At 51.2% G+C, this 129,372-nt stretch overlaps 7 protein-coding genes across 14 annotated transcripts; 2 read left to right on the forward strand and 5 right to left on the reverse strand.

Annotated features, from left to right (window-relative positions):
* Window positions 1-21,735: 21,735 nt before the first annotated feature.
* Window positions 21,736-29,456, reverse strand: RINL (Ras and Rab interactor like). Its single transcript, XM_058529266.1, has 12 exons — window positions 29,342-29,456; window positions 27,895-27,983; window positions 27,535-27,694; window positions 26,290-26,392; window positions 25,282-25,354; window positions 25,130-25,194; window positions 24,698-24,847; window positions 24,181-24,612; window positions 23,467-23,790; window positions 23,073-23,204; window positions 22,773-22,936; window positions 21,736-22,698 (listed from the first exon to the last, which is right to left on the reverse strand). The coding sequence occupies exons 2-12, from the start codon at window positions 27,942-27,944 to the stop codon at window positions 22,651-22,653; spliced, it is 1,701 nt and encodes a 566-aa protein (XP_058385249.1). The 5' UTR covers window positions 27,945-27,983; window positions 29,342-29,456; the 3' UTR covers window positions 21,736-22,650.
* Window positions 29,457-29,466: 10 nt separating this feature from the next.
* SIRT2 (sirtuin 2) lies at window positions 29,467-46,238 on the reverse strand. 3 transcript variants are annotated; one of them, XM_058529268.1, is made up of 16 exons: window positions 46,158-46,232; window positions 45,276-45,322; window positions 42,266-42,314; window positions 41,891-42,004; window positions 39,545-39,586; window positions 39,285-39,391; window positions 39,105-39,161; window positions 38,725-38,793; window positions 33,981-34,110; window positions 32,185-32,244; window positions 31,817-31,872; window positions 31,583-31,659; window positions 31,445-31,496; window positions 30,738-30,808; window positions 30,529-30,595; window positions 29,467-30,429 (listed from the first exon to the last, which is right to left on the reverse strand). In XM_058529268.1, exons 1-16 carry the CDS (start codon window positions 46,171-46,173, stop codon window positions 30,274-30,276), a joined length of 1,170 nt encoding a protein of 389 aa, XP_058385251.1. In that variant the 5' UTR covers window positions 46,174-46,232; the 3' UTR covers window positions 29,467-30,273. The 3 variants fall into 3 exon arrangements, with proteins under 3 accessions (XP_058385251.1, XP_058385252.1, XP_058385253.1); XM_058529269.1 differs by lacking the exon at window positions 45,276-45,322 and having other exon boundaries at window positions 46,158-46,238; XM_058529270.1 differs by lacking the exons at window positions 41,891-42,004; window positions 42,266-42,314; window positions 45,276-45,322 and having other exon boundaries at window positions 46,158-46,214.
* Window positions 46,239-46,556: 318 nt separating this feature from the next.
* NFKBIB (NFKB inhibitor beta) lies at window positions 46,557-54,754 on the forward strand. 2 transcript variants are annotated; one of them, XM_058529275.1, is made up of 6 exons: window positions 46,557-46,789; window positions 52,070-52,175; window positions 52,257-52,590; window positions 53,487-53,575; window positions 53,667-53,983; window positions 54,606-54,754. In XM_058529275.1, the coding sequence occupies exons 1-5, from the start codon at window positions 46,611-46,613 to the stop codon at window positions 53,973-53,975; spliced, it is 1,017 nt and encodes a 338-aa protein (XP_058385258.1). In that variant the 5' UTR covers window positions 46,557-46,610; the 3' UTR covers window positions 53,976-53,983; window positions 54,606-54,754. The 2 variants fall into 2 exon arrangements, with proteins under 2 accessions (XP_058385258.1, XP_058385257.1); XM_058529274.1 differs by having other exon boundaries at window positions 46,562-46,789; window positions 53,667-53,927.
* On the reverse strand, window positions 54,570-57,274 carry CCER2 (coiled-coil glutamate rich protein 2). Its single transcript, XM_058529278.1, has 5 exons — window positions 57,115-57,274; window positions 56,869-56,909; window positions 56,641-56,728; window positions 55,812-56,332; window positions 54,570-55,189 (listed from the first exon to the last, which is right to left on the reverse strand). Exons 1-5 carry the CDS (start codon window positions 57,272-57,274, stop codon window positions 55,100-55,102), a joined length of 900 nt encoding a protein of 299 aa, XP_058385261.1. The 3' UTR covers window positions 54,570-55,099.
* Window positions 57,275-59,197: 1,923 nt separating this feature from the next.
* SARS2 (seryl-tRNA synthetase 2, mitochondrial) lies at window positions 59,198-68,842 on the reverse strand. 3 transcript variants are annotated; one of them, XM_058529273.1, is made up of 17 exons: window positions 68,556-68,842; window positions 66,049-66,144; window positions 64,558-64,587; window positions 64,295-64,390; window positions 63,831-63,899; window positions 63,695-63,749; window positions 63,179-63,242; window positions 62,855-62,960; window positions 62,121-62,168; window positions 61,767-61,875; window positions 61,432-61,477; window positions 61,260-61,347; window positions 61,072-61,181; window positions 59,798-59,891; window positions 59,608-59,703; window positions 59,424-59,489; window positions 59,198-59,337 (listed from the first exon to the last, which is right to left on the reverse strand). In XM_058529273.1, exons 1-17 carry the CDS (start codon window positions 68,820-68,822, stop codon window positions 59,200-59,202), a joined length of 1,578 nt encoding a protein of 525 aa, XP_058385256.1. In that variant the 5' UTR covers window positions 68,823-68,842; the 3' UTR covers window positions 59,198-59,199. The 3 variants fall into 3 exon arrangements, with proteins under 3 accessions (XP_058385256.1, XP_058385255.1, XP_058385254.1); XM_058529272.1 differs by lacking the exon at window positions 64,295-64,390 and having other exon boundaries at window positions 63,831-63,971; XM_058529271.1 differs by lacking the exon at window positions 64,295-64,390 and having other exon boundaries at window positions 63,831-63,971; window positions 66,031-66,144.
* Window positions 68,843-69,016: 174 nt separating this feature from the next.
* MRPS12 (mitochondrial ribosomal protein S12) lies at window positions 69,017-72,110 on the forward strand. The gene is made up of 3 exons (XM_058529277.1): window positions 69,017-69,099; window positions 69,384-69,451; window positions 70,953-72,110. Exons 2-3 carry the CDS (start codon window positions 69,403-69,405, stop codon window positions 71,321-71,323), a joined length of 420 nt encoding a protein of 139 aa, XP_058385260.1. The 5' UTR covers window positions 69,017-69,099; window positions 69,384-69,402; the 3' UTR covers window positions 71,324-72,110.
* A 997-nt stretch (window positions 72,111-73,107) lies between these two features.
* Window positions 73,108-96,861, reverse strand: FBXO17 (F-box protein 17). 3 transcript variants are annotated; one of them, XM_058529280.1, is made up of 8 exons: window positions 96,653-96,861; window positions 85,375-85,584; window positions 82,868-83,005; window positions 79,013-79,378; window positions 78,205-78,316; window positions 75,912-76,007; window positions 75,029-75,164; window positions 73,108-73,652 (listed from the first exon to the last, which is right to left on the reverse strand). In XM_058529280.1, exons 4-8 carry the CDS (start codon window positions 79,359-79,361, stop codon window positions 73,509-73,511), a joined length of 837 nt encoding a protein of 278 aa, XP_058385263.1. In that variant the 5' UTR covers window positions 79,362-79,378; window positions 82,868-83,005; window positions 85,375-85,584; window positions 96,653-96,861; the 3' UTR covers window positions 73,108-73,508. The 3 variants fall into 3 exon arrangements, with proteins under 3 accessions (XP_058385263.1, XP_058385262.1, XP_058385264.1); XM_058529279.1 differs by lacking the exon at window positions 85,375-85,584; XM_058529281.1 differs by lacking the exon at window positions 85,375-85,584 and having other exon boundaries at window positions 96,637-96,861.
* Window positions 96,862-129,372: the final 32,511 nt, after the last annotated feature.

The raw sequence follows: 129,372 nt of genomic DNA on the forward strand, positions 1-129,372 counted from the left end.
TGGCTATTGCAGGTGCCCATCTTCTGCGTCTCCACCCGATTGGTTAATGGGTAGTGGAAAGTGTCCCCTCACCAGACGGTAGGACTGGTGGTCACTGATTGGGTGAAGAAGAGGAGATCCAAGGCCAGTAAGTGCTCTTTGGTGCAGTCTAGGAAAGGATCGGAGGCGAGGACGCATGCGCGAATGTGCTTTCGGGCGCCTCCGGAGGTGGCGCGACCCTCTAAAGGAGCGAAGGCATGGAGCACCCCGAGTATTTATTGAGTGACTGCTGTATGCAGCGCCGGAAGGCTAGGCCAAGACAGAGGGGCAACTGCCCGTGCACCTCTGTCCCTATCACCATATCCTATTCCTCTCCACCTCTAAACTTCACAATGCCGGAGGAATTTTTTTTAGCCGTAATTTGACCCTTTCCTCCAATATAAAACCATTTGCTGCTGCCGACTGTCTTCGGACTCTGTCCACTTCGGCGGCATCATTTCACCACTCCATCTCTACATCTCTAAACTCAGCCCCAATAACTCTTTTCAGTTTGCACCAGGGGAAGGATCTTTCGCGCACCTCTCGACCTTTGCCGGTGCAGCCCTTGCAGCTGGAGCACTTTCTCCACTACCCCTCCTGCCAGAGCTAAGGAGTAACTCCTCTTGTCCGTGCGGTCTCAGTTCACTCCGAAAAGCCTTCCTTGTCCCTACCAGCCCAGACCCCCGGGCTTCCCCATGATAACCTCTGATCGGTCGGGCCATTGGTTTTCACGCGACAGCCCTGACCACTCTGGGTCGCCACCTCTGGTCACTGTCTCTTTCCTTAGCACGGAAGTCCTGCATGGGCAAGGGAGCGGTGGTCCCTGCCTCGGCCCGCCTACCAAGGACCGGGGACGGCGCCTGGCACAGTGCTCGCGCTCAGCCAAGGGGAGTCAGGGTATTCTAAGTGTCCGGCGAGCCTGCTTTCCTCAGGGGCCGGGGAGGGCCACCCTGCAGAGAATGCCCCCCTGCCCCCAAGGTCTCTAGGGTCCAACGACGCCCAATAGCCGGAATCTGGGGGCGGGGTTGGGGACTGCCCCAGGATCCCGCCCTAAGGGCTCTAAGTCGTGAGGCTGCCTGCTGGGGGAACACTGCACTTAGAAAGTGAGGATGGAGTCGAGGGAAATTCCGGGCACGCCCCCAAAGATGCTCCGGAGAAGGGGCTTCCCGAAATCGGGGTCCTCGTGGAAACTAAGTTTGAAATGGGGTCAGTGGCACCAAAAGAGTGGGAGAGGCCTGGCGGGTCCGCGGGTTTGGGGAGAGAAGCAAGTTGGGGGTAGACTGATGGGGATCGAAACGAGCTCCCAGTCTCCCTGGGAAAATCCGAAAAGGCCGGCAGCACAGAGATGGGGGCGGCGCAGCCCTCCACACGTGATCCGTGCAACGGGAGCCAGGCGGCGCTGGTCCCCCGAGGGGCGGGGTCGCGAGGCCCGACGTCAGAGGAATGCGGTGGGGGGAGGGGAGGGAGGGGCCCCTCCCCTCCCCGCCCCCGCGCCCGGCCCGGACGCCCCTCGCGCCGGCGCGCGCGGACGGGACACGGCGGCACGGTCCCCGGCGTGACACGTCCCAGGCCGCCCGCCCGCCCCGCGCGCCCACGCCGGGCGACCGGGCGGCCGCGCTGTCTGCACCCCCGCGCTCCCGGCCTCCGCCCCTCCCCCACCCGCGCTCGGGCCGCGGCGGCGGGGGGCGCCTCCTGCCGATCCCCCGCACCCCTCCCCGACCCCTCACCCCCAGCCCCTACCAGCTCGGCGGCGAGCCTGGCCGGCCGTCCGGGATCGAAAAGAGAGCAGACACTGGGAAGTTTTGGGAGAGGGAGGGGCGGGCCTTAAAGGGACCACGACCTCTTTTTCAGCAGGGAAAAAAAATGTGGGGGGGGTGGGGGGGAGACCAAGAGTTCCTCCGCGGTTGAATGGAGGAAACAACGCTAGAAAGGAATGGAAAGACTGTAGAGCAACAGCGTTCGGGCTCTGCGTCCCTTTTCCCCAAACATCCTCAACCCCTCAACGCCCCCTTTCCCTCGCGGAAAGTCGCGCAGTTTGGGAATCACGTCTCATTCCTCCTGGTCAGCCAAGTGTCCTGTGGTTGAGGTCAATGTTGGGGTGCACAGTGTGCAGATGGGGAATTGGGCTCAGGGGATGCAAGCGACTAACCCAGGATCGCACAGGTTGTAAGTGGCATAGCAGGATTTGTCTGCCGCCAGAGACGCATGACCACCGCACTGCAGTGCCTGTTAGGGCTTCGGGGGCTGCGACATGCGAAGGAGGTTAAGGGCACAGGCCCTGGGGCCAGACTGCCGGGGTTCCATTATGGAGGCTGCGCGTACTAGCTCTGTGCTCTTAGGAAAGCGATCTAGCCTCTTGGGGCCTCTGTTTCCTCATCCCGTAGGAGGTTGGTAATAGCCCCTGACTCGTGGGGTGGTCTTGAGGAAAGCTGAGAATGTCTGGAAGCAGAGGGGACCTCAGGCCTACTACCCCCATTTCAGGAGGTAAATTGAGGCGCAGAGCTGGGAAAGACCAGTTGAAATTCACCACAGCCAGCCAGCCTCTGAAAGAGCAAGTTGCTCCCCTCCTTAAACACCCCCAGGCAGAATCCAACCCTTGTAGGCCCATCTAAATTCATGCCAACCCCTTTCTACTTGTTCTCCACATGGCACAAACACTGGCTTTCCTTCCGTTCATAAAATGCCCAAAGCTCGTTTCTGACTTAGCACTGGCTGTTCCCTCTGCCTAGAACACCCTTTTCCCAGATCTTTGCTCCTCATTTGACAGACTTTGGCTCAAATGTCACCTCCTGAGCACCCCAGCCCAGCCAGCCCCCATACACAGTTATAATCGTGGCTCCCGGTTTATCTCCCTCTTTGGTCTTATTGCCCTGTGAAAATACTAGTTATTTGTTTAATTTGTGTCTCCTCACTAGAATCCCAGCTCTTTTGGGGCCAGAAGTGGGTATATTTTAATCCATCTAAGGACCCACCCCTGGGGTCATTCATTCAACAAATTTTTATCGAGCTAACACTATTTGAGGCACCTGGGGTAAAATGGTGAACAAAAGATGGAAAAATCGCTCCCTCCTGGGGGTTGCACTCTAGTGCAAGAAATGGACAATACTGCATAAGATAAATAAAACATATATTGTATCAGATGATAGCTGCTCTGAGGAAAAGAAAACAGTGAAGGAGGCTCAGGAGGGTATGAGGGCAGTTTGCTACGCTCAAAAGAGTATTCAGGGGAAGCCCTACAGAAAAGGTGACATTTTAGCAAAGACCTGAAGAAGAGGAGAGAGGAAGTCATGTGGATACTGGGGGAAGAGGGTTCCAAGCCGAGGGGACAGCCACTGCAAAGGCCCTGAGGTGCAAATGTGCCTGGTATGTTCCAGGAATTGAGAGCATAAATGGTAAGCGATGCTGTCAGGGAGCTGGGGGAAGGGGCGGTCTGTGATGGGCTCATGTGCCACCCACGGGGAGGACTTTGACTTTGACTCTGAGGTGGAACCACAGGAGCATTCTGAGCAGGGGAGGGCCCTGATCTGGCTCAGATGGTCACAGGAGCCCTGTGGCTGTATGAGGCGGGTGTGAGAAACAGACTGTGGGAGGTGGGGCGTGAGCAGGAAGACAATGATGAGGCTGAGTCAATGAACAGGCTGGAGAAGAAGGTGGATGGTACAGGGTGGGGGCCGTGGAGGGGTGGAAGTGGGTGAGTTGTGGATACACTTTGAAAGGGGAGCCCGCGGGACAGGCTGAGAGGTCCAAGCTCTCCACGATTCCAAACCCCACCGGCGGGGCTCACAGAGGGGCCCAGGTCCCCAGCTCCTTTCAGTGCTCTCTATCCACTGTGAGGCGCTCCATTTTTAAGAATCCTTTCTCCCTCTTCCAGGACCAGTTGTCCACTGTAGCGACTGTGGGGGGCTGCAGCAGCCCCATCCAGATGGACACGGGGGTTCCCCTGGCCCATATTCTTTTTTGTAAACACTAAAATTTCTTTCAATTAAAAATTATTACTTAGGCAACACATGAACATAGTGAAATATTAAACAGTATGAAGTAATTTTTGGTGATCACCCCTCTCCCTGCTTATCCGCATCTCCCTCCCCAAGGCAACACAGCTGCCAACTCCCTGAGTGTCCTTCCAGAGGAATCCTAGATCCATGCCAGCAGATGCTTCAATACGTACGCTGTTTTCACATTCCATACAAAGGTTTCTACTCTTTACTTTTTTTGAAGATCATTTCATACTCATATGTAAAGAGCTGCCTTATTGTTTTCTGATTTTGCTCTTAAAAGTGTTATTAGACAATGCGTATAAACCAAAGCGTTGCTTAAAAATTGTGATAAAATACCCAGGTGTTCACCACTTAGCTTAACAAATAAAATATTAGCAGCGCCTTTGAGTCCTCTCAACGTGCCTCTTGAATTGCATCGCCATCTCTGCGCTCAGACGTAACCACAGTCCTGAATTTTGTCTTTCTAAGTCCTTGCTTTTCTGTATGGTTTTATGTATTCCAAAACAATCTATTGTTTTGTTTGCCCGGGTTGGGGACCTGGTAAAAATGGAATCATATGATTTGTATCATATTTTTGAGACTCATCTGTGATGGTAAGAATACCTCTTAGTGAACTCATTGCTGTATAATATTCCATTGTATAGATGTACCGCTTTTTATTGGTTCTACTAAATATTTGGTTAAAAGAAAAAAATGCTTGGTCTCTTCTCGATACTCCAGGGTAGAGGCAGAGTGGGATTTGGGACAGAGGTCAGCCACGACCAAAGCTGAGAGGGGCCCTTGCCGTCAGCCCACAGGGCTCCACCCCCAGAAGCTATCTGCCCCCACCATGATAAGGTTCAGTGATGGCCAGGGAAAGGCCTTCTTTTAGGCTCTGTTCCTGGGTTGATCCTTCACAGACTTTTCCCACTTTGAAACTTGAATACAGCTGCCAGGAGGGAACCCAGTGAGTTTCTCTCTTTCCTTTTTTTTTTTCCTACTTCTGCATTTTATGAAATTTTATATGTCTGTCTTGAAAGAAAATTGGAGCTGCCTATACGTGCTTTATTGGGCAAGTGGTCTTAACTGTGAAACTTTCTGCAGTCACAACCTCCATGAACGCATCCACAATGGGAAAATGGAAGATATGATCATCTAATCTAATTTGATTATACCTTATCAATAGAAAGGGAAAACGTTTTAAAAATAGAGGTTTGGTGGGGCCAGCCTGGTGGCGTAGTGATGAATTTCGTGCTTTCTGCTTCGGTGGCCCCGGGGATCGTGGGTTCGGATCCTGGGCACGGACCTACACACTGCTGATCAAGCCATGCTCTGGCGGTGTTCCACATACAAAATAGAGAAAGATTGGCACAGCTGTTCGCTCAGGGCCAATTTTCTTCACCAAAAAAAAAAAAAGAGGTTTGGTGCTCCAGGGTTCAGGTAGTAGAGTGAAAAGTTGAAGACAGAAGTTATTTACAAAGGCTCTGCTGATCCTTTCCAGCATCCCTCTTTCTTGTGCTGGTTGTCTGTTTCTTTCACTATAAAACAAACAGCAAAACAACAGAATACAAGGTATTGAATGTGACACATTTCTTTAGGAGTCGGCTCCCACCAGGCATAGCTTGGAAGACCCAAGTCTTTTCTGACTTTGCTTGTCTGTGCTCTCTGACCCACCTCCTTGATAAAAGTCAGTGATGTGGGCCGGCCCCGTGGCTTAGCAGTTAAGTGCGCGCGCTCCACTGCTGGCGGCCAGGGGTTTGGATCCCGGGCGCGCACCAACGCACCGCTTCTCCGGCCATGCTGAGGCCGCGACCCACATACAGCAACTAGAAGGATGTGCAGCTACGACATACAACTACCTACTGGAGCTTTGGGGGAAAAAATAAATAAAAATTTAAAAAAGTCAGTGATGTGAGGGCTGTGTGATTTTAAAAATACAGAGAGGGGCCGGCCTGGTGGCACAAGCGGTTAAGTGCACGCACTCCGTTGCCGCGGCCCGGGGTTTGCTGGTTCAGATCCCGGGCGCACACTGACGCACTGCTTGGCAAGCCATGCTGTGGTGGCGTCCCATATAAAGTGGAGGAAGATGGGCATGGATGTTAGCCCAGGGCCAGTCTTCCTCAGCAAAAAAAAAGAGGAGGATTGGCAGATGTTAGCACAGGGCTGATCTCCTCACACACACACACACACAAATACAGAGAGATGAAATTACAAAGTATGGAGAGACAGTCTCAAAGTTGGCCTTTCTGACTTGTTTTTTTTTTAATTTATTTTTCCCCCAAAGCCCCAGCAGATAGTTGTATGTCATAGCTGCACATCCTTCTAGTTGCTGTATGTGGGACGCGGCCTCAGCATGGCCGGAGAAGCGGTGCGTCGGTGCGCGCCCGGGAGCCGAACCCTGGCCGCCAACAGCTGAGCGCACACACTTAACCACTAAGCCACGGGGCCGGCCCCTCTGACTTGTTAATGTTGGCACTTCAGCCACGGGCAAGGTGCTCAGAAGCAGCATTTTCACACGATCAGTGATTTTCAAATATTTTAAAGCTAGCCTTTTTCCCCTCGATATTCACTACTGTAAGCATAAGGCTTGTATTCCTTCCTACTGGAGCCATTTGTTTTGTAAACAATGTGGAAAAAAAAGAAAAGGTAAAAGTGTTCCTTGGACCTTGCTGGTGTTGTCTTATTGTGCACGTGTGTGGGAGTTTTTGGGACATATGCCTAGGAGAGGGAATTGTTTCCCAAAGTGTCTGTACTGTATGTTCCCACCAGCAGTAACTGAGAGGGTCTCATTCATTTTAATGTGTGGATAGTTTTCCTTGGATGGATGTCTCATAATCTATCTTATGGGTGGCCATTGAGGTTGTCCCCATGCTTCTGCTACCACAAACAGTGCTGCAATGGCCAAATTGGTACATACACTAATTTCCATATATGCAAATGTATCTCTAGAATAAATGCCTAGAAGTGTACATTTTATTGCATGAATTACTCTTTATTATTATGTTTATTATGTCTTTCTTTGGGTTTCTTTGGCTGTTCTCTTTCAAAACTTCTTAAATTGGAAAAACTCAATAGTTCAAAGCTTTTCTGCTTTTCCAATATAAGCATTTGAGGCTATGAATTTCCCTCTCCATGCTGATTTAGCTACATCCTACAGCTTTAAATGTTTTGTCATTTCTGTTCTAATTTCTCCCGAACATAGGAGTTTTAGTTATCTTTTTGTTGTTGATTGCTAAAATAATTGCCAGTTGGTACATTTTGCATTTTGTAAAATTTCACCAAATTACCCTCTATTAACACTGTAACTGAGTTCCCAGCATTACTATATAAAAATACCTGTTTCCCCACTATCTCAAAAACAGAAAATTTTTTTTACATTTACATTTTTACAATCTAAGGAGTAAAAGCTAGTTTTAATTTACATTTACTTTATCTTGTTGAAAGTGAGTCTGTCATATATGTGTGTGTGTGTGTGTGTGTGTGTGTGTGTGTGTGTGTGTGTATTCACATGCCATAGGAATAGCTGAGGAAAAACATTCCAGGCAGAAGAAACAGCAAGCAAATGCTGTGAAGTGAGAACTGAAGGAAGACCAGTGTGACGGTGGAGCAAGTGGTGGGGCGTGTGAGAGGAGACACGTTCACAGAGGTGTGGGGGGCCTAGTGGGACATGGTGAGGATGAGGACTTTGGCATGAAAAAGGAACCATGAGAGGGTTTAAAACCCAGAGTGACAAGGGGCTGGCATGTTGGCTTTGATGAGACTGGTGCCTTTGGTTCACATCAGATGGCGCCTGTTCAGAGGCCACAGTGCGTGGGCAGCTGGAGGTAGTGGAGTCCGTCATGCTGGCAGCAGTGTGCATATCAAGCCCCAGTACAGACAGTTTCCCCAGCTGACCAGATCCCAGGTATGCAAGCCAAGTTCTTCAGTTCAACCATGTGGTTCTGGATTCTGGTGCTTTTGGCATGACTCAGATGCTGTGCTGGGTCACTTTCCATATCCAGATCCTTCCCAGTGGATAGATGAAGAATTAGGTATCCATCCCGATAATGAAGACTGAAAGTATAGACTCAACTCTTTACAAGAGCTGGGTGAGAATTTTAAGAAATCATGGAATTCATATTGTACATTAAAGTTGTAAATGGAAGTGTTTTGGTCAAGAATGACGAAAAAAAACAAGAATGACAAGATCAGACTTTTTTTAAAATAACATCTTTATTGAGATATAATTCACATACCGTAAAATTCACTCTTTTAAACTGTGCAGTTTAGTGGTTTTTAGTATCTTCACAAAGTTGTGCAACCATCACCACTGTCTAATTCCAGAACATTTTAATCACTCCAAAAAGAAACTCCATACCCAATAGCAGTCACCTCCCTTCGATCCCTAGCAACCAGTAATCTACTCTCTGTCTCTATGGATTTGCCTATTCTGGACATTTTGTGTAAATGGAATCATACAATATGTGACCTGTTGTGTCTGGCCTTACGTACTTAGCATGTTTTCAAGGTTCACCCATGTTATAGGATGTACTTCACTCCTTTTTGTGGCCAAGTAATATTCCACTGTATGGATGTACCACATTTTGTTTATCTATTCATCAGTTGATGATGAGCCCTACCCCTCACTTCTCCACGATTTTAGCTCCTGGCTCACTAGTGCTCCCGCTGCTCCTAACATCATTCTTGGTGATTTCCATATCCAGGTGGGTGATCCTTGGACCATCTTGGCCTCTTGGTTCCTAGACCTTCTCTCCTCCAGTGAGCTTGTCCTCCCCCCAGCCCCTCCCTCCCATGGTCACGCCTAGACCTTGTCTCAATAACGGCAGCCTCTTCAGAACCTCAGTTTCATGTGTATCACTCACTGCTCATTGTATCCTGTCTTTCTAGATGATTCCTTCCAAAACCTAAACTCCAACAATCCGTTAGCCCTACCACCTTTCCACAACCCCTCAGCCCCCTCATGTCTTCACACAGATTAAATTCCTTGCTCAACCGTTATAATCACCCCCTTGCACACATTCACTACACACCTCCCTCTTGCCACCCTACTCTTTTGGCAAAACCACAACCCTTCTTAAATCTGCGGTTCAATGTATCGCATGTCAGCATCTGTGCAGCTGAATGTAGATGGAGAAAAATACACACCCATGCTGACTGGTCTCGCCTTAAATTCATGCCAACTGACTTGGCGTGGATCCATAATGCTGCCCAGCAAATTTGCCTACGTCCCTGGTCCCTTGACTCTCCCAGATGACATATCAGACCTTCCACTCAAACTTCCAACAGCTCCTTCCTCATCCTCGCTCTCAGCAGTGGCCTTCCTCTTGCTTCCTGAAAGTCCCACAGCCGCCTTCCCACCACATCCACCCTCCTCCTGCATCTTCACCACCTGCCCCGCCTCCCCACCTGTGACTGGGGTAGCCAGCCATGTTCCCATCTGCTGGGCTTCTTTTTGCCATATGCATATGCTCATTTTTTGCTTCCCCCATTCAAGAAATTCATACCCTGTGGGCTCAGGGTCTCAGGAGAGAAATGTGACGGTCTCGAAAGCAGAAATAGGCCAGCTTTCTTTTTTCTTTTTCTTTTTTTAAGCCTCCTTAGGGCTCCAAGTGGAAATAGCTTCATGGTCTGTTGGCCTCAGATTGAAAACTCAGATGCCCCCAGGGGCCAATGGGTAGAGCCAGCCCGGGAGGGGAAAACCTCTCAGTCACATTACACAATTGTGACAGTTTTTTTTACAGCTTTATTGAGGTATAAGCGACATATGAGAAACCACACATACTTAAAATATACAAGGTGATGAGTATTGCCTTATGTATAAACCTGTGAAACCACCACCACAATCAAGATAACGACCATAGGATAATGAACATGTCCATCATCCTCAAGTCTCCTGGTGCCTCTTGGTAAACCCTCCATCCTTCATCCCTCCACACACACCACACATCCCTGGACAACCTCTGATCCGCTTTCTGTCACTATCGGTTAGTTTGTATTTTCTAGAATGAAATTATATATTAAGTACTCTCATCTCTGACTTTTTTCACTTAACATAATTATTTTGAGATTCATACATGTTCAACAATAATTCATTCTTTTTATCTCTGAGTACCAATCCTTTTCATGGAATAGTTTGTTTATCAAGTCACCACAGTTTGTTTATTGAGTCACCCATTGATGGATATTTGGGTTGTATCCAGTTTTTGGTGATGACAGATAAAGGTGCTATGAACGTTGGTGTACAAGTCTTTGTGTGGACATATGTGTTCATTTCTCTAGCGTATACACCTAGGAGTGCGATGCCCGGATCTTATGGTAGGTATATATTTAACTTTTCAAGAAACTGCTAAGCTATATTGCAAAGTAGTACCATGGTGTCACTTATTTAATAATAATAATAATAATAAACTGGTTGAAAATTCAGTCTTTATTTTAATTCCTTCATTCAACAAATATTTATTGGGTACCACTCTGTGCCAGGTCCTGTTCTAGGGGCACTGGGGGTTCAGCAGTGAACAGGGCACACAAAATTCCTGCCCCTGGGTAGCTGATTTTGACGTGGATCCCGTCTCAGCACAGGCGGTGTGGTTCAGAGGTTGGGAGCACACATGTGCTCAGGAGACAGATGGCCTGGGTCCAAATCCTGCTTCTGCCATTTCGTAGCTGTGTGACCTTGGGCAAATCCCCTTATCTCTGAGTCTTATCCTGTGAAAAGGGGATGCTGATCATGCAGTCTTTGCCTCCTAAGGTTGTGGGCTTGTTGGTTTGCAAACTGGCCCTCCACACAGAGGGCAAGCAGAGACCAAAGAAAGAGGCAGACCACTCCAGATTGGGAGGCAGCAGGTTTAATAAGCAAGGGAATTTACTTAGGAGGCTTGTCCTGGGCAAGACGAGTAGATCTCTGCACCCACCCACCGGAATCTTAAAGTGTGTATAGAGGACCTAACTGGGCTCAGTCACATATGTAGATGGTATCAAGAACACCTTACTCTCTCAGGGCTGTGTCCTTGGAACAGCTCCTACTGTGGGAATGGTGGGTAGAATGTATATTCCAAGCACACGGGAGGGAGTGAGGAGCCTCTGATTGCCCAGGTCCAGCTCGTGGGTCAACGGGCAGTCACGTCCTCTCGATGACCTCCTCCACCGCTCCACCCCTCCTGACCGGCTCTCACCATCTCACATGCCCCCTTTTCCGCAATGAGCGCCAGGGGTTCACTGGCATGGATGGGGCTCGTTTGGTGGCTTTCTGGCTGCATTGGAGGCAGATGCCACAGCAACAATACAGGCATATGCAAGAGAAAACACAGATTAAGATAATGACTCCCAAAACAATTTCTTCCACCAAGAGCCCTATGATCTGAACCACTGATTTCTTAAGTCCGCTAGGCTGGGGATCACTCAGGACATTCACTTGTGCCCTCATGTGATTTAATAAAGACGACTCATCAGCAGACTCAAGTATGAACACACAACGCTCTGTCTGGACAATGGCACAGGTGCCTCCATGCAAGGCAGTGATAATGTCCAAGGCCATCCTATTTTGGAGAACAGCTTTTCTCATTAGAGACATTTCAGTGTTCAGTAAGGACAGGCTTGTTGGCTATCATTCAAGGCTTGCTGGGTGAACTTAGTAAGGGCTTCTATGTGTGCTACGATGTCCTCCAGGCCCATGGAGGGGACAAAGATGGCGGCCAAATGACTGTACCAGGGGAAAAGAGAATGTGCCCACCTGGCCTTGAGGAGAGGGAGGTTGGCAGCTTTAGGAACTTGACCAGGTTGTGTGTACCACACGTGTTGGCTGGGGGAGGCAGCACTGTCAGGCGTGAGGAGATGGACTGGGCGTGGGATGTGCCAGACAGGGACCCCCACCTTCTCCCCTCTGTCTATGGTGCGTGTTCCATTCCAGGTATAATTCATTTCAACAGGTCCAGCTGGCAGCAGGACAACAGGATCCCAGCGGAGATTGAGTCATTCCCCCTCACCCAGGGGTACAAAGTAACTCACCCATCCTGGTGGGACGTTTCACTGCAAATTCCAGTAGATAAGTCTTTCCCAGGCGTGATGGGGCTTGGTGTTCTCAGCAGCACAGCACGTTAATCCACAGTGAGAGTCAGGGCAACGGCTGTTTCCCACGATTTCCATCCCTTTACGCCATTGGGTGCCTTGGCAGGGGTCCTCAGTCTGGCATATGCAGCAACAGGCCCTACTGGTTGATCATTCAAATCCATTAAAGCCTGGGACAGTACCTTAGTCCACCTGGCCAAGGAGGTTTTACCTGTTAGTAATTTAATCTGCTGCTTTGATATCCTATTTTTCCTTTCTACCAGCCCTGGTGCTTGAGGGTTAGAGGGGAGATGGAACCTCCACTCAACGTCATGTTCTTCTGCCCAGTCTTGTATCTCATAACTCTCATCACTGTCTAGTCAACGAGGGTATCCGTACACGGTGTTCAGCTCCCCTAATCCCCCAATGGTGGTAGCCTGGTTTGCGCAGCAACAGGGGAAAGCTGGAGTTAAACCAGACGCGGTGTCCACACAAACCAAAGCATATTTAGAACCCTCGCTCACAAGGAGGGCGGTGGCCAATATAGTCAATTTGCCAGTTCCTCACCAGTTGGGAACTCTGCTGGATGGCCCCAGACACCTTTGGCAGTTGCCTTGGGTGTTGTTTAGAACACACAGGACAAGCTGCTACCTCATTAACCAAGCCACTGTGTTTCAAGGGCAATACGCCATCCCAGGCGGGCACTGCAGTGACCACTCTTTCTATGCCCCCAACCTGCTGTATCTACTGAAGGGTCGGTTGCGAGGGCTTGTACCTGAGCCGCAGCATCAGCTTACTGATATTCAGGGGGTGTCAGCACCTATGACACTGGACGTGGAAGGCAGTGAGGAGTGCCTCAGGCTCTTGCAGGTGAACCCAAATGTCTTTCTACACATCCTGACCCCACAGGGGCTTATTCATGATCACCCACCCCTCGGCTTCCCATCACCCAAGCCACAGGATTAATCCCTTTAGAACAGCCCAACTGTCAGCGCAAAGGGTTAACGGCCAGGGCTCATGAGTGATCACCAGCCAGACGGCTCTGAGTTCAGCCCACTGGCTGCTGTGGTTCATTCCTGTTTCCAGGCATCTGTATATCAGGCATCAGCGGGATTTCCTCCACTCCCTCTCTACAGGCTGCAGGGGCCACCACGGGAATAGGGGTGGGGGCATCTGGAAGATCTACACACTCTACAGGGCCTAGGAGCACCCACATTTCTAGAGACAGTGGGCTGGCAGAGCGGGTGCTCCTCTGCTGCAAATAGGCATGCCACTTAGTTAACGTGGGGGTTTGTGCCATGGCAGAGGTGGGTCCATGGAACATATTCTCAACCCACCCCTCAATAGGAAGGGAAGATCTTACCACGATATGCTGTTCCTTCCTAAGAGGCTCTATCTGGGGGAGCACTGTGTACAGTGCTAGGAGCTGTTGCTCTATAGGGTATGTCAAGTTTCTGCCCTCTCCCAGAGCGGGGACCAAAATCCGAGGGCACTCTCCCCTCCTCTTGTCTCTGCCACAGTACCTGACCCATACCTTCCGGAGGCACAGACACACGCCACCCAAATGGCAGCCCTGCTTGGGAGATGCCCGGAGCTGTAATCTGCTTCACTAGATCTTTGTCTCCTCAAGGGCAGCTTGCTGCTCTGATCTCCAGTCTCACACGTGCCCTTTCTTTACCAGGTGGCATAAGGCATGGAGGCACCGTGCCGGGTGGGGAATAAAAGCCCTCCAAACCCCCACATTCTACAAAGGCTTGCCCCTCTTTCACATTCTTAGGGGTTGGATTTTACACTTTATCAAGCTTACGCTTTAAAGGCTTACACTTTATCAATCACAGCTTTTGGGACAACGAGCATCTTACCCAACCAAATGACTCCCCAAAACTTCACAGAGGTGCCTGGGCCTTGAATTTCCTGTGGGTCCACTGCCCATCCTCTGCTTTGCAGATGTTCCAGGAAAGTCTGCAGTGTCCTGCAGCAGAGGCAAATCTTCACATGTTAACATTACATCGTCAATGTAATGGGCCCATTTCACTGATGTGGGGAAGGAGAATAGGCACAGGTCTTGGACTACCATCCCATGACATATGGTGGGGCTGTGCAGGGAACCTTGGGGAAGCACTTGAAAGACCCGTTGTTGCCCCTCCCACATGAAGGCAAATTATCAGAAACCTGTGCTTGTCAGAGTCTTTCCATGAATGTGCTTGAAAATGAAGCACTTTTGCAGGAACCCTTTTGGGAAAGCATCAGAGTAAAACAGTAACTGTCTGTAAATGACTCAAGACTTAAAAATGGTTACGGTTGAAGATCTGGTGAGAGTTCATTATAATGCAATCTACAAGGAAATTTGGTTGTTTCTGTGACATACATTTTAAAATTATGACTAATAACATTATTCCAGGATATATCAGATTTTTAGGAATTTCATACAAATATACCCTAAAGAAAGTTTAGCGTCAATTCTTATTTGATAATGCTTCACATGTAATTTAATGTATCAAATAAGCCTAATTAGTTTAATATCTCTCTTTTATAAAGAGAGAGAACACATCTTTTGAGATGTCCCAGGGGCCCTCTGGAAAATCCCAAAGTTAGTTGAAGGTCAACAAGATTTCACTTAGAATATGATTATGGGGAAGTTTGTCAAAGATATCGAAATGTTATAAAATCCGGGATTAGATAGGATCATGGGTCACTGTGAAACAATACTTGGTTATCCATTTAACCAAAGTGACAATTAAAGACTTCAAAGGCAAATACAGAAAGTTACATAGTTGTAAAAAAAAAAAAACAACTTAGCTCTTTTAGTAGAGAAGACTCCGTTTTCTTAAGTAATCAAAGACCTGATAAAGACAAGATAAAGCACAGGAAATTGTTTTGATAAAACACAGAATCTTTGTTTTCCAGGCAGATTCCTTAAAAGGTAAGAAAAATTTTTCACAATCCCATCAAGAAGAGACCAATAGTCCAAGAAAACTTTGTCCTTTTACCAGATGAAAGAAAATTAAGTTTCAGTTTTACAGAAATACACTACTGATATTAAAACTTATTTTTCTTTCAGCCAATTAAATAGAGCTCTTTTACAAATTAATTTTAGCAACACCTCCCAGAAGTAGAAAAACATCACATATACGTCACATATATCCACAGACACACGTAAACGTACAGACAACACAAACAGAGACCCCATAGCTTTCATTCCAGAACTTTAGCCCTTGACGAGTAATCTTTTGGAGGCTGTGGGCTGGATTTTGGGCAAGTGAGCCTCAGCAGTTTTTTTGTTTTTGTTTTTTTTTCTGAGGAAGATCAGCCCTGAGCTAACATCCATGCCAATCCTCCTGTTTCTTTGGCTGAGGAAGACTGGCCCTGAGCTAACATCCATGCCCATCTCCCTACACTTTATATGGGACGCTGCCACAGCATGGCCTGACAAGCGGTGCATCGGTGCGCGCCTGGAATCCGAACCCGGACCACCAGCAGTGGAGCACGCGCACTTAACTGCTACTCCACGGGGCCAGCCCTAGCAGTTTGTATTTTAAAAAGCCTCTTCCCCCCCTTTTTTCCTTCAGTCTCAGGCAGTCATTGGCAGTGTTTACATTTCAAAGACATGATAAGATTTACAACTTCAAGAGATAGAGAAAGAATGCAAGTTTTCTCTTAGGAGTTTTGGGGTATATTTCTCCATTATTGAAAGTCTAGGGTAATTACTATTTAAAATTTTTCCTTTGTATTATGGGTTGGATGGCATGGGGCACTCTGTCTCTTTCATTGTCAATCACCACAACATCCTCCCCTTTGCTGTCCTCCCAGGAATTCTACCTCTTAGTGTCTCAATCAGGCTTTGTCACAAGTGCTCATATCTTTTTTTTTTTTTTTTTGTGAGAAAGATCAGCCCTGAGCTAACATCCATGCTAATCCTCCTCTTCTTGCTGAGGAAGACCTGCTCTGAGCTAACATCCACTGCTAATCCTCCTCCTTTTTTTTCCCCCCAAAGCTCCAGTAGATAGTTGCATGTCACAGTTGCACATCCTTCTAGTTGCTGTATGTGGGACGTGCCCCCAGCATGGCCGGAGAAGCGGTGGGTTGGTGCGCGCCCGGGATCCGAACCCGGGCCGCCAGTAGCGGAGCGCGTGCACTTAACCGCTAAGCCACAGTGCCGGCCTCAAGTGCTCAGATCTTAATCTGTGGCAGCTTGCACACTCCTAGCTTTGCCAAATGGCACAGTGAGGTCTCCACTTACTATTCTGCTCTCCCATCTTGTCTGCCAGCCCTGAGCCCAGCAGAGTAGTGAACAACCACGTGTCCTTCTCTAACTTCAGCTCTTCTTCTAACTTTCTAGCTTAAGTTTCAGCCTCTAGTTGGGAACCAGTGGCCAGCTGAACCGCCCACAGTAGAGGCCAGCCCTGCAGCAGCCTTTCGCGTCCCTTCTTGGCTGCAGTGCGCTATGCACAGTTCCTCAAACAAGCGCATTAGACCAGCCGGCATTTGGGGGTATCCCTGTACTCTCGTGGTAGTCCACAAGCATCTAACATACAGGAACTCCTCCCTACGTGGAGGTCGATGGCCAGCTTAGGATTTCCTATGCAGATGGCTCTTTCCCAAGGTCCATTTCTTTGGTCTCCAGGCTGGCTTGCCAAGTGTTGGTTCATAAATTGGCCCCTGTACACAAAGGGCAAGGAGAGACGGATGAAAGAGGCAGACCTCTCCGGATTGGTAGGTGGCAGGTTTAATAAGCAGGAGAACTTACTTAGGAGGCTTATCTTGGGCAACCACAAGATAAGTAGATCTCTGCACCCACCCACTGGAATCTTAAAACTTTATATAGAGACTTAACTGGGCTCAGTCACACGTACCATCCAGATGGTCTCAACAGCACCTTACTCTCTCAAGGCTGTGTCCTTGGAACAGCTCCCACCGTGGGAAAGGTGGGCAGAAGTACATTCCAAGCACAGGGGAGGGGCTGAGGAGCCTCTGATGGCCCGGGTCCAGCTCACGGGTCAATGAGCGGTCACATCCTCTTGATTACCTCTTCCAACAGGCATGCAAGCCACTAAGCATTAGCTATTTTCTACGGTGGGGGGAGCCAGAGAAAAAACAGGCAAAACATACGGCGTTCCTCAACAGGCAAGAACTGGTGGCTCACTGTGGTTTTGATTTGCATTTCACTAATGACTAACGATGTTTAGTATTATTAGCCATTTGTGTATCTTCTTCGGGGAAATATCTATTTAAGTCCTTTGCCCGTTTGTAAATTGTGTTGGGTTTTTTTGTTGTTGTTGCTGAATTTTAGGAATTCTATATGTATTCTGTATATTAACCCCTTATGATTTGCAAATATTTTCTCCCATTCCACGGATTGCCTTTTCACTGTGTTGGTTGTTTCCTTTGATGCACAGAAGTTTTGAATTTTGATGTAGTCTAATTTATCTTTTCTTCTGTTGCCTATTCTTTTGGTATAATATCTAAGAAATCATTGCCGAATCCAATGTCGTGAAGCTTTCCCCTATCCTTTCTTCTAAGAGTTTTAGTTTTAGTTCTTAAATTTAGGTCTTTGATCCATTTTAGGGTAATTTTTGTATATGGTGTTAAATAAGGGTCCAACTTCATTCTTTTGCACATGGATATCCATCCAGTTTTCCCAACACCATTTGTTGAAAAGATTGTCCTTTCCCCATTGAATGACCTGGGCACCCTTACCGAAAATCATTTGACCATACACGTGAGGGTTTATTTCTAGAATTTGCATTTTTAACAAGTTGCTGCTGCGAACCATTGATATATAGTAGCAGATTAAAAATAAAACAGGAAGGGAGGTGATACTTTTCAGGAGGTCATAGAGAGGGTGACACTTGAGCAAAACTCTGCAAGAGGCAAAGGAGTCAGACATGCACGCATCTGGGGAAGATGCCCCAGGCAGAGGAAAGCCAAACAAAGGCCCTGCGGTGGGCAGGTACCTGGCAAGTGTGGGGAACAGTGAGGAGGCCCGGGAGGCTGGAGCAGGTGAGTGAGAGGACATGAGAGTCTGGCAGGTCGTGTGGGGCCTCGTGGGCCTCGAGGGCCCCGGGAAGGACTCAGGCTTTGACCTGGAGCGAGAGGGAGCCATGTGACCTCTAACCTCGGAAAACAGTGGAGCTGCAGATGAGAAGAGGCCTCAAGATCAGCAGGGTGAGTTGTCTCCAGGTGACTTCTGTGAACAGGACCTATGACAAACCAGGGGGAGGTGGGGGGCTTGTGGTGTTAAAAAGGATTAAATTTTCCTCCCAGGTTAAAATTTCTTCCCATTATGGTGGGACAAGGGCTCAACTTAGATATCAAAAAGTAGAAAATAAAATTATGTTTCTTGCAAACCTAAGTTCTGGCCTGAGAGGTGGACCTATGATCTATTTTTAAAATATCCTTCTGGCTACCATGTGGGTGGGGATTGGAGGGCATCCCCAGGACTGGGAGCCAGGAGGAGCGCGGGAGGCTGGGGCTGGACCGGGATGTGGCCGTGAAGGGGAGGATGGGGCGGGAGGGAGTGGGGAGAGGGAGGTGCCTGGGATGAGGCTCAGGGCTCTGGCCTAGGACTAAGGGATCGTGAGGGCCCCCCGAGAAAGAGACTAGAAGGAAGAGCAGGTTTGGGGGAGATGCTGTGGCCAGTTTGGGACACTATGGGAGTAGGAGCCCAAGAGGAGGCGTCCAGCACAAAGCCCAGAGCGCCAGAGTGAACAAGAGGCCGACTGTGTCCCCGAGCCATAAGCCAGTGCTACCCCGAACATCTGCCGTTGGAGTCTCACTTTCCCACACTTTGTCGCATATCTACACCTCACCAGTACACTTAGCTACTTAGTAGTGTGCTTTAAATCAACTCACTGTTTTTTTTTTATTTATTTAACACATTTATTTAAACAGGAAGTGTTATTTCACTGCAGGAAGTGGAAAACCAGTGTCAACTGCCCTAAATAGAATCTAATAGCGCAAATAAATCCGATGATTCAGGAAGGATCCAGAGGAGGTGCTGAAAGCGTGGGGTGACAGCTCGTTGGGGGACAGGTTGTTCACAGGGTCTCAAGGTGCCACCCACAGATGACATCATAATTCAAAGGGGGAGAGATCTGGTAGTCACTGCCTGTTATGGGCTGAATTATGTTCCCCCCAAAATTTGTATGTTGAAGTCCTAGCCCCTAGTACCTTAGAATGTGAGTGTATTTGGAGAAAGGGCCTTTAAAGAAGTAATTAAGTTAAAATGAGGTCAGAGGGGTGGGCCCTAAGGCATGATGGGTGGTGTCCTTATAAGAAGAGATTAGGACACCGACGCACGGAGGGAAGACCATGTGAAGACGAAGGGGGAAAAGGTCCATCTACAAGCTGAGGAGAGAGGCCTCAGAATGAAATCACCCCTGCCGACACCTTGATCTCAGACTTCCAGCCTCCAGAGCTGTGAGAAAACGGATTTCTGTTCTTTAACCACCAGTCTGTGGCATTCTGCCATGGCAGCCCGATCAAACTAATGTACTCCTTAACTCGATGGGCAGAGTTAGCATCGCTGATCATGGGGCCCCTGATGGGATGTCCTGAGAGAGACACAGTGTCCCCTCTGGAGTATTTGTCCCTTATCTGCAGGCCTGGAATCTAACCATGAGGAAACACCAGACGAATCCAGAAAGTGGGACTGTCCTCCAGACATACTCATCCAGAATATAACGAACTCCTTCAACTCAACAACAACAAAAAACCCAAATAACCCAATTTAAAAATGGGCAAAGGACTTGAGTAGACATTTCTCCAAAGATGATCTACGAATGGCCAACAAGCATATGAAAAGATGCTCAACATCACGAATCATTAGAGAAATGCAAATCAAAACAACAATGGGCATGTCACCTCAGACCCATTAGGATGGCTACTATCAAAAAAGCAGAAAGTAAGTGTTGGTGAGGATGTGGAGAAATCAGAACCCTTGTGCATGGTCGGTGGGAATGTAAAATGGTGCTGCTGCTATGGAAAACAGTTTACAGCTTCCTCAAAAAATTAAACATAGAATTACCATACAAACTGGCCATTCTACTTCTGTGTATCTATCCAAAAGAGATGAAATCAGGATCTAGAAAAGATATCTGCAGCCCCTTTTTCACTGCAGCGTTATTCACAATAGCCAAGAGATGGGAGCAGCCCAAATGCCCATAGAGGGACAACTGGAAAACAAAATGTGGTATATACAGACAGTGGAGCATTATTCAGTCTTCAAAAAGATGGAAATTCTGTCACACGCTACAACACGATGAAGCTTGAGGACATTATGCTTAGTGAAATAAGCCAGTTGACCAAGAGACAAATAGAACTATGATTTCACTTATATGAGATATCTGGAGTTGTCAAAGTCATAGAAACAGAAAGTAGAATGGTAGTTCTGTTCGATGGGTATAGTTTCAGATTTACAAGACGAAAAAGTTCCGGAGATCTGTCACGCAACAATGTGAACATAGTTAATGTTACTGAACTGTACACGTAAAGATAGTTGAGAGTAAAGTTTACTTTATGTTATGTTTTTTATTACAATTTAAAAATAAATTAAAAATACATACGTATATATATACATACATACACACAAAATATATATGATGAAATTCTTGGCATCCTGCTTGCCCTGGAAATTGGCTCTTTCTTGAAGGAGATGATCCCCTCACATCTCCTGGGGTCCGGCTGCCTCCTCAGTTCTTTTTTTTTTTTTTTTTTAATGTGGGCCGCCGCCACAGCGTGGCCACTGACAGAAGAGTGGTGTTGGTCCGAGCCCAGGCCCAGTGCTGAGAAACTGCATTCGTTTCCTCTGGCTGCGGTAACAAATGACCACAACTTTGGCTTCAACAACAGAAATTTATTCTCTCAAGGTTCTGGAGGCCAGAAGTCCGAAATCAGTATCACTGGGTAGAAATCAAGGTGTCAGCAGGGACCCACCCCCTCTGGAGGCTCTAGGGGAGAGTCTGTTCCTTGCCTCTCCCAGCTTCTGGGGGCTGCCAGCACTCCTCGGCTTGCGTCTGCATCCCCTCAGTCTTCAAGGCCCGCACCTTCAAATCTCTCTGCTCTGTCTGCACATCACCTTCTCCTGTTTGTGTCAAATCTCCCTCTGCCTTCCTTTTATAAGGATACATGTGATTGCATTTAGAGTGCACTTGGATAATCCAGGATAATCTCCCCCTTTTAAGATACTTAATTTAATAACAACTGCAAAGACTCTTTTCCAAATAAGGTAACATTCTGGGGTTCCAGAGATTAGGATGTGGATATCTTTTGGGGAGCCATTTTCAGCTCACCACAGAAACTTTGCTCATTGAATCAGTCAGCAAGCATTTATTGAATACCTACCATGTGCCAGACATTTGCCTAGGCTCTGAGGATACAGCTATGAACAAGACAGAGATCCCTAGCCTCTGGGAGCAGACATTCTAAGGCTGCATCATCCAAAATGGTAGCTACGAACCCTGTGTGGCTACTGAGCCCTTGAAATGTGGCTAGTCCAAGTTTAGATTTGCTGAAGTGTAAAATACACGCTCAATTTTGAATATGTAGCACACACACAAATAATGTTAAATATCTCAGTAATTTTTTAATCTCGATTACACGTTGAAGTGATAATATTTGGGATATATTGGGTTAAACCAAATATGTTATTAAAGTTAATTTCACTTGTTTCTTTTTAGTTTTCTTTTAATGTAGCTACTAGAATATTTAGAATTACATGTGTAGCTTATATTGTATTTCTACTGGACAGTGCTGTTCTAAGGGGAGGGAGAAGACTATGGATAATTAACACAATAAATAAGTATATTATATGGTATGTGGGGGAGTGATAGCTTCTATGGAAAAAAATAAAGGTCAGAGTAAGGGAGTGTATTAATTTCCTGTGGCTGCTGTAACAAACGACCACAACCTTGGTGGTTTAAAAAAACGCAAATTTATTATCTTGCAGTTTTAAAGGTCAGAAGTCCAAAATAGGTCTTAAGGGCCTAAAAATCAAAGTTCCTTCTGGAACTTTCTCTGAGTTCCTTCTGGAGTTTCCAGGGGAAAATCCATTCCTTGTGTTTTCAGAGGGTGTCTGCATTCTTCGGTTCCTGGTGGTCACTCCGACCTCTGCTCACATCCTCACATCCCTCTCCCTGACTCTGACCCTCTTGCCTCTCTCTCATAAGGACCCTTGTGATTGGACCCACAGAATCCAGGATAATCTCCCCATCTCATGATCCTTAACTTCATCACACATGTAGTCCCTTTTACCATATAAGGTGAGATATTCACAGACTCTGGGGATTAGGAGGTGGACATCTTTGGGAGGGTCAGACATGAGGAGGTGCATTTTTAGGCAAGGGTGCCTGGACGAGCCTCACTGAGAAGGTGACATCTGCCTTAAAACCTGAAGGAAGGGAGGGAAGGAGCAGTGTGGATGTTAGGGAACGGCACTGCAGGAAGTAGGAACAGCCAATGCAAAGGTCCAGAGGTGGGCCTGCTCCCTTTTCCTGGGAGGCCCTCCCCCTTGCTGTCCCTAAACGACAGGGGGCAGAAGTCCGTGCTGTCCCAGGTGCCTCTCGCATCTTGCTTGAGCAGCAGGAGGGCTCGAGGGCCCTAATCATCACTGATCTCACCGCACAGTCTCTATCGCCCACGGTTCCTCAAAGGGCAGGTCGGTCTGTAGGGAGAGGCCCGGGTCAGAAAGGGAACAGGTCCAGCCCTCCCCTCCACCCGCGGTCGGCGCGCGGTCACCTGTGCTCCGGCGCCGGCCTGGCGGTGCAGCGTCCTCCGGCTGTGCCACTGGCGCAGGGAGGCGCGGGCCTCGGAGCTGAGCCCCTGGGGCGCGCGGCCCGCGTCGGGCTGGTAGTGGGCAATGTGGTGCAGGGCCCCAAACCACGTGGTGAGGTAGTAGCCGGCTAAGGGCAAGACGGGGGTCAGCGCAGCTCTCTCGGCTCCCCTGGTCGCCCCAGGTCCCCCTTCCCTGCTGCTGCAGGGCGAGGCTGTTTGGGGCGCCCCCTGTTGGGTCCCGGCGCCCTGGGGATGGGGGCTCACCTTCTCCCCGTAGTTCATCCGGATCCAAGAGCTCCATAAGAAACTCCACGTCCAGCTGCGTCTCCCCAATGTGCGGACTCCAGATCAGCTCCTCCGTCAGCGCCGGCAGGAAGGCGTCGGCCCCCAGGGGCTCTGGGGGAGCCGGAGGACAGGCTCTGAAGTGGATGGGGGCGTGCGGACACCTTCCATCCGATCCCCAGAACCGCACGCGCTGGCTGCCCTTCACCTTGGTGCGCATGCAGATGCCTCATTCCAGATCCCCAGGCCCGCGTAGACGCCTCGCACTAGAGCATGCCACCCTCTCCCCTCGACGTGCGTGCACAGGCGCCTCCTACTTGGCTCCGGCCACCCTCAAGCCACTCCACATCCAGGTAGACGTAGACGCCGCCTTTACCTTGGTTCTCACCCTGAGCCAAGCTGGCGTAGATGTCACTGCACATCGCCAGCAGCAGCGCCACCTTGCGGCGTGGGGAGCAGGCGGCATGGAAATACTCCAGGCGCGTGTGGATGCGGCTCCGCAGGGAGGAGGCCGGGGCGGGGCTCGGTCCCCCAGGCCCCGCCCCCTGCGCGCCCGGAGGCCCCGCCCCCTCCCGCAGGGCTATTTGTCGCCGCTGCAGTCGCCGCAGCTCCGGGGCTCGGAGCGTGCGCAGTCGCGTCCACAGAGCAGGCTTCAGCGGCGCCAGCACCGCCCGGCACAAGGCCGCCTCCACCGCGGGGCCTGCGAGGGGTTGGGGTGGGTGAGGGAAGGGTCGCCACGCCGACCCACGCCCACCCACTCGCTCCGCAGACCCAACCTGGCTGACCGCCACCCCTCCCTAGCTTCTGGCCGCCCACAAGTGTAGACGTGGGTGTGAACACGTGTGGAAGAGGGAGCCTGGGTGTGAATACGCGAGCGGGAGAGGGAGCATGGCTGTCACACACGTGTGAGATAGATCAGTGGGGAACAGAACAGGTGTTACTACTCTGTGTAGGAAAGGGCGTGTGTGTGCACATGGGGGGAGAGAATGAAGTTGGGTGTGAACATGTATGTAGGGCCAGGAGATGGCACATGTGAACCTGTGGGGCTTCAGGGAGTGGCCGTAAGTTCCCTCCCAGTCCTCTTCATTACCGAGATCCTCGTCCTTATGGGCGACCCCAGGCCCCCTGCTTCCAAAGACAGCCCTGACATCCGGGTCCTTGGCTAAGTGCTCCTGGAGGTCCATAAGGAGGTGCCGCACATCCTGGAGCAGCTCTGTGGCCGGGTCCCCAGGCCTGTGGGGGCCCCTAGTATCCGAGGTGAGGCGTGCACGAAGGACCCGGAATTGCCTGGCCACATAGCTGCTCCGGGCCCTGGCCAGAGCCCGGATGTGCCGGGTGAGCACATCCTCAGGTCCTTCCTCTTCCTCTTTGTAGTCATCCTCTTCGTCCTCCTCCTCCTCCTCCTCCGCTTCCTCCTCCTTCTCCTCCACCAGGACGGTCAGAGCTGGCCCAGGATGCTGTACTTCCGGGCTGAGTGGGCCTTCCACCCAGGAGACTCGGTGAGGGGTGGGGTTCCTGGGGGCTGGATGTGGGGAGAGGGTTGGACCCACAGAACAGCAGCAGCAGCTCCCTCATCCCTCAGGGGCCCAGGGCCCTGCCCAGCTGACCTGGACTGTGTTTCTCTGCAGCCTCTGGAGGTGTCTCCGAGGGAATCTGGTCCATCCTCCATCCTCCGTGGGTTTCCAGGTAGAGCTTGTTCACCAGAGAGAGCACCCTCCCTGAGGTGTTGAGCTGGATGCTGCCAGTCTGCAGAGGATCTGAGGGCCAGCAGAAAGTGAGGTGTCCCAGATGCCCGAGGGGCCAGCCCTGGTTCCTTCAGGCCACCAGGACACTTAATTCCCAGCCTTATTACTGGAGGAGCTGAGGCTTGGTCCCAGGCCCCTCCTCGCTCAGGCCCAGGAGTCAAGCCTCCCCAGCTCTCTCAGACCCCCATCCCTATCCTGCCTCAAGCCCAATAGTCTGGTCCCGCAAGTGCCATCCTCCTGGGCCAAGGAGGCTGGAAAGTTGGCCTCTCCCTCTCTTGGAGAACCATGCCTCACCTGTGTGTTTGTTTCCAGGCCCTAGAGTGGGAGGAGGCAAGAGCAGTGTTCTGGGCAAAACATCCCTGAGAAAAGATACAGGGGGAGCCACGATGTGGGTGGGGTGTCTTAGGGAAGGAGTCCCCTTAGCCCTTTTGATGGGTGACCTGTACCTGCTGGCTGATAGGAAGGCCAGGAGATGGAGCAGGTCCGGCATGCAGAGGTTAGAGGATTCCAGAGACACACCTGGGGGAGGGGGCCAGGAGGGACAAATTAGGAAACCTGAGGGGTGGCCGCCTTCTCTTTCCTGGGACTCTCTTCCCCAGTCCAGCCATCCCCCTAAGAACCTTCAGAACAGGAAAATTTCTACCTCTTAGAGTCCCCATTTGTTCTTGTGTCTTTATACTTGCATCCCACTTATGCCACCAAATAGGATTCATTTATTAGACAAATATTTATTGAGCCCCGATTCATCTCTAGGCACTGGGGATGCAGTTGTCAAAAGGCAGACACATTCACTGCCTTCCTATAGCTTACCTTTTACTGGAAGGAGACAGAAAATAAATGAGTAAACAAATAAAGGTATGTGTACATTATACTGAGTGCTATGGAAGAAATGGAGCGATTGAAAGTCAGTAGGGGCTATCTGAGCTGTGGTGGTCACAGATGCCTGAAGGATGGAAACCAAACCAACCATTCAAGGAGGGGCATTCATGCAGGGAGAACAAATGCAGAGGCTTTGAAGCTGGGACACATTTAGCATGCTCAAGGAAGAGGGAAGAGGACAGTGTGGCTGGGGCAGAGTGAATGAGGGGCTGTCGATGGGGAGGTGGGCAGGGACCAATCACACAGCACCTTATGATGCTGGAGTTTAAAATTTTATATAAGCATGTTGCATGTTCTTTGCAGGTTTTGGGGCAGGAGTATATAACATCTGATTGATGTGTGAAAATACCACTTTGGCTGCCGTGCTCAGAAGGGATTGCAGGAAGGAAAGAGTAGGAGCAGGGAGACCAGAGAAGAAGCTATGCAATTGTCTGGCCAGGAGGTGACGGTGGCTCAGACTAGAGTGATGGAGGCAGAGAGAATTGGGAAGATTCAAGAGATATGTTGGAAGTAAAACTGATCATTCTTGGTGATAAATTTGCTGTGGCCTGGAAACCCCGGGGTAGGCTCCTCACCTCCAGGAAGCTTCCGGATCTGGTAGGTGTTGACTTCCCCTCGTGAAGGTCCTGTCCTCAACACCAGGACCTGGCTGGAGTCATGTCCTGTGACCAGGAAACTCTGGGGGATGGAGGCAAAGGTCAGCTTGAAGAGGATTTGTGTAGATGCTTTTGCCTGCCTAGCATCCGTTTCCCTTATTTTGGGTTCCAAACCCCAAATTTCTTTTAGAGAAACCCTGTTCTCAGCCCCTGTGGGTGGGACTAACTCCCCCCAAGCCCTAGGGGTGGGTCCATGACCTGACCTAGCCAATAGGATGACAGTGCTCTCTGACCACTGTGATTGGCTCAGAGATGGGCATGTGAACCAAGCTCAGCCAATGGAAACCTTCCACAGGATTTTTGCTGGATCTCTTTGGAAGGAGGCCTCTTTTTACACTGGGGTTGCTAAGCTGGTGAGATGTTGCCCTAAGCTGGGACCAACCATCTCTGCCACCACGAGGAGAGAGCTCCCCCTGAGGAGGAAGCCGTGGTAGACCTGTTAGTTAACTTATCCAAATGTATCCCCTGTTCCTTGCAAAACTCCAGCTCAGTTCAGGGCATTAATATGCCCAGCCACAGAAGATGGATAATGATTGATGTAGGCAGAGCTTCTCACCTCTGGCTGTATAATTCCAGATGCGCTTTTAAAAATATTGCTACCTGGGCCCCTTCCATATATTCTGAATCAATTGTGAAGGCTTTTTTTTTTTTTTCCTGGTAAAAGAAACAGATGCAATTGGTGCCTCCTTTCTTCCCTTCCTCCTGCCTGGAATGCACATGTGTGGTTGGAGCTGGGGCAGCCACTGGGTGACCATGAGGGACGTCCAAGAGAATTGCAGAGAAGCTGGCCTTGATGTCACCCAAGCTGCTGAACTAGAGCCAGCAGCGGCCTTTCTGTTTATGTTAGAAAGATACACGCCTATTTATCTAAGCTACTATAGAATCAGAGCTTGTTACTTGCAGCCCAAAACCTTCAGAATCCCCACAGTTTAAAACAATGGCAAGCAAGGGAATGAAGAGAAATTTATAAGTAGTCTGATGCTCAGGATCCACACATTCCTGAAATTACTTTTACTTCTGGGTTTTTCAGTTATTTGAATCAATAAGTAGACTTTTTGGTCTGCCTGGTTTGTATTGTGTTTGTCACTAGCAACCAGCAGAGTCCTGACTGATCCAGAGTGTCATGGGGAGGGTCGGGGAGGGTCCCCAGCTGTGAGTACTCACCCCTGGTGGCCACAGCTCCAGAACGGCTTCTGCATCCTGGGCATCCAGCTCTGGGATCTGCCACACCCCCCATGTCCTCTGCAGGCGAAGGAGTGGCTCTGGGGTCCTGAGAACCCCTAAGGTGATCTCGCCTGCTCCATTTGTCTGTGATGGGACCAGTCTGGGACATGCAGGGTCCAGGAGACCAGGGGTCAGTGGTGGGCGGGTGGAAACTGAGGTGGGGTCAAAGGTGCAGGAAGGGACAGCCCAAGGGCAAAGGTCAGAGATAGGGCTCAGGGTCCTGTGGGGGGCAGGCATTAGGTGGAAGGAGCTCTGAATCCAGGGACAGGAGATGGACATCTCAGCCCCAGCAGCCCTCACCTCTTCCCGTCGGTGGGGCCTGCTAAGGCCTTGTCCTCTGGCCAGGCCATCCTCAGGATGCGGGAGGCCAGCGAGCCATGGTCAGGCCTCTGGAGGGAAGAAAGATAAGGCTTAAGGCTGCTCCAGCCCAGGAGTAATATTCAAAATATTTACAACCAATATGGCAGAGCCCTGACCAATCAGAATGGACCCAAGACCCCTTGCTGTGGCAGGTGTTAATTCTTTAGTGGCTGGATGGTGCTAACATCTGGGGATCCCAGGAAGGAGGCCAGTGTGTCTTGGGGCGGGGGGAGGGGACTCAAAATGACAGCCATTGGGGCCGGCCCGGTGGCGCAAGCGGTTCAGTGCGCGCGCTCCGCTGCGGCGGCCCGGGGTTCGCTGGTTCGGATCCCGGGCGCGCACCGACGCACTGCTTGGTAAGCCATGCTGTGGCGGCGTCCCATATAAAGTGGAGGAAGATGGGCACAGATGTTAGCCCAGGGCCGTCTTCCTCAGCAAAAAAAAAGAGGAGGATTGGCGGATGTTAGCTCAGGGCTGATCTCCTCACAAAAAAAAAAAAAAAAAAAAAAAAAATGACAGCCATTTACCAAGTGGTAGGGAAATATTTCAGATTTTAACATCCGGAGCAGCCATACAAATGTGGATCAGCTGAATAACTACCCTTGCTGAAACCCAGTGCCTGGAAAAGGGCTCAGCCATAGTGGGCACTCCATAACCAGGACACATGTCACACAACATCCCCTCCTCTCTTCCCAGGCCAGAGGGGCCCTCAGATATTTCCCCCAACATTGTATTATGAAAATTTTCAAACATTCAGGAAAACTGGAAGAATTTTGCAGAGGTCATCCATTTCCCCGCTGCCTAGATTCCACCATTGACATTTTCCTCTCTGCTTTCTCACACGTCTGTCCCTCTGTCCATCCATCCATCAGACCCCACAAGTACACAGTCTGACAGCGGGTTGTCACTTGAGGAGGGCATTTTTGCATATTTTCCCAGCAGCCGTCCCAGGAGTAGGAAACCTGGGTCCGGAAAGGGAGGGTCCATGCATCCCTCCACCATCCAACAAGGATTTATTGAGTACAGGCCCAGAATTAGGTGCCAGTGCCCGGGAAAAGGGTGATGGACAGACCAGGCCCCTACTCAAGGGGGCTTCCATTCTTGCGTGGGGTGGGTGTAGGAGATGCATAATGAACAGATGAACAAATCGGTCAGCTCACTGACCCAAAGCCCAGGGTGTTAGGAAGGGGGAACAGAAAGCAGGTGCCCTCTCGGGGAGAGAGCAGGCAGGAGGGCGGGGGAGGGAGGCAGATGCTCGCCTGGGTACCACGAGCGGGGAGGAGGAGGTGGCTGGTGCTGGGCAGGGCGGGATGGGGCAGCTGCCCGATACCAAACGGAGGCCGTGGGGAGTGACGATGCCAGCTGCTCGGCCCCTGGGGGCCCCTACCTGCTCTCGAGGCCTGGAGTAGCAGGAAGTGAAAGTGTTCCTCGTAGAGAGGAAGCTGAGTGGGCCGGGGGAAGAGGCGGGGCTGGGGGTATCTGAAATCGACCTTCCTTTCTCCTTCCGGGGGCTCAGGCCTTGGGTGACCGGGCTGTGGAGGAAGGGACCCTGGCCGCCTGGGAGAAGAGCCACGAGGCTCCTGCCAGCCTGGAGTCCCCTCTCCGCACCTTCGCTCTGCTCCTCACACGGGCCTGTAGATGTTCTGGTTTCCTTCGTGGCCTGAGATCTAACCCCCTCCCTCCCGCTGCTTCCCTGGGTGCCCATGGAAATGAACAGCGAGGCCAGACAGCTGATTGTGAGTTGTTTTTTTGTTTTTAATTTCTCTCCAATAAGGAACACCTCTGTCCATCCCCAAATGGGAAGTGGGTCCTGAGGGAAGGGAGCCTGGCACTCACTTCGGGAGTTGAGGCAGGGACTGGGGGTTCCCCCACTGGGTGTGAGTTATGTTTGCAGGGCCCACACCCCACCCAGGGATGGTTAGATTTTGTCTGCTTGGCCACAGCCCCCTGGGAGCAGTAGAGAGCATGGGGGCCCCGGGACCCCTGTCGTGGGATCCTGGGACAGTTAGAAGTTTGCAGGCCCCCACCCCCCTGGCCCCTGGGAGCAGTTAGAGATTAGGGGAGGCTGGGCCTCACGGCTAGGGGTGGTTAGAGGCTTTGAGTGTTAGAGCCAGGCTGCCCAAGCCTCGGCCCCCAGGAGATGTTAGAGATTTGCCGGGGTCAGGGGGTCTGGGACCCCCGTTTTTGGAGGGAGTGGTTAAGAGACTGAGGAAATGTTCTGAGCTTCCCAGACAAGAGCTAAAGGTTAGAGGAGGCCAGGGCTGGTGGGGGGTCAGCTGTCCCAAAGGAGCTGGGCGTCCTGCCCGGAGGAAGCAGCTGTCACTGGGGTTCCTCAGCCTCCACGGCCCTGGCTTCCTCCTTGGCGGGCGGTGGGGATGTCCTGGGGGATGCTGAAGTGGTGGGGTTGGGGCTCCCTGACCCCGACTCGGCGTCTATTCTGGCATGCTCCTTCCGGATAAGGTCCTCCAGCTCCTCCTGCAGGGGGCAAAGTTCACAAAGGTCAGAGGACCCGTGGGGCAGGACTAGGTCCAGGGAATGGGCTCAGGGTGGGCTGGGGGGGCCCAGGCTCCTCACCTTCCATCCGAGGAGGTCAGCAAGGGCCAGGCAGCCCTGGTCGCAGTCACCCAGCCAGGCCACGTCCCTGCGGGCAGGTGAGAGAGTCAGAGCTCCCAGGCTGGTCCCAGGCCCGCCAGCTCTGCCCTGTCTGTGTGACTCCATGCCCTCCCTCCCACCTGGGCCTGTCCCTTGCAGGCTCCACCCCCCACCGCAGGCCAGAGCCTCACCTGTAGGCCTTCTTGGAGTCGAAGTCCATGCCTCCTCCAAGGCCCATCATCATTCCCAGGAAAGGGTCAGTCTACAGGGGACGGGGGGTAGGGGAGCTGAGAGCACAGAACCTGGAGCCAGGTGGCCTGGGTTTGTAGCCCAGCTCTGTGACTCTGCTCCAGTGACCTGGCCTCTCTGACCCTCAGTTTCCTTATCTGTCGAGTGGGAGTAATCATCGAACCCACTCGTAGGGTTGTCCTGTCAGTGGGTTAACACATAAAAAATGCTTAGAACAGCATCTGGCACGTGGTATGTTTTGCCTGTTGGAGGAAACTTCCCTTGCCAGGAGGGGGCCCCTGCCTGGGAGTGAGGCCACCTCGGGAAGAGAGCCGAGAGAGGGGTGGTGCTCCCGACGCACTGCTGAAGGCCCTGGGTCTGGCTGGCCCTGACTCTTCAGTCCCGGGAAGCACATCATTCCTGTTCTAGCTTACATCACTCTAAGTCGTGCTTCTGTCGCTTCCTCAAAAGGTCCTGACTGACCCAGAGGCCTGTGACCCAGAGTGAGAAGAGCCTGGAGCCTGACCCCTCTGGGCTCCAGAATCCCAAAGTACTGGGGTCCCCTAGAGAGGGGGATCCCCTCGTTCCAAGGAAGCCAGTGGGAGGGAACGTGGGACCCAGCTGAGGAGGAGGAGGGAAGGCGGGAGGGGTGTGGACCCAAGCCACTCACCTGGCCAGTTTTCTCCTTGTTGATGAGCAGGCGTGGGGTAGACAGGGGCGCCCTGAGGGGACGGCGAGCTGAGTGGTGAGGACCTGTTGCGGCTCCCCGGTCCCCAGCAGCCCCCCACAGCCCCGACCCCCAACCTACTTGCAGATGAGGGATGCAAACGGCTGCACCTGCAGGGAGGTGCCCATGATGATGAGGAGGTCCACCTTCAGGAAGTCCTGGGGGGGGTGGCCAGTGAGGGCTCCGGGACCCTGCGCCAGGCTGGGCCGCCTTCCCCGCCCCCACTGCAAGCCCACCTGCCGCTGGCTGGGGAAGCGCCCTTCCCTGGGGTCGCGCCCCGTGGGCCGAGCCGGGGGCGGTGGTGGGGACACTTACCGACTGCATGCAGGAGAAGAAACGCGCTGGGAGGCTCTCGCCGAAGAACACGATGTCTGAGGCGGAGAGAGAGGGACAGACGGACACAGAGACAGCAGAGATAGTGAAACGGGGGGAAGCAGAGACGAGGACGCAGAGAGAGAACAGGCAGGAGAGAAGGCAGACCCGAGGGCTGGGTGGCAGTGTGGAGCAGCGGGGACAGGCCAGGGGTACAGAACCCACTCTCCCTGGGACAGATCTGGGGCCCCGGCCAGGCAGGGAGGGGGGCCAGAGGCGGGGTGGATGGGATGTGTGGCCATCTTGGGGCAGGGCTGTTGGGGAGCTCCCGGCCCAAATCCACCTGGGTGGGTCCCCGGCCCCAGGCTCACCAGGCTTCACCAGGCTCTGACATTTCTCACACTTGGGAGTCACCTCCGAGAAGATCTTCTCTGGGCGTGGGGAAGAGGAGGGACAGACGGAGGTAAGGGGCTCCGGGACGGGGGCTGCCCTGCCCCTCCCCCCCGCCCCTTCCTTCACTGTCAACAAACACGCCTCAGTCACTGGGGACCTCCCGAGGTGTAGGCCTGCCCAGAGAGGACCCCTCCTTCTCAGAGAACTGCCCCCACCTCCCCAGCCCCAGGCTCCAGCTCTTGATGGAAGAATAATCAGATGGCAGACGCTTGCGCCTAACAGGGCATCACCAAGCCCACCCGGGGATCTGGACTCGGGAGAGAATCTCCTCCAGTGTGGCTCTGAGGGCAGCCCTAGTTCATCCTGGCTCAGAGGGGCCTGGCGGGTCCCAGGCTGGTGGCAGAGAGCCAGGGAAGAATATGCAGATGACCCTGGGACGGGGACAAATCCTTAGGCACAGCTGCTTCCCACCCTCGGGTTCTGTGACAGAGCCCCCCCCACACCATCTTTATGACAATCCTGCTTCTTATTGCTTATTGATGAGGGAAGCTTGAAAGCATTTGGTGACTTGCAACCCACAGAATCCTAGCTTGTTCGTTTAATTATCCATTCATTCCTTCATCAGATACTCACAGGGCACTGTTTTGTGTCTGTAATTTACTTTAAAATATTGTGCATCGACAGCATGTTATTCTGTGGGTGATGATATGATGTTGCTGGAAGTGAAAGGCGGCGGGGGTACCGTGAATTGTGCAGCCCCCTCAGCTGCGTGCAGCGGGCTATTCAGGATGCTCGGCCCGGGGCGGTCAGCTGGCGCTCTGTCAGAAGGCCACACTCCGGGGCCTCCTACAGGGCTGCAGCTGTCCCGCTCTCACGGGGACACCAGAGGCTTTGTGAGATCAGCATAAAGAAAGTCAGAAATGGGTTTCCACGGGGGAAATAGACGGCTTCTTAATCCGCACAATGGACGTCAGAAATAGGCCCTCGCTGGCATTCAAGAAATGTGGATCGGCTGAATTTTTTTTTTTGGACACTCTGCCCCTCCATGAACAGGGACTTTGATTCTAGTGAGCCCTGTAGTCTGCACCCCTTAGGGACGGCCCCCAGCCTTCTTCCCTGACCAGGGCTGTGTCTGGATCCACACTCCATAGATTCTGCTCGCCAGAATCTGAATAATGGGCCACTTGAATCCTGGGCCTCCAGCACAGTGCTGGCCATTTTAAATTTAAACTGATAAAAATTAAAGGAAATTTAAAATTCAGTTCCTTGGTCCCACTAGCCACACTTCAAGCGCTCAGTAGCCACATGTAGCAGGCGGCTGCCATATTGGGCAATGCAGACATGGACTATTTCCCTCGTCTCCGACAGTTCTACCGGACAGTTCTGCTCTTCTTAGGATGCAGTTGCATTTGCCCTGATGAGCCCCTCGTGGAAGATGGGGGCAGAGCCTCTCGAAGAACAAAGAGCTGGGGTTTCACGGCCTCACAGACAGGCTGTAGGGCCATCTGGGGGCCTCTCTGCTAATGGACATCTCTGTGTGTGGCTGACTTTGGTCCAGAGCTTCCATCCGTTATAACCTGGCTGTGAGCTGGTGTTGGGAGCAATGAACCCTCAGTGCCACCTCAAATCTCTGGGGGCTGACATTATCCATGAAAAAGAGCTGTGTGGGACAGAAGTGGGGCCCACTGGGTGGAGACCCTGTTCCCGGCGCTGAGGAGTGGATGGGGGGCGGGAGGCCTCCCCTGGCCCTCGTGGATAACCTGCGGGCCCTCACCTTTCATCCAGCCTAGCGTGTACTCGCGCCGGCAGACGGGGCTCACGCAGTGCGATATGTAGAAGGTGCCGTGGGCCTCCACCAGGTCCTCGGGCTCCAGCCCTGCCACTCGCTCCAGGGTGTCTATATTCTGGAGGGAGAGCCGGAGGGAAGAGACTCAGGAGTGAACCGCACCCCTCAGGGGGCAGAAGGGAGCAGGGAGTTGTGGCCAAGAGGAACGAGGGAGACAGGCCGAGAAGGCAGGGGCAGGGTGTGCCTGAAAGCCTTGAGAGGGTCAAGGTCATAGATGCTTAAAGGCAGCGGCCCAAATTCAAATGTCTGTGACCCCAGGCCCACTGCTACCACCAGCCCATATGGCATTTTTCTGCAACTTCAGGCCACTTTGCTTCCACTTTTCAGAAAATTTGTTTTGCTAGAACCCCACACTTGAGTGCCACCTGCCAGAAATTTGTTGAAATAAATGTACAAATCTACAATGTCTCCACTGTAAATGGAGCCCTCTCAGACGTGGCATCCTTGTGCAGTACCCAACCTGCACAGCTGTACGTGGCAGCCCTGGCCAAGCATTAACATAAATAAACAAATCAGGAGGGATTATTTGGCTTGAATCACACTGTCTTCCTATTTAGCAGTCAGGTTTCTTACTATGGTCTGTTTCATAGATGGCATATTAACTTGCATTCTTTTATGACAGAGATACATTCCTTATTAAACACGCAAAAATATTCTCTTCCACATAGACATTTGTGCTCTCTCATTTTTCTCAAAACACACAGCCCCTCTGGCACAGCTTTTGTTTGTCTGTGAGGAATGCTGCTGGGACAGGTGCTCACGGGGACGCTGGCAGACGTTCCACAGAGATGGCCCATCACACGTGGCCCACAGCTGAACCCACAAGCTCCCCCAGAGGCTCCGTGAACAACGGACAGGGTTCCCTTTCAAGAGCAGACGGCCACGACTGCTCGCTCTGCTCCCTGCCAGCAATCAGCTTGTCCCCTAAACACGCAGACAAGAGTCACTGTTCCCAGACTCTGTGGCTTTCCCCTCCCTCTATCAGAAATCCGAGTGGTACCTTTGTTACTTGCTCAGCCTCCTCCCCTGCACGTGAGGACGCAGTGTGCGTGCAACTAAATAACATGGAAAAGAACTGCCTAGACGCCTCTGTTATTCTTGGATGCCACTTTTGATACAGAAACTACAAACAAACAAAAAAGAATGAGGCCGACCCGATGGACTGATACGAAACGATCTCTGCAAGATGTTAAAGGTCCAGAAGAACAAAGGCAGTGGGTACACGATGTGGAAAAACTATATATGAATTTGTGTATTTGCTTGCCCAAGGGCAGAAGATCTTCAGAGGAGACACAAGAGGCAGGCGACGACAGTGGCCTCTAGGGCGGGAAGCTGGGGGCTGGGGACCAAGGAAGTTCTCTACTGAAGGACAAGCTTCATCGAACACTTGATGACACACAGCAACTGGCATTTGACCTCAGCAGGAAACGGGGCGAGGTGGGGAGGTGGGCCCTGGGCAGTGGTGGGCCGTTCCTAGTTGACAGTGGCCACTCAGCTCCAGCCAACGCTGTCCCTGGGAAAGCCACCCAGGGTGCAGCCGGCTCTTCCCAACTTTCAGAAGGAGCCTGAAGTCTGGATTGTTAAGTGCAATCTCCTGATTTTTAATCCCTGGCTCACTTTTTGTTTCAAAACATTGTGTCCCCAGGGCCGGCCCCGCGGCTTAGCGCTTAAGTGCACGCGCTCCGCTGCTGGCGGCCCGGGTTCGGATCCTGGGCGCGCACCAATGCACCGCTTCTCCGGCCATGCTGAGGCCGCGTCCCACATACAGCAACTAGAAGGATGTGCAACTATGACATACAACTATCTACTGGGGCTTTGGGGAAAAAAAGGAGGAGGATTGGCAATAGATGTTAGCTCCGAGCCAGTCTTCCTCAGCAAAAAGAGGAGGATTGGCATGGATATTAGCTCAGGGCTGATCTTCCTCAGACACACACACAAAAAAAGCAACATTGTGTCCCTGACTGACACACCACTGATGGCAGCTTTTCAAAAGCATGAAGGTGCTCTGTGGATGTGGATACAGAAGGGTCTCCCAGACATGGGGTCAAGCGAAAAAACGCCAGGACCCCTATGTCTAGTGGAAATGTCATACATGTATTTAAAACAACTCGGCGCTGCTTTGCCGGGGCCATCCCAGCGACTTGACTGAACAGGACAGCTGTTCTCCCGTCTGAATGGATACTGTCTCTCGAGATAAAAATAGCATCATCCAGGGCTTCAAAAGTGCTGCGTCATCACAATTCAGAAAGACCTGGAGACAATGTGTTCCCGAAAACTGGGTCAGTACTCAAAAGGCGCTGAGGTTGAAGAAGAAGGTGACGAGTTGGGAAGAAAATGGCTTCCTGAAAGGTGGGAGTGGAAAATGGTTTTCCACCTTTATCTATTTTGTGTAATATGCCATTGTGAATACGTCTGGGTAGTTAAATCCGTGCATTGCACGGTGCGAGGAGGGGGGGCGTGCGTGCACATTGCACAGTGGCCCCAGGATGTGCTCATGCTGGCTTCAGGTGAAGAAAGCATGCGGATGGTGTGTTTCGTGGGCAGAGACAGAGCTGGGGAGGGAGCGCTCCGCACAGCCCCGATGGGTTACTTCGTCCCGGGCCCGCGTTTCTCATGCTGGGGCCTCTGCGATCCCATCCCGTCTGGTGAGTTTAAACATTGTCTATTCGCTGCTTCTCCAGCTCAAGTCCAGACTCCTGCGTCCGACTGTCTGCTCACTTCTCCACCTGAGGCCTCCAACGGGCCTGGCACCAGACTCCTCCTCGGCCCCACGCCTGCACGTCCCGCATCTCAGTAAAAAGCAGTAGCTCGGGCTGAGAGCCGTCCAGCCGTCCCCGACTCCTCTCTTGCTCTCACGAATCATTTCACGTCCCATCCATCGGCGAGTCCAGTTGCTCCACCTTCAAAATGGGTTCATAACCCGCCCACTTCTCCCCCTCGACGGCCCCCAGCCTGGCCCAGCCTCCATCCTCTCCTGCTTGGCCCATCACAGCGGCCTCCACCCGGTCTCTGTGCCCCCTCCCCAGGGCCCCCACAGTCTGTCCCCCCACACGCAGCCAGAGGGATGCTGTGAACCTCTGGGTCAGGTCACATCCCTGCCTGCTCAGAGCCTTCCTGGAGCTCCATCTCACTCAGGGGAAAGGCCAGAGCCCTCCCTGCGGCCCGCGAGGCCCCACATGGTCCACCCGTTACCTCCCTGACCTCAGCTCCTCCATTCTCTCCGACGCCTGTCCTCCTCGCTCACGCAGATCCAGCTTCTCGGGCTTCCTTGAATACGCCAAATACAGTCTCACCTCAGGACCTTTGCACTGGCTATTCCCTTTGCCTGGAATGCACTCTCTTCCCAGAGTATCCCATGGCTCCCTCCTTCCTCTTCTACAGGTCTTTGTATAAATGTCCCCTTCTCAGGGAGGCCTTCCCTTGTTTACAACAGCACCCGCCACATACACACGCACACAGCGCTCTGACTCCGCTTTCCTGCTCAGCCGTGCTCCATAGACCTCTGGCCACCTCACACACTCCACATGCTGCTTCTCCATCTCATCCACGCTCTCTCTCCCCACATTAGGGTGTCAGCCCCAGGAGGGCAGGGATGTGTCCGTTGCTAGCAGGCCCTGGCCCTGGGCTGGCACTCAGCAAACACTGTCACAAAGCTGACAAACAGGGCTGCCAGCAGGGCATGGGGAGGAGTTCACGAAATCACACACACAAGGCACTTGGCTTCAAGTGAGCTCTTCCTGTCATGCCTGAGCCACGTCCTGTGGATAAAACTGACTCTTCAGCAAGAAAGGTCAGGTTTATCCTGAGCTGGGGCTCCTCCTGGAAGAGGAGACGGTCCCCTCCCCTGCCCCACTGCCACCACCAGTCCCAGGCGGGAGCACCTGCCCTGTTTGAGAAACTGGATCTAAAAATAAAAAGGATCATCCTCCCCCTGCTGGCAGCTTCTGAGGCTGCAGAATTGCCAGCTGCAGGATGAAAACACTGGAACCCTTATCTATATTCATATGTTCTCTCGATTTAGAATTTGGGGCTCTGAGGAATGAATTATAACATGCACCATATCAGCATTATAGTACATCGCGTCATTCCCATACATATTCATAAAACAGAGGTAGAGCTGCAAACATTTTTTACTTTTAGGGCTGCAAGAGCCCAAGAGTCTTGCCGACTGGTCCAGAAGCCAGCAGTGTAAGCCATCCTCGCCTGAGTCCCCAGGGCGAGGCCCCGGCTAAGCGCCTGACGTGAATGAGCCATGTCCCCACGGCACATCTCAGGCCTCTATGCAAATTACAGGAAGGGGCCTCTTCCTTAACACATGACATCCATTAGCTGGAAAACTGTCAGAGTGAACTGGCTTTGTTTGATTGATGTCATCTGCTGGAAAATTCTAACAGAAAATCTCCAGTGCATACGTGGCCCCTCAGACATGGGGTCCTTTCTCGGTACACAGGACATGGTCCTCAGAGGAGGTGGCTGCCACGTCACCACAGATCTGAGAGAGCGAAGCTGCTCTGGCCTCTGATTTACAGGAGGGGAAACTGAGGCTGCGAGAGGGGAAGTGACTCCCTGCAGGTCACATGACAAAGAAGCAGTGGCCTGAGCTCTCAGGCCCTGAGGTGTCAGGGCACAGCGGGCTGCTCGCCTCCTCCAGGACGCCCGCGGCCCTGCCTACCTGCGTGTAGCAGCGCAGGAGCAGCCCCTTCTCCTTCAGCAGGCGGAGGAAGTAGTGACAGGCGGTCGGCTGGAGGGGAGCAATCGCAACGATGCTGATGAGAACAGAGGACGTCCACCACACGTCGCCCCTGCCAGGGACTGTTCCATGCCTGTTGCACCTCATGGAACCATCACACTGGCCTTGTGAGGCAGAGACCAGCATTATCCCCATTTCACAGATGGGAAAACTGAGGCTCAAGGTCACGAGAGCAGGAAATGGGGGAGTAGGAGTTGGGCCCAGAGCCCATGGACTTCATGACCTTATGATATGGGTCCAAGAGGGCCTTCCCATACCTGCTGCCCACAAGCTTTCCTGTCCCTCCGCAAAAAAGAGCTCACCTTGAACTGCCCAGGATAGAGCTCCTTGGCCAGGGCGAAGAAGGGCTCTGGATGTTTCTGTGGGAGAGAGAGCCAGAGGGCAGGTGGGCGACCAGATGCCCCAGGTGGGATGAGAGCTGGAGCCAGGAGACCCCGTTCCCCCATGGTCACAGACATTCCTCCCTGGGGGAGAGCACACACCTTGAAGTAGCCGATCTCAAAGATGGCCTCTGGGTAAGGAAGACGGTACTTCTCCAGGTTGGCATAGAGGCCCGTGGACGGGGAGCGGAAGTCTGGGATGCCCGCGGCTGGGGGACGAGCGGCAGCGAGCAATCTGATCAGGGACCTCAGCCCGTCTATACTACAGCGACGCTCCCAGTCGAGGGCCCCCGCACTGCTCCTCCCCAGCCCTGGAAGGGGCGCCCCAGCTGGGAGCGGCTACTGGGGGTGGGGGCACTTACACGTGGAGATTCCAGCACCCACCAAACAGATGACCCTGCGACCTGGAGGAGAGGAGTTTATGGAGCACGCGACACGGTTTGCTCAGCCACAAAATAACACCACCCATCACAGCGCCTGATGCCCGCTGCCCGTTTACTCCGCGCCAGGCCCTGGGGCAAGCATTTCAGATGCATGAACGCTCCTCCCAGCCATCTCCAGGCGGGTGGTGTTAACATCCCCACTGTACAGATGAGGAAACCGAGGCCCAGAGAGGGGAGGGGTCACAGAGTCAACGGGTCGAGGAGCCGGCATGGGAACAAAGAATCCCCTGCTTGAAATTATACCAGCTTAGTTTCGAGAAAAGGCCACTTGGAGAGAGTTTCTCCCCCTAACTCGATCCAGACAAAAAGGCACAAGATCTTAGTGAGAAGGCTGGGGCGGGGGCTCCCAGAAGAGCTGCGGGTCATTGCAGAAATCTCTGGGCACATTTCATCGTCTGGACACAGTCTTGGAGGATCATCTACTTCTAGCATATCATACACAGTCTTCATCGTATGACTTTGATTACTCTGCAAACACACATCAGCCACTGGTCATTTGCAGGGAAAGACCAAAGATTTGCCACTCTCGGCCACGCCCACTGAACAGCAGAGTGGAGAAGGGCTGCAAATCCCGGCTCTCCTGCTCACCAGCGGGGGTCTTAGTTCAGATCCCCACTCGGGGCATCAGGTTCCTGCTCAGTGAAATGGGTGTAATCACAGTACTTTTGAGAGAATTAATTCACGGAAAGCTCAGGTCTGAGTAAACACTGTGTATGTGTTTGCTGCGATTCTTTGAGTCAACTGTACTAAATGTCTTACGCCCATGATGCGTGTACTAGAAGTACTTTGTTCCCCCTTGCCACCAGCTTTCAGAAAAGGAGACAGGAAGACGCTGGAGGGTTGAATCATTTGACAGGCATGGCGGGCTGTGCCATCGCCCTGCTAACTCCTCAGCTGCTGGCGGGTGGCAGCCCTCCCCCGGTACCCTGGCGTCTGTGTGTCAGCTGGGCACACGGGCACACACAAGTCCCTTGGCTTCGTCTCGGGGATGCCATCAGACCAGGCCCGGCTGGCGCCAGTGGGGGCCATGTGGGAGGGAGCATGTGTTCTGGAGTCAGGGAGTCGAGTCCTGACTCTGCTTCGTGCCAGCTGTGTGACCCTGCACCAAGTCACAGCCTCTCTGTGCCTCAGTTTCCTCCTCTGTCCAGATCACTCCTGTAATGACCTCACAGCGTAATCTGAAGACCAAATGAGAGGATGCCTGCCGAGTGCTTAGCCGCGTGCCTGGCAAACAGCCAGGACTCAATTAATTGTTGTTATTGATTACCATCCCCTCATAGACAGCCCTCATGAGCCAATGATCCTAAAACCCAGACGCAGGGAGGAACCTATGCGGTATGGCCACTGCCTGCGTTCTCTGGGGACCACCCAAGCCAGAAGATGGCTGCAGGCGGCTGCCTGGCCCGCCCAGGAGAGGGAGGCTCAGGGTGGCGGCCCGGCTGCTCGAGGGGGGAGACGGTAGCAGCTGGAGGTCAGGGAAAGTGGAGAAGACGCCCGCAACAAAAGGCCCTTCAGGACCCTCAAAGGGGCGATTGTTCTCGTCGAGGAGTGCCGAGGGCCTGGTTTCTCAGACTCTGCTGACCTCAACCCGCACCAAGAAATAGAAATGACATGGTGGCCCAGTAGAGAGGTACCTCTTTGCCAGACCTGAAACAAGCCTCCTGTAGCAATAACCACAGGGAGCACTCACATAGCTCATGCTGTTCCAGGCCCTGTTCCAGGCATTCACATCTATACTAACTTATTTAACCCCTAAGAACCCCATGGAGTAGATACTATTACTATTATATTCATTCCATCAAATGGGCCTGGCCAATGAGGGCACAGTCATTGGTTCAGCAATGGAGATGTGGCCCAGGTCTGGCCAATCAGAGACATAGTGACTGGTTCAGGGTAGGAATGTGACCCAACCTGAGGCAAGTGGAGCCAATCTCTGCTCTTTTGTTTGAACAAATATATGGAAGATATTTGGGAGAAAGCAGCTCTCTTCAGTGGGAGCTGCTAGGCTAGCGAAACTTGTACTCATAGCTACCCAACACAGAGAAAGCAGCTCCAGAGAGGGTTAGGAATTTTTGACAACATGGAAGCCCCTGGATCCAGCCATACCTAAAGCTGGATTTTAGTTACAGGGTCAACACACTCCTTTTCTGGCTCTTTTAAAGCCAGGCTGAGTTGGGTTTCTCGTTACTTGCAAACAAAAGATGAGTGGTTCAAGTGGTCGGGGCAGAGAAGTCACCTGGGGCCCCATGCAGGCAGGGGACTTACAGCGCTCGCTCTGCATGTAGCGGGACACCCCTTCCAGGGTTAGGTCGTCAAGCAGACGCTCCTTCTGGGTGCCCAGACCCAGCGTCTGGGAGAAGAAATTCCGCAGGAAGTCCACTGGCCAAAAAGAAGAGAGACAGTGGCCAGGTGGGCGTTCAGCTGGGTACACAGATGTCCTGAGTGTCCCTGCCCCAGTCCTGGGGGACCCCCCTTTCCACAACTAAAGGCTTGATGCCTGGCCCAGCAAGGGGCCTCCAGGGGCTGGCAGCGAACCCATTTTACCTACTGTGAATGTCACCCCTGGTGGAGGTGAGGGGTGTCACCCAGATCGCTGCCCTAAACCGCCCCCCGGGGTGGGCTCCCGAGGGAGATACTCACTCTCTGCCTCTCCGCCAGCCGCTCCTCCCTCAGTGTCTGAGTCTGAGTCCTGGAAGGGGTGGGGTGGGGTGGCCAGGCCCCAGAAGGGTTAGGGAGGGAGGGGGAGTGGCGTGACACCGGGGTTTGGGGGAAAGGCTCTGCCTGGGAGGTGGGCCCGAAGACGCGAGGGGCGGTGGAGGGGCATGCTGGGGGCCAGAGTGTGGGCACTGGGACAGGCTGCCTGCAGTGGAGACCTGGCCCTGCCCCTCGGAGGAGCATAATCTCGAGCGAGCGACTTCGCTTTTCTGAGTCCCGGCTCCCCTTATCTTCGACATGGAGCTCCGAGGGCGCCCACCTCGGAGGGCTACTGTGACATGAGGTAAGTTAACCTACGTGAGGTGCTTAGAACAGCACCCTGCGGGGCGAGTGCTCAGGAAGCGGTGGCTATGGTCACGATCACGTGCCTGGTGTCCACAGCCACGCCCTGCGCCCCTCTTGGCCCCTGTGGTGTGGGTCTCGCCCCGTCCCAGCACCCCACAGCCCTCCTCAAAGGCATTCCTGGGAATAACCCAGTGGGAAGGCCCCGGTCCTCGCCCTCCTGCTTGAAGCCCTGACACCACCTCTCCAATCCCTCCACTGCCCTTCTCCACTCCTCCCCTCGGCCAGGCTCCCTGATTGCAGGTCTCAGGGCCCTGTCCCCGGCCCTCCCTGCTGTCTCTCTCCACCTTCCCAGGGCTGCCTCATCCCTGCCAGTGGCCTCAGCCCAGTCACTGACGATGTCACCTCTCTGTCCCCAGATCCAGGGTTCCCGCAGCCTCCTGGATGCCTCCCCCTAAGGGACCCCAGGCCCCTCACTCCCACCGAGTCCCAAACGAGCCTCAGCATCTCTGCCACACCTGCTCCTCCTCCTGGGTCCCATCTTAGCGTGGCTTCCCAGTCGGCCAGACACTTCCCGCCTCCCTCCCCTCCCCTCCCGCCATAATGTGTCCCCTCCCAGGGCTCCAGCTGGTCTAGCCCGTCCTCTCCCACCAGGGGCCCTAGGCTCTCAGCTTCGGTCTCTCCGGTCTACTCTGCTACCCTCCTCGTGATGGCCTGTCCGGGTCAGCCCGCTCGCCTCCACTGCAAAGACCCTTCCCTTTGGCTTCTCCGGTCTAATCATCTGATCATGAACAGCCAGAGTCTACCACGATATCGGCTCCACGAAGGCAGGGATGTTGCGTGTTCACCCCTGGACGTCCAGCACAAGAACAGGGTCTGGCACCTGGCAGGAGCTCCAGAACTATCCATCACTGAACAAATACCTGCTGTGTGCTGGGCCAGGGCTGGGCCCTGCAACAGACCTCATAAAAACACAATTCTGACCAACTCACTCTCCTGCTTAAACCCCTCCTACAACCCTCTCCCCCATTACTCCCTCTCAGGTTCCAAGCCTTTTAGTATAGGAACCTCCTTTCTAAACATATTTAAATTGTTTTATTGCTTTTTAAGATTATATAAACTTTGCAAAAACTCTGACCATTAGACAATGTATAACTTGGGCACTTGCCTGGTAATTCTCTCACCCACCCCGGCGAGATAACAACTGCTATTAGCAGTACAATCATTACTCCAGATTTTTTCTCTGCATAGAAACCTCACTATTTTTCCAGAAATGGGTCATACCATAGTACGATGCTGCACCCTGCATTTTCCTTGGAACAATACACTATAGACCCACCTCCTTCTTTTAAGCAGCTACAGAGTTGCATTGTAAGGATGCACCATAGTTCATTTCACCCGTCTACTGACAGCCATTCCGGCTGTTTCTAGTTTCGCCCTGTCACAGACAATGCTGCAATTTACATCCTGAATCTCTCTCTTTGGGACTGAGGATTCCTTTTTAACATGCAACCTTTTTCTCTGACAGTAGTCCGGCTTGGGGAGCCAGAGGGAGAAGCCCCGGCCTGATGGAGGCTCTTATACTCTCTTGCAGGCAGCTGTGGGGTGCTCTAGTCACAGCTCTGCTCTGTCCCCCATCTGAACAGCAGCCTCGCGTCTGTGGGTGGGCTGGCACTCTTTCAGGCTGCAGACAGTGAGGCTCTGTGGAAGGACTCGAGGGCCCTGCCCAGCACGTGGGGGCAACTTGGCTTAGGGGGAGCTGGAGGTGCTGGCGGGGCCTTCGAGCCTCTGTGAGGCGGCCTATCTACCTCTCCCCAAAGCATCTGGAAGGCACTGTGTGTGTCAAGTGCTGTGGGTTGCAAACAGAGGACAAGAGGCTTGACAACTCTGCCTCAAATTCCTCATCTATAAAATGGCCACGATAGATCTTGCCACGCACAGGGATGCTGGGAAGATGAAATGCGATGATGCATATAGAACACTAAGCAGAGCACCTGGTTGGAGTAAGTACCCATGAATATAAGTAGCTGACCACCCCAGCCACCGACTACTGAACACATCACCCTCTTTCACGCCCCTCCAGCCTTTGCACAGGCTGGACCCTCTGCGTGGAACATCACTTCTCATCTTGCCTAAGGAAACACTAAGGCACTCTTCACTTACTATGATGTGTCTGTACCTCAGTCTGACTCCTAGACCAGCCTGTGGATTCCTCCAGGGAAGGGACTGGCTGGAATCTCTGTGACCCCACAAAGTTGCCTCTGGGCTCCCACAGTGCCCTGAGCTACTTTCATAATCGCCCTGTAGGGTCATTTTCTAGTCATTTGTCCATGAGATCCATGAGTTCAGGGACCAGATGGGATACGTGTCTCTTCCAGCAATGACACAAATGAGGTTCAGAAAGGTTGGCGGAGGTGGGGAGGTGGGGGAGGGATCTGGGGAGAGGGCCTGGGGTTGAGGCTGCACGACCTTCTCTGACAGTCCCCAGAATCCACCATTCCCCAGGAGGCTGACCGGGGAGGTGGGGTGAGGGATTGGGGCAGCGAGCTGAGGGCCCTGGGATAACTGTCTCCCCTCTGTCACCTCCCCCAGGGGAGTGGGGTGTGGGAACAAGCACATCTCTCTCCTTCCCTCCACCCTTTCCCCATCTCACCTGAGCTTCCTGCACCTTCCCTGCCTGGGTCTCCAGAGGGTCAGAGGCTGGGGGAGGAGGGGGAGTAGATGTGGTTACAGTGGGGGGAATGGTTAGGGGGAATGAAGGGCTTCAAAGTAGGGGAGCAGGGGGCAAGAAGACTCACCAACCTAGTTATACTGGGGTGGGGGCAGTGGTAGTAAAAACGGAGTAGAGGGAGGGAGGGGATGGGGAAAAGCAGATCTTATTTGAGTGGAGAGGGCTGGGGGGAGAGGCGGTTAGTGAGGGACAGAGGCTGGGACGGGAAAGTTTAGGAGAAGGAGGAGAAAGTAAAGCATATAGGGCATGGAGGAAGACAGGAGGAGGTAGGGAGGACATAATAGTATGCGAGTGTGTGCGCGGAGAGGGTCAGGTTTACAGGCAGAGGGAAGTTTAGAAAGTAAGAGAAGATGAGAGATACTCTGACTGGAGGCAGGTTTGGAGAGGAGGCGTGGTGGGAATGGTAGGTTTAGGAGAGGCACAGGAACTAGAGGGAAGAGACAGGAGGGGATATAGGGGTCCCCTAGCTTCCTACAGCTCCCTCCATCAACCAGATACCCTTAGCAACCGGGACCGCGGCAACCTAAGTCCTTAGAAACGAAGGTCCTTAGCGACCAAGGTGCGAGAAACACGCAATCATGGGTAACTTGGGGGACGTGGCAAACGGACCCTTAAAACCTCGCGACCCAGAAACCCACCGACCTAGCAATACGGATCACTTAGCAACGGCCCGCCGAGTCCCACTCGCCCCCCTACGCAGCCCCTATCTGCTGCCCCATCAAGCCCACCCTCGGGCCCCGGGGCCTGCAGCCCTCAGCCAGGCCCCGGCGCGGCCCGACCCTCCCACCGGGGCCCCCGACTCACGGTCCGGCTCGGCCATGGACGCGGGGCGGGAGCCCTAGGAGCTGTCACCGACTGCTCTGTCCCGTGACGGCACCGGAAACAGGAGGGACAGACATAGGGCAGAGAACTACAACTCCCAGCAGCCATCGCGGCCGCAAACAAGCTTTCGCAGCCTCTCAGGTAATGAAGACTCCCGAGGGCCAGACTACGAGTTCCAGAGTGCCCCGCGCCAGCAGCCATGTTGGTAAAGGGCGCCCGGAAAATGTGGGAATGGGTAGAGAGCCGCAGTCCATCTGAATACTCTGATTGGTCACAGTGTGGTACGGGGGTGGGGCATGTGCTATTTAGCCCACGCTGATTGGGTGAGTCAGGGGGCGGGTTGGGGAATTCCCCGCAGGGCGGAAGCGCCAGACATCCAGGCAAAGCCCAGCGACGGGCGGGCGGCCGCTGGGGGCCCCTGAGGCTTCGGGGGCCATGGCCGGGGTCGCGTGCTTGGGGAAAGCCTCGGACGCCGACGAATGGTGCGACAGCGGCCTGGGCTCTCTGGGTCCGGATGCGGCGGCCCCCGGAGGACCGGGGCTGGGCGCGGAGCTGGGCCCAGGGCTGTCGTGGGCGCCCCTCGTCTTCGGATACGTCACTGAGGATGGGGACACGTGAGTGAACCTTAGGTTGCCTAACCGGGCCCTAGGATCCGACATCTGATTCCCTGTTAGTTTCTGATCCCGGCTTCCCAACCTCTCATCCTAAATCTGACTTCTGATGCTTGACTTCCTGATCTCTAACCCCCAAGTCCTAACCTTTAATAAGACCAATTTCCTCTCCAGCTTTGATCCTAATCCAATAATTTCTGACCGTTCTTTCTTGAACTCAGGTTCTCAGATTTCCACATCCCTATCCATTGATCTCAAAAGTCAATTTAACCTTCCTGACCCCAGTCCGGAGACCTTTGTTAGAACTGTAGCTAAGGCAGGCCCTTCCTGACCTCTAATCTCCAAATATGATCGTTGATCCTTAGCTCTTGATTTATGAGCCTTTTTCTTTGATTTCCCAATTAATACTTGGCCTTTGACTCTAAGATCCCACCTTCTGAGCACTAGTTTTCAAATCTTACATTCAAAGAGAAAATATAGGCTCTGTGACAGCAGGGATTCATCTGTTAAACAAATATTTATCAAACGCTGCCATGTTCTAGGCCCTGTTTGAGGTGCTGGTAATAAGGCAAGAGAAGAAAACAGACAAAAACATATGCCCTGTGGAGCATACATTCTAGTGGAGGTATGTGGACAGCCAGACAGACTGACAGACAGACAAGAAGGAAGGGAGGAAAAAGAAAGAGAGAGAGAAAGAGAGAGAGAGAAGAAAAGAAAGAGAAAGAAAGGGAGAGAGAGAGAAAGAGAGAATGAAAGGGAGACAGAAGGAAAGACAGACAGACAAGACATGGAGGAAGGCACAAAGAAAGAAAGAGAAAAGAAGCGAAAGACGGGAAGAAACTAAGACAGAAAGAAATGAAAGAAGAAAAAGAGAGAAAAGTGGTATGTTAGAAAGCAGTAAGTTCTTTGGACAAAAATAAAGCGGGAAAATGAGACAAGTAGATTGTCTGGGGAGAAGAGCAGTCCAGGGAGAAGGAACAACAGTTGTAAAAGCCGAGGGGGGGTTGTCCCTGGGTTTGTGTGTTGTGTTTTCTCCTGTCTCCCCATAGGAGCACTCAGTAAACATTGATCTTCTCAAAGAACCAGCTTTGGTTTCATTACTTTTCTCTATTTTTTTTTTCTTTCTATTTCATTGATCTCTGTTCTGACTTGCATTATTTCCTTTCTTCTGCTTACTTTGGGTTTAATTTGTTCTTCTCTTCCTAGTTTCTTAAGGTGGAAACTGAGGTTGTTGATTTGAGACCTTTCTTCTTTTCTAATCAAGGTGTCGTGTGCTGTAAATTTCCCTGAGTACTGCTTTAGCACTATCTCACAAGTTCTGATATGTGTGTTTTTCTTTTCTTTTTTTTTTTTTTTTTTGTGAGGATATCAGCCCTGTGCTAACATCTGCCAATCCTCCTTTTTTTTTTGCTGAGGAAGACTGGCCCTGGGCCAACATCCGTGCCCATCTTCCTCCACTTTTTATGTGGGACACCGCCACAGCATGGCTTGCCAAGCAGTGCGTCAGTGTGCGCCCGGGATCCGAACCAGCACACCCCAGGCCGCCGCTGCGGAGCCCACGCACTTAACCACTTGCGCCACTGGGCAGGCCCCTGTGTGTCTTTATTTTCATTTCAATTCATTTAATTCAGTATAATTTCTAATTTCTTTTTGAGTTCTTCTTCGGCCGGTGGATTATTTAGAAGCATGTTATTTAGTTTCCAGATATCTGGGAGTCTTTCTAAATATCTTTCTTTTATTGATTTTTAATTTAGTTCCATTGTGGATGAGAACATACTTTGTATGACTTGAATCCTTTTAAATTTATTGAGACTTGTTTTATGGCTCAGAATGTTGTGTGTACACTTCAAAAGAAAGTGTATTCTGCTATTGGTAGTGTAGTGTTCTTTACATGTCAGTTAGAGGTTGTGTTGGTTATAGCATTGTTCAAGTCTATATCCTTGCTGTTGAGTTTGTCTCTTTGTTATATCAGTTGTTGAGAGAGAGGTATTGAAATCTGAAACAATAATTGTGGATTTGTCTATTTCTCCTTTTTGCTCCATGTAATTTGATGCTCTGTTATTAGAGGCACAAATGTTTAGGATTATTATGTCCTCTTGATTAATTGATTTCTTTATCATTATGATATAACCTTCTCTATCCCTGCTAATATTCCTTGCTCTGAAATCTACTTTGTCTGATCAGAAAATACTCCTGCTTTCTTTTGAGTGACTCGTGTTAGCCTGGTATATCGTTTTCCACCCTTTTATTTTTAACCTTTTTTTTTTTTTTTTTTTTGGTGAGGACGATCAGCCCTGAGCTAACATCCATGCCAATCCTCCTCTTTTTGCTGAGGAAGACTGACCCTGGGCTAACATCTGTGCCCATCTTCCTCCACTTTATATGGGACGCCGCCACAGCATGGCCTGACACGCAGTGCATCGGTGCACGCCCGGGATCCGAACCCTGGCTGCCAGCAGCGGAGCGCATGCATTTAACTGCTACGCCACGGGACCGGCCCCCTTAACCTATTTTTTAATATTTATATTTAAAGAATGTTTCTTGTAGGCAGCATAGAGTTGAGTTTTACTTTTTAAGTCAACCTGACAATTTCTGCCTTTTAATTGGAGTGTTTAGGCCGTTTACATTTAATTTAATTATTGATACGGTTATGTTTAAGTTTATCAGCTTGTTATTAGTTTTATACTTATGTCTTCCTTGTTTCTCTTTTCCTCTTTTTCTGCCTTCTTTGTGAAGGAGTAAATATTGTTCCATTGTATTTCTTTTGTTGGCTTCTCAGCTTTAACTGTTTGTTTTGTTATTTTTAGTGGTTGCTTTGAAAGACAAGGGTTGGCACACTATGGCCTCCAGGCAAAATCCAGCCAGCCACCTGCTTCTGTATGGCCGTGAGCTAAGAAAGGTTTTTACATTTTTAAATGGTTGAAAAAAAATAAAAAGGAGAATATTTTGTGGCAAGTGAAAACTATGTAAAATTCTAACTTCAGACTCCATAAATAAAGTTCATTTGGAATAGAGCCACATTCACTTACATATTGACGATGGCTGCTTTTGCATGACAACAGCAGAGCTGAGTAGGTGCAAGAGAGACCATATGATCCACAAAGTCTAAAATGTTTGCCTGGCCCTTGACAGAAAAAGTTTGCTGACTCCTGCTCTGGGATAGTACAGCTTTAACTTATTATGGGCTACCTTCAAGTGATGTTGTGCCACTTCACCTAGAGTAAAAGAACCTTAGAATAGTATATTTCCATTTGTCCCCTCCTGGCCTTTGTGTATATGTAAAATGTCATACATTTTACTTATACATATGTTATAAACTCCACCATATGTTGTTATTATTTTTGCTTAAACAGTCAATTATTTTTTAAAAGTTGTCTTCTAAAGAGACTCACATACTAAGAGAAAACAACTTATATATTTATCCATATAGTTACTATTTCCAGTGTTCTTTATTCTTTTGGATAGATCCATATTTCCATTTTGGAGCGTTTTCCTTTTGCTTGCAGATTTCCTTTTACATTTCTTGTGGTGTGGGTCTGCCGAGTTCCTTTGGCTTTTGTATATCTGGAAACATCTTTATTTTGTCTTCGTTTTTGAGATAGTTTTGCTGGGTTAAAGAAGTCTAGGTTGACAGTCTGTCTCTGAGTATTTTCAAAGTGTCGCTCCATTGTGTTCTCTTGTGTTATTTCCTACGTGAAATCTGCTGTCATCCTGGTTTTTATTCCCCTGTACTTAAGATTGTTTTCTCTGGCTGCGTTTAAGATCTTTGTCATCATTATCATTGGTTTTGAACAGATTTTTAACGATGGGCCTTGGTGTAGCTTTCTTCGTATTTCTTCTTCTTGGGAGTCATTGAGCTTCTTGGATCTGCGAGTTTATGGTTCTCATCAAATTTGGAAAATTTTCCAGACATTATTTCTTCCAGTATTTTGTCTATGCCCCTCCTCTTTAGAGACTTCAGTTACAAATGTGTTAGGCTGCTCAAAGTTGTCCCACAGCTCACTGATGTTCTTTTCATTTTGAAATATTCTCTTTGTGTTTCATCCTGGATAGTTTCTATCATGAAGTCTTCAAGTTCATGAATCCTTTTTTCTGCAATGTGTAATCTGTTGTTAATCCCATCCAGTGTATTTTTCATTTCAGACACTAGTTTTTGTCTCTAGGAGTTCAATTCGAGTCTTTTTCTTTTATCATCCATGTCTCTACTTACCTTTTTGAGGGTATGGGATACAGTTAAAATGAACTGTTTTAATATTCTTATTTGCTAATTCTAATATCTGGCTCATTTCTGGGTCAGTTCAATTGATTGATTATTCTCATTATGGACCATGTTTTCCCACTTCTTTGTATGCCTGGTAATCTTTGATTAGATGCCAGACATTGTGGATTTTACCTTGCTAGGCTGGATATCTTGTATTCCTATAAATATTCCTGCATATTGTTCTGGGCTGCAGTTAAATTACTTGCAAGTAGCTTGATCCTTTTGCATTTTGCTTTTATGAGTTGTTAGGTGGGTCCTGAGCAGTGGTCTGTCTAGGACTGATTTCCCCACTACTGAGGTAAAACCTTGCTGAGTATTCTACCCAGTGTCCTGTGAATTATGGGTCTTTCCGTGTGAGTAATGGATGTGATTCTCTAATCCTTTTGGATGGTTTTTCCCCTGGACTAGGGTAGTTTCCTCACACCCATGCACTGATCAGTGTTCTCCTAAATATGTAAGAGGCCCCCTGCAGATCTCTAGGGTCTCTTCCTGTGGGGTACTGTCCTCTCACGTCTCTGCTCAATGACTCTAGCCACCTTGCTGCCCCCACACTCAGCACCATCTCCTCGCCTCAGGCCGTCTGCTGGGCCCTGCCTGGGTTCCCCACCTCTGCTCTGTGGCTTGGAAACTCTCAACACAGCGCACTGTGGCATTCAGTTGAAGGGCTCATGTCGTTGGTTTCCTGTCTCTCAAGGATCACTGTCATTCACTGCATGATGTCCAGGGTCTTGAAAACTATTGTTTCATATACTATATTTTGTCTGATTTTTTTGGTTGATTCAGATGGGAGGGAAATCTGGTCCAAGTTACTTCATCTTGGGAGGAAGTAGAAGTCCTACTTAATAAATATTGATTAAACAAATTTGCTGAATTAACTGTGACCTGACTCTCCTAGATTTCTGACAGCTGGTTCCAGAACTGTGGTCACAATACCTAGCACACAGTAGGTGCTCCATGTTTGTTGAGCGAAGGAATATGAGAGTACTTGACCTCTGCCCTCTGACCCTGGTCTTTGTCCTCAGGGCACTGCACTTGGCGGTGATTCATCAGCACGAGCCCTTCCTGGATTTCCTCCTGGGCTTCGCAGCTGGCACTGAGTACCTGGACCTGCAGAATGACCTGGGCCAGGTGAGCCACCGGGGGACAGTGTAGGTCTTGGGGGCCAGGATTCTCAGGGTGACCCCTAATCCCTGCCCTCTGCCCCTGCAGACAGCCCTGCACCTGGCAGCCATCCTGGAGGAGGCATCCACAGTGGAGAAGTTGTATGCAGCGGGCGCCGGGTTGCACGTGGCGGAGCGTGGGGGCCACACAGCGCTGCACCTGGCTTGCCGCGTGGGGGCACATGCCTGCGCTCGTGCGCTGCTCCAGCCCCGCCCCCGGCGCCCCCGGGGAGCCCCCAGCACCTACCTCGCCCAGGATCCTGACCACACCCCTGACACTGACCCTGCTCCTGTTGCCTTATACCCCAACCCCGACTTGGAGAAGGAGGAGGATGAGAGTGAGGAGGACTGGAAGCTACAGCTGGAGGCTGAAAACTACGAAGGTGAGGTTCCCAGCCCTGGGAAGATTCCAGGCTCCAGACAGGGCTCCTAGCTCAGCTCTCCTGACTCAAGACCCAGCCCCTTGGGAAATAATCCTGAGGCTTCAGGGACCCAGGCATCAGGACCAAGGACTCCCGCTCAGGCCCCAGATTATTGAGAATGGACATGTGGGACCCAGGACCCCCAGCTGGGGACCCCAGACCTGTCACCCACAGGCTTAGAGCTGCTAAGATCCAGTTGTCAGGCTGAGGCTCCCCAGCTGGAAGGTACAGGTCACCCTGGAGCCCCATCACCACCACCCACAGATCCTAAACCCCCCAGGACAGGGGAACTCAAGGCCCAGGCCTTCTGTGAAACTGGCAGCCCAGGTTCCCAGAAATTGACACTGGCTTCGGGGTCAGCCCTCCGTGGCCAGGCCTCATGAGAAAAAAGACCCCATCTACCCAGGGCCCTGGCGTCTGAGTCTCAGCTCCCCCATCTCTAAACCCAACTGCCTGGGACCAGGCTCCTCCAGGGGGACTGAAATCACCCAGGACCCAGTGTTCAGGGCCCATCCCACCCCCCAAGGTCACAGGCCCTTCAACTACTCAGGGCCCCGGAATTTGGGGTCCAGGTCCTTCATGAAGTAGGATCAGAGACTCAGGTCTCCTGGCCCCAAGGTCCAGGCCTCCCATCTGGAGCCCCCAGGCTCCTCCCCCGTAGGCCCCAGACACCCCACAACCCAGGCATTGGCACTCTCCAGCACCGGAGAGTTAGGCATTTGGGAGGCAGCTGCCTCTTCGACATACCCAGGAGTTCAGGAGTCAGACCCCAAACTTGAGCACCCCCAGGCCATGAAGCCCTCCCCCAGGAGCATGGCATTGTCTCCATTGTCTGACACCAGACCCTTTGTCCCCAGGCCACACCCCACTCCATGTGGCCGTCATCCACAAAGATGCAGAGATGGTCCGACTGCTCCGGGAGGCCGGAGCTGACCTCAACAAACCGGTGAGCCGCCCTGGGGAGAAGGTGTGGCGGGGTGGGGGCTGTCCCCAGCATGGGGCAGGGCCTCCTCTGACCTCTCTGCTGCCCCCCGCAGGAGCCCACGTGCGGCCGGAGCCCCTTGCACTTGGCAGTGGAGGCCCAGGCAGCTGACGTGCTGGAGCTTCTCCTGAGGGCGGGCGCCGACCCCGCTGCTCGCATGTACGGTGGCCGCACCCCGCTGGGCAGCGCCACACTCCGGCCCAACCCCATCCTTGCCCGCCTCCTCCGTGCACATGGAGCGCCTGAGCCCGAGGAGGAGGACGACAGGCCTGGCCCCTGCAGCAGCAGTAGTGACAGCGACAGTGGGGACGAGGGCGTGAGTCAGGAGAAGAGACCGGGCGGCCCAGCTGGGGGGTCAGGGTAAACGGGCAGGTAGGAAGAGGGGGAGGAGGCATCAGGCAGCACGCTGAGACCAACCTTGGCCTGCTGCAATTAGAGAACTCAGGTGGCGGTGCAAGTGATCTTGGGCAGTGATCAGGGGAGACCTGGCCAGGGGTGGCGGGAAGAACTTGGGCAGCGGTGGTTGAGAAATGAAGGCAGTGGCAGAGGTAGAACTCAGGCAGAGGCAGAGAAAAGGCCTCAGTCGTCGTGACTGGTAACCATAGGCAGCGGGGGGGCAGCGTGGGGAGTGAGCAAGAGTAGAACTCAGGCTGCGGGAAGATGACCTTGGGCAGCAGTGATCGGAACACTTGCAGCATTGGGGAAAGACCTTAGCCGGCGGTGAGATTTCACTGGAGAGCCCAGGCAGCAGAGACACTGCCTCGGGCAGGGGATGACGTTGCATGTGGGGGTTGAGGCATTTGGGTAAACGCAGAGGGAGGGGCTGGAAGAGGGAGACCTCGGGGGCTGTGGCTGCTGAGAAGCTGGAACAGCAGCAGTCTTAGAGCGGGGGAGGACACAGGCCGGGGAGAGGCGACCTTGAAAGTGGTGGGCGGAAGGGCAGCTGGCAGGTGGCAGCCGCCTGAGGTCCTCTGCCTGTCCCCTCTGCCCCCAGGATGAATACGACGACATCGTGGTCCACAGAGGCCGGCGCCAGAACCCGCTACCTCCCACCCCAGCCTCAAAAACTCTCCCTGAAGACCCTGTCTGACTTCATTGTTAATAGAATTTCCAGTTTAATAAAATCCCAGTTCTGACCACAGAGACTCGACTGCCGGCCGTGTTCCCAGTCCTCTAGTTTATTCCTGGGCCCCATCCCTCCAAAAGCAAGAGCTGCACATACGCCTGGGTGGTTTTCTCTGTGCTTTATTCGCCTGGAAGGGTCAGAGTGGGTGAGACTGGTGTCAGGGGTGTTTCCCGAGTCAGTCTGAGCCTAGCACCTCTCCCCAGCTCAGACTTGGCCCCTCAGGCCTGGTCCCAGGGCACACCCTTGTCCCCACTCCTGCAGGTGGGGGAGTGGAGCGGGTGCCAAGTCAGGTGGGGGCTCTGGGGGTCAACAGTCCTAAGCCGTAGGGTGTGTCGGGAAGAAGGAGGACATGGGGTCGGGGGTCAGCCTGCCCTCTGGAGCTCCTCCCCCAACATCTCTGTGGCCTTCTTCAGCTCCTCTCTCATGCGCTCCAGCCGCTCCATATCATGTTCCTGGTGGGATCAGAAATGGGTGGTCAGCACCCACCTTTGAGGGCAGGCCGCCTCAGTGGTCACCCATGATGGTGGCCATATGAGTTCGCACAATGGCAGCCAGCAGTGGTCATCCTGGTCATCATGGATTGCGATGGTGACCACAGCGGTCGCTGTAACCCTAGAAGAGTTCTGTTGGCCAACGCGTGAGGTCTGTGTTGACTTAAGAGCCAACAGCCAAGACGTGGGACTAGCAAAGGTGCCCAACCCGGATACCATGACCCATTTGTGATGGGATGGCCATTGTGGCTACCACCACCAATCATGGTGACATCTCGCTTTCCATGGCCCAGCAATGGTTCTATAGCCCAGTGAACCAGGCACGGCGGCCACTTTCCATGTGGCCAACTTGCTTGTTTTGGACTGGCAGTGGTGGCTAACGGGGACGCGTCTGCAGTCAGGGTGGCCGTCGTGGTTCCTGTGATCCCGGTATGGGAGCCATCTTGGTCAAGTACAGGCCCTGCTCCCTAGTCCTGATCACTGTGATCATTTGTGGTGGATCTTGCTGTTTGTGGCCCAACCCTGTTTGGTAGCAATTCTGACACTTGGTCCACCCCGTGCCCCTGCCGCCGCCTCCACTCACCTTCAGCTCGGCAGCCTCGTCCTTCTCCTGCTTGGCCTCGGCGTCCGGCTGGCGGAGGTGGTGGTGCGGCGAGTTCTCCGGCCACTCTGCTCCACGCCCCTCGGCCCCCTGCCACAGGCTGCGGCCCCCGCCCAGCACCTCCACGCCCTTCTCCTCTGCCGCCAGCTGGGCCGTCTCCTTGTCACTGGCCTGCTCCGCCACCCGCTTCTGGGGCCCCCCTCCACCCTCCAGACGCCGCTTCCACAGGCCCCTGAAGGTCTCCGCGGGCCCCCTCTTCTTTTCCTCCTCCTCCTCCTCCTCCTCGCGGTCGTCCTCCTGGCGGAGCCGGCCGTGCAGCTGCTTGCGGATGGCCTGTTCCCGCACCTCAGACTTGTGGGTCCTCTCTGCTGCCTCCTCCTCTTCCTCGTCCCTCACCTCCTGGCTGGACCTTGTCTTCCCAGGCTCCTGCTTCCTGAAGTCCCCAACCAGGAGGCCTTTCTCCTCAGTGGACGCACAGCCATAGGGCTCTGTCCCACACATCTCTGGCGGAAAGGGAGAGGATGCAGTAGACCTGGAGACAGGCCCAGAGGAGAGCTGGGGGCTGCCCGAGGTCCCTCAGGGGGACTGCCCAGGACAGGGAGAGGAGGGTGGCATGCTGGAGCACATTCTCTGTCTCTACCCCATTCCTCTGCAGGGAGCCCCCAGGGTGGGGCTGGGGCCCAGGCTCCATCAGGCTGGACCCTCTGGGCAGTGCCGTGCCAGCCCAGGCAGGAGGGCTCTCGAATGAGAAGAGAACACCCCTTCCTCCAGGCAGCCCCGGGCAGACCCTGGTGGGGTGGGGGCTCCTTACCCTTGTGGAGGAGAGCCGTGCAGGGGCCTCTCTGGGCCTGGCCCAGTTTCAGCACTTCTGTGACCACCTCTGCCAGACAGCGGGTCAGCTGGGGGGGAAAGGTCAGAGGGGAGGTTGAGGGCAGGGCAGATGGGGGTTAGAGGGGAGATAAGGTTTATGGAGGAGGCTGGGCAGGGAGGGCCAGGGCACCAGGGATGTGAGGCAGGGCAAGGGGGCCACCCTCCTCACCTCCTCCTTGGAAGGTCTGGGCGCCAAGGGAGCCGTGGTGGCTGTGGAGGAAGGAGATGGTGTTGGGCTTGGGCCCGGGCGCTGTCCCGGTGCTGATTCCAGCTCCAAGGGTGTCCTGGTACCCACAAGCCCCCTCCCGGGCCCACCTGGAAGTCTCTAGTCCGACCCCACTGTGTTGCACCGTCCCCACCCATAGTCACCCTGCTCCCCGGTGGCTGCTGAGGTCCCCTGGGTTCTGGCACTCACCCGCCCCCAGCAGCAGTGCCAGCAGCTGGGGCAGCAGCAGCACAGGGGCGGGCCTGCGGCGCTGCATGGCAGGGCGTCCGACCGGAGTGCTCAGCGCTGTGCAGGCTGGGTGGCAGCTCCTTATAACCGGCCCATGGCCCCGCAGGGGAGGAGGTGACATCACCGCTGCCCCCTCCCCGCCCACGGCAGGGCGACAGCTGCGGGATGGCGACCTGCCTGAGACCCTCAATTATTCATGGGGACCCACGCCCTGCACCCACTCCCCTCCAGCTCCGGCCCCTGAGCGCCAGCATGGAGAACGGGGGCTTCTTTCCCCAGAGAAACAAGGTCTGATGGGCTGAAAGCCACACTGGGAGGCAGACCTGGGTTCGAATCCAGAGGCAGCCAACTACAGATCGACCTCAGGCAACTCCTTTCTTTCCTTGGCCCCAGTTTCCTCATCTGGAAAGCGGGTCTCATAAACCTCCTTCCTCAGGGGTTGTGCCTGGGCACCACCACTACCAGCTGTGCAGCCCTGGGACAACTGCTTAACCTCTGTGAGACCTGTCTCCTCATCAGTGAAGTAGGGCTGGTGACACCGACTCCACAGCGTGGCGGGAGGATGAGATGAATTAGTGTGTGGCTGAGTAACTGAGGCAGGGGACTGCACAGGTCCGAGCACCTTCATCCCAGCACCTTTACTGAGCACCTACTGTATGCCCAGCCTCTTCTAGACCCTGGGGCTGCTGCAGTGAATGAACGGGCAAACTCCCCTGCCCGCCTGGAGCTGGGGAGGCAGACAGCACTCAAATACATGTCACATGAGGCAGGACACGACAGAGCTGCAGTGCTAGTGCAGGTGAGATCGGAGAGCTGGGGGTCACCTAGGCCGGAGTGGTCAGGGAAGTCCTCTCTGAAGAGGTGACACTGGGCTAGGGCCTGAGTGATAGAATGGAGGAATCACACAAGATCTATGGAGGAATAGCTGGGAGGGGACTAGCAGGTACAGAGGCCCCAGTGGGAACGAGTTGGCAGAGGGAGACCCGCAGGGCAGAGAACAACAGAGAAGAGGTGGGTTGAAGAGGAAGGTGAGGGGCAGGTCACATGGGGCCTTGTGAACCATGGTGACAACTGTCCTTCCCCACAGGAGGGCTCTGAGAAGGGAGGGACGTGACCTGATGCAAGGGTCTACAGGGTCTCCTGGCTTTGTGTAGGGGACAAGGAGCAGGGAGACAGCAAAGAGGCTGCCATGACTCTCCAAAAAGGAAATAACGATGGACAGATCCAGAGAGGGACGAGAGAGCAAGGGCAGGTTCTGGAAATACTCTGAGGGAGGAGCTGCCAGGTTTGCGGGAGGACTGGATGTGGATGAAGAGGAGGGGAGGAAGACCAGAAGCGTGTGGCCGGAAGAGCTGCGCAAACAGCTGCGCGCAGAGACGGGCTCAGCCAGGCGGAGAGTGAGTTCTGGCTTCTCTGAGCCTGTGCTGCCCAGTGGACCCCCACCTGGAGCCGAGGACCAGGGTGTGAGGGTGAAACTGGGGTCAGCGCGAGGTGCCCCTCGTCCCAGAGGAAGGGGAGAGGACTCGGCATCCACCAGCTCCCCCGGTGGCCCCACGCCACCCCCCATGTGCTCTGGGGGCTGCTGGACGCTTCCAGCCATGGTCCCTGCAGCCGCAGACACTTCGATGATTAAGTACCGCAGAGCAAGTGCCCAGTACCCCCGCCGGCCGGCCAGGGCCATCTCCCTCGCTCACGGATCCAGAAAGGCCTTTGTTCTGACCGTTTATTGGCGACTTGCTGCTACGCACTGAGGGACGGAAGAGGAAGAAGGATGGAGGCCTCTCCCTCTCTCTCCCCATCCCTAGAACCTTCAAGTCCCCAGACGTCCTGCTTGCCAGTGTGAGTTGGGGCCCACATGACAACAGGGTCCCTGACTGACTCCAAGGAAGTAGGGAAGTGGGACAGGTGGACCCTGGAGTCCAGGGTCCAGTGCGGAGCTGACAGGAGGAATGCAGACGTTAGGCACACGGGTTCCAGGTGTCCAGGGCCCGCTGAGCTCCAGGAAGCAGTGACAACACTGCTGGCTGATGAGGACGAGTTCTCAGCTCAAGGCGGGCTGGGTGGGAGCCTGGGCTTCTGGGGCTGGTTGGGGCCGATGTACCGGAGGGGCACGTGGGTGGGCGCCGTGATCCGATCGGTGCCAAGGTAGGGCTGGAGGGCAGGGGGCACCAGGACCGAGCCGTCCTGGGGACAGAGCAGGCCTCAGGATGCTGCCACTGCCCCAGCCCTCCACCCTCTGCCTCTCTGGTGCCATCCTTCCTCCTACTCACCTCCTGCTGATTGCTCTCCAGGAGGGCAATGAGGAGACGAGGGACAGCACAGGCCGTGGCGTTCACCTGGAAGAGAGGCACGCTCAGAACCAGGGGCCACCCAGCCCGGGGAGGGGCAGAGGTGATGCGGGCCTGGGGGAGTGGAGGCGCTGGGGAGGGCGCGCGAGAGTGTGCGGGCGCTCACTGTGTGGGCGAACTGCAACTCCCCGGCCTCCTCTGTCTGGAACATGATGTGAAGCCGGCGACTCTGGAAGTCCGTGCAGTTGGAAGCACTGGTGACCTGGGCGTGGGGGCGGGGCAGGCTGACAGCATCAGTGGTGGGGGCCCAGGACCATCCCCTCCCACCCTGCGTCCTCACCGGGGCGGGGGCTCACCTCGCCAAAGCGGCCGCGGCCTGGCATCCAGGCCTCGATGTCGAACTTGCGGTAGGCGGGGAGGCCCAGTTCCTGGGTGGGCATGTCCAGGACCCTGCAGCCAAGGAGAAAGACATGGCGAAGGTCAGCAGGGAAGAGGTGAGGGAGGAGGAGAGGGAGGAAGAGGAGGAAAAAATAGAGGCGATGGAAGAGAAGGTAGCCAAAAAAGAGGGAAATGGCAGAAAAAGGGAGGAGAAGGTGACAGAGGCAAATGAGAAGAGGTGAAGCAGGAGGTGATGATGGAGAAGGCAGTATGAGGAGGAGGAGGAGGAGGAGGGGGAGGGGGAGGAGGAGGTGGTGATGGAGAAGGAGGAGGTGGTGATGGAGGAGGAGGAGGTGGGGATGGAGGAGGAGGAGGAGGTGGTAGAGGAGGAGGAGGTGGTAGAGGAGGAGGAGGTGGTGATGGAGGAGGAGGAGGAGGAAGAGGTAGTGATAGAGAAGGTGGTGATGGAGGAGGAGGTGGGGATGGAGGAGGAGGAGGAGGTGGGGATGGAGGAGGAGGAGGAGGCGGGGATGGAGGAGGAGGAGGAGGTGGGGATGGAGGAGGAGGAGGAGGTGGGGATGGAGGAGGTGGGGATGGAGGAGGAGGAGGAGACGGAGGGAGAAGGGAGGATGGAAAAGGGGGAAGGGGGAGGAGAAGGAGGAGGTGATTGAGGTGGGAGGAGGAGGAGGGAGAATGAGGGAGGGGAGGAAGAGGAGGAACCCGGGGCGCACAGGAGCCAGTGGAGAGGAGGACGGGGAGAAGGGGCGTGTGGCCGAGTCTGCAGGCTGTTCGCTGTGGCTTTCTCACCTCCTGTAATAGTAGCAGCCCCGCGTTTTTGTAATGGATCCCCTTGAAAAAAGCCCTCATTTCTCAGCCCCTCTTGAAAGCTACGTGTCACTGACTGTGTGAGAGGAAGTGGGGCTTTCAACGCCCGGGTCACATTCACCCCCACCTCCCAACCCCACACTGGGTGGTCTGTGCAGATGGGGCGGCACCCAGGGACGGGGAGCAACGGGAGGGACGGGCCCGGGTCTCCACACTGGCGCGTCCTGTGCGGCCTATGCTGCTGTCACAATCCTCGAACCCTCCACAGGGCTTACAGCCCGACAGGCAGACAGACATCCTAACATAATCCTAAGGCAGGAAAAGCGGGCAGAGGGAGACGAGGTGGTGAGGACCGTCAAGACGGGGAGCACCCAGCCAGCCCCCGCCTCCCTCCACCATCCACCCCCGCCCCCCACCCCCTCCGCACCGGAAGTGCAAGCCCAGCTCGGTCACGATCTCCATCTGAAGGGACAGGAACTCCTCCAGCAGCTGCGAGCTCTGCTCCAGCCCGGGGCCCGTCACTCCAAACATCTCCACCTGGCCAGGGCGGGGCACAGGAGTCAGGGGGCCCTGGGCGGTGGGGGTGAGCTCCCTCCCCTTGCCGGCCACGCCCACCTTGGTGAAGTGGTGTACTCGATACAGCCCCCACGGCTCCTTCCCCGTGTGCGTTTCCGCCCGGTAGCAGGTACTGGAACAGACCATCCTGGGGGGAACAGGGGAGGTGGAGTCAGGGAGGGGAGAGGGAATGTCACAGGTGGGGACAAGGTCTGAAGGAACGGGGCATCACCTGATGGGCAGGTCCCTGAAGGCCACGGAGTGGTCCATGAAATAGCCTGGGAGGAAAGGGGGACAGGATGGGTCAGCCAGGGCCACCACTCATCCAGAGGAAACCTTTGTGAGAATTAGAAAAGGTTTCCCCTCTGGCGGACACAACCTCACATGAGGGCATGTGGCTGGATCCTCAATGTACTGTTGTGCAGTCAACAACCTACACAACTGTACACATCAGCCCTGTGGTCACTGAACATATCCTGGGCAGGCAGCTGCCACCCACAGGATGCTCCCGGTTATCCCCCTACACTCCCACCTGCACCACCCCCTCTCCCCCAGGCAGGTGCTTACCGGCAAGCCCCACCTCTGCTGTCCCGGCCAGGTTGAGGTCTTCAAAGCGGGAGGGGTCTATGTTGTAAATTTGGGATGGGTTGGCATTTGGTGTCATCCCACAGCCTTCCTGGGGAGGAGGCCAGGCCACAGAGGTCAGGGGACAGGTACCCTGGGCCTCCCCCATTTTGCAGTCATAACCCTTGCTCCTCCCCTGGAAGCATCTGGAATCCCCCAGGCCTCCCTGTTACGGCCTGAACCCCTCCACCCAGCCCCAGGGCAGTCTCCTCAGGGGAGACAGGCTGGTCTCCCGGCCTGGGGCCCCCCGGAACGGGGCCTGACAGCCGGGCGTGGGGGCGGAGGGTCCTCACTCACAAACACGGCTCCTCGGAGGAGGTCTGGCACCGTCATGGGGGTGAAGCCCTGTGAGGAGGGAGGGGAAGGGTGAGCGGCACAGCCGGGAGCCCCACCCAGACCCCAAGCTCAGGCCTGAGCAGGGACACTGCAGAGTGGGCTGGTGGCTCCCTCTTGTCACTGAAGCCCACTCCACTTCACAGGGCATCGGGGAGGCCTGAGCAGCGGGCTTGGGGCTGGCCCCGGGGCCCTGGCAGCCCGTCACCGGGGCCCTCTTCACGGGCTCCTCACTCAGACCACACTGCACAGGGCAGCGGAGCTGTAGTTCCAAAGTACAGATCTGACCGCGTCCCTCCCCTGCTCAGAGCCTTCCGTGGCTCCCCAGTGCCCTCAGGAAATGTCTGAGTCCCTCGCCCCACGCACTCAGCCCTGCCGGCCCCTCCAGTTTCAACGGAGGCCGCATTTCCCAACACTCTTCACACAGCGGGCAGTGGTGCACTGGTGACAAGCCAGCTTCACACACTAGCCGTGAGACCCTGGGCTCCTCACTCCCTCCCCAGGCGTCAAGGTATCCATCCCTAAATGGGGGTAATAACAGCAGCCACCTCATAAGAATTAAATGGGTCAATAATACATGTAAAGCTCTGAAAAATGTGACTGGAGCACAGGTGCCTTCCCCCCCCCGCCCCCCCCAGCCTTCTGAGCTCAGCTTCAACACCACCGCCTCCAGGCAGCCCTCCCATCCTGGCCCATACCCTGCGGACGAGCTTGTTGAATGTGAAGTTGACCAGGCCGTGCTGCAGGAGGGCCCCAGCCCCGCGCAGGTAATAGGAGCGGTGGCCGGACACGTGGGACAGGCGCCTGGGGGACAGACGGGCAGACAGGTGGCAGCGCGTGGGGGTGGCGGCACGTGGGCCAGGGCTGGCGGGGGCGGAGGGGGCGCTCAAGCACCCCGGGGCAGAGGCCCAGCTGCCAGGCGGGGAGCGGGCATCAAACATTCATGCCGGCCGGGCCCGCTGGGGGGAGCAGGCAGCCAGCTGTCGGGGTGGGGGGGGTGGGAGGGGCCGCGGGGGGCTCACTTCTGCCGGATGATGTCGAGCTGCTCCGCGATTTCCAGGTGGCCCCGGGGTCGGAAGGAGAAGGCTGGATACGGATGAGAAGGGACGGGGTAAGAGAGGAAGAGAGGGACGGGGAGCAGGGAGGACTAGAGAGACAGCGGGAGGGAGAGGCAGGAAGAGAGGGAGGGAGGGAAGAGGAGAGCAGGGAGGAGGGGGAAAAACAAGACAGACGGGGAGTGAGAGGGAGGCAGACACGGGAACGGGGAAGAGACGAGAAATGGGGAGAGAGTCAGAGAGACGCCGAGGGTCAGAGAGGAAAAGCCCCAGGGAGACAGGGGCCGAGGCAAGAGGGCCGGAGAGACAGACAGACAGACAGACACATGCACACAGAGCAAGTCCGATGAGGTGAGGAGGGAGAATGAAACCCGAGACCTGCCCGGCCGCCGAGGCCTGAAGACGGAGCCACCTCCCGCCACGTCCCACAGGCCCCAGCACAGGCCCAGACCCCGAGCGTGGCCCCAGCCTGGGATGGCCCACCTGGCTTTTCCCCGACCACATGGAGCACTCGGGCCTGGCTCTCATCCCCGACGGGCTGTGGGGAGACAGCGGGCGTCACGGGGAGGGTGGCACGAGGGGGCCCCCGGCCTCCCCCGCTGCCCGGCACGGCGCTCACCACGTCCGGGTGGGTCTGGTTGGGCAGCCTCAGCGCCCACAGGTAGAACTGCTTCTCCAGCTGGGCCTCCTTGGGGTACAGCAGCACGAGCTGCTTCCGAATCTCCCGGCCACGTGCCCGCAGACCCTGATAGTGGGGGTCCTGGGAGCGAGACAAGCGGGTCAGCCCGGGAGAGGTGAGGGTCCCCCAGCCAGGCTGACCTCGAGCCTTGCTAGCTGAACCTTGGTGGTGGACATTCAGGGCCTCTTCTTTTGGCTCGACATCCTGAATATCCTTTTGGGAACCTCCCCTCACCACCACATGGCACGTCCATGGGGACAGATCTCAGGCTTGGCCTACTAGAACATTCCATTGCCTTGGCTACAGGGACTGGCTCAAAGACAGGCCCATGATCCAAACCGAACTCATGAGAATCAGCCCTGGGACTATGGCTGGAGCTGTCAGGGAAGTGGTCCTATTTGCACTGGACCCTGGCTCTCCTTTCCCCAAGGGGAGAAAGTTGGTCTCGGAATGATGGAAGCAGAACCAAATATGGAGCCAGGACCTGGATCCAGCTGTACCTGAAGCCAGCCTTTTTAGTTTCATGACTCAATAGAGCCTGGTTTCTTTTTTCCTTAATCCTGTCTGAGTTGTGTCTTCTGTCACACACAACGGAGGAATCATGACTGACATGGCATCCTTGCTGCCCACCCCCCACCGGGGACAGGACCCCACCTCCCTGTCGTACCTGCTGCACTTGACTGTTGTCCTGGTTCACCTGGCAGGAAAGAGACAGACAGGGTGATCAGGTTGATGAAGTCAGGGGTGGGGAGGAGGGGAAAAAAGAGTGTGAAAGGTCACACACAGCCAGGCATCTGACTTCCTTGCTCTGCCAGGACCTGGCTGGACCCTCCACTCTGTGCCTCAGCTTCTCTGTCGGTAAAGCTGGGAGGGGGCATGACAGTGTAACAGTAATCACAGCTGCGGCTCCGTTTACTGAGTGCCGCCTCACGCCTGGCTCTGTGCAAGGGGCGCTCACACCATCCTGTTTCTTCATAACCCTCTCCATGAGGTTGGCATCCACGTGACCCCATTTTGCAGATGGGAAAACTGAGGCTTGGAGAGGCAGTCTGTGAGCAGGAATCTGGAGGCCTGCAACCACTGATCTTTGATACCCTGAACCTTCTACGACCCTGAGCAACAGGGGGAATCAGGTGACCAGGGTCAGAATGTCGGGTGCCCCCTCCTGACGCCTTAGGATCCCCATCTGTGAAATGAGGCGCTAACACGACCTCCCCAGCAGGGCTGTTGCGTGGCTCCCTTGAGACGAGCCAGCACTCACTGAACCGTGATGGAGATCAATTTTGTGGTTCTCACCGTCTCCCGCCTGGGTGGCGTGGCCCGGGCCTGGCACAGACACGGCAGGTCACCGGGAGATGTAACTGGTGTCGAGAGAGGACCTGAGTGGACCCAGGAAGAGCGGCCCGAATGCCCGGGTGTGAATCCGCCTCTCCCCTTCCCTGGTTGTGAGACGCAGGCACGTTTTAACCTCTCGGGGCCTCAGTTTCCCCAGCTGTCACCTGGATTTGCGTCGCTCCCGTCTCCCAGAGTCGCGAGTAAGGAGAGCACCCAGAACAGTGGCCGGCACGCGGCGACGGCGATATAAACGCCGGCGGTTACGTTTACGATCGCCTCAGCCCTCTGCGCCAGACGCTGGCTCACCCAAGACCCTCCGCCCTCCGGCCTCCTTCCCCACGGACCCCCGACGCGGGTCACCCTCCCCGGCAGCCTGCAGCTCAGGACCGCGGGCCCAGCCGGGGTGCCTCCCGCCGATGATGGGGTGGGTGTGGGGCGCCCGGGCCCATCAGAGGGGATTCTGCTGGAAGCTTCGGGAAGGTCTCCCTGCTCCTGGAAAAGGCTCTCAAGCCAGACAGGTCCGTGTTCTGCCTCTGGCAGAGTCACAGGAGGAGACGCTGTACTACGATGACAGCCAGCCAGCTTGCACCGTGAGAGGGAAACTGAGGTCACATCAAGACAGGGAAGTGGCGGGTGCAGACGGGGGAGGAAGCTGGGCTGGGGATGCTGGGGGAGCCGCTCATTCATCCACCCCAGGGATGCCCGAACCCAGATGAGCTCATGAATGTCCGCGTCCTGCAAGGTCCTTAAACTGGGTTTCCCGTCACCTGCAGCCTGAGGCATCCCGCCGCCAGCCCCCACCCACCTGGAAGCCCCTGCTCACCAGCAGGGCGCGCACCGCCTCAGCCACCGCCCCCTTCTCCTCCTCCAGGCTCCGGATCTGCTCCCGCAGCTGCCTCAGCTCCTGCCACGTCGAGATCTGCGGGCACACGGGAGGGAAAGATGTGAAGCGGCCACCGTCCCCGCCCCTTCTGGCGGAGCTCCACCCCACCGGCCACGTGGCCCAGCAGTGGCGTGAGGCAGAGACCCTCACGGGCCCCCGGGAGCCATTCTCTCCCCCCCACCCCAGCACCAGAACGCCTGACGGCTCGCTGGGCACAGCTGCCCAGAATTAAGACATTCCCCAGCCTCCCTTGCAGCCACGTGTGCCCGAGATCCCCTGCGGACACGAGAGGAAGGGGTAATGTGACTCTTGGGTCACCTCCTTGAAGACAAGCCCCCATCCTGGACTTTCTCGCTCTCCCCGGACTGGACCACGGGCCCTGAGGAAAGCCGACCAGGACGACATCCTACGGGACGCGGAGCAAGAAGGTGAAAGGACTTGGGCACTGATGGGCGACATGGAGCTGAGGCCCCGCCAGGACTCACCCCTGGACTTTCACGTGAGACCCAAACAGCCTCTACCCCGGGGGGCTGTGACAGCAGCTAGCCCTGCACCCTCCAACACGGGGTCCTGGGGGGCTGGGTGAGACCCATGCCCCAGCTCTCACTGCCCAGACGCACCCACTGCCGGAGGCCCTCAGCGAGCCCATGCCCCCGGGCCAACCCTTGTCCTCTCTGGCGGCAGCTTTCCCTTCCACAAATGGTACAAACACTGTCCCACCTCCCTGGGGCTGGACACCTGAGGGGAGGGTCGGCCACATAGAGGGTTGTTCCTCACTTGGTGGCTCCCCCTGGACACTGCACACTCACCATGTGCGACAGTGACTCTAGGAAAAGCATCTCCCCCCACATCCGCTCCTCCTTCTCAGGGACAGCCCCACCCGCTCCCATCCCCTCCCCAGAGCCCTGGGCCTCCTCCTGGCGCCACCCGCTCCAACCCGGCCAGAGTTTTCACACAATCCCTCGCCTGCCTAAAGGCACCCAGAGCTGCCCAGCGCCCCAGGAACAAGCCACGTGCCACGTTCCTCTTCACACTTTGTGCCCTAAAGAACTGTTTTTCAAGCTTTGGGATGTGACCCGTTAGTGGGTTATAAAATTACTTTAGGATCTCTAAACTAGCACTTTTAAAAACTGTGGTAAAATATACATAAAACTGACCATTTTTAAGTGTCCAGTTCAGTGACATGAAGGACATTCACAATGTTGTGCAACCATCATCACCTCTACCTCCAGAACTCGGTCATCTTTCCCAACTGAAACTCTGCCCCATTAAACACTAACTCCCCATTCCCCGTTCCCCAGCCCCCGGCCCCCACCATTCCACGTCCTGTCTCTATGAACTTGCCTACTCTGGGTATCTCACCTAAGTGGAATCATACAGTATTTGTCTTTTGTGACTGGCTTATTTCACTGAGCAGAATGTCCTCAAGGTTCATCCAGGTTAGAGCAGGTGTCAGACTTTCCTTCCTTTTTAAGGCTGAGTACTATTCCACTGTATGGATACCCCACATTTTGTTTACCCACTTATCCACTGATCGTCACTTGGGTTACTTCCATCTTTTGTCTATTGTGAATAATGCTGCCATGAACAAGGGTGCACAAATATCTGCTCAAGTTCCTGCTTTCAATCTTTTGGGTATATACCCAGAAGTGGGATTGCTGGATCATGTGGTAATTCTATGTTTAATTTTTTGAGGCACCATCATACTCTTTTTTTAAAAATTAACTTCTCTGAGCCTTCGTTTCCCCTCTGATAAAATGGGGGAAATAATGGCACCTACTTCATAGGGTTGTTGCAAAACTTAAATAAGGCAAATATGCATAAAGCACTCGGAACAGGGGCGTCCAAGAGAGGGCTGGGCGGCTTTGAGGTTCCTGCCATCTTCAGCACCCCAGCAGGGTCTAGGAGCATGGAGACCCTTGTCCTAGTTCCCCAGCATGTAGTATTATATAAAAGCCAGCTATATTATCCTTATTATTGTTATTCACTGCCTTATTCTCAACGCCTGGATCATATTAGGTGCTCCCTACATCTGTTCAATAGAACCATTCATTCATTAAATAACCCTAGTGCAGGTCTCTACCTCTCACTCTCCAAAGGCAAGAGGCTCCCCCCATTCACATCCCTGTCCCCCATTTTCCTTGTGGCCCTAGGGTAAGCCTAGCAGGAGGTCGGAGCAGAAAGGACACTGGCACAAAGTTCCCAGCGCAGACAAGGTACCCAGCACGCTTCATAGAACAGGCGCAGAATGGCTGTCTAGACAGAAGGGTCTTAGCACTCTGGATAACTGGCACGTACGTGCGTGCCAAGCACAACACGTGGGCTAAACTTGGGAAGGAACTAAAATTCCTGCGACAAGCCCGCCCCCTGCTGGAGAGCATCTTGCACGCACACTTCGTTCGTAAAGCGAACAGCCCCTAGGCGGCCGGCGGCGCAAGCGCACTCACGATCGCGGGCAGATCTTCCGGCCGCAGCTCCCCCTTGCGGAGCTCCAGGGCGCGCGCGGCCTCTTCCGGGCATGCGCATAGCAGCTCCATGTCCACCTGAGGGAGCGCGCTGTAGCCCTCGCGCGCGTGTTCGTACAGGAGGTTCCGGTCTCGTCTCTCCGTAGCGAAACTTCTCCTTGGGCTCTGACCGCAGACACAGCCTCCCCGGGGCCGGAGGCCCCGCCCGGCCACCAAAGGCCACAAGCGCCGCGCTATGGACGCAGCCATCTTGGACAGGGGACAAGGAGTCACGCACTCCTCGTCCCGCCCACTCCGCGTTTAGACCAATTGCAAAGCAGACTTCCTGCTGGGAACGAGCCAATCACATCCTGAAGGGGTGGAGACAGTAGACCGAGATTGACTCTGGTCGCTGCCCAATCGTCGTCTTGCCCCGCCCCTTCAGTGTACGCGAGAGGCAGAACCGGCCAATCACGGCCGGGATAACCCCCGGAAGGGACTCGAGGCCGGGTTCAGCGTGTCTGCGGACTGGGCTAGGGTCGGAGAGGTCGGTGGTGTCCCCGGGTCCTCCAAACCTCCCCGGACCTCCCCTCAATTTCTCTTTTCCTCCTGTATGCGGGTGGGGGCGTTTGGGTCCCCGAGAGCCTACTCAGAGCGAGGCTAACTTTACGGAGGGCCTTTGTTAGCATAAGGGGTTGTGGTTAGACTGTCAGAGGAACTTCCTTAGATTGAACCAGAAGGCCTTGAGAGGGGAATGGGGAGAATTTGGACCTCGCCCGACTACGGCCACTCTTTCCTCCTCCTTTCTGAGTTTCTTATCCCCTAACGCAGGGACGCGGCAGGCGGCGGGATGTCCTGGTCCGGCCTTCTCCGTGGCCTCAACACGTTCCTAAGTTATGGTAAGTGGGAGGCTTGGCTACAGAGACGAGGCTGGATGAGGGTTATCCCCTCTGGGACTTGTGTGTCTGCCGCAGCCCCGAGGGAATCAGTTTAAAATCAGAGATGGAGACGGCGGTGGGTTTTGGCGGATCTCGGGCTGCGAGGGCAAGAGGTGGGAAGTGGTTGCATTGAGGGCTGCTATGCATCAGGTGGCTACCAGCAGTTTGGGTCAATTATTTCTAAAGCAAATAATATCAAATACCTCCCGTTGGTGAGACAGCCAAGCAACGCGTGTAAGTCATTCATTCAACTGATATTTTTCAAGAGCAGCGTATGTGCCAGGCTGTGAAAGGGATGCTTTATTTATGAACAAACATCACATGCTTCTCATGGGCCGTGCCCTTTGGAAAGGTATCTCATTCATTTATTCACTCTGCAAGCCTTTATTAAGCACCTTCTCTTTGCCACTCACTTCTGTCTGTCACTGACTAGTGACAGAGAGAGAAATGGACCTCAGAGCCCTGGACGGGGAGTTCCAAGAGGGCATGGCCCAGGGTCATCTCAGTTACCGATGCGTCTCCATTATTGGGGCCAAGACACAGTAGGTGGCAGTGGGTGCTGGTGGAAGAGAGTGCACTTCCCTCTGAATCTTATTACGTCCTACTTCCTATCCACGAGCAAATCCTGTCCGTCTGCCTTGGAAATGTATTCCCTCCCCAACCTGCCCTTCCTCGTACTGCGCTGCAGCCATGCTGGTCTCCTTTCTGCTGGTGTGTCTGCAGACACCGGCCAGAGCAGGGCGAGCAAGGGGCGAGTGGGGAGGCGAGGTCAGAAGTCACGGGGGCTGACCGCGTGGGGCCTCAGGGGCCAGGGGAGAACCTTGGCTCTTCCGCTGAGTGAGCTGGCGCCACAGGAGGGCTCTGAGCAGGAGAGGGCCGTGACCGACCCAGGTGTCCATAGGGTCCCTCTGGCTGCGTTGGGGGGACAGACAGTAGGAGCAGAGAGACCTGGGAGACAAAGGTGGACAGGACCAGAGTGGATGCAGTGGAGGAGGGAGAAAAAGGTGGATTCGGATCAGTTTTGAAGGTTCAGCTGACAGCATCTGCTCACGGGGCTTGAAAGGAGGCTTAGCAGGAGGAGGCAGAGCAGTGACACCTCCCAGGAATACCCCACAGGGTCGCTGTGAAGAGGGCGTGAGTTAATGTAGGTTCCATGCATAGAACAGGACACACGGTGAGCCTGTTGGCTTGATTATGAGGTTTAAACAGCATTAAAATTAATACCTTCCTTGCAGAATAAAATGAGTTAATTCATGTAAAATACTTAAAATAGAACCTGACACGTGGTGGTTGCTCAATCCATGTTGTTGTTACTATGATCTGTGAGGACCCCCAGAGGTAGACAAATGCACCCTTGTACAGTGCTTGGAACAGTGCCTAGAACCCCAGAATCGAGTTGCTGATATTATGATCCGCTCATCGGTAGTAACCCTCCTGCGCCCTCCTGGTTGTGTTGCTCCAGGCCTCGCCCTGGCCCCCCGGCTCCAGGCCGCCCGCCCCATGGCCACCTTGAACCAGATGCACCGCAAGGGGCCTCCGAAGCGGCCGCCCCCGACTCTGGGCCCCACGGAGGGCCGGCCGCAGCTGAAGGGCGTGGTCCTGCGCACGTTCATCCGCAAGCCCAAGAAGCCCAACTCGGCCAACCGCAAGTGCTGCCGGGTGCGGCTCAGCACGGGCCGCGAGGCCGTCTGCTTCATCCCCGGCGAGGGCCACAGCCTGCAGGAGCACCACGTCGTGCTGGTGCAGGGCGGCCGCACCCAGGACCTGCCCGGCGTCAAGCTCACCGTCGTGCGCGGCAAGTACGACTGCGGCCACGTGCAGAAGAAGAAGTGACGGCTGGGGCGCGGGCTGGCCTTCATGCAGAGCCAGAACCTGCCTGTCTGGGCTCCTGCAGGACCCTGGGGAGCTGGGCCAGCTCTGAAGGCAGCTGGTCCTGGGTTCGAATCCTGGGCCCACCTCTTCCCTCGAAACCACCGTTAGCCCATAGGGGTCCTGGGTGTGGATTGGAAAAAGGCGCTTCTGCCAACACGCTTGGCTTCCATGGATGAGTGTTGGCGCCAGAGACCTTTCCTGCTGGGACAGGACACGGCACTGCCACCTGCTGGGAAGGACTTGCAATAAACACAGACCCCCCCACGGTTGTTATAAACCCGTTCTGGTAGTGTTCGCCCTCTGTGTGGTCTCGGCAACTGACAGCCCCTCTGGGCCTCAGTTTCCTCCTCCAGGAAGTAGTTCTGCCCGGTGCATGCCCTGGGTTGGGTTTGGTGAAGATGAAGATAGATGCTCTGTGTGCATACACGTGCAGGTGGCGGCTGTTCTGTGCAGCAGGCGCGCAGCCCTGAGGCCCAGTTCCCCTGCCTGCAGGCCGAGGGCCAGGCAAGGAGGCGCCGCCGTCCAGCATCCTCGGCTGAAAAGTGGCCGTAACTGTAACGTTGGCGACAAGCGGGTGTTGAAAGGATCGAGTGGGGTGCCCTGCTCTTCTGTTATTCTGACTCACCTGCCCGTGGGTTCACATCCTGCCTCCACCTCTTCATTGTTCTGGGACATTGAGTATATTTGTTGCCCCTCTGGGCCTCAGTTTCCTCCCTTGGCAAGTGGCGCTGAGCGTAATACTGACCTCGCTGGTCACGTGCTTGGTCACATTCGATTTTAAGATTGCCCCAACTCTGGGGCAAGTCCTGCCTCCCGACTTCCACGCCAGGTGACCTTGGGCAGGTCATTGAAACCCGGAGCCTGTTCATTTTTATTTATTTATTTATTTTTTGCTGAGGAAGATTGGCCCTGAGCTAACATCCACTGCCAATCTTCCTCTTTTTGTATGTGAGCCGCCACCGCAGCATGGCCACTGACAGACGAGTCGTGTAGGTCTGCACCCAGAAACCGAACTCAGGCCACTGAAGCGGAGCATGCCGAACTTAACCACTAGGCCACTGGGGCTGGCCTCCTGAGCCTGTTTCAATGGCCTGGGCTACATGGCATTGATATCGTGCCTGCCTGAGAGCTGTTGGCAGAACCGCCTAGAACCACCATGGGGGCTGTCCAGTGCGCCCTTGTAGCCCATCTCTGGGTTCTCGAAGCCCGTCTCCATTTTCTGCATGGTGCTTAGCACACCTCCTCAAGTTTCACTATTGGCAACAGCCCACCAGGGCTTTCAGGATCAGAGCTGGGGGCAGAAAGTGCATCGATTACAGACAAAAATCTCCCATCACCTCACACTTAGCACCAATCTTATTGAGCTCGTTTGCTGGCTGAGCCGAGCTGGGGAGAGTAGGAGACACTAGGGGATTGAGACAGGGGAGCTTTCCTTCGTGCACGCCTTGCTGCTGGAGTCCGTGTGCACGTGGGCTGGGGTGTGGAGGAAAGGAGTGTGCTGCCCGGCGGGGGTGAGCCCCTGAGGACGGGGCGGGGGGGGCACAGTTCAGGGGTCAGCAGGGACTGGGCCTCAGGAATTCTGAGAGACACGGTGCCAGTCTGGCCCAAAGGGAAGATGCTGATGGGCAGCGCTGGAGGAGGCTGCACGGGCCCCACAGCTGAACCCGAGACTCCCCAAAACAACAGAAAGGGTCCCTCTGATGTCCCTGGTGGTCCCCTTAAGGACAAACTGCTTGACTGACCTCTGGTCCCTGCCAGCGATCAGCTTACCCCAAAAACACGCCGCTGAGAGTCACTGGCCCCACATTTCCCGGAGAGTCCCCCTCTATCATTAATCCTGGTTTGGCCTTTGTTTTTGACTCGGTTTACTAACTGGCCTCCACACACGTGGGAAAGCAATCTGCAGGCACAGTAAACGTCTCTGAGTTATTCTTTGACCCCCCCACCGGGGAAGCTGGGGAGATGTGAGCAGCCTGGCTGGATCCTTGGTTTCCCGCACAGCGTGGGGTTCACTGGGGGCTGCCGGGAACAGGCCACAGGGGACCCCCCACTGTCCCAGGGCATCCTCTGGCTCCCGGCCGCCTTTGACTGATGGCGATGTCTGGCTGAGGGCGGTGCGTCCTGGAAGGCCGAGCGGGCTGGCAGGCTAGGGCAGGCGGATCCTGACCCGCACGCTGGAGTGAGTCACGAGGGCGCCGTAGTGCCCCACCCAGGAACGCGTGTCCCTCCCGTACTGCTCGAAGGACACGTAGCGGATGCCCTTGCCGAAGTTGGTGAAGATGTGGGAGACCTGCAGGGGAGGAGAGCGAGAGGGTGAGATGCTCCCCCCACTGAGTAGAGACCAGGCCTGCTCTAGGCGCCGGGGAGACAGCAGTGAAGAAGCAGCAAAAAGAGCTCGCCCTGGTCAAGCTGACAGTCTAGCAGGGGACCAGGCACTGGAGGTGATGGGGAAGAGGCAGAGGGAATTCTGCGGGAGGGTGGCGTCGTAAAGTGAATAAGCAAAGGCCCCCCTGAGGTGACATCTGAGCAGAGACCTGAAGGAGGGGAGGGAACCATGGGGGAATCTGGAGGAAGACTGTTCCAGACAGAGGAACAGTCAGTGTAAAGGCCCTGAGGTGGCAGCGTGCCTGGAGCAGAGCATGGGGAGAAGTAGGAGACGGGGTCAGGGAGGAAACAGGCAGACCGTGGGGGGCCTTGTGGAACTTTGGCTTCAGGCTTTTTCATCTTTTGTAATTTTTTTATTGAGATAAAATTCACCTAACATAAAATGCACCATTTTAAACAGTACAATTTAGAGGTTTTTAGTATATTCACAACGTTATGCAACCATCACCACTATCTAATTCTGGAACATTTCCATCACCCCAGGAAAAAACGCTGAGTCCATTAGCCGTCACTTCTAATTCCTCCCTTCCTCTCGGCCCCTGGCAACCACTAATCTGTCTGCTTTCTGTGTCTCTGGCTTTGCTTATTCCGGACATTTCATATAAATGTGGTCACACCATATGGCCTTTTGTGCCCGGATTCCTTCATTTGGCACAAGGATCCTCCGTGGACCCGGACTTCCCTCCTTCCCATAGCTGCGTGATGGGACTTGGCTTTTACTCTGAGATGTAGCCATGGGAGGGTCACAAGCAGGGGAACGTGTGATCTGACTCACTTTTTATTGGGATCTTTCTGGATGCTGTGTCTGCATGATGGGGGGTGGGGGGAGGAGATGAGGAGTGGAAACAAGATCCCCAAAGGTTACTTTGATAACTGGGGTGTGGTGATCGTGACGGCTAATGCTCGGGAGCCAGCCTGGGCTTGTGTCAGGCCCTGCACACTGCAGTGTGACTTTGGGCCAGTCCCGTGCCTCAGTTTCCCCAACTCTAGAATGGGCACAGAGCAAGGACTTTGGTTCACTGCTGCATCCCAGCAGTGCCCAGTATACACTAGGTGCTCAATAAATGTATGTTGAACAACTAGGCTGTTGTGCTAATGAAATGAATCAGTAGGGACAACTCGGAACAGGGCCTGGGGTGTGATAAGGGCTGGGGATTGTCAGCGGTTATTATTACGGACATCCCGCGGCGAGGAGAGCTGAGAAGGGCCACAGAGCAGAGGGCGAGGCTGGGCGTGCCTCTGGGCAGCTCAGGGGCGGCCTGGAAGGCGGTCCGGACCCACCTGTCGGCAGCCTCTCTCCGTCCACTGAAGGACCGGGTTGGGCGAGGCCGAGAACTTGACCACTTCGTTTTCGTACACGTCCAGGAGGCGGACCCGGAGCCGGTAGACGCAGCCGCAGTTCTCTCGGGCGCCCCACCTGCCGGGGGCGGTGAGCCGTGATGCCCCCGCCACCCTCCCAGGGGCAGATGCCGGAGGCTTTGGGTCAGATGCGTGTGTGGGGGGCGGAGTATGGTGCTCTGGGGAGGAACCACAACCTGGGGGAGGAGGAGCCTGGGTGTTCCGGGGAGGAGCCTGAGGGAGTAGGAATCCGATGCTCTGGGGTGGCCACGGCTCTGGGGAGGAGCCAGAGTCCCAGGGAAGAAACCGGATTTTCTGTGGAGAAGGAAGAGCCCAAATGCTTTGGGGACAACCTGGGTGCTCTGGAGAGGAGGGGGCTTGTGTTAGGCCCGCAGGCTCTGAGGCCGGCCAGCGCCCCCATCCCCACTCTGCCCTCTCAGGAGCGTGCTCCCAGCCATTCTGAGGCCTTGGGCATCCACAGGCCCTTAGGGTCAGCGTTGAGTTGCCGACTATGGGGGTGGAGGGGGTGAGAGGGGCTGTTCTGTTTCAGACCAAGCCAAGCCAGGCAGTGGTCCCCAAGTCAGCAACCCTGGGGCCTGCTGGGAAGAGGGTGGGAGTGGGGGTTCTGGGCTCACCAAGGCTCCGCCCCTCCCTGGCTCTGCTCCTATGAGAGCATCGCTTCCCCTCTAGCAGCCTCACTACGAAGGGGGCACAGTGACAGTGGCCAGCCCCCCCTGGGGTTGATGGGGGCGTGAAAGGAACCCCGTCTGCAGAACCGCTGCCACCACCCTTGATGCCCCGGGGCAGGTCACCATTCTTCACTCACCAGTCGGCCACACAGATCTCGATCTGGGCGCTGTCCAGCAGCTCCTGCCACACCCCCTCCATCACCAAGTCTACAAGCTGCCTCTTGAAGCACCATCTGCGAAGGGGAGATGGCCGGGGGGTGGGGCAGACAGTCACAGCCCAGAAATCACCTCCTCCAAGAAGCCCCCCACAGCCCTGTCTAAAGCAGCCCCTCAGGGTTTGCTCTACCGGACACGATGCGTCAGGGGCTGGGCTCTCAGATCCCTTCCACCATTCTCCACCCTGCTCTGGCCTCCAGGAGGCTGACCTCTGTGCAAGCCTGCCCCTGATATTTGTGGGGACCGGGACATGAGTACCAATGGAGGCCTACAATGAGTGGGGAATTCTGGGGCCTCTTCAATTTCGGGGGCCCAGGTCTGAGGCCGTATTGCTTGTATCTCCCTTACCCTCCACTTCCTGTTGGGTCAGCAGTGGGAAGCTCCAGCAGGAGAAAGAAAGGAGAAAAGAGAGTAAAATCAGGGTATTTATCCTCCTGGCTCCCTCCGAAGGGAACTGTAGACTGCTGTGTCCCTTCACAGCTCCTCATGCCCTCTCCTCACGGCCTTCTCTGTCTTCTGTTCCAATAACTTACCCCTGTCAGATCTAGGGGTAGTAATGACCTTCCCCCACTGTTACTAGCCCGGGGGGTCCTGCAGTATCCCTTGTGGTCTGCCTACACCTTTGTAAACAGTCCTCCCCCCCTAATCTGAGTGTGCCATAATAATAGAAATACTGTGGTACTGGTGGAGGAAGTGATAAATTGACCGACAATTGGTCAATTTGGAGGAAGTGATAAATTGACCAACAGAGCAGAATGTTCGGGGACAGACCTAGGAATGTAGGGGAATTTCATAAATGATAGAGGCGGCCCCGCCATTCTGTGGGGAATGGATGGATTCTTTAGAAGATGCTGTTGGGAAAACTGGCTCAATATATGGAGAGGGGAAAACTGGATCCTTCCTAACACCACATTCAGCGGTGGATTAAATCTAAATGTGAAAGGTACAACTATGAGGGTACTAGAAGAGAGTATAAGAGAATATTGTTAGGATCTAAGGGTGGGAAAGGATTTTTTGAAGAAAATTTCAAAAATTCTAAAGCAAAAAAAAGAGAGAGATGAATTTGATCATATGAAAATAACAACAAAGAACACCACAGAAGCAGTTAATACAGATGGCGAGTGGGAGATTTCCACAATGTTTAGGATGGACAAGGGACTGACATCTAGAATATACAAGGAATTCCTGTATATCAACAAGAATAAGACATCAACCCTAATAGAAAATATAAACAGGCAATTTACAAAAGACGGAATCCAAAAAGCTAACAAGCATATGAAGAGATGTTTAATTATTAGGAAATCAAAACATGCAAATTAAAACAGCAATGAGATATCACTTCACCCCTAATATACTGGCAACTACTAGAAAGCTGGACAATGCCACATGAGAATGGTTGACCATGGTGGGAGAGGACAAGGAAAGTGGGTGTGGGGTATGAGGATAAAGAGAATCAACTGACCAATCAAACGGTTCTGATGGCTTCATAGTATTTATACAATCAGAAGCTCTGGAGCCAGATTACTGGGTTCAAATCCCAGCTCCACCATTTAGAAGATGTTGGTTACCCTCTGTGCCTCAGTTTCTTATTATAAAGTGGAGATAATAAGAGTCTCTATGTCACAGGGTTGTTGCCAGGATTAAAAGAGTTATATGTGGGCCGGCCCTGTGGCTTAGCGGTTAAGTGCTAGTGCTCCGCTGCTGGCGGCCCGGGGTTCGATCCCGGGCGCGCACCAACACACCGCTTCTCCGGCCATGCTGAGGCCGCGTCCCACATACAGCAACTAGAAGGATGTGCAGCTATGACATACAACTATCTACTGGGGCTTTGGGGAAAAAAATAAATAAATAAAATTATTTAAAAAAAAGAGTTATATGTAAAGCATCTGGCATAGAGTAAGTCCACTAAATGTTTGTTATGTTGTTGTTGTTATTTTACTGGTTATGTGTTTAATGTCTTCCCCCACCCTACACCTAAAATGCGAATGAGAAAAGAGCAGATTCCTGATCTTTCCGGATTTTCCTTGTATCTCTGGCATATAAAACAGTGCCTGGTACCGGGCAGGCCCTCAACAAATATTTGTTGATTGACTGCCTGAATAAATGAATGAGGGCGAAAGAGGGTGGAGGTGGGTGAGGGTGAGGAGGAGGACAGTGGGGTAGGGTCCCCCTCCCTCCTCGGGGCCTTTGCCCCACGGATCAAGGGCCACTCACTCGAAAGAAGTCACGAAGCAGGTCTGGGAAGGAGCCCCCGGCACCAGTGTCAGGTTTTTTTCCACGGCCCAGCCGTTCCCGCCGTGCTCCACCTCCCAGCCTCTGAAGCCCTCTGTGGGATACAACAGGCTTGAACACAAGGGATTCGCCTGCCAGCTCGCCCGCAGAGCCCGCCACCTCCCAATGAGCCCCGCCCAGCAGCTCCTCCCTCCCAGCTGACTGCATTCCTGGTTCCACCTCACGGCCACGTCACTCAGCCATACCCATCCACTCAGCTTCCCCTCGGCCCCACTCGGCTCCGCCCCGGGGCTCCTTCCACCATGGCCCCCTCCTCTACTATCACAGCCCCCTGGCCCCTCCTTCCTTGGCCCCGCCCACTGTCAGCCTATCCCCACGGCCTCTCAACGCGATCTTATATTTCTATGCAAGCTCCGCCCCCACCAGCACCCAATCGGCTTCCCCCCAGTTCTCCCCTGGCTCCTCCCTCTTTAGCCACGCCCACCGAGCCTACTGTCTCAGCATCGCGCCATTCCGGTCACGGCCCCGCCCCCTGGCTCCTCCTGCTCGGTGTCAACCGCATTTCGTCTCCCTCCGCTGCCCACAGCCCCTGGCTCCTCCTACCCAGTCCGTCTCTTTCCCAGCCGCTCCCTGGCCTCGCCCACTCAGTTTCCCAAGCGCATCTTTCCTCGACCACGCCCCCTGGCTCCCGGCCCCGGCCCCGCCCCTGGCGCCTTCACCATGGCCACGCCCCTCTATAGACTCCGCCCTCTGTCACGCCCCCTGGGTTAGGCCCGCCCCCGGCACCCACGCTCTCCGCAGGAGTTGAAGATGAGGTTGCGGCCGAGGGGCGCGCGCAGACAGTAGCGCGCCAGGGCGCAGAGCGGGAACTCCTCCTCTTCCTCGCCGTTGGGCGGGCAGCGCTGGGCCGCCGCGTAGAGTGCGCGGCCCTCGGCGCTGCGGTCGCGGGCCAGCTGCAGCAGCCACACGGTGGGCCCGTCCACCACGTCGCGCCAGGCGCGGCACACTGCGCGGCAGCGCGTCACCAGCGCGCGCGGCGGCACGTGGCTCAGCACCTGCACGAGCAGCTCCGGGGGCAGCGCGTCCAAGGCTATGGGCGGGTCCGCGGGCAGCCGCCGCCGCGAGGGCCGGGCGCCCATCTCCGGCCGCCGGAGTCCTGCAGGTCGAGAGGGGCGGCGGGTCAGGGCAGTCTGGCCTCCCACCACCTCTCCTCCCAGGACGCAAGCCCCCTGCGGCTTGACCGTGACTCCACCAGGTACATGGGCAACCGGGGGACTGCCACGGCCGCGAAAACCGGGCGCCAAGTTCCTGCCACCTGGCTCCGGAGGGCCATCGGTTTCTCCCCATCCTTCCCCATGGAGCAAGGAGCCCCTGGCCTGTCCACGACCCCACCGGGACTGCTAACCACGGCTTCCATCCCTGGCCAGCGCACTTGTGTCCGGCTAAGCACTTTATATATGACCATAAGCACACTGAAGACCCCTGAGAAAAACCCACCGGGGAGGAAACCATTGTCACCCTCATCACCCAACCTGTCCCAACTCCTCGGTCCTTTGGAACTCATCACCGGTCTTCAGCATAATCTATTCCTCAATCTCTTCACCTGGACATTCTTGTCCCTTTCTTGCTCTAACCAGAACCCAGCTCTCCTGTGGCCCTTCCAAGTGGGTAAATCTCCCTGCTCCTTGGTGCTGCTTCCAGACCATTCTCCCTCCATGCTTCCCAAGCTCCCCAGCTACGAACCTCCTCATCAGAGTAGATCGTGTACTACCCCACCTTGTGCATCATCTGCTGACCCACATCGCTGCTGCTCACTTCTCCGTGATGTTAGCTCCAGGCTCAGCGCCACTCAGGCTGCTCTGATCAACATTGTCTGTGGTTTCACATCCATTAGGTGATCCTTCCATCTGCCGCCCGGCTCTCTGTTCCCTGACCTGCTCTCCTCTCAGCCCCTCCCTCCCATGGTGGCACCTAGACCTTGTCTTAATAACCACAGCCTCTTCAGAACCCCAATCCCAGGCATCTCTCCACCCATCACCCCCCAGGGCCCTAGACCCCCACCATCCTTCCAACCCAGTGTGAGCTCCCATCCTTTGTCCCTACCTCGTTGTCAGGCCCCTCACCCCGTCGAGTCCTCATTTCTTCCTTACCCAGCTTAAATTCCTTGTTTTTTTCGCATACAACCTGGCCTCCTCTGGCTTCCTCCTACACATGATCCTGGTTAAATGCAGCCCTGCATCTACCCTGTGCCTGTCCCACACAATTTAAAGTGGCTGAAGAACAACACACAACTCCACCGGCTGGTCTCACTTCAAGGTTGTGAACTTGACCTTCAAGCGTACCCCTAATGCTGCCTGGCAATCAGATTACATTCCCCTTATGCGCTGGCTCTTCCTCTCTATGAATAACTATTTCACACCTTCTTCCCTGTCCCCTAACCCATCACACATCCTTCCACCTCTTCACTCTCCCCTTGCTTGTTATTTTGCAGAAAAAATACAGCGACAGAAGTGAACTTCCATAGGCCCCACCGCCCCGTCTCCCACCCGCCTGCCCTGCGCCCACACAGGCCTGCGCCTGCGCTTTCCCCCGTGACCGCCCCTGTGTCCGTCAACCCTGCGCTCCGGGCCTGCTCCCACCCTCCCAGTCCTGGTCTCACTCCAGGCTCTGGTCTCACAGTTGCCCCCTCTGCACTGGATCATTCCCGGCAGCCACACAGTGTCATCTCTCTCGTCTGAAAACAAACCCTCTCTTGACTGCACCTCCCCTCCCAGCTGTGGTCTCATTTCTTTTCTCCTCTTTATAGTAAAACTTCTCAAAAAAGTCGTCTACGCTCACTGCCTCCATATTTTCTACTCCTGTTCTCTCTTAAACCTTCTCCATTCAGGCTTTGCCCCGCTTCCCTACCCTGAAATGTCAACGTCACCAATGACCCCTGTGGTGCTGAGTCCATGGTCCCTGTTCAGGCCTCACCTCGCTGGAGTGTCAGCAGCACCTGGCACAGTGGGGTTGCTCCCTCTGCTCTTGGCTCTGCGCCACCACGCCCCTCTGGTTCCCTCCTGTCTGCTTGGTGGCTCCTAGTCAGTCTCCTTGGCTGTTCTTTCCTCCTCCCTCTGATCTCGCGATATCAGGGACTGGTCTTTGAACCTCCTCTATTCTCCACCAACACTCACTCCCTTGGGGATCTCATCCATTCTCATCACCTCTCACCTGGACCATCACTGTCTCCCTGCTTCTCTCCCCAACTGTCTGTTCCTCACAGGCAGCCAGGTCAGCTGTGCACACCTGAGTCAGGTCCCGTCCCTCCCTGCTCAGAACACTCCGGTGGCTCCATCTCACTCAGGGTAAAAGGCCAAGTCCTCACTGTGGCCCACAAGGTCTCACACGATCTGCCCCCATCACCTCCCTGCCCTCATCTGCCCCTCACTCACTCTGCCCTAGCCACACCAGCCTCCATACCTCAGGGCCTTTGCACAGGCTGTTTCCTCCACCTGGATCCAGAGGATTTCTTTGCTTACCCCCGTACTTCCTTCAAATCTTTGCTCAAATGTCAACCTCTCCATGAGACCTTCCCCGGCCACCTTATTTACAATTTCAGGGCCTCACGACCAGCCCACACTGTAACCATCACTAGGGCAGAACTGTTGTTTCTTTTGCATACTGAAAACTGCAGTGTCCACACGAGAGCCTGACATATAATAATTGTTCAGCAAAGAGATGTTAAGTGAATGAACAAAGCATCACACCAGAAACCCACTGCACAGATGAGGACTGAGGCATAGGGAGGCGAAATACTTTTATTTAACAAGAACTCGGCGATCAGGTCAAGATCTAGTGCAAAACTCATTTCATTTCCCCATCTGGCGGAACAGCCTCGTCCTGAAAGCTGCACGCCTGGATCCAGCCAGCCTGGGTTCAAGTCCCAGCTATGCCTCTTGCTAGTTATATGACCAAGGGCAAGTCACTAATCTCTTTGTGCCTCAGTTTCCCCTTCTGAAAACGAGGATGTTAACAGTACCTACTCCCTAGGGTTGTTGTGAGGATGAAACAAGTTAATATTTGTAAGGCACTTTTAAAAAAAACTGCTAGTGTCTCATACATAAAAGTGATATTAATTTAATCTTAAACACTAAATTATGTCAGTTGCCCTTATTATTACACATCATAAAAAAAATGACAAGCAACCCTCAAACTATGATATTTTCATCTGGTGACATTTATGGAGCCCTTATTAAGCCACTGCGCCGAGCATTTGAGATAGATCATCTCACCGAATCCCATTATCTCATTTTAATGGCCAAAACCATCCTTGGAGGTGGCCCCGGGTTAAGAGGCTTCAACGATCTATTGCTTGTTATGTTATCTAAAGCCAGTAAGTGCCCGATTCATGTCAGCTGTCATTATTTTTAAACAAATTGATTAAGGTCTCGTTAAGAAGAAAGCCTGTATCGGCAAGTGATCTGTGGAAATGGCAGAAAGCCTGACGCTGCAGAGCGTCGCCTCCATTGCAGAGTGACTGAGGTTGTGGAGACAGGGTTTCGAGACTAGAGTGTGCTTTGCCCCAGGTGGTTGTCAGTTGCATTAATAATTAGCTGCAATTTACAAGCAAGTCCACCAGCGTGCCTGGCATGGACGTGAAACTCACCAGAGTGTAGCCGGGTGGGCTCTCTTTAGGAATGTGCAAGCAGGGGTCCTCTGGAGCTGGGGGTGGTCCCCTCACACAACGGGGCAGCCAGACTTCACCAAGGAGTAAGGACCTTCAAGTGCTGTACCTTTATGAGCCCTGGGTATACAAAACGCTTGTTTAGGATGCTCCGCTGCGGGCCCCGAGGTGCCTCATAGTCACCACGTCCACACGGCTGAGTCCCAACTACTGGCTGGGTCGTATGGGACCCGTAACACACGGCAATTCCTGCTGCCAGGGTGTTTGGGAATGTGTGTGCGTTTGGGAGGAGGTTATTATTGGTGGTCACAGTGACTGGGGATGCTACTGGTATTCAGTTTCCAGGGACCCACGATGCTATGCAGACCGTATCTTCCCGAATGGCTATAACAACATAACCTACCTGACGTGCTCTGCCAGGACCATTAAGAAGTGAGGCCACACCCCTCCCCTTGACACAGGCAGGCCTCTGTGACTGCTTCCACTTTCAGAGCCCCGCAGAAGTGACAAAGCTACGGGATTCCCGAGGCTGGGAGGTAACAGAGGAGACAGCCTCTGCCTGGCAGTCTCGGAATGTGTGCCTTGGGAGCCCCGAGCCCAGTGGTGTGCTGCTCAGTGTTTAACAACTAGCTCTCTGGGGGAAAAGAAAAAGAGTCTGGGTTTGCAGCGTTTACTGATTTCTGTGGTGTAAATACACCCACCACGGCTGATTGCAAGTTACTGATGTGAAGTCCTTGAACTGTGGAGTTGGAAAGATTTGCCCACAATCTGCTCTCACCAGCCGGTGCAAGCCGGTCCTGCATACCACTGCCTGAGTCACCCCTTAAGGCTACCTGCCCTGAAGTCATCATTCTGGAGAGCCCAAATGGAGACAGAGGGGGAATGCCTGGGGAGCCCCAGCTGTTTGAGCCCCCCATCCCAGGTGCTAGACGTAGGACTGATTCAGCCTTCAGATGACCAGCCCCCGTCTGCCACTGTCTGAGGGCATCTGCGTGGGGGCCCCTAAGAGCTGCTTAGCTGAGCCCAGTCAACCCCCAGAGCCACAAAAAATAATAATAAAACAATAGTTATTGTTTTAAGTCACTAAGTTTTGAGTGGTCTGTTATTCAGCACTAGCTAAACATAACGACGCTCAGCGACCTGCATTTTGTGGGGCGGGTACCACCACAAAGGACTGTCCCACCCCGCATGCCAAAAGAGAAGAAACAACGGATGCCCGACTGTAGACGAAGACCCATCTGGGTTCAAATCCTGACTCTATCCATTTCCCATCTGTGTGATTTGGGGCGAAAAATATTTATCTCCTTTGAGCCTAGTAAATGTAATTCAGGAATAGCATTTTTTTTTTTTTTGGTTGGTTGGTTTTTAAATCATGCTGTTTTAAAGTACTGACTACCGGTTTTTGTTTTTTTTATATAATCAGAAATCTTTTTTACTTGTTGACTGTTCTATGGGACTAATTCTTTCTCTTTTTTCCTCCATTTTTTAAAATTGTGGTAAAATTCACGTAACAGAATTTACCATCTTAACCATTTGTAAGTGGACAGCTCAGTGGTATTAAATATATTTATAATGTTGTGCTACCATCACCACCATCCATCTCCAGAACCCTTTTCATCTCGTAAAACAATAATTCACCATTACCCCTTCCCTCCTGCCGCCATTCTACTTTCTGTCTCTATGACTTTGACTACTCTACGTAACTCATATGAGGAATCATACAGTATTTGTCTTTTTGTGACTGGCTTATTTCATTTAGTGTAACATCCATGGTGTAGTCCGTGTCAGAATTTCCTTCCTTTTTAAGGCTGAATAACATTCCACTGTATGGATATACCACATTTTGTTTATCCGCTCACCTGCTGATGGGCACAGGGAGCTTCCATGTTTTAGCTATTCTGACTATGGGTATTTTTAGTGGTATAATATCTTTATTTCATTTTATTTAAAAATCTGGAATCTTTTGCAGCCTGAGATTGTGATCAATGACTCGATGATTCATTTCCTGATGAATATATGTACTGAAGAACAACAGAACATTCTCTGCCAAGAGAATTTCAGGCAGCATTACAATTTCAAACCGGGCAGAGGTATACTCATTTAGAAAGCTTTTTTTTTCCTTCTGCTTCTCGATCTGAGAGCTGGCTACATGTGTGTGCTCATTTGTAAAAATTCATCAGGCTGTGCGGTTTGAGCACTTTCTAGAAAAGGTTTACTAAGAACGATAACAACAATAAAAACAAAGATGGTAGTCTATGGAAAGAAACAAAAAGATGTCCAAAAAGCTCTCCTAAAAGTCATCGAACAAAAGATATTACTATTTTTGTTTTTTGGTGAGGAAGATTGGCCCTGAGCTAACATCTGTGCCCATCTTCCTCCATTTTGTACGTGGGACACTGCCTCAGCACGGCTTGATGAGCAGTGTAGGTCCGTGCCTGGGATCCGAACCCACGAACCCTGGGCTGCTGAAGCGGAGTGCGAGAACTTACCCACTACACCACTGGGCCGGCCCCTGCTGAGCAGTTCTTAGCAGATCACATGCAGTGGCCCTCGGACAGTGGCAGACGGGGGCTGGCACTGAAGACTGATTCACTCCAAGTCTGTCACCTGGGACCGGGGAGACTCAAACAGCTGGGGGTTCCTCGGGCATTTCTCTATCTCCCCGTGGTCTCTCCAGCTGAGCGTACTTTTTCCAGAGTCTACACTCAAAAGATCAAATAATATAATTTCATTTTCAAGGCTCATGATCCATTAAACTGTCTTCATTTTATACAGTGTTGTTTTTATTAATTTTATTCATTAATTTTTGCTAATTTTATCTTTATTAATTTTAGCAATTTTATTTCAATTGATTTTGAAGTTATTTTTATCAATTTTATCAGCTAATAACAGATTAGAATAACTTATATGTAACCCTTATATATTTATAAATGTATGTTTTTACTTGCTGTGATATTTAGACATTTTTGTACTTGAAATGTCATTTCAGTAACTTTTTGTTTTATTTTATGAATTTGGAACAAACTACTACTTTTTTTTTAACTTTTTTGTTTGCTAAGGAAGACTCGCCCTGAGCTCACATCTGTTGCCAATCTTCCTCTTTTTCCTTGAGGAAGATCGTCCCTGAGCTAACATCTGTGCCAACCTTCCTCTATTTTGTATGCGGGATGCCACCACAGCATGGGTGATGAGTGGTGTAGGTCTGTGCCTGGGATCTGAACCTGCAAACCCGGGCCACAGAAGTGGAGCGTGTGAACTTAACCACTATGCCACTGATCCGGTGAACAAACTGTTACTATGAATAGTAGTATTTCAGTATCAGGCTAAAGAAATGTGGGTATTATTATTGTCTCCCCTTCTTAGGAGCCAGTATTTATTCACTGTAAAATTATTTCAACTTTTCTGTGTGCTTGAAAATTTTCATAATACAATCATGGGGGAAGAAAAGGCCCCACTGTCAAAGATTCAGTATCTGTAATGCCTCTTAGGACACTTCTGCTGAGGGCAGGGAGCATCCGAGGGTGTCCCGGACCCCGGGCTGCTACCCCCAGCAGGATAGGTCGTGGTCTGAGTTCTCCCTATGGCGGCACATGATCTGGGTTCAAATCCTGGTTCTGCCTCTTTCTGGGCAGGCCGTCTCTTAGAGGTATCGCTGACCTCTGAGCCTCAGTTTTCTTGTCTGCAATATGGGGATAACTCTTGCTCTACCTCAAAGTCGATGTGAGCAGTGAAGGAGAAATGTCCCTAAGCTATGCTCAGGACTCAAAGAATAAGATTCAACGGTAGGGGCCGGCCCTCTAGCCTAGTGGTTAAGTTTGGCACACTCTGCTTCAGTGGCCCGGGTTCTCGGGTTCCGATCCCAGGTGCTGACCTACAGCACTCGTCAGCCATGCTGTGGCGGCAACCCACATACAAAATGGAGGAATATTGGCACAGATGTTAGCTCAGGGACAATCTTCCTCAGGGAGAAAAAAAAAAAGACCAATAGTAATAAAACAACTAATAGGGTTTAGCTCTTAGGAGGAGGAATTGATCATCTGAAAGAATTAGGAACCTAAGATGAGGAGCCCTCTGTGGGTTCACCTTGGGGAGGGGGACAAAAGGAGGGAGGAGTGGGCACACGTGCACCTCACTGCCCCCTGTCAACCCGGCCAGCTGCCCACAGCACCCGTGTTGACCTTGAACCCCTAGAGGAGAATAAGTGAGCAAGCCACCACCAGTGCCAGAAACTATCTCGACACCGCCCCATGGGGAGATATTCACCAGGGTAAGCTGCGGGATCTCGGGGGTGGGATTCGGGGTGCATTTCTGCTATGCGTGCACGCGTGCGTCTTTCCATTTATAATCGCACATGAGCCCTGATTCCCAGAATGGGTACCTTTAAAAAAATTACCTTTATTGATGTATAATTTACATCCAGTAAAACGCACACATTTCGAGTGTACAATTTGGGTTTTAACACCTGTATACAACGTGTACCCATCACCACAACCAAGACGGAACTTTTCTATCACTGCAAAAGGTTTACCCCTTCCCAGTCGACCCCTACCTCCACCTCCAGGCAGCCACTAATCTGCTTTCTGCCACTCTAAATTCGAGTTTGCTTTTCTAGATTTCCTAATCAACGGAGTCTTACAGTCTGCCACTTATGAACTTACTACCTCACAGCTCCACGTTGCGAAATAGGAGTTTGGCCCTTTAAATCTTTTTCCTCCGCCCGCTATGGTAAGTTTTTCCAGTAGGGGGAGCCAGAGAGTCGTTGCGGGAGGACGGGGTTTTGCTTCCAGCTTCCAGACTGGCTTCCCCGGGGCGGACAGCCTCTCCGGGCCGGCTCCTGCAGGGTGCACGCTTCTCCAGCGTCTGGCGGTCAGCAGCACCCTGCGGCCAGCAACATCCCCTGGCGCCCACCTCAGGTGGCTTCCTAGCAGGGCGCCCTTAGTGAGCCACTGCCGCGGCCAAGCATTCTCCAAGGAGATCAGGGTCTCTGGGGCTGTCATCTTTCTAGAGCTCTCTATCTTGGATCTTAGGGGTGGTGGCTGCTCCTTATATCTCTTTCTATGTTCTTTAGCGTTCTCTTTATTTCTTAGTAGCTTATCCCTCTTGCTGTAACTCCATGCTATAATGAATAATTCTGTATATTAAACATTCTCCCTTCAAATGACTGTGTGGCTTCAGCCTCCTGACTGGACCTGACTGATACCAATAGTATGTGCTCCCTGTGTCTTCTTTCCTTGCAGCATAACGTCTGCCTGATTCATCCACATTGTTGCAGGTATCAGTCAGGAGTCATTCCTTTTTACCGCTAAGTAGGATTCCATTGAACAGGTAAACCACAGTCTGTTTATACACTCACCACGATGGACACTTGGGTTGTTCCAGGTCAGGGCTAGTAAAATAAAGCCACTATAAATATTCCTGCACGGGCGTTTATGTGGACATATGTTTTCATTTCTCATGATTAAATACCCGGGAGTGGGACTCTTGGATCCTATGGTAAGTGTATACTTCACTGAACAAGAAAATACCCAGTGGTTTTCCAGCCTGATCGTGCCATTTGCTTTCCCATCAACAATGTAAGAGATCTGTGGTTGCCAGCACCTGGCATTGTCAATCTTTTTCATTTTAGACAGAATGGCTTCCTTTTCATGCCTTTGGGAGATTTTCCTCTACCTGACAGTCTCCCTTATTAATTTTAACTGTTTGCTCTTGAACTGTAGTGTCTGGGTTGTTTCTAACCTGCAACGAATGGTTACATAAAAATCATCAGTAAGACAAGATTAAAATTCTTTGCTCTTTGAAATTATTTGCGGGGCTGGCCCTATGGCCTAGTAGTTAACTTCGGCATGCTCCGCTTTGTCGGCCTGGGTTCGGTTCCCAGGCACGGACATATGCCACTTGTCGGTGGCTATGCTGTGGGGCAATCCACATACAAAATAGAGGAAGATGGGCACAGATGCTAGCTCAGGGCTAATCTTCCTCAGCAAAAAGAGAAAGATTGGCAACAAGTGTTAGCTCAGGGCCAATCTTCCTCAGCAAAAGAATTAAAACATAAAAGAAATTGTACGAAGTGTCTGGGAAGTGCCAGGCTGCTGGTGTTGCTGAGTGTAGCCCAACCCATTCTGGCATCTGGGAGTGAGCTCCTAGCAAAGGCTGGTTTCCTCCGTGCTAACACTAACAAGGGCTGCCCCCAAACAGAGTTCTCAGTCACCTCTTCAACCGGACAAAGAGGCCAGTGGGAAAGCAGGACTGTGTGTATAACAGCCCCAAATCTCATACCAGTTACTTAAAAAAAGTTACCCAGCCCCTTGTTTGTCTGCAAGTGTGACTGGACGAGCGAGGACCACCAGACGCTTGAAGAAAACTAGCAGCCTAAAAGAGAAGCACTAAGGTAAACAGGCAGAGCTAGAGCAAAGTGACCCTAGAGGACAGAGGGACAACTCAGAGGGCCCAAAGAACGTCAAGGAAAAGAAAAACCCTAATAGCTACGCTCAGGGCCGGTGTCAGACTTCACCGGCGTGAGACCCGTGCAGTCGCACGTGGTCCCACACTTAGAAGGGGTCCATGCTTGTTTTTTTTTTTTTGCTGAGGAAGATTGGCCCTGAGCTAACATCCGTGCCCATCTTCCTCTACTTTATATGTGGGACGCCTGCCACAGCATGGCTTGATAAGTGGTACAGAGGTCCTCGCCTGAGATCTGAACCTGTGAACCCCAGGCCGCCGAAATGGAGTGTGCGAATTTAACCACTATGCCACCAGGCCAGCCCCTCCATGCTTGTTTTAATGCTCTGTGGTTGCCAACTTGAAATTCTTAATAATTTTTGAATAAGGAGCCCACGTTTTCATTTTGCATTAGGCCTAGCAAATTACGTAGCTGGTCCTGGGTACACTTAGATTTGAGAAGATATTCAAGACAAGACAAGGAGGGGATACTATGTAAGGAAGAATGTCTTCAACAAGAAAAAAAATTCCAAGAAATAGATTGGATAAGTTAGAAACAGGAAAATGCTTCTCTCAAAAGGAAAAAATTAAAGCAATGAGAAACTTCAGGAAAAACAAAAAGCTGTTTAAGAAAGTCATGGTCCAAACATGATATACACTAAACTGTACCCATGTTATGTCCACTTGACAAAGTACAAGAAAAAGGAATCCATTTGACCTGAAGGCTAGGGGCATTCTCTGTATAGGAGCCCTATTCATTGGTTTTCATGGGAAAAAGATTGTCTTTTTTTTTTTTTGAGACATAATTGACATGTAACATTGTATAAATTTAAGGTGTATAATGTGTTGATTTGATACTTATATATTGCAATAATGATTACAACTGTAGCATTAGCTAACAGCACTGTAAAAATTAATACAGAAAACCTCAACTAAAATTGGAGTCTGGAAGGCCTAGAGAGGGAGCTCTCCTGATCAATTACCCCAAACAGGAAGAGATGTGCCTTGTATCTCCAACAGGGTCTCTATCTTACTACCCTGGCAGGAAGAAGGAAGATTTTCTTCTTGCCCAGCAACAAGCCCAGCCAATGGAAAATGCCACAGCTCAGCCAATGAGAAGCCGTTGTCACTCTGAACTCTTATTTTCCTCCAATGAACTTTCATTTTCCTTTTGCTAATGACTTCTTTGCCCCACCCTCCTTTCTATAAAAATCTTCCATTTTGTGTAACTCCTCTGAGTATCTCTCTGCTTGTGGGATGAGATGATGCCAGATTCATATATCATTTAATAAAGCCAATTAGATCTCCAAATTTACTCAGTTGAATTTTGTTTTTAACACCTCTAGCTCGTCAGATAATTATCATTTCTTTTTTGTGGTGAGAACATTTAAGATCTGATCTCTTAGAATAAAGATTGTCTTTTTAACAAATAGTGCTGGGAAATCTACATGCTAAAAGGTGAATTTAGGCCTTTACCTGGCACCATTCACAAATATCAACTCAAAATGAATCACAGACCTAAACGTAAGCGTTAAAGCTATAAAAATTTTAGAAGAAAACAGCAGAAAATCTCATGATCTTGGGTTAGGCAAAGATTTCTTACATACAACACTACAAGTATGATTCCTAAAAGAAATGAATGGATTAATTAAACATCATCAAAATTTAAAACTTTTGCACTTCAAAAGACATCACTAAGAAAATGAAAAGACAAGCTACAGATTGGCATAAAATATTCACAAATCATATATCTGATAAAGGATTTGTATCCCGAATATATAAAGAACATTTAACATTCAATAATAAGACAAACCAATTTAAAAAAATAGACAAAAGATTTGAATAGCTATTTCACCAAAAAAGATATACAAGTGACTAATAAGCACATGAAAAGATGCTCAACATCATTAGTCATTAAGGAAGTGCAAATTAAGATCACACTGAGACACCACTTCATGCCTCCTAGAATGGCTATTGTTTAAAGATTGGCGAGGACCTAGAGAAACTGGAAACTTCACGTCGCTGTAGGAAATGTAAAATGGTACAGCCACTTTGGAAAACAGTTAGGCAATTTCCTTAAAAGTCGAACATTAAAAAAAAACTTACACATAAACTTACCATGAAACCCAGCAATTCTACTACTAGACTATCTACCTAAGAGAAATGAAAATATACGGCCACATAAAGACTTGATTGCACTGTTCATAGCAGCATTATATATTTGGAAAAACCCAAATGTCCATCAACTGGTGAATGCATAAACAAAATGTGGTATATCCACATGAGGGAATACTGCTCAGCAATAAAAGGAATGAAGTCCTGGTACATGCTACATTGCGAATAAACCCCCAAACAGTATGCTAAGTGAAAGAGGCCAGACACAAAGGACCTCGTATTGTATGATGTATTTATATGAAACATCCTGAAAAGACATATCTAAAGATATAGAAAGATTAGTAGTTGCCTGGGGTGTGCATGGGAACAGAGAGTGACCACAAATAGGCACAAGGGATATTTTGGAGGTGACAGAAGTGCTCTAAAACTGTAGTGATGCTGCACAACTCTGTAAATTCCCTAAAAATCACTGAATGGTACACTTAAAAGTGCTGAATTTCATATGTAAATTACAGCTTTATTGCTTGCTATCAAAAAAAAAAGCACAGACTTGACAGGTAGAGCAGGTAAGACTTAAGCGTGTTCCTTACGGCAACAGAATAGACTGTAGACGTTATCAACCCTGACAGCGTGAAAGTACATGCACAACTGACAGAAGACAGGAAAGGAAAGGTGGGGGAGGGGAAGCCAAGATGCTCTGCTCACCTACTTCATTTCATGGGAATCAAAAGCTGCCAGAAGAAAAAACAGAAGTGAAGCATAAAATTTAAACTTACAAAGGTAAATAAGAAATAAACACCAAACAGTACAATTATTAAAAATTGCTGGATGAGGCCAGCCCGGTGGCGTAGTGGTTAAGTTCGAGGGCTCTGCTTCAGTGGCCCGGGGTTCGCAGGTTTGGATCCCGGGTGCGCACCTACACACCACTCATCAAGCCATGCTGTGGTGGCGTCCCATATGCAAAGTGGAGGGAGATTGGCATAGATGTTAGCTCAGGGCCTATCTTCCTCACCAAAAAAAAAAAAAGAAAGAAAATACATTGCTGGAGTGCTGAAGCAGCAGAATACACAGGGGGCTAAATACCATCGTTCATAGCAGACAGTGATAGATGATTCTGGATTTCTCTCTCTACTTCTCTGTCATTTCATTGTCATCACCCTCTCAGTTACCCAACTGCCCTCTGGGCCACAGCGTGGGAGAAGTGGAGGGGAAGCTACTTCAGCTTTTGGCATATTCTAATTTAAACGTAATGAACATCATGTGTAATAAAGAATATGCTTTTTGGGCCGGCCCCGTGGCTTAGCAGTTAAGAGCGTGCGCTTCGCTACTGGCAGCCTGGGTTGGGATCCCGGGCGTGCACCGACGCACCGTTTCTCTGGCCATGCTGAGGCCACGTCCCACATTCAGCAACTAGAAGGATGTGCAACTACAACATACAACTATCTACTGGGGCTTTGGGGAAAAAAAATAAAATAAAAAAATAAAGAATATGCTTTTTTTTTTAAATAAACCAACCAACCAGTGCAATGTCACCATAATTTACTTAAAACACTGTCAATAAGAACTCACATACACTCCTGGTGGCAGGACAAGTTGGTATAACCACTTTGGAAACTAGTTGGGCATTTTTTACCAAAGTTGAAAACATGCCTGACCCAGCAAATTGACCCCAGGAAACACATTCTAGAATATTCCTGACAGCATTGTTCCTAACAGCTCCAGCCTGGAAATGACCCAGATGCGCATCCACTGTAGGATGTATAAATAAATGTAGTAATAGAATGAAATATTACCTAGCAATAAAAAGGAGTTAACTACAAGTGCCCACGACAGCATGAATGAACCTCGAGAGCATAATTTTGGGTGAAAGATGCCAGGCACAACAAGTCACCTGGAGTGTGATTCCAGGACAACCGGACAGCCTGGGGTGCTGGGGCAATCCTGGCTACACCTATGGTCCTGGGGTAGTTAGGGTAATTATCAACAGTGACTTCTATTACTTCCAAAATTTTCTGATTTGGATGATGCATTATTAAACCATCACGTCAATGGTTCTACTCTTAGCAAGTTCACACACAGGCTAAACTAATCAATGTTATTTACAGATGCACACATAGGTACTAAAACCGTATAAAGAAAAGCAGAGGGCCGGCCCCGTGGCTTAGCGGTTAAGTGCGCGTGCTCCGCTGCTGGCGGCCGGGGTTCGGATCCCGGGCGCGAACCACGCACCGCTTCTCCAGCCATGCTGAGGCCGCGTCCCACATACAGCAACTAGAAGGATGTGCAGCTATGACATACAACTATCTACTGGGGCTTTGGGGGGAAAAAGAAAAAAAGGAGGAGGATTGGCAATAGATGTTAGCTCAGAGCCGGTCTTCCTCAGCAAAAAGAGGAGAATTAGCATGGATGTTAGCTCAGGGCTGATCTTACTCACAAAAAAAAAAAAAAAAGAAAAGCAGAGTAGGGACATGAATATCATGAAAGTCAGGACGGTGGCTCCCTCTGGGGGAGGGAGAGTTTTAACCAGACAGAGCACACAGGGAAGCATCTGGGGGCTGGCAACGTTCTCGTTGTTGACCTGGGTGCTGATTACATGGGTAAATGTATAATTATTTCTTAACTGTTTACATATTTTTCTGTATGGATCTTATATTTCACAATTAAAAAAAAATTAATGCTATCAATAAACACCACGATTACTTAAGCCAAAGAAGAAAAGAGTCTAATTGCATCTTGGTGCAAATAATTCACATTTCTGGAGTGCTTTCATTGTGCTGGGCACTCTGGGAAAGTCTTCCCGTGCATTGTCTCACTCCCAGGAGGCAGCACCCATATTTCTGGGCGAGAGGGCATCACAGGGCTAGCGAGGGACACTGGTTTGGGGAATTAATGGTGACAGCCCAAAGCCCTAACTCGAACTTTTTCATAATCTTGGGCAAAAAGTCTTTCTTTCTAAGTGTGAGATGTCCCCTCTGGAAAATGGGAGATGTCAGGTCCACTTCTCTTCTCTATAATCCCCAAATCCACAAGCTCTGAAAACCGAAAGTCCTTGCCAGACCCATGTGGTGGCAGAGCTGACTGGAGCTGGTGTGAGGTTTTGTTTATCCCCCTGGGTATGAACAGGCATTTCACTGAAGAAATATTAATATGTTCAGTACCGATGCTCCCCAGCCACCACTGGGGGTCTCGTCATGTACAGAATGGGTTCCACTGGACTTGCCTAATATTCAAAAAGGCTGGATTCCCAAATGCATCCAGCCCCAAGAGTTTTGGATAAGACACTGTGGACCTCTAACTCCCACCTCTCATGGTGGTGGGAAACTTAAGAGATGAAGGCCTGGCCCTCAACAAACGCTAGCTGTCACTGCGACTGTTGTTACTATGATTAGCGGTTAATGTCAGCTATTTTGATGAACACTTAAATACTTCCACATGCATCTTCTAAGGAGGAATAAGGGCCTCTATAGGTGTACATTACCACTTTTTTTTTTAAATAATTTTATTTATTTATTTATTTTCCCCCTCAAAGCCCCAGTAGATAGTTGTATGTCATAGCTGCACGTCCTTCTAGTTGCTGTATGTGGGACGCGGCCTCAGCATGGCCGGAGAAGCAGTGAGTCGGTGAGCGCTCGGGATCCGAACCCGGGCCGCCAGCAGCGGAGTGTGCGCACTTAACCGCCAAGCCATGGGGCCTACATTACCTCTTAACACCACTAAGAGAAATCCATTCTGCCATCTCATACCCAGCCCGTGAACAATTTTCCCCATTGTCCCAAGAAAGTCTTTGGTAGCTGTTTCTTCCTGATGAGGTCGGGGGCTCACACACTCCTGTAGGGGGTCATGTTTCCCTAATCTCTTTTTTTGTTTTTCCCTCCCCGAAGCCCCAGCACAGAGTTGTATATTCTAGTTGTAGGTCCTTCTAGTTTTTCTGTATGAGCCGCCGCCACACATGGCTGCTGACAGAGGAGCAGTGTGGTTCCTCGACTGGGAACTGAACCCAGGCAGCCAAAGGGGAGCCCGCCAAACATTAACCATTAGGCCATCAGGCCTGGCCCTCCCTAATCTCTTTTAATCTGAAACACTGCCCTTGTCTTTTCCACATCCTTAAGGAGATTATATTACTTTTATCATAGAAAAAAAATAAGGCACTCTCATTTCTATTTGATTTGTGAACCATATGTGTAACTTGATTGGATAAAAAAATAACCAGTATTTAAATAAGTAACCAGTAGAGAAGCTAAAAGGAATGTGATTGTGTAGGGAGGAGGGAGACTGTGGAGATGAAGAAAGCTGTCTCCGTCTATTTTTAGCAAGGGATTAATAGACATTGTGTAAAAGTTGATCGACTAATAAGAATCCAAGAATTTGCTTTAAATATTTGGAAGTAACTATCAGAGAAATAAAAAGCAGAAAAGGTTTAAAACGAGGCACCACAGATCACAAATTACTTGGGCTGTTTCTGACAAGTAATTTAATTACAAAACATTTTAACTGGCTGCGGGGCCAGAGCTGTTGTTTAAAGGACTGTTATTTTTCATGCAAACTTTGTCCTATCTGTCTTTTGTTCTTGTGTGTTACAGAGACATTGTTAAAAGTTATTTAAAAGTTCGTAATAGTGCAGTCTTTCAAAATAGGGAGAAAACAGATGCTGTCTAAAGTTGAAGGAACAAGATAGGGAGCGTTAAAAAATATTACTGGACACTGCAAAAGTTTACTTGGAACAAACTGGGAGGAGCTGCCGCAGCTAAAAACACACTGTGCCCAAGTCGCTAAATCGAGAACCGGCGCTGGAAGACTGCTGAGGGACAGATTTTGGGAGGGGGCTGCAGGCAGCAGAAACAAAAGCAGAACTGGCGGAAAGTGGCCGGGCCCTTCAGCGGCCGCCGTGGACACGTGTCGGTCGGTCTGCTTGGAGGGACTGATTTAATGGTGGCCTCACGGATCAGCAGCGGGTGGAGAGGCGTGGACGTTAGGGGGCAGGTTTTAAAAGCAAAGCCCTCCACTGGGATCTGGGGCTAACTCTGGACTTGGAGGGGCAGAGGATGGCACGGGCAGCCCGGGACGGGAGGCCCGGGAAGGGCTGCGGGGTACAGGGCTCCGGGACCCGCCCCTCCGGGCAGGGCCTGGAGCAGAAATCCTTCCCGGGAACCCCCAGCTGCGAGTGGGGACGGGACACGGGTCCCGATCTGAGTCCCTACCTGTCCCGGCGCTCACCTGGCGGCCCGCTTGGAGGCGGCGGCGGGCAAAGATCCCCTTCCCCACCGCGCTCTGGGAGGCAGCCGGGGGGCTCCCCGGGATCGGCGCCGCCCAGGGAGCCCCGGACCCGCGGTCCTCTCCGTGCTGGCTGACGCCGGGCTCTGGGATCCTGCGGGCGGCGGGGGAGCCGGCCCTCCTCCGGGCGGGCGGGACCCGGGGGGGCTGCGGGCGCCTGGCCGGGCCCAGCTGCCACGAGGCGGGCGGGGAGGCGGCCAGCCCCGCGCTCCGGGATCTGGGGGCCCGCCCCGTGGACAGCCCTCACTGTCCCCACGTGGTTCCCTGCTGCCCCCGCGCCCCGCGATCTGAGACCCACCCCAGGCACCTCCTCTGGGCGAGCTCCACCTCCAGGAGCCTCCTGTCGTGGGAACCGTCCTAGCTCCCCGGACCCCCAAATCCTGTGTTTCTTTCCCATCCCGGCCTTCTGCCTGCAGCCGCCTCCGCCGTTCAAAACATCTCCCCACCATCTGCTCTCCGCTGGTTCACGGCTTGGCTGTGACCTGACCTGGTCTGAAACCCTGGATAAAAGTTCCTCCCAGAGAATTTTCTCGAATTTACTTTGTATCCCTAGAGCCTCAGAAGCCCGGCCGGTTCTTAAGTTGAGCCTCTCTGCCACACTTACTTCTCTGCGGCAACGACAACCTGTGCCCTCCTGCTTTAGACACCTGTCCCTCCCCTAGATTACAGACAGCTGAATTAATCCGAGGTTCAGTACCAGGAAGGATGGGGCCACGAGCCATTTCCACCTTGACCTCTGCCCTTGGGCCTTCACGGTTCCTCTGAGAGCCCTAGATTGTCCAAGGACCTCAAGCGACTGCCCTTAGACGTCCCACAGCCGGTCGTCTGAACGCCAGGCCTGCCCCCACTAGCAAATCCTTGCCCGCACTGTGCTAAATGCTTTATACGCGGGACGCCACGGACGCCTCTCCCGAGAAACTGAGGCCCAGAGATACGTGGTCTATGCACGCGGTGCAAGTCGCTTGCTTTCGGGGTCACACGACAAGCAAGGGTTCGAGCCTGGGCTCCCCAGTCCCCTCCGCTAGAAGCCTCAGCAAGGCACCATAGCGCCCCCGTGAGGACGGCGTGAGATCCTGCGCGTGCAGCGCCGGGTGAACCTCGCCTCTCCTTATCTGTACCAACCGCCTTCGGAAGCATTTCTACCGAAGGTTGTAAAGTTATTGTATTATTGCTAGCATTTTTAGGACAGATCCACACACAGCCTTTTACCTGAAAGGCTTAGGACTAGAAGCTTTGGATTCCGGGTTTTTTTTTAGGATGCACATACCATATACAGCATTCTGCAATATTCCCAGCAGGGCGAGGACAGTACTACAGTATTCTGCTTCCAGGCGTGTCTAAAGAGGAATACACACTTAGCGGAATAGAAGTTATAAATATTGATGTCAGTTCAGTCGGGTCTTATTGCCTGAATAGTTTGGGGGCCTAATTTGTGAAGAAACTTTTTTTGTGGATAAGAGATAGTAGCAATGATTTTTTTTTTATTGACACCATCATTAAGTGCCTTCTGTGAACCAGATGCAGGCGACACAGATCACGTAGGTTTACAGGCACTATAGAATGTATTTCAATAATACTAGTGTATTTTAGATGAATTAGAAAAAACACAGGGGGTCTCCAGTAAAATCATTGGGTCATCAAAGGATGCTAAAACCATTGGTAAAAGGTTTTTGTGGAACAGTCTAGAATTATTGCCCAACAGATGACTTATCCATTACAAAGGGGAAAAATTGTACTTACCTAGTGAGGGGGAGTGGGTTTGGGCTCAAACCCACTCCCCCTCACTAGGATCAAACAATAGGGGACATTAGGGAGACAGCATGACATCAAGTGTCTCTTAATGTGACATCAAAGGAAGTACACAAAATTGCCTATGTGGAATTCTTATTAAAAAAAAAGTTAAACCTCCATATTTAATAATGAGGGATATACCCAAGATAAGTGGCCAGGACTTTTCAAAAAAGGCAACATGAAAACCCAAATAAGAGACATAACCAAATGCTGCGCGGGCACCATGAGGGTCCTGGATCGGCTGTTCTCTCTGGGTGCTGTGTTGTGCAGTGCTGGTTTCTCCTCCTGTCTGCTGATCCTTGCCTGTTCCCCGCCGCTCTCAAATGAGAGACGAGGCTGGTGTCTGTAGGTGATGGGGTGTGCTTTCTGTTAGCAATGTGCGACTGTTCTCTGCCAGGCCTCTGCCCTTGAGCTGGAGCATGAACGGAGCTTTGTGTCTGGGTGTGGGGCTCGCTGCCCCGCGGGCCTCACATGTGGGTGGGGGAGGCCTGGAGCCCACTTCCCGCTGCCCCTCCCCTCCACCACAAGCGCCAGATGAGGACTGGCTTTTTTAAGAAGCCAGCACCTCCCTGGTTACCACCTCGGCTGTCAGGGAGTTGGGTCTCCTTAGGGAACCGCCCTTCAGTTCTTGTTTCCCTGCCAGTGAACGTTGGGTGGCCGGTGCCCTGGGGAGGGGAGGAGGGGAGGCTGCAGGAAGCACGGACAGGCTGTGATCTGGGCCTGTCTTGGCTGTCTTCTCTCACTCCTGCCTCCTCCCTGCAACCCGGGTCCTGCTGGGTTCCCTCTTCCCGGCAGCGCTCTCGTGAATGCGGTGACCTCCTCTCTTTGCTTTGTGTCCCCACGCCTCTACCTGATGTGTCCACCAGAGCTGTGTTGGAATCTCTCATGTGTGGATTGTCTCCGCGGTAGGTTGAATAATGGCCCCCTAAAAATATCCATGCCCTGATCCTTGGAACCTGCGAATGTTCCCTTACCTGGCAAAAGGGATTTTGCAGATGCAATGAAGTTAAGGATCTGGAGATGGGGAGATTATCCTGGATTCTCTATTTGGGTCCTGAATAGAATCACAACGATCCTTAAAAGAGGGAGACAGGAGGAGTCAGTAGGAGAGATGGCGACGGATGACAGAAGCAGAGATTGGGGTGATGAGCTTTGAAGATGGAGGAAGGGGCCACAAGCCCAGGAACAAAGGTGGCCACTGGACACTGAGAAAGGCAAGGACACGGATTCCCCACTCAGCGCCTCCAGAAGGGACCAGCCTGGCCAACACCTTGACTTTCGCCCAGTAAAACTGATTTTGGACTTCTAACCTCCAGAGCTGTCAAAGAATATATTTTCTTGGGGCCAGCCCAGTGGTGTAGTGGTTAAGTGCACGTGCTCCACTTCGGCAGCCCGGGGTTCACAGGTTCAGATCCCAGGCGTGCACTGATGTACCGCCCATCAAGCCATGCTGTGGCGGCGTCCCATATAAAGTGGAGGAAGATGGGCACAGATGTTAGCCCAGGGCCAACCTTCCTCAGCACAAAAGAGAAGAATTGGCATCGGATGTTAGCTCAGGGCTGATCTTCCTCACACACACAAAAAAGAATACTTTGTTGTTTTAACCCACTAAGTTTATGGTAATTTGTTACAGCAGCAACAGGAAACTAATACACTCTCTTTCTCAATCTTTTTGCCATTGTTAGTTGATTCACTTTTTTATTCCATTGTTTTCTACAAATGAGAGTATAAGTATATTCTAAGATGCTAAGATGGTGGGCTCCGGGTCAGACCCTATCTCCTGCTGATACTCCTGATTCCTGAGTGACCCGAGGCAAGTCCCTTTATTGTCTCACTGTGTTGTCAGTTTCCTTATGGTCTGAGGGTCAAGTTGGATGAGGCAGAAGTCACAGGCTGGCAGCCTCCATTCTATCTCAGGCCCACAGATATGTTTTGTTTAGCTTTGAGTGTTTTAAAGTTTCTCATTGTATTTATTTTGAATAGGAGAATGTATTTACATTGTATACAATTTAAAAAGTCCAAAAAAGGTTTCCAGTGCAGATCTCTTTTCTAGCGCTGCCCTCAGCTACCCCACTTTTTCCCTCGATTCTGACATGTTCTTGCAGAGTTTTCTATACGTGTACCAGGAATTTCACACACACACTTTAAACAAACAATAACATACTATATGTTCCCGTTTGACATTTTGCTGTTATCATTTAATATAGTTTGGTGATCTTTCCCTATTGTTACATAGAGAGCTGCCTTATTATTATTATTTTTTTTGCTGAGAAAGATTCGCCCTGAGCTAACATCTGTGCCAACCCTCCTCTGTTTTTTTTGTATGTGGGACACCTCCACAGCATGGCTGGTGAGTGGAGTAGGTCCGCACCCGGGATCCGAAGCCACGAACCCCGGGCCGCCGAAGCAGAGCACGCAGAACTTTAACCACTCAGCCATGGGGCCAGGCCCTACCTTTTTTTTTTTTTTTAACAGCTGCATAGATCTCTATTGTGTGGATGTGCCTGATGTCTTTCTCTTGTCCTTTCCTGATGGAAATATCATGGTATACCCAATATTTTGTTACTACAAACAGTGCTGCCATATACAATGTGTGTCACCATAGTAGACATTTCTAGGAGTGGAACTGCTGGGTCAAAATGTGTGTGCATGGCTATAATTTTAAAAAGGAACAATGACAAGTATTGCTGAGGATGTGGAGAAACTGGACCCCTCACACATTGCTGCTGGTGGGAATGTACAATGGTGCAGCAGTTTTGGAAAACAGTCTGGGAGTTCCTCAAAAAGTTGGATGTAGGGTTACCGTGTAACCCAGCATTTCCACTCCTAGGTACATACTGAAGAGAAATGAAAACGTGTGTCTGCACAAAAACTTGTACACAAATGTTTATAGCAGGATTATTCATAACCGCCAAAAGATGGAAACAACCAAAATCTTCATAAAGTAATGAATAGATAAACATAATGTGGTGTATCCATACAATGGAATTATTGGAATGGAATTATTCATCCATAAAAAGGAATGAAGTGCTGATCCACGCTAATACATGGATGAACCTTGACAACATTACCGTAAGTTAAAGGAGCCAGACACAAAAGGCCACAAGTTCCAATTCCATTCATATGGGATGACCAGAATAGGCAAATTCATAGTGACAGAAAGTAGATTAGTGGTTACCAGGGGATGGGGGCATTAGAATGGGGGATGACAATGTTCTGGAATTAGATAGTCGTGATGATTACACAATGTTGTAAATATACTGGCAACCACTAAGTCATACCCTTTAAAATGATTAATTTCTCATTATGCGAATTATAAGTCAATAAAAAAGTGATACTTAAAAAAAGGTATGTGCATAGAATTTTGTTAGCTACTGCAAAATTCCCCATTACTTACCAGTAATATACACAAGCAGCCACCGTTCCATGCTGCCAGATTCTCCAACCACCATGGGGCTTGTGTGTGGACAGGAGTACTAACTAATCTTTGTTCCTTAACAAAATCCTTATGGGCCAGCCTTGTGGCATAGTGGTTAAGTTCGTGCACTCCACTTCAGCAGCCCAGGGTTCGCAGGTTCGGATCCCGGGTGCGCACCGATGCACCACTTGTCAAGCCATGCTGTGGCAGGCTTCCCACATATAAAGTAGAGGAAGATGGGCCCGGATGTTAGCTCAGGGCTAATCTTCCTCACCAAAAAAAAGAAAGAAAAAAAGAAAACAAAATCGTTAAACAGTGATTCTTCTAAATCAGATTTCCCTAACCATTTAAACACTCCTTCCGAAGGCAATCACTTAAACCCTTCACAAATCTAATATCAGATGCTTGCAAATGTGGTAAATACCTTAACGAATAGACAACGCAATGATGTGATATTATAATGATTATGAAACTAATTTCGTGTACCGACACATGTCACAAATGTGCTGACAGCACGGGTTTGAATTTGCTTCTTTATTATTGCTGTTCCAATCCAATTCTTTCCCGTTGGGAGGAAGATTGTTTTTTTGTGTGTGTGTGTGAGGGAGATCAGCCCTGTGCTACCATCTGCCAACCCTCCTCTTTTTGCTGAGGAAGACTGGCCCTGGGCTAACATCCATGCCCATCTTCCTCCACTTTATATGGGACGCTGCCACAGCATGGCTTGCCAAGCAGTGCGTCGGTGTGCACCCAGGATGCGAACCTGCGAACCCCGGGCCACCGCAATGGAGTGTGCGCACTCAACCGCTTACACCACCGGGCCAGCCCCCTGTTGGGAGGATGATTTTATTGATGCAACGTAAAGAGTCAGGCTTACTGCCTCGGTGCTGAGGTTTCAGGCGTAGCTGGAGCCAGTTTCAGGAGCCAACAATTCAGGAGCAGCGGGAGAGTGGGGAGCACCCACACCGGAAGCCCACCGACATGGTCGTCACTCAGAGACTGTCCGCGGGACTGGCTCTGAACAGGCAGACGGCTCCTGTTGGTGGCCCTGGTCCTGCCTTCCCCTCAGGGGCACATGGGTTCTAAGCAGCTTCTCCCACGGTGCAGGCTGGGGCACCCACTCTGCACCTCTTTGCTGTGAGCAGGACCTGTTTCTATCCAGTTAAATCCACAGCCTCTCCTCAGTGTGGCTTAACACAACTCCAACTTTTTTTATTGTGGTAAAAATATATATAACGCAAATATATATAACACAACATTTGCCAATTTGACCTTTTTTTTTTTGATGCCATCGCCTTTTTTTTTTTTTTAAAGATTGGCCATGAGCTAACATTTGTTGCCAATCTTCCTCTCTCTTTTTTTTTTCCCCTCCCCAAAGCCCCAGTACATAGTTGTGTATCCTAACTGTAGGTCCTTCTAGTTCTTCTATGTGAGCCACCACCACAGCATGGCTATGGACAGACCGGTGGTGTGGTTCCACGACCAAGTAATGAACCCAGACCGCTGAAGCGGAGCGTGACAAACTTTAACCACTAGGCCATCAGGGCTGGCTCCAATTTGACCATTTTTAAGTGTATGATTCAGTGGCATTAGTTACATTCACAATGCTTTGCAACCATCACCATTATCATTTCCCAAATTTTCCAACATCTTAAACAGAAACTCTATACCCATTGAGCAATAATTCCTCATTCCCTCCTCCCCCCAGCCCTTTATAACCTCTAATCTACTTTCTGTCTCTATGGCTTTGCCTATACTAGATACTCTATATTTGTGGAATCATACAATATTTGTCCTTTTGTGTCTGGCTTCTTTCACTTAGCACGATGTTTTCGTGGTGCATCCATGTGGTAGCGTGTATCAGTACTTCATTCCTTTTTCTGGCTGAATAATATTCCCTTGTATGGATAGACCATATTTTGTTTATCCATCATCAGTCAATGGACGCTTGGTTTGTGTCTGCCTTTTGGCTACTGTGGAGAAAGCTGTTATGAACAGTCACCTACAAGTATCTGCCTTAGTGCCTATTTTCATTTCTTTGGGGTATATACCTAGGAGTGGAATTGCTGGGTCAAATAGTTATGGTAATTCTATGTTTAACTTTTTGAAGACCAATCAAACTGTTTTCCACAGAGGCTGCACCATTTTACATTCCCACCAGCAATGTACCAAGGGTTCCAATTTCTCCATATCCTCCCCAATGCTTATTATCCTTTATTATTAATTATAGCCATCTTATTAGATGTGAAGTGGTATACAACCCCATGGTATACAACCCCAACTTTTATTCTCATCAACCATTGAGACCTGAAATACCAGCCCCCACACTTTTGCCAATTGAGTGTTATTGAATGTTTTAAATCTTTGCCTACGAAGTGAAAAAATGGTATCTCACCATCGTCTTATTTTCTTTCTCTCTTGTGATGAGGAAGTTGACCAACTTTTCTTGTGTTTAAGGAGCATCTGCCTTTCTTTCCCCATGATTTGTCTGTTAATCACCCTTTGCCCACTTTTCTGTGGTTATGGGTCATGTGCTATGTTTTAAAAATGGTGTATTGGTTGCAAACATTGAGAAACCACAGGGGTGATGTCACATAAAAATCTAATTTTCCAGCTTTCCTTGGAAATGGAAACGCCTGGCAGCCCTGAACCACACTCTCTGGAAGAGCCACCATCGCCCGCTGTCGTGGTCCCCACCCCGAGCTGTGGTACACCTGGGCCCTCACCCGCCACCATACCTGCCTGGCCCTGTAGGCATTGATGGTGGCAGCTCTTGGGATAATCCTTTCAAAGCTCTTATCCCAGAGCCTGGCCCTGCAGACCACAACCCTGTGAGCCCTTAGCAGAGAAAAGGAATCTCAAAAGCAGAGCTGGCCAGTCGTGTCTTAGTGATGGCACTGAAGGGACCAGTTAGTAAATCAGAAAGACATCTGTGCGGTGACGATGCCCGGATTTGGAGGGCAGAGACAGAACATGAAAACACATTTCAGGTAGAGGAAAATCTTCTGAATGACAAAGGAAAGTGCAAGGGATGGGGTGCAGGATACACTACCCCAAAATATGGCAGCTTGGCCTACTGAATATTTTAAGCTAAAGGAGTTGGAGAAAATGGCAGAAGCAAGAAGATCACTCTGACCTCCCCCCTTCTTTGTCCCTTGTCCCTGAAACAGGTCATAAAACCTTCCTGTGAGAGATGCCCTCCCCATACCTGGAGGAAAGGAGCATCCAGATCTCCTGAAGACAAAAGGAAGACAGAAGAATCCAGAACAAACAGGTCTTGCTAAGGCTCGCCTAGTTTACCACAATTATCTCAAACTCCTTAATCCATCATATTCCCCCACGACTGCCCACTCTTCATCAAACTGAGCATTAAAAAAAACCAGTCTGTTTCTTCAGGGCCCCATTTCCTTATGAGGGCTCCTGTGTCACGTAAAACTTAAAGAAACTTGCACGCTTTTCTCCTGTCAATCTGTCTTTGTGAGTTTCACTGTCAGACCCAGTCAGGGACACTGAAGGTCAAGGAAAACCTCTCCTACATGAGAAACCCATTTGGGGGAAGGTAGGGCACAGAAATACAGATAGAGGCGTAGGTATAGGTACAGATACAGACAGACGCACACACGCAGATCTGTAGGTACACGCACAGAGGAAGGACTGAGAAAATATTCTCCATGCGCACCACCCGGAGAGAACTCTGTCTGCAGGGCCTGGGCTGCGTTCTCTTCTCTGCTGGGAGAGCCATTGGCACTAACGTTGGGGCTGTGGGTAGTTGGCACAGGAGGTGATGAGGGAAACGAAGTGTCTGTGTGCCCACCCTCTCCCTCCCTCTGCCCCGCGTAAATCTCCCAACATCATCTCCCTTTAGGATCCTCTGTGGCTGCCGTAACAAACTGCCACAAACTTAGTGGTTTAAAACAACACATATTAGGGGCCCGCCCGGTGGTGTGGCAGTTAAGTGCGCACACAGGCTCCGCTTCAGGCGACCTGGGGTTCGCAGGTTCAGATCCTGGGCATGGGCCAATGCACCGCTTGTCAAGCCATGCTGTAGCAGGCGGCCCATATAAAGTGGAGGAAGATGGGGACAGATGTTAGCCCAGGGCCAGTCTTCTTCAGCAAAAAGAGGAGGATTGGCAACAGATGTTAGCTCAGGGCTAATCGTCCTCACCAAAAAAAAAAACCACAAAAAACCAGAAAAACACACAACACATATTTATTCTCCTATGGTTCTGGAGGTCAGAGGTCCACAATCAGTTTCACTGGGCTAGGCGTCCAAGTGTCATCAGGGCCGCATTCCTTCTGGAGGCTCCAGGGAGCGTCTCTTCCAGCTTCTAGAGGCTGTCAGCACTCCTTGGCTTGTGGCTGCATCACTCCAATCTCTGCTTCCTTCATCAAATTGCCTTCTCCTTTTCCGCAGTCAAATCTCCCTCTGCGTTCCTTACAAGGACATGTGATTACATTTAGGGCCCACCTGGATAATCTAGGATAATGTCCCCATCTCAAGATGCTGGGAAGTCCCTTTTGCCATATAAGGTAGCATCCACAAGTTCCAGGGATTAGGACCTAGTTAATTTTGGGGGCCATTATTCAGCCCACCACAGACCATAGTTCTTTTATAATAAGAGTAGGCATGATCCTAATAGTTATTACCCAGTAATGTTCTATAATTATTAGCTCTAAAATCTTGTGTGCCAGGTGCTGGGCTAAGGGCTCTGGGTATGTTATCTCATCTAAGCTCCCAGGAACATCTGAGGAAGGTACCATTGCCATCCCAAAGATACAGACGAAGACAACACAGGAGAGGGAGGATCCTGGGCCTGACCCAGGAGCCCGTAGCCACCATCCAGAGCTGACCCCATTACGAGCACAAGAACCCCAGTTCCCCTTGGATGCCCCCTTCCCTGGGCACAGGTTTCCTAAGGCTTTGCGTTGGATCTTATAAATTGATGCATTGAGGTGTTGGCCCCTCCAGGAACTCCTCTCACCATCATTTTGTGAAGCTGGCCCGCCCCAGCAGGAGAGGCCCCGCTGACTCAGAGGATAAGGACTATGGGTTACCTGTTGGTGCCAGCACCCTGCGCCGACTCTGCAAACCGTGGTCATGCCTACACAAATAATACCTCCACGGGAGCCCCGGGCGTGGTTTTCTCTAAGGCGGTGTTTGCCGGATATCAAGTGTCTGTGACCTGGATTGCCTTTGCAGATCCGGGCCTAGGAAGAAAGGCAGCCACTAGCTTTGTCAAGCTGGCCAGCTGAGGCACTGGGAGCCTGTGGGTTGCCAGAGGGCTGCTGGCCCATGAGAAGAGAATTTAAAAACAAATGTATGAATCTAAGCTTCATAGCAAAGAAATCTAGCCCTTCCTGGGGCAAAGAAAGAGGAGAACGGTGTTTATACAACTGATGGTGTGTGTGCTCCGTGTGCTCTGGGTGGGTTCCCCTACGACTTATCGGAGAGAATATATATTTATTAACAATTGCAATATGTTTTGGGGAAAAAAACTAAAAACATGTACCAAGCACACCAAACTATAAGATCTTGGTTATCATTGATCAAAATGAGGCTAATTTAAAAAAAAAAGAAAGAGAGTGTTGATTAAAAGAATATGTAGGGGTTTGGGAAAAGCTAAGATTTCGCTGTTCTAACAGAGGTCCAGGTTAGTTTATTTTTCTCTCTCTGTTTCTCTCCAGGCTGATAAAATGTCTCTGCTCCAAGAAGTCAGCCTGGGACCTCGGTTCCTTCTAGGTGTTGGTCTTGTCTGTGTGGTGGGATGGCTTGTCCCCACTACCACATCCCACATGGCCATGCCTGGCTGCAAAGGAGTGTGGGAAATATAGATTTTCTTTCTGGGGCGGGTCTTATGCCCAGCAAGATTCTATTACTGTTGTATTAGTTAGCTACTGCTGTGTAACGAATTACCCCTAACCCCAAAACTAAGTGACTTAAAACAACGAACACTTATTTTACGTTTTCTGTGGTCAGGAATCTGGTGCCTCTGGCTCAGAGTCTCTCCCAAAACTACAAGAATGGTGTCGGCTGGGGCTGCAGTCATAGCAAAGCAATGGGGGTAGGACCGTTTTCCAAGCTTCCTGGCACGCTTGTTGGCAGGCCTCAGGTCCTCGCTGGCTGTTGGCAGAGAAATCAGCTCCTTGCCGCGGGGGCCTCTCCCCAGGACGGCTCACAGGGTGGCTTCCCTCGGAGCAAGGGAGCAAGTGAGCGAATGAGAAAGAGCACAGTCCTTTTGCAGCCTAATCTCAGAAGGGACATCCCATCACTTTTGTCATTTTCTATTTGTTAGACGTGAGTCACTAGGCCAGGCCCACCCTCAAGAGAAGGGCATTGTGCAGGGCATGAACGTCAGGAGGTGGGGGTCCTGGGGGGCCATCTCAGAGGCTGCCTCCCACAACTGTGGACTCGGGGAGATGGATTTGGGGACAATTAGCTGTGTCTAGCACTGTTTCTTTCAGAGAAAGTCAGTAACTTATAGTGATGAGGGGGATGGCTTCTAGACACCGACAGAGGACACAGCATCTGTGCAAGCTTTCTGGTGTCATTGGGGAGACATTTGTGCGTGGAAAAGACGGATTACTTCAGGTTTTAACTTAATCTTCAATGTATAAAGCTGCCAATTAAAAACACTATCTTGGGCCAGCCCCGGTGTCCTAGTGGTTAAGTTCGGCTCTGCTTCAGCAGCTTGGGTTCGGTTCCCAGGCGAACCTACACCACTCGTCTGTCAGTGGCCATGCTGTGACGGCAGCTCACATACAAAATAGAGGAAGACTGGCCACAGATGTTAGCTCAGGGTGAATCTTCCTCAGCAAAAAAAACAAAAACAAAAACACATTATCTTCCTTAAGCTTCAAAGTTCTCCTTCCAAATATTAATTTATTTATTATTCTACTTATAAATCTAGTCAATTTTAACAGTTATTCTCAGGGAGGTCTTTGACTAATATTTAGTCAACCGCAGTTCCAACCACTTCACATCCCATTTAGAATCTCAGTTAATTAAATTCTCTTAAATGTTCTGCTTTCACCAATTTTAACTGTTTAACTGAACTGTTTGAACAAAATTTAAACTGTTTGATTTTCTTCAGAAGCGCAACAGAAGCTTCTAAGAAGCAAAACTTTCCCAAATACTTAACTGTTGTAATAAATTATAAGAATATCAAGATCTTTTAAACATTCCAGTACCATTTATTCAGTAAAATTCTCTTAGAAAAATTACAAGTCTGAAATAATGAATTACTCGGTGACACAGTTTATGTTGGAAGACTTACATTTACAGGACAAATTTGTCCCATTTTCTCCTATGCCAAATTCTCTTAAACATTACAAATACTTTAAATACCAAATGTCTCAGATGATTCTTAAACACAACACAGAAGTATTGATTCTGTGGGTTTGATTGACTTTCTCTATTCAGTTGTAAGCCTTCCTTACAATTAGGCGTTAAAGACACTCTTAAGGAAAATTTTACTGGCGAGGTGAGGTTAATCCTTGGCCAGAGATTTGGGACTGAAATGGGAGCTCTGACTCTCTAGTTATGAAAAAACCCGGCTGGGCCCTTTTTAAATAGTTACCAGAACAAATGGGCTTCATGGGCTACGAAGTTTTGGTCCCCAGGCCTGCAACCTCGGTCAGGCTGTACCATTACCTCACATGTGTACCATTTCACAGTGGGTGAAATCAGAGGGACCATCTGCCACCCGGTTGCTCACAGCTGGACCGGCGTCTGCTGGTCTGTCTACTGCCCAGCTCTGTTCTGCGTTCTTTCCCAGGTCTCGCTGTCTGGCCTGGCCACGACCCCTGGGCATAGTTAATGACAAACAATGTGTTGACGGCATTGCTCACCAATGCTTTGCCTGGCTCTGCTCCTGGCCAGGCTGAAGTCAGGGTCGTGACCCAGAGATGAACAGGGAGGTCTCGGAGGGTCCCTCGGGGATGGGAGATGGGGATCGGGAGATTGTCCCTGGGATGGATCGGCTCTCACGATTGTGTCAATGGAACGCGGGGAGGGTGCAACCAGCCTGGAATTGACCAGCCTGGAGGGCGGCAGGGTGTGCCGCTGCTGGGCTCAACTTCTTAAAAACCCCAGAGGTCCAGTGACCTGGAGGAGGGGAGTCAAGGGGCCCACTTATGGGAAAATCAGATACCAGGCTCTGGGGGGGCAGCTGGAGGGGGACAGCGGAAGGAGACTGGCCAAAGCCCAGCCCTGCCCCTTCCACTCTCACAGAGAGGGGCCTGGGGAGGCAGTTCAGTCAGCCCAGAGATGAGCACCTACTGTGTGCAGCACCTACGGTGTGCAGGGTACTCTTCCAGGGCCCTGCTGTCAGGGAGCTGGATGAGTCATAACCGAGGTGAGAGAGATCCTACCTGGGACCAGAGCTGGGGGCAGCAGGAGTGGGGAGGATTCTGCATAGATTTCGAAGGAAAGAAACAGGATTTGCTGTTGGACTGGATGTGGTGGGAGAGACTGGGAGAGAGAGGGGTCCAGCACAAGGCTGGGGTCTCGGATCTGAGTGACTGCTTAAACAAAGGGGCCTTTTCCCGAGGATGGCGTGAGGAGGAGGTTCGGAGGGGGCGACATCGGTTCTTTCTGGACCTGTGCTAGGAAGGTCAAGGCACAATGGCTTTCTAAATGTTGGAACCATAATCTGAGAAGAAATACATGTTCCATAAATCAGTACACATGGAAGTAGACAACATTTCTGGCAGCAATATTTACCCTCACTATGTGCAGTGTACTTTGATAAATCGAGTTTTTCTTATATTTCATTAAAAAAAAACTGCTCATCGAGACTTAATGAGTCACAGCCTGAAGTATGAAAACCACTGTTCCGGGTTCCACCTCCTCGAGTCTTAGCCGGGGCTTATAACTGCCCTGGGGACGGCAGGGAGCCTGGGCTGGGCAGACCACGGGGCAGCCAGGGACGGCCCGGGGGACTGGAGATGGTGATGGCTGGGGAGACCCTGGGGAGGTGAGAGCCGAGACTCCTAAAGATCCCTCCAGGGATGACGATGCCCTTACGGAAGAGTTCAAGGACAACAGGGCTTCGCTGGTGTGGGAAAGCAGAGGGACTGGCACGGCTGGGCAGCCGGGAGTGTGAGCGTGGGGCAAGGGTGAGTAGGCTGCGGGGCGGCCCGGCAGACACCTCTCTTACCCCCATCCTGCAGGGGACGGCCTGTGGCACAGTGGAAATGTGCCTGTGGCACACTGGAAATGACACTTGGGTGAAAACAGACCCAGCCGCAGCCAGGACCTGCTGTGTGACCTGCTCTGAGGGAATGCCTGCCCCCTGCCGCCCCAGGGTGGGTCCAGCAGCTCCATTATGTCGGCAAGAGCTGTTTCTCTTCCCCTACACCATCCTAGCAAGCTGGCTTTTATCCTCCAAGATGGTAGCCTCAGCTCAGGTACCATAACCACACACAGAGGCAGAAAGAAGGGAGAGGGGAAGGCCACCCAAGGGACAGCCCCTGCCCAGAACAGGGTCCCATGGCCACCTTTTCTGCAAAAGAGGCTGCACTAGCAAGCATCCAGCAAAGGGGAACGGATTCCAGTTCATCTCCTGAGGCTGGGCCCATTGCTGCCCTGAAAAACATGGGGTTCTGTTAGCCAGGAAGGGGGATGGGTGGCAAGTAACAGATGGGCCACAGTAGGACTAGGGGTGACATCTGCAACCTTAAATAAGGGCATGGTATGGCAGCGCCCAGTGATTACTGACACAGGTGGGGCACTTGAGCGGGTCTCAGAAAGGCCCTCTGTGTCCCTTTGATCACGGGGAGGTGAGGAAGTCTTGAGGAGTGGCGAGGGAGGGGAGGGCCCAAAGCAGTGGATAGTCACCAACCTGGGTGGAGTATTTTGGTTTGTTTGTTTTGGTGAGGAAGATTGGCCCTTAGCTAACATCTGTTGCCAATCTTCCTCCATTTTTGCTTGAGGAAAATCAGCCCTGAGCTAACATCTGTGCCCATCTTCCTCTATTTTGTATGTGGGACACTGCCACAGCATGGCTTGGTGAATGTTGTGTAGGTCCACGCCCAGGATCCGAACCAGTGAACCCCTGAGCCGCTGAAGCAGAGCACGTGGACTTAACCACTGCACCGCCGGCTGGCCCCTGGGTGGAGTATTTTAATATTTAAACAACCCAGGAGCCCAGCCCCTCCCCTGTTGGCTCTGGGATCCCCTAGGGATGCCCGAGAAGGCAGAGCATCATCACCTTGCACAGGAGGAAACAGGCCTGGGGAGGGGAATTGACCCAATACACCCGAGAGGAGTTACGTAGCTTCTTAGCGCAAAGCATGTGGCCCTACTTTGCGTATAATAATAATAGCAACAACAGTAATCTAACAGCTGTCCCTCCGGGCCAGGCCTTGTTCTAAGCACATCACACGTATTAACACACAGCTTACTGAGCAGGTACATACTGTTATCCAGGTAGAAATAGCACACAGTGTAGATACAGTATAACAGGTGGATACTGTTACTGGCTCCATTATGTAGAGGAGGACGCTCTTAGAAATTAAGTGGTTCACCTAGGGCAGTGGTTCTCAACTGAGGCGATTTTGCCCCCAGGAGACACTTGGCAGTATCTGGAGACATATTTGTTTGTCACAGCTCAGGAGAGGGGACGCTGCTGGCATCTAGTGGGTAGAGGCCAGAAATGCTGCTAAGCCTCCTACAAGCCCCAGGACAGCCCCTCCCAGCCAAGAATTATCCCGCCCGAAATGTCAGCAAGGGGGAGGCTGAGACACCCTGCCCGAGAGACGCTCGTGCCCATACGCCCCAGAGGCACATTCAAGAACATTCAGAGCGAACTGGAGACGGCACACATGTCGCTCAACGGTGGCACGGATGCACATATTGTAGTTTATTCACATAATGGACAAAATTAACAAACAATAGCTATCTTCCTCAAAATGGGTGAATCTCACATCAACGTTGAATGAAAGAAGCAGCTCACAGAAGAACACATGTTGTACGCTTCCATTTATATAAAATTCAAAAGCAGACAAAGCTATATGTATGTGAAATACATAGATACACACATAGGTACAAAACACTAAAAAAAAAAAGCAAGAGATTATTACAAAAATCAGGGTATGGATTATCTCTGAGTAGGGTAGAGAGAGAAGCATGGGGAAGGACCCACAGCCGGCTTCTAAGCCATTGGTAATGATCTATTCCAGGGCTTCGCTGGTCGACACCTAAGTATTTATTTTATTTTTGTTTAAAAATAACCACACACACATACACCCAGGTTTTGACATGTAGAGTTTCCCGGGAGACAGACTCTGAGTTGGAGACTTGCAGCAGGAGCAGATGGTTTCTGGGAGTGCTCTCTGGGGCGACGTTTGCAAGGAAGAGAGGAGGCCGATGGGCTCAGGGAGAAGTTGATGGGGTGGCAACAAGGGCCTCGGGCCATCCTCCAGGGAACCAGGAGCCGGGGTGGCGCTTCTGGGGTGTCTCTCATTGAGGTATGGAGCCAGCCTTTCGTCCCCCTTATTGACCAGACATAGAATGTGGGCTGCCCCTCGGAAAGGGGCATAAGCTAGAGAGAGATGGTTCTCCTCCGCTGAGGGCATCGCCCAGACAGAGGCTCAGCTGTGAGCCATCAGCTGCCAACACGCCTGGAGCTGGTAGAAAGAACGCCTCCGTCCTCACGAGGGGGTCTGGGTGGCATATTATAGCACCCTTCCACTTTCCTACCTAGGATAATTTCACAGCAAAAATTTAAATGAGGGCCCGGCCCCATAGCCGAGCAGTTAAAGTCCTGCGAGCTCTGCTTCGGCAGCCCGGGTTCGTGGGTTCGGATCCCGGGCGCGGACCTACTCCACTCACCAGCCACACTGTGGTGGGAACCCACATACAAAATAGAGTAAGACTGGCACAGATGTTAGCTCAGAGCTACTCTTCCTCAAGCAAAAAAACAAGAGGATTGGGAACGGATGTTAGCTCAGGGCAAATCTTCTTTAGCAAAAAATAAATAAAAAATAAAAGAAAATCTATTAATATAATACACCACATTAAGAAATTAATGGAGAAAAAATATTGGATGGAATTCAATGCTCATTTATAATAAAACTTTTGTGACCAACTAGAGATAAAAGGGAATCGTCAGCCTGGAAAGCTGTAACAAATATCCAAGTTAATTTGAAAAATTCCCTGTGCAAAGGAATTTCAGCAAGTCTGCTGGATATAAGATCAACATACAGGGGGCCGGCCCCGTGGCGTAGCGGTTAAGTGCGCGTGCTCCACTGCTGGTGGCCTGGGTTCGGATCCCGGGCGCGCACCGACGCACCACTTGTCAGGCCATGCTGTGGCAGCGTCCCATATAAAGTGGAGGAAGATGGGCACAGATGTTAGCCCAGAGCCAGTCTTCCTCAGCAAAAAAAGAGGATTGGCATGGATGTTAGCTCAGGGCTGATCTTCCTCACAAAAAAAAAAAAAAAAGGTCAACGTACAAAAAAACCATAGCACCTCTATAATAGCAGCAATGACCAATTAGAAAATATAATTCTTTTAAAAAGATGCCTTCACCTCATACAACAAAGAAGTAAGGTGCACAACCCAAATGCCAGGGAGGGAGGTCCAAGTGCATTTTGGAATAAATCATGAGACTTCGTTAAAGGATGACAAAAATCACCCAAACAAGGAGATGGAAACTATGTTACATAGTTGTTAAAATGAATGAATTAAACCTGACACAAAAGGACAAATATTATAAGATTCCACTTAAAGTGCCTGAAACAGTCAAATTTATAGAGACAGAAAGTAGAATAGAAGTTACCAGGGGCTGGGGGGAGGGGGATGGGGAGTTATTGATTAGTGGGTACAAAGTTTCTATTTGCGATGACGAAAATGTTCTGGAAATGGATAGTGGTGGTTGTCCAACATTGTGAAGGTACTTAATGCCACTGAATTATACACTTAGAAATGGTTAAAATGGCAAATTTATGTTATGTTTATTTTACCACAATAAAATAAAGAGCCTCTGACCCCTGAAGGAACTATACAAAAAAAAAAAAAATAGATGTAGATAAATCAATATGGATACATGTAAAAAATCTAATGTTGAGTGAAAAAAGCAAGTAGCAAAAGGAACATAAGTATGACGTTCTCTGTGTTAATTAGGATTTGGGTTTGGCTCTGCCATTGTCTCGGATCTAGGCTGGCTTTGGCTTCTCATTCTGCCAACCTTAGGATGTGGCTCTTGTCCTCATGGCCCACAGTATAGCTCCAGCCATCACATCCACCTTCCAAGAAGTAGGAATGCTGAAGAGGAGATAGAAAGGGCATGCTGCCCTCCACCTTAAAGTCACATCTCAGCAGTTGCACTCATCACTTTCCCTTCCATTCCCCTAGCTGGACCTTAGTCACATGGCTGCACTTGGCTGCAAGGGAAGCTGGGAAATGTAGTTTTTATTTCAGAAAGGCTTATGACCAGAGGAGAATGGGGAGAATGGACATCGGAGGACATAGAGTAGTTAATCCCACACCGTCCATGACAGAGACTGCTAACTTCATCAGTTTCCTCAATACCCATTTTCCCTTTCTTCCTCTTAATAACAAAAGCCCCTAAGTTTTAGCTGGCCACCCAGCCACAGACTACATTTCCCAGTCTCCTTTGCAGCTACCTGCGGCCATGTGACTAAGTTCAGGCCAATGGGATGTGAGTAGAGATATTGTGTGCAACTTCTAGGTCATCTCCTCAAAAACAAAGCCAATTTCCTATAATTTCCCTTCTCTCCCTCCCCACTGGATGGGAAATAGCAATTTTGGTAGCTTCCTTGGACCTAGAGATGGAAGGCACATGTTGAACATGGTAGATCTGACGGGTCAAGGGTCAGAGCCATCTGCCCCAGACTGCCTACCAATATTAAATGAGAGATGAACTTTCATGTTGCTTGAGGTAATGTGTGTTAGCGTCTGTTATAACAGCCTAGCCTGCATCTAAATTAACATAGAAATTGATACCAGAAGTGGGATGCTGATGTAAAAAATAAAACTCTAAGACATGTGGCATTGTCTTGTGATCACGCAGCAGGTGGCAAAGACCAGCTCTTGCAGGATGAGAAGCTGGTGACGTTTTTTATGTCACGAGAACATATTTTGTAGAACCGTCTTCTTTGATAATTAGGTTAGCAGGCCATCGGTCACCTGAGCTTGTAGCTCCAGAGAACTGGTTGGAGAACTCAGCATTGGTGCGTACACCACCCCTTTTTGCTCTTTGCAATATCCTTGTGAGAGAGATGAGCTCAGGCGAGAACTGGCCAGTTTGTAAGCAGAGATGGAAGGCACTAGACTCTGCTAAGGGATTCTTCTCTGTCTGTGGCCTGTGGTCTAAAATAACTAGACTCCAGACACTCGCCACCTAGTAGAGTTGGAAAAGCTAACGCTCTGTACACCTGTCATGCAGACTCCTCAGAAGCTTCCATACAACCTCTCCATGAGACAGCGGAAGGCACCCCATCATACGGAAGATGTTGGCATCACGGCCAAGCTATTGATTCGGATGGCTTCAAGGTCGAAACCTTTCAGTGGAGGGAGAGAGGGCTGGGCTGCTCAAAGAGTCGGATAGACAAAAAAGGAGGTTCCACATATTTCAGAACAGTAACTAAAAGATTTTGGATTGTGGCTACATTCACGTAGAACTGAGTGGGGAAGTGTGAAGAAAAGGGTCAACATAGCAGGCCTGGGGCTTTTATTGTTAGAGGGGCCTCCTTGCAGGTTGGCCCTTGGCTGGCATCTGGAAACTTGGCTTTTGGAAGTGTTCCCACCATTCCCTAACTGATAAGGTGGTTTACTGTGGCTGGACTATTTGTATAAACAATGTGGTTTATGCTGAACATAGCTTGTACCTAATTCCTAGCATGTACCAAAATTCCAGAAGGAAAGTAGCATAAGCCATGTTGTTTACACAATCCAGGCACAACGAATCACCCTTATCAGTCCCTTATCACTCCCCAAATCCAAGCTTCCGGAGGCCAGCCAAGGGCCAACCCTGCAAACAGGCCTTTTAAAGATGCTTCCCACAGGACACTATTTAGAAAGAGAAAAGATCAGCTTGATAGTGAAGGCTGGCAGACACCACCTTCAGTCAGTGATCAAGGGGAGCATCATCAGTAACAGGACAAACTGAAATCATGGACCGCCTGATGAGATACACTGAGGACAAAAAAGTCACTTCTGTGATATTCTTGCCAAAGATGCATGATCTGAATTTATAAGGAAACATCAGGCAAAACCAAATTGAGGGGCATTCTACAAAGCAAAACTGGCGTGTAATGCTCAAAACTGTCAAGATTGTGAAAATAAAAAAGACTCGGAGGAACAGTTCCAGACTGAGGAGACTACGGAGACATGACAACTAGAAGCATTGCACATGATTTTGACCTGGATCCTTTTGCTACAAAACATTATTGGGACATTTGGCAAAATTTGAATGGAATCTAAAGATTCGAGATCCAGTGTTGGGAGTCCCTAAGACCACTCCTGTGTTTGGAGATTTTCTAGAAGGACTGATGAGACTCAGCATACAGTCAAACTCAGCTAAGATTTATTACAGCAATGTCCTAAGGATACACAGCTAGGTCATAAGGGAAAAAGGCACAGGTGGGGTCTGGAAGAATCTTGTACAGGCTTCCTTGTGCTCTCTCCCTCCCATGAGTGGTCACAGAGCACAACAAAAATGCAGCGACATACGTGTGATGTTTCTGCCCAGGGAACCCCGTTAGAATGCTAACATCCAGGTTTTTTGGGGGACCAGTCACATAGGCACCCTCTGCCTAGCATGTACCAAAATCCCAGACTCCAAGAAGGAACACAAGTGCTCAGCGTAAACCACACATTTGCACAATCCCAGCTCAGGGTACCACCCTTATGGATTAGGGAAAGATGGGAAAGCTCTGGGTGCCAAGCTCCCAGGTGCCAGCCAACGGCCAACCTTGTAAGCAGGCCCTTCTAAAGACAGCTGGCTCAGGCCTGCTGTGCCAACTCTTTCCTGCGGTCCACTCCAACGACCCTTGGCCAAGGCGTCTTTACGGCAAAAGTATCATCAGTAGGACCTCCCAGGACCGGGTGAGACCAACCTGCAGTACTGGCCTCCGTGATGCCCTCCAGGGTCCTGGATTTAACCAGTTAAAGCAAATCCCATTAACCATAAAGGTCTGTCCTGGAAAGCCAGTGGCTTCCTCCTCAAGTTTGAACCTTTTGGCCTGGCCCGAGGCATCGACTCAGGCACAGCGTGCTCTGGTCACTAAGCTGAAGCTGACCGGAAAGTCTTCCAGGGCTGAGGCGGCACCAGGACACAACACACACAGGAAGAACAACCCCAGGGGGCGCTCGTGGTCCCCCCAGAAGCAGAGAGTTTACAACTGTTGGGGCGCCCCAAGGAGGACACGCATTGGTCAGGCGGAGAGGTTAACAGGGCCCATGTGGCCTGCTGGCCTGGGCCCTCCCGCCCCAGGGCTGCCAGACCAGTCCAAATGGTACAGTCCAGTCCTTGCTTTCAGACGGAACACCTGAGGCAAGCAGTTCCAAACAGTTTGCTTTTCCACGACGCCAGTTCATCCGCCTCACGAGCGTGGACAACACTCGGATGTGTTCGGGGCGGGTGCCACCTCCTGCTGTCTCCTGGTCAGCTCTGTCCCGTGTGAGCAGTTGGAGGGACAGACATCAGGGGTAGGCTCCCAGTTTGAATTGAAAGCGGTCCGGCAGCTGGGGAAGACAACACCGGGCATTCCTCTTGTTTTTGTAATTGGGGAGAAGAGGAATCTTCCAGAAGAAGTTCAGAAAGACAAAGATCATGAATGTCTCTCCGTCACTTCTGGCGCCTCCCCAGGTGCTGAGTTTGTGTTTTTCTTTTTTTTGTTACAAAATCAGTGTGGCTCAGTCAGTAATCATAACTTTACATTTTTTTTCCCATTTTTTTATTGAGGTGAAATTCATATAATACATAGTTCACCACTTTAGCCATTTAAACATGTAAACTTCAGTGGCTTTTAGTACATTCACAATGTTGTGCAACCATCTCCACTATCTAGTTCCGGAAGATTTTCATCCCTCTGTGGAGAAACTCTGTACCTGTGAGCAGTCACTCTCCATTCCCCCCCTCACCCTTCCCTGCCAACCACAAATCTATTTTCTGTCTCTATGGATTTGCCTGTTCTGAGCACTTCACATAGATGGAATCATACGATGTGTAGCTCTCTTTCACTGAGCGTAATGTTTTCAAATTTCATCCGTGTTGTAGCACAGATCAGAACCCCATCGCCCCCATTCTTTCGTGGCTGAATAATGTTCCACTGTGTGGATATATCTCATTTTGTTTATCCATTCATCAGTTGATGGACATTTGGCTTATTTCCACCTTTTGGCTTCTATGAACATTCATGTACAAGCTTTTGTTTGAACACCTGTTTCCAATTCTCTTGGATACAGTATATATGTAGGAGTGGCATGATGGGGTCATGTGGTAACTCTATGTTTAACTTTTTGAAGAATGGCCAAACTGCTTTCCAAAGTGGCTGCACCATTTTCCATTCCCACCTGCAATGTATGAGGGTTCCGATTTCTCCACACCATCGTCATTTGTTATTCTTCATGTTTTTGTGTATAGTCATCCTAGTGGGTGTGAAGTGGTATCTCATTGTGGTTTGGATTTGTATTTCCCTAATGACTAATGATGTTGAACATCTTTTCGTGTACTTATTGGCCATTTGTATATCTTCTTTGGAGAAATGTCATTCAAATTCTTTGCCCATTTAAAAATTGGGTTGTTTATTTTTTGTTGTTGGGTTGTAAGAATTCTTTATATATTCTGGATACTAGACTCTTATTAGACATATGATTTGCAAATATTCTGTCCCTTTCTGTAGGTTGTCTTTTCACTACCTTGATAGTGTCCTTTGATGCTCAAAAGTTTTTAATTTTGATGAAGTCCAATTTATTTATTTTCTTTTTTGCTTATACTTTTGGTGTCATATCTAAGAATCAATCGCCAAATCTAAGGTCATGAATATTTATTCCTATATTTTCTTCTAAGAATTATAATTTTAGCTCTTGTTTTTAAGTCTTTGATGCATTTTGAGTTAATTTTTGTATATGGTGTGAGGTAAGGATCTGACTTCATTCTTTTGTATGTGATTATCCAGTTATCTCACATCATTTGCTGAAAAAACTATTCTTTTGCCGTTGAATGGCCTTGACATCCTTGTTGAAAATCAATTACCTGTAGATGTATGAGTTTATTTCTGGACCCTCGATTCTATTCCATTGGTCTATATGTCTATCCCTAAACCAGTACCACACTGTTTTGATTACTGTAACTTTGTAGTAAGTTTTGAAATCCAAGAAGTGTGATTTCTCCAACTTTGTTCTTCTTTTTCAAGATTGTTTGGCTATTTGGGAGACCCCTTGCAATTCCATATGAATTTTAGGATAAGCTTGTCCATTTCTTCAAAAGAGGTATTTTGAATTTTGATGGAAATTGATGTGTAGATCAATTTGGGGAGTTTTGCCGTATTAACAATATTAAGTCTTCCAATCGATAAACATGCGGTATCTTTCCATTTATTTAGGTCTTTGATTTCTCTCAGCAATGTTTTGTAGTTTTCAGTGTACAAGTCATGCACCTCCTTGGTTAAATTTATTCCTAAGTTTTATTCATTGCAACACTATCGTAAGCGGAATTGTTTTCTTAATTTAATTTTCAGAGTGTTGGGCCGGCCCTGTGGCTTAGTGGTTAAGAGCGTGCACTCCGATGCTGGCGGCCTGGGTTCGGATCCTGGGCGCGCACCGAAGCACCGCTTCTCCGGCCATGCTGAGGCCGCGTCCCACATACAGCAACTAGAAGGATGTGCAGCTATGACATACAACTATCTACTGGGGCTTTGGGGGGAAAAAAATTTAATTTTCAGAGTGTCGTTGCCAGCGTATAGAAATTCAAGTGATTTTCATATGTTGATCTTGTTCTGCAACTTTCCTGAATTTCTTTATTAGCTCTGTTTTTTTTTGTGGATACTTTAGAATTCCCAATCATTTTAAAATTCTCATTCAAACTTTTTGTCCAGAAGGGTTGGATGCAACAAGGGACAAAAAGTATTTTCACAGAAAAACATTTTATACAACTTAACCGAAAGACACATCATATCCGGGAATTGGTCAGGATGAACTCCTTGAATTTTCAACAATGTTCAGAATCATTTTACATAACCCCTCTCCCCTTCCTTTTGTCCTGATCATTTATCCAGTGAGTAGCCTGGAACAGATCAATTCCTTTCTTTCATTTCTTTTTTTTGCTTGAGGAAGATTCACCCTGAGCTAACATCTGAGCCAATATTCCTCTATTTTGTATGTGGGTCGCTACCACACCATGGCCACCAATGAGTGGTGTAGGTCCACGCCCAGGAACCGAACCCGGGCCACCAAAGCGGAGCATGCTGAACTTAAACCCTAGGCCATGGGGCCAGCCCCAGATTAATTCCTTTCTGAGGACAGCTGCATTTAGTAATCAAGCTGCCTTCCTAAGGTACATGGACCAGGAGAAAGGTGAGGGAAGTTGAGTCATGCTATCAGACCACTGTTGCAGACTGCAACTAACCAGGGAGGCAGAACACAAGTTGACAGATAGGACAGATAGGAGACATCCACCCAGGGGGGTCCAGAGTCCATATGTTAGGAGTGGCCAGAGGGGTCACAGTCCGTGATGTGCCTCCCCTGACTTGAAGATTTTGGCAGGAATCCTGAGTTAGAAATGCATCCAAAGTTAGCATCTGCATCAGAAATATAGAGCTGAACGGTAGCTTGATTTTAGACAGTTCCATCAAAGGAGAAGCCTTTTCCTGTGGACATTTTTACGTGACCCAGATGGTCAGGCCAGCATCCATGATGTTTTCACAGTTTAGGGTCCCCCAGAGGGGTGTCCTAAATCTGCCGAGGCCCCGGAGTCAGAGTCCTGTTCCTTGAGCATATGCCTGCTTTCAGCTGAGCACAGTGCATGCTGAGAATGAAATAGCCCGTGGCAGACAGGATCAGGTTTTGACTTAGAGTCAGGTCCAGGCAATTAGGATCTGTGAGTTCAGGAATCCAGAAAAGCCAGCGGCTTTTCTTCAGCAGCCGCGAAGGCAAGACGTGGCAGGGCCAGAACACTGTGTTCCAAGTTCAAATGATAAGAAAGGCTTTCCCGATCCCTTGTTGCCCTGTCTTTCTCAGAGCCCAAATTGACCCTCACAAAAACATACAGTCCTTCAAGAGAAGGAGAAGACAAGCCACAGACTGGGAGAAAACATTCGCAAAAGACAGATCTGACAAAGGACTGTCATCCAAAATATACAAAGAACTCTTAAAACTCAACAATAAGAAAATGAACAATCTGATTAAAAATGGACAATAGACCTGAACAGACACCTCATCAAAGCAGATGTACTGATGGCAACTAAGCAGATGAATCGATGCTCCACATCATATATCATTAGGCAAATGCAAATTAAAACAATAATGAGATGCCACTACACACCTGTTAGGATAGCCAAAATTCAGAACACTAGCACCAAATGTTAGAGAGGTTGGGGAGCAACAGGAACTCTCATTCATCGCTGGTGGGGATGCAGGATGGTTCCAGACACTTTGGAAGACAGTTTGACAGTTTCTTACAAAACCAGACATACTCTTACCATAGGATCCAGCATTCCTTGGTATTTACCCAAATGAGTTGAAAACTTATGTCCACACAAAAACCTGCACACGAATGTTTATAGCAGCTTTATAATCAGCCTTTTTTTTTTTTTTTTTTTTGGTGAGGGAGATTGGCCATGACTAACATCCGTTGACAATCTTCCTCTTTTTGCTGAGGAGAATTGGCCCTGAGCCAACATCTGTGCCCATCTTCCTCTGTTTTATATATGGGACGCCGCCACAGCATGGCTTGATGAGCGGTGCATAGGTCCGTGCCATGGATCTGACCCTGCGAATCCTGGGCTGCTGAAGCAGAACGTGTGAACTTAACCACTATGCCACCAGGCTGGCCCCATATAATCAGCTTTAAAATCAGCTTTATAGCAGCTAATTGCCAAAACTTGGAAGCAACCAAGATATCCTTTGGGCAGATGGATAAATAAACTGTGGTACATCCAGACAATGGAATATTATTCAGCACTAAAAAGAAATGAGCTATCAAGCCATGAAAAGTCATGGAGGAAACTTAAATGCATATTACTAAGTGAAAGAAGCCAATCTGAAAAGGATACATACATACTATATGATTCTAAGTATATGACATTCTGGAAAAGGCAAAACTACGAAGGCAGTAAAAAGATCAGCGGTTGTCAGGGGTTGGGGGGAGGGAGGGATGGATACACAGAGCGTGGCGGATTTTTAGTGAAGCTATTCTCTGTGACACTACGGTGGTGGACACACGTCATCATACATGTCCAACCCATAGGATGGACAACACCAAGAGCCAACCCTAATGTCAACTGTGAACTCTGGGTCATGAAATCGACGTCAGTTCACGCATTGTAACAAATGCCCCCCTCTGGTGGGCGACGTTGATGGTGGGGGAGGCTGTGCCTGTGTGTGGGGAGGGGGTATATGGGAACTCTTTGTACTTTCCACTCAATTTTACTGTGAACCTAAAGCTGCTCCAAAAAATAAAGTCTATTAAAAAAACTAACAATCAAAGACAAAATAAAGACTTTTTCAAACATAGTCAAAAAATATACACACACCAGCCTGGAAAACCAACAGCCTCTGAGGGTCAGGCATTTGATTTTAACAAGGCCTCATTAGCAAACTAAAAACCATTTCAAAATTCCAAAAGTGCATCTCCATCTGGAGTGTGCCTTTCTTTTCATCTTGTCTCCTTTTGTCCCAAAGGCTCCGAGAGGCCAAAATCATAGCAAAAGTCACCATTGTACAGGGACTTGTTGTTGTTCTGTCTCTAATACTCAAAGAGTTTAAATTCTAATCCTCCCATTGATGGCAAAGAACAAGGGAGTGCGATGCTCATGCGCACACACACATACACATACACACACACACACACACACACACAATTGTTTCTGTAGCATTCCCCGAACCAGATGGTCTCTCTAGTGTGTATTATGAACATACAGCATTTTACTGTTTTGTATTCTTTCATGAGATGGTCAGTCAGGCACGGCCACAAGAGGAAACAGAGGAAAGGCTCACCTAGAGATGGGCAGTGCGCCACGCAGGGCCACACAGGAAAGACATGGGGTGGTCGGGAGGCAGAAGACAGGGCAGAGGGGAAGGCTTAGGCCACGGCCTTTACTGGGGTTTCTGCAGGAAAGGCAGGGCGGGTGCAGTTTAGGACTCGGCAGTCTGAATAATTTTAGAGGGTTTAGGACTATCAGGGTGGTCCCTAGTTGCCTGGCCCCTAGATAATTAAGATAGAGGAATATTCCTTCCTGCAGTGCACAGGCCTGATAGAGGAGGTAGGGCCCAGGATCAGTTCGTTTGCATATCAAAGTCACGCTGGGGCCGGCCCCTTTGCTGTCTCTGAGAACCAGCAAGCGCTCCAGGGGGGGGGGGGGGCGTCTTTCCCCAGCCAGAAAAGTCTTTTTTTTTTTTTTTTTGGCTGAGGAAGATTCACCCTGAGCTAACATCCGCTGCCAATCTTCCCCTTTTTGTATGTGAGCCACGCCACAGCATGGCCACTGACAGACGAGTGGTGTAGGTCTGCACCTGGGAACCGAACCCCAGGACACAGAAGCAGAGTGCACCGAACTTAACCACTAGGCCACCAGGGCTGGCCCCAGAAAAGTCTTTTAAGATATCAAAACGTCAAAATATACAGAAAACAAACAAACAAATGTATATTTATACAATACACACATTGATCATTGATTTTTTTATCATCCATCCAGATGAAATGGCCATAAAATACAAAGCCATTTTTCAAATTTTCGTTTTTTTCAAATTGAGACATGACTGACATATGACATTGTATTATAAATTTTCCTTTTTCTTTTCCACATTCCAAGTTGACCCAAATCCCTAGAAGTGAATTCAGCATTTACAGGGTTAACATCACAGCCGTCCAGAGAGCCCAGCTAGAATAGGTGGGGCTGTTGCAGCCTCTGGGCTGAAGCAATGGAATGTTCTTTTTCTTCTTTTTTTCCCCTGGCTTATCTAAAGCTTTGATCCAGCCCTGGGAATGGATTTAACCTCTCCCACTGGGAGGAGAGAACAGTGCAAATTTTTAACATTTTTGGTTTACCTGAAGCCCATCTTTGGGAAATCTGGCCCCTTTCTCCTCCCATCAGGAGTATGGAACAACTACAAACCAAAGTTACAGTCTTTGACCCACCTCAAACTCATTTTTGGGAATGTTTGGGCCCTTTCTCTTCCTGCCTGGAAGAAAGAGGAAAAAACCCAAAGGTATCACCAGGCTGTGTTCTTCCCCAGTTTAGCCATCACTGGCCAAAGTCGTCAAGGGGGTCTCTGAGCCAACTCCCCAGGGGTTGGACCTAGTATTTTAAATTCCATAGGTAACTTTCACCCCACAACAGGCAACAGCTCAGCTGCTGTTTCACACCATGGGTAACTTCGTGGTCCCCTTGTTCCAGGGTTTCATCATCCCCACCTCTCTCCCTTTTCCCTGCATAATGGTGTAGCCACCTTTTATTTAGTCGGGGTCATTCTAGCAAATCCCACTGCTGCCACCACTGCGTGTGTTTGTCTGTGTGTGTGTGTGTGTGTGAATAATAATGTAGTAAATCTCAGCATACAGTTGTATTCACGGCTGAGATTTATTATGGCGGTGTAGTAAAGATGCATAGTTGGATCATAAGGGAAAAAGACACAGGCAGAGCCTGGAAGAATCCAAGGGCAGGCTCCTCCGTCCTCTGCCTTCCCTGAGGGGTCACACAGAGTGTACTCTCCCCCCAGCAACACAAATGCAGCAACGTGTGTATGATGTGCAAGGAAGCTCATTAGAGGAGACCCAGCATCCTCTGCCTGGAACATACCAAAATTCCAGACTCCTGGAGTGAAAGCAGGCGATCGGCATAAACCATATTGTTTGTACAAACAGTCTAAGCACAAGGAGCCCCCTTATCAGTTAGGAAATGGTGGGAAAAGTTCCAAAATTCAGGCTCCCAGATGCCAGCCAAAGGCCAACATTGCGAACAGGCCTTTCTAGGGAGAGGAGCCAGCCATGTTAAACCCCTTTCTGCACAGACAGTTGCTAAATCAACGCGACCGTCACGACTTGGATGGTTGTATCGTAGTTACATAGGAGACTATCCTTATTCGTAAAAAATACACACTAAAGAAGTTTGCACTGGTATTGATGGCACATCCAGTTGGAAACATACTCCTAAATGTTTCCGGGGAAAATAAACTCTTTGAACCATACCTACAACTTTTCTGTAAGCTTGAGATTGTTTCAAAATAAAAACATATTAAAAAAAAATAATATGGAAGAGAGGAGAATCGACAGGGGTGTGGACTAGCACTGGCCATAAGTTAATAACTCTTGCTGCGCAATGGGTACATGGAGGTTATAACACTCTCCTCTCTACTTTTGTTTATATTTAGAATTCTCCATAACAACAACAACAACAAAAACCCCTGTCAGCAAAGATGCCTTCTTTTTTTTTTTTTTAATTTTTATTTATTTATTTTTTTCCCTCAAAGCCCCAGTAGATAGTTGTATGTCATAGGTGCACAGCCTTCTAGTTGCTGTATGTGGGACGCGGCCTCAACATGGCCGGAGAAGCGGTGCGTCGGTGCGCGCCCGGGATCCGAACCTGGGCCACCAGCAGCGGAGCACGCACACTTAACCGCTAAAGATGCCTTCTAAATGTGGTTATTTCTGTAGGGGGAGGGAAATTACACTGGAGGATCCTTTATATTTGTCTTTAACATTGTATTTCTACACACACACACACACTCTCTCTCACAAAAAATGATAAATACAGATAAGCAAAATCAATAAGTACAAAAATCGCCACTACCCAGAGATCAGTGTTACAATAACCTGTAACACTTTAATTCGTATTCTTATTCTTTTGACTATACATATATACAGTCAGGCATTGCTTAACAACGCGGACACATTCTGAGAAATGAGCCACTAGGCGATTTTGTCATTGTGTGAACATTATAGAGTGTACAGTCGTGCACCGCATAATGATGTTTCGCTCAATGACAGACCACATGTATGATGGTGTCTCCATAACGTTAACACCATATAGCCTAGACATGTAGTAGGCTATACCACCTAGATTTGTGTAAAGTACTGTAGGGGAGGAAGAAATTTTCCTCTACCTTTCTAGGCTCTTCTGGCTGGTCTAAGAATTAAGCTGACATGAGACAGATAAACAAGAGAAAAACAAAAGTTTAATAACATATGTACATGGGAGCAACCCAGGAAAACTGAGTAACTCGCTAAAACGGCAGAAGCCCTCACCTTAAATGTTATCCTCAGCTAAAGACAAAAGATGTTGGGGGTGGGGAGAGTCAGGGGCTTCAAAGGGAAGGAAGGCGATTCACAGGTAGGTGAGAAGGAGCAAACGTTTGGAAAACAAGTGTTGGGCCACAAGAAACAGAAGAGCACAGAGGGGAGCCCAACAAACAGGCTTTTCTAGATTCCTCTCTGTCTACCACCCAGTTCATGTTATGCTAAGGTGACAGCTCGCTTCCTGAGACAGCCTTTTTTATCTGAATTCTTTTAGGCAGTTAAGGGGGAGGTAACAAGAAAAACTTTCTGAGTCTTTTGTTTCTTAAAAATAATCAGCTTAAAATAATCCTCACGTTAAAGAGATACATTTGGGGAGACAAATTTTGCTCCCCTTCAGTACACTCTATGATGTTGGCACAATGATGAAATTGTCCAACTACACATTTCTCAGAAGGTGTCCCCATCTTTAAGGGACGCATAACTGTGCTCACACACACCTAGACGGCCTAGCCTACTACACACCTAGGCTATATGGTACAGGCCATTGCTCCTAGGCTACAAACCTGTACAACGCATTACTGCACTGAATACCGTAGGCCACTGTAACACAATGGTAAGTATCTGTGTATCTAAACCATGGTAAGTGTACAGGGCACTTACCATGAAGGGAGCTTGCAGGATGGAAGTTGCTCTGAGTCAGTGAGCGAGTGGGGAGTGAATGTGAAGGCCTAGGGCACTACTGGACACTGCTGTAGGCTTTATAAACACTGTATGCTTAGGCTACACTAAATTTATAAAAAATATTTTTCTTTCTTCAATAATAAATTAACCTTCGCTTACTGTAACTTTTTTTACTTGACAAAGTTTAATTTTTTAAAACTTTTGATTCTTTTGTAACAACACAGCTTAAAATACAAATAGATTGTACAGCTGTACAAAAATATTTTCTTTCTTTATATCTTTATTCTATAAGCTTTTTTCTATTTAAAAATTTTTTTTTTTTTTTACTTTTTAAATTTGTTTGTTAAAAACTAAGACAAACAGACACCTTAGCTTAGGCCTACACAGAGTCAGGATCATCAATATCACTGTCTTCGCCTCCTCATCTCGTCCCACTGGAAGGTCTTCAGAGCAATGACACGCATGGAGCTGTCATCTCCAGTGATAACAATGCCTTCCGGAATTCCTCCTGACGGACCTGCCCGAGGCTCATCTTGAGGAGGTGTCACTCTTTTCAGAAATACGTCCACGGTGTTTTGCTTGGTTTGCTTTTTCCATCACAGATTTGCTTGTAAGCAGCTAATGCACCATGAACGTTCCTCTCCATTAACTGAAAACCTTTTGGTGTTGGGGTCCGTGTTTTCAAACATTTTGAGGAGCTTGTTGAGGTCTGCAAAAGCTTCTGCTAAACCCTTCACTATGAATTTTCTTGGGGGTTCTTCTTTTTCTTCTGCAGTTTCCTTTTCTCTCGCCTCTTCTTCAGCTGTGCGTTCCTGTTCCAGTTCCAACAGCTCCTCGTTAGTCAGTTCCTCAGGAACCCCCTTCAGGAGCTCCTCAATGTCATCCTCGTCCACACCCAGGTTAAAGTTGTTTGCCATCTCAACCTCAGCCTCGTTGATTTTTGCAACCTCCTCATCCTTGGCAAATCCTTTGAAGTCATGGACGAACCTCTCGAGTGTCTTCTTCCAGATGCCATTCATGATGCCATTCATATACTCCTTGGTGACATCACCCCAAGCCCAAGCAAGGTCCTTGATGCAGTCATAGATGTTGTAATCCTTCCAGAACTGCATCAGTGTCTTCCTCAGTTGCAGCCATAGCCTGGGCAAAGGTCATCCTCAGGTCGTAGGCCTTAAAAGCTGCTATAACTCTTCAATCCATTGGTTGGATCAAAGAGGTGGTGTTTGGAGGGAGAAATATCACTTTGATATTGGGATGAAGATCACCAATAAAAGGAGGATGTCCAGGAGCATTATCAACAACAAGCGAAATTTTGAAATGTATGTTATTCTCCAAACAGCACTTCTCTGTTT

This window comes from Diceros bicornis, chromosome 34 (assembly GCF_020826845.1).
Source record: "Diceros bicornis minor isolate mBicDic1 chromosome 34, mDicBic1.mat.cur, whole genome shotgun sequence".
NCBI classification, from domain to species: domain Eukaryota; kingdom Metazoa; phylum Chordata; class Mammalia; order Perissodactyla; family Rhinocerotidae; genus Diceros; species Diceros bicornis.

What these genes read in the sequence shown, in the direction of transcription:
- RINL (XM_058529266.1), bottom strand. Translation starts at nt 27,944, where the DNA reads ATGGCCTGGCCAGAGGACAAGGCCTTAGCAGGCCCCACCGACGGGAAG. An exon ending in GGCCCCACCGACGGGAAGAG is followed by an intron (nt 27,695 to 27,894) that starts GTGAGGGCTGCT and finishes TGCATGTCCCAG; the next exon opens with ACTGGTCCCATCACAGACAA. An exon ending in GGATGAACTACGGGGAGAAG is followed by an intron (nt 22,937 to 23,072) that starts GTGAGCCCCCAT and finishes TCTTGCCCTTAG; the next exon opens with CCGGCTACTACCTCACCACG.
- SIRT2 (XM_058529268.1), bottom strand. An exon ending in CTACATGCAGAGCGAGCGCT is followed by an intron (nt 39,587 to 41,890) that starts GTAAGTCCCCTG and finishes CCTCTCCTCCAG; the next exon opens with GTCGCAGGGTCATCTGTTTG. An exon ending in TCTATCCTGGGCAGTTCAAG is followed by an intron (nt 38,794 to 39,104) that starts GTGAGCTCTTTT and finishes GCTCCCCTCCAG; the next exon opens with CCGACCGCCTGTCACTACTT.
- NFKBIB (XM_058529274.1), top strand. Translation starts at nt 46,611, where the DNA reads ATGGCCGGGGTCGCGTGCTTGGGGAAAGCCTCGGACGCCGACGAATGG. An exon ending in GTCACTGAGGATGGGGACAC is followed by an intron (nt 46,790 to 52,069) that starts GTGAGTGAACCT and finishes CTTTGTCCTCAG; the next exon opens with GGCACTGCACTTGGCGGTGA. An exon ending in GAGCTGACCTCAACAAACCG is followed by an intron (nt 53,576 to 53,666) that starts GTGAGCCGCCCT and finishes TGCCCCCCGCAG; the next exon opens with GAGCCCACGTGCGGCCGGAG.
- CCER2 (XM_058529278.1), bottom strand. Translation starts at nt 57,274, where the DNA reads ATGTCACCTCCTCCCCTGCGGGGCCATGGGCCGGTTATAAGGAGCTGC. An exon ending in GGCACTGCTGCTGGGGGCGG is followed by an intron (nt 56,910 to 57,114) that starts GTGAGTGCCAGA and finishes CTTCCTCCACAG; the next exon opens with CCACCACGGCTCCCTTGGCG. An exon ending in CACGGCTCTCCTCCACAAGG is followed by an intron (nt 56,333 to 56,640) that starts GTAAGGAGCCCC and finishes CCTTTCCGCCAG; the next exon opens with AGATGTGTGGGACAGAGCCC.
- SARS2 (XM_058529273.1), bottom strand. Translation starts at nt 68,822, where the DNA reads ATGGCTGCGTCCATAGCGCGGCGCTTGTGGCCTTTGGTGGCCGGGCGG. An exon ending in CGGAAGATCTGCCCGCGATC is followed by an intron (nt 66,145 to 68,555) that starts GTGAGTGCGCTT and finishes GTGTGCCCGCAG; the next exon opens with ATCTCGACGTGGCAGGAGCT. An exon ending in AGCAGAGGTGGGGCTTGCCG is followed by an intron (nt 61,478 to 61,766) that starts GTAAGCACCTGC and finishes CTTTCCTCCCAG; the next exon opens with GCTATTTCATGGACCACTCC.
- MRPS12 (XM_058529277.1), top strand. Translation starts at nt 69,403, where the DNA reads ATGTCCTGGTCCGGCCTTCTCCGTGGCCTCAACACGTTCCTAAGTTAT. An exon ending in CAACACGTTCCTAAGTTATG is followed by an intron (nt 69,452 to 70,952) that starts GTAAGTGGGAGG and finishes GTGTTGCTCCAG; the next exon opens with GCCTCGCCCTGGCCCCCCGG.
- FBXO17 (XM_058529279.1), bottom strand. Translation starts at nt 79,361, where the DNA reads ATGGGCGCCCGGCCCTCGCGGCGGCGGCTGCCCGCGGACCCGCCCATA. An exon ending in TGCTTCGTGACTTCTTTCGA is followed by an intron (nt 76,008 to 78,204) that starts GTGAGTGGCCCT and finishes TCCCCTTCGCAG; the next exon opens with ATGGTGCTTCAAGAGGCAGC. An exon ending in GAGATCTGTGTGGCCGACTG is followed by an intron (nt 75,165 to 75,911) that starts GTGAGTGAAGAA and finishes CGCCCCCGGCAG; the next exon opens with GTGGGGCGCCCGAGAGAACT.